The sequence below is a fragment of the Podarcis bocagei genome, assembly GCF_964188305.1.
Source record: "Podarcis bocagei genome assembly, chromosome: 4".
In the NCBI taxonomy this organism is placed as follows: Eukaryota; Metazoa; Chordata; class Lepidosauria; order Squamata; family Lacertidae; genus Podarcis; species Podarcis bocagei.
Window position 1 is genome coordinate 3,792,749 of NC_138128.1, and position 141,579 is coordinate 3,934,327.

Consider the following 141,579-nt stretch of genomic DNA (forward strand, 5'->3'; position numbering starts at 1 on the left):
AGGTAGTGCAAAATACCAAGAGGTGCTGGGGAAGTGGGGTTTTGTTTCAGGTTTGCAGTGGCGTGCCTGGTCTTGCGGCAGCGCTTGTGGTGTTCACAGTGGTTTCTTGCAATGTAAATGCTTCTGGCACTGGGTAGGGTTAATGGAGACAAATGTCTGTAGGGATAGATGTTCATCTGTAGTGGATCAGTGGGGGCCACCAACAGTAGGTTGTATTGTGTGCTTATTTGGACCCTAACAGGAGAGCTGCTGTTCAGGGCTCCAGCCTGGATTAAGGCCCTTGCAGTGTTCAGCACAGGAGGGGAGGATTCCTAAAGGAGCATAAGGGAGAAAATTGTTCTTTTACCACCCATTTCAAATATTGCAGAAAAGACTTGCCTACTGTTTTTGCTTGCAGAATATGGGCTTGGGCCAACAGTGGCTGATGGTTGCCCGTGGAGACTTCAACCGAGCTACAAGCACCCTGACGCAAGATATCAGAAACACCGACCTCACCAACAAGGCTGCTTGTCGTGCTTTGAATGACAGGATCATGAAAGTGAGTTGTTTCCCTTCCTCCCCAAAGGGGTGAGAATCTTAAGGGAGCCTTTTCTGAGAGACTTTGTAAACCCTGGTGGAGTGAATAGCAGAAGAACCTGATGACCTGTTGGAATCTGATCAGTCCCTGTGCAAATTACAATGACAAGGCTAAGAGCCCAAATCCGTGATAACCATAAGCTAGGAGTAGTCAACTCTGTACATGGTCCCTCTGGTCTAATCAGCTAGTAGTCTAGAATCCATTAATATTGATCATCTTTCTTTATGTTGTAGAATGTAGGTAGAAATATAAATATATACAAGAACACAAATTGTCACTGCATCTTTCTGTTGGTTTGCCTAAGAAGGTAGATTTCCAGCGGTGGCACTGAGTAATTTCTTTTCTGAAAAGGAGGCGGTAGGCCAAATGTTGGGAACCTCTGTGTTAGTGGATCTGTACATATGCATCTTTACTTCAAAGACCAGAATAACTGTCTAAGAGTAGATAGTAAAAACGTAAAGGGACCCCTGACCATTAGGTCCAGTTGCGGACGACCCTGGGGTTGTAACGTTCATCTCGCTTTACTGGCCGAGGGAGCCGGCGTACAGCTTCCGGGTCATGTGGCCAGCATGACTAAGCTGCTTCTGGAGAACCAGAGCAGCGCACGGAAACGCCGTTTACCTTCCTGCCGGAGCAATACCTATTTATCTACTTGCAGTTTGACGTGCTTTCAAACTGCTAGGTGGGAAGGAGCAGGGACCGAGCAACGGGAGCTCACCCCGTCACGGGGATTCGAACCACCGACCTTCTGATCAACAAGCCCTAGGCTCTGTGGTTTAGACCACAGCGCCACCCATCTAGAGACAAACACTTTGAACTGTGTGGGAGAGGAGTTTTTCCCTTACCCAGGGACTCTGGAAAAAGCTGCTCTGCTGGAGGAAGGAAATGTCTGAAGACTCTGCTGGGGCTCTGTATTCTCCTGGTTTCCACAAGTCACCAACAATTCAGAGGGTGTTTGCACTTGTCAGGGTTGCCTAATCCCAGAGCTCTTTTTCACTTGTGTTTCTCTCTCTCCTCTTAAGGTGGAGTACAACTTCCTCTCCCCGTACCTCTCTCCAAAAGACACTCCTCTCCGGCACATCTTCTTTGGTTCTGGCTCCCATACTCTCCAGGCGTTGCTGGACCACTTGGGTCTCTTGAAGACAAACAGGAGTGCCTTCAATGAAGATTTGTTCAGGAACCAGCTTGCTCTGGCAACCTGGACGATCCAGAGTGCTGCTAATGCCCTTTCTGGTGACATCTGGAACATAGACAATGAGTTCTGAGAAAGTTGAAAGCTACAATTAATTCTGAAGTACAGCAACAGGGAACCCCTTCCTTTTCAACCAGTAGCACATAACAAAGTCCCATTAGGCCTTCAGAGGATTTTTAGTTGTCCAGGCTGAAACTTGAGCAATTCCAAGCAAGTTAAAATGTCCTGACCCAGAGAACATAGATGTATGTAGATTCACCTTTTAAAATGTGCTGGCCTCTCTAACCCAAAATTTGAGAAGGCTGATCTTGGGCTGAGTAAAGCATTTCTTCCAAGAGAGGCACACAAAGCAACCAGAGCATTGAACTCATAAGAATTGTAAGGGCTCTTGGATTCTTATGAATTCAACCTGACCTCCCAGACTCTTCCAGAGCAAAGTTGTCGTGTGACTTGTGAGCCTAAAAGCTCCCACGTCTTTGATCCTATTAGGAAGTATCTCCCCTGGGTACAGAAGCTCTTCCATAGACCCCTTGGCCTCTGGGATACAGTCAACACACCTTGACATAAGATCTGTCTAGCAGGGAATGAAAATGAAACCTTTCGCCTTCCCAATAGGAATTGAGAGAGTCCCAGGTGAAATTCTCCTGTGACTTGCTCCTTTCCGTACTAAGGAAGGCCACGCCAAAGAAATGAAGGCTATGGTACCTTGAGTGGTCCTGTGGTACTATTTAAAAACTAAAACAATAACCGTCCCTCCTACGAGGAGACTGGTTGTACTCAAGCCCTTGCTGTGAGGCCTTTTCAGTAAACGAGAAGTCTCTTGGCCTAGTCTTAACTTGCAGCACTTGTTTGAGAGACTGACTCTGCAGACTTGGTATCGAGGTATTTATTTATTTATTTATCAGTGGCAGTGTTCACTATAAATGGTATTTGTTTTTTCTACAGAATATAATTATCGGAAGCAGTGACTTCCATAATTATGACAGTTATACTGTCGTTTTTGATAAAGCAGCATCTGCTAGTACAATCCAACCATGATAACTGGAATTTTTGCCACCAAGCCTTCAGTGTTTCTGCAACAGCAGCATCCTTTCGGAAGATTATTTGGGGTTCTGGAGGGTAGGGACATCGTCTCATCTCTTGGAGCATGCAGTCCAAGCGGGTGAGGGGGAGTCCCGGGAGGTGTTACTCTTGCTTTTCACTCTCAGAAGATAGAGCGAAAGCTGTGAGCTGCACCTTCTGCCTGACCCTTTCAATGAAAAGCTTCCTTTGACTGGGTGCAACCGGTATGTGATGGGGATTTCCTTCAGTAGATCTGGAGCCCCATCACTTGGGCTTTCTATCAGTCCTCTGACTCCTGGTTGTGTTTAGGCTGATGCAAAGCATTGCAGGCTTGTGTTGAGCTGTGCTTGACTCCAAACAGCAGCTCTTGTGCAGAACTTCCAGCACTGCGATGTATCATGAGAACTTGGGTCACATTATCGGGAGCAGTGTCTCCCATAATGTTAAAGAACAAGGTAGTTTTTGCCTACCACAGTGTTGTATCGGAGGCAGTGACCTCCATATGTTGCACTAAGGGTGTCTTAATTATCGGGGACAGTGTTTCCCATAATTTTTTTGTAAATGCTCACCATGCAATAACACCTGCAGAGCATGATCGTTAGTATCTAACATGTATATTCAAACATCTGCAACTGTCTGTCTTTGTCTGGTCTCACTTTGTGCTGGAGGCAATAACTACTTTAGTGGCTCTTGCCACGCTGTGGGCAAGGCCAGGGTAGTAATTGGCTGCCACAACTAGTTTTATATTGCTGAGAACCTTGGAGACGACTGAGCATTGGGCTTTTGCTGACTCTTGGTGAAGCCTGACCCTTCTTTCTCTTCTTTTTTGTTCAAATCTACTTCTAAGACTTCAAGAAATGGCTGGATGAATGTATATAAGAGTTGCTTATGGCTATAAAGAAATTTGTGTTAAAATGTGGGTGTCGGTTGGGAATGCTTCAAGAGCTTGAGTGGATGATTCTGATCAGTTGCTTGCACTGAAATAACTGAATCTACTGTGATTGTTGCACTTCACTTTTTTTACTTGGCTTCTGGTACAAAAATCTGGTTCATACATCTGTGGGAACATCCCTTTAGATATTCCTCAGCAGAAACAAGTTGTGTATTCTGGCTCTCCAAAGACTCAGGCTGATAAAGATGCTCTCCATACTATTCATAAGTGCTGCTTTTAAGGCGCTTTGCTTAAATGAGCAGCTTCCGCACACTGGGATTTCATGCTTTGTGCTGGAGAAAGCGTGATGAGCTGGGCACAAGGATGGAAAGTCATGTGTTCTTGTAAAATCTCTTCCACGTCGTAATTCTGTTTACCCCAGCTTTATCCAGCTTGGTAGTGCCTGCAGCTCCAGGGACTCATGGGGATTGTAGTTTAAAAACAGCTGGAGGGCACGAGCAGGTTGGTTAAAGCTGGTGTAGATAAAGTCAATTACATTTCAAACCTTTTGTGTGTGAGAGTGAAAAAAATCTAGCTTGGTAATTTCCCATGCGTGGTTTTCTTTCCTCCGTTTCATGAGGCCTGTGAATGCCGGGTCATCAAAGTAGTAGCGGTCTTCCCATAGCGCTGCATGCATCTTGGGTGGGTAATAAAGCGTAGACATAGTTACTGGGGGAAAAATTGGACTGAATCTCAAATATATAAGCTATGTGTATCTCTGAAATTTGTGTTTTGTGCTGTTGTGCTATGAGATTATTTAGAGTTGGGGGTTGTAATCTTGGTGTTATGGCTGATGAGAACTGCAAGACTTGACTGTCAATAAAGGACAAGGAAGACTTGACTGTGAAGTGGTTTATTAAGCTACGTTAGTGGATATGCAGGTTCCTAGGAAGCTGCTAATTACCGGCCTGTTCTGTGGCCTGCCCAGAAATAAAAAGTGCAGACCACATTTTGAGTGTGCTTGAAATCCCTACCAGTTAGTTATTTGATTAGGAGTTTCCTGTCTAGCCCAAACTGTACTAATGGCACTGTGAACCTGAGAATGCCATTTCAAAGCCAATTCAGTTCCATTTTTATCTGAGTAGAGTCCGTGTATGAAAAGGCATAACCTCACTGCATATTACAAACTTGCATGTACAAGCCATACCAACTCCATAATGTAAAGGCCAATCGTCGGACTCATCCTTGCATAGATTCCCCACCTCATAGCAGCTTAGAGAGGTTTTTGCATTGTGTACCCACCTTATTGGGGGATATATTAGCAGGACAGACACCTCAGGTTGAAAGTGGGGGAATTGCGATAAAAAGTTATTTCATTTGAAAATACCCATTGGTTCAAGGCTAAGATAACCAAGCCTGATGTATGACATTAGGTGTGGAGCAGTTAAAGAAGCAGCTTGGCAAAAGGGTTTTTGTTACACTCCTGCAAACCTCCAAGCCCTGCATTTTGCAAGGCCCAAGTGTGTTCAGCAGGCTCAGTTTTTGTAACCAGTCAGTCAGGGCCCTGTCCTCCCAAGACAGGCATAAAGAGGTGAGCAAGGCAGGGGCAGGCAGGTCTCCCAGGACTGAGAGCCAAGATGCTTTCCAATTTCTCCATCCTGCAGAGGAAGGCGTGTGAGTGAGTTACTCATGTGCCCCTGGGAGCAAGGCCCCCTGTTTACTAGCCAAATGCTTTGGGGCCTGTATGTGGGCTGAGAGTGTCTAAGCAGGCTAAGATGATGCTCCTGGCAAGCGAAGTGTTTGGCAGACCCACCTTCTCAAGGCAGCGCCATGATCAGGCAGAGGAGGACAGGCCCAGTCTTGCACAACGGCTGGTTGTGCAAAGAACAGGACGTGCCCCTCTGCCTTGTCAACGGCAAACTGATTTCTCTTTTGCAACCTCATGCCAAGGCGGTGTTTGGTTTTCGAATCGGACTTGGGTCAACACAACATGTAAACGAAAGGTCCCTTTTCCGGCTTGCAGTGTGACATTTCCCTCCTTTGAATCGGCATCTGGAGCAGCTGTTGCTATAAAAGGAGCTGTGATCCTGTCCTGAGCTGTGTTATGCACACCAGCAGCACAGACTGCACGTACAACCTTCGCAGCTATCGAACAGACGGTGTAGCAGCCCAGAGCCATCTCCAGCCTCGCAGAGCCCCTTCTGGCGGATTTAGGGTAGTTGCGGCCCAATGTGCCAAACCATATTGCTCCTCTGTGGCTTGCTCCGAATCTGAGACCCGACAGGCTAGATCACAGGGCGTGGAGACGTCAGAAGGGACTCCTTAGGACTGTAGGGAGGCCTGAGGCAATGTACGTTCAACTTGCAGGACTTGGGTCTGGAAGGTGAGACTAGATTTGCCCCAGCTCTCAGTTTTTACACTTGACGGGGAAAAGGGATTGTGAAATGTTTGGAATGGAAAGATACCGGTTTGCCTTCCACTGCTGTTCTGCCCCACATCCTGGCATAGCTTCTAAGCCATGCCCATATACCATTGCTATGATTTATTACTCACCCTTCCCCCTAAGGTCCCAGGGCAGGTTAGAACAATTAAAGCACAGTTCAAAACAGTATTAAAATCAGTTCAAAACAACTTACACAGGAATCGGGTGGCTCCTAAGAACGTACACCTCGAGCAGTAATTAGTTGTATCTTCATCATCCTCTAGGAGCTCTGCCAGATCCACCTCTGGCGGGAGGGAGTTCCACGACTTAGGGGTCTCCAGACCCAAACGTCTGAGCATGGTGAAACAATCCAGTGTGGTGTAGTAGTTAAGAGTGTCAGGATTCAGATCCACACTTGGCTAGGAAGCTTGCTGGGTGACCTTGGGCTGATCACTGCTGCTCAGGCTAGCCTACTTCGCAGGGTTGTTGGGGAAAATACAGGAGCGGAAGACCAGCTGCACTGCTTGGAGAAGAAGGTGGGATCAAAATGGAATGAATGAATGAAATTAAATAATTGAGAGGGCACCCTCTGCTGATCTTAGCACCCAAAAGGGTCTGTAGGGAAGGGGAGAGTCTTTTCGGTATTCGGGGCCTGGGTCATTTATATGTGAGCACTTTAAACTGGGCCTACAAATGAACTGGCAGCCAGTGCAGCTGTTTTAAAATTGGAGTAAACCCATGCTTATTTTTTTTGCAGTAACCTTACTAAGTTGATGTCTTGCAAACACTTTGCACTGTAATTCCCACCAGCCAGCCAGTCTGTATGCTACGAGTTGTAGTCCAAAATATCTGGAGGCGCCAGTTTGGGGAAGGTTGTCTAGTCCGACGGTACTCCTGGCACTGACACATTTGGGTCTCACAAAGAGATGAAACTTTGAGAGGAGTTGTCTGTGGAGCGGACTAAGAGGGCACCTGATCTAGGGGCTCCTAGTCTGTTTCCCGGTTGTAGAAAGTGCTTTGCACAGACGAAAGAGAAAAGAGCGCCATGTTAATAATAATAATAATAATAATAATAATAATAATAATAATAATAATAATAATAATTTATTATTTATACCCCGCCCATCTGGCTGGGCCTCCCCAGCCACTCTGGGCGGCTTCCATAAAAACCAAAAATACAATAAAATATCACACGTTAAAAACTTCCCTGAACAGGGCTGCCTTAAGATGTCTCCTGAATGTCAGGTAGTTGTTTATCGCTTTGACATCTGCTGGAAGGGCGTTCCACAGGGCGGGCGCCACTACCGAGAAGGCCCTCTGCCTCGTTCCCTGTAGCTTTACTTCTCGCAATGAGGGAACCGCCAGAAGGCCCTCGGCGCTGGACCTCAGCGTCCGGGCAGAATGATGGGGGTGGAGACGCTCCTTCAGGTATACTGGACCGAGGCCGTTTAGGGCTTTAAAGGTCAGCACCAACACTTTGAATTGTGCTCTGAAACGTACTGGGAGCCAATGCAGGTCTTTCAAGACCGGTGTTATATGGTCTCGGCGGCCGCTCCCAGTCACCAGTCTAGCTGCCGCATTCTGGATTAGTTGTAGTTTCCGAGTCACCTTCAAAGGTAGCCCCACGTAGAGTGCATTGCAGTAGTCCAAGCGGGAGATAACCAGAGCATGCACCACTCTGGCGAGACAGTCCGCGGGCAGGGAGGGTCTCAGCCTACGTACCAGATGGAAGTGGTAAACAGCTGCCCTGGACACAGATTTGACCTGTGCCTCCATGGACAGCTGTGAGTCCAAAATGACTCCCAGGCTGCGCACCTGGTCCTTCAGGGGCACAGTTACCCCATTCAGGACCAGGGAATCCTCCACACCTGCCCGCCTCCTGTCCCCCAAAAACAGTACTTCTGTCTTGTCAGGATTCAACCTCAATCTGTTAGCCGCCATCCATCCTCCAACCGCGTCCAGACACTCACACAGGACCTTCACCGCCTTCACTGGTTCTGATTTAAAAGAGAGGTAGAGCTGGGTATCATCCGCATACTGATGAACACCCAGCCCAAACCTCCTGATGATCTCTCCCAGCGGCCGCATGTAAATGTTGAAAAGCATGGGGGAGAGGACAGAACCCTGAGGCACCCCACAAGTGAGAGCCCAGGGGTCTGAACACTCATCCCCCACCACCACTTTCTGAACACGGCCCAGGAGGAAGGAGCGGAACCACTGTATAACAGTGCCCCCAGCTCCCAGCCCCTCAAGACGGTCCAGAAGGATGTTATGGTCGATGGTATCAAACGCCGCTGAGAGATCCAGCAGAACTAGGAAACAGCTCTCACCCTAGCCCGCCGGAGATCATCAACCAGTGCGACCAAGGCAGTTTCAGTCCCATGATGAGGCCTGAATCCCGACTGGAAGGGATCCAAATGGTCCGCTTCTTCCAGGCGTGCCTGGAGTTGTTCGGCAACCGCTCGCTCAATCACCTTGCCCAGGAATGGAAGATTTGAGACTGGGCGATAGTTGGCCATCGTGGCCGCATCTAAAGATGGTTTTTTAAGAAGCGGTTTAATAACCGCCTCTTTCAGCGGGTCTGGGAAGGCACCCTCACGGAGGGAAGCATTCACCACCCCACGAAGCCCATCGCCCAGTCCTTCCCGGCTAGCTTTTATAAGCCAGGATGGGCAAGGATCCAGGAGACAGGTAACAGATTGGAATTGATCCCACTCAACTTGACTAGACAGAGCTCTAGCACTCTCCCGCCCCGGCCCTGCTCCCACGGTGGAGTCTACTTCTTCCCGAATCTGAGCGATTTTATCTGCAGAAAACTTTGCAAAATCATTGCAGGAGAACATGTGGCCCGTACTGGGCCCCGATGTTGCAGGTGGTTCCGCTAAATTGTGAACCACCTGAAAAAGTCTCCTGCTGCTGTTTCCTGCAGATGCAATAGAGGCGGTGAAGAAATTCTTCTTCGCCGTCGCTATCGCCACTTGGTAGGCTCGACGTTGAGCTCTAACCTGTGTCCGGTCAGATTCGGAATGAGTTATCCGCCACCGGCGCTCTAGCCGTCTCAACGATTGTTTCATTGCCCTCAGATCCGTGGAAAACCACGGGGCTGTCCGGGCTCCATGCAATCGGAGAGGGCGCTTCGGAGCCAAACAGTCAATAGCCCTGGTTAACTCCACATTCCAGCGGGCCACCAGGGAATCAGCTGAAAGGCCATCAACATGGGATAAAGCATCCCCTACCACTCTCTGGAAACCATTTGGATCCATTAAGTGGCGGGGGCGGACCATCCGAATAGGTCCCACCTCCCTGCAGAGGGATGGGTCGCAGAGAAGTCCAGTTGCACCAGGACAAAGGGTGTCCATCTACACCCTTTGTCCTGTAGATGGCACTGCAGCACTGCTCACAGGAACATTTCCCCACTTCTAGAAAAAAGTTAAGGTATTTGCAAAGGCGAAATCATTATTATTATTATTATTATTATTATTATTATTATTATTATTATTATGTTTATATGCCACCTTTAATTTCCAAGTATCTCAAAACGGTGTACACGGTTCTGTTCCTCCCCATTTCATCTTCACAACAACCTTGTGAGGTTATTTTCCAGGTGAAAATAAATTATCAGTGGTTGGGTTTGCTAGTGGTGCCTTTGACCCCAAGGCATGGGGGGGGGGCTTTTTGTGCAATCTCCCTACTGCAAGGCTCTGGTGGATAACCTTTTTTTTCACTCTGAGGGCCTTATTCCCTTCTGGGCAACTTTCTGGGGGCCCCATGCTGGGGGGAGGGGGCAGAAGGAAAAACAGACAGAGCAATGAACACGAAGTTTACATTTGTGCAGAAGGATAGTTTCTACACACATCCACACACCCCTCTCTGTTTTGCTTCCAGGCGAGCAGGCATTATCAGAGTTCAATGATATTTTCCAGCCAGGCAAAAATTCTCAAGGTGAGTGCAGAGCAGGCTCATTCAGGAAATAAGAATACATCTATCCACAATAGTTAGCTGATTTCTGATTTTAACTTGTACAATTTGCTATAAACCACCCTGATAATTTTTTCAAATGAGCAGTGGCATATAAATAATTTTATAAATAAAAATACGAATGCAGTATAATAAAACAAAGTTAAACCATGCCAAGTAAAAGAGCAATAAATCAGAATATAATCTTGGTACCAGCTAACACCAGCCTGAGAGAAAAGGTTTGACCAGGCAACAGGAGCTCACAAGTGTTATAGCCACCCAAGACTCTGGGAGGAGGGTATTCTGCTGTCAGGGTGTGACTATGGAGAAGGAACAGAGGAAGTTGCCTAATACAGAGTCAGACCATTGATCCATCAGCATTGTCTACAGTGCACTGACCGGCTGCAGCTCGGCAGGGTTTTAGGCAGGAGCATTTCCAAGCCTTACCTGGAGAGCTCAGGGCGTGGATCTATAACCTTCTGCCTTCAAAGAGATGCCCCCCCCCCACTGTGCTATGACCTGTCCCCTGGCTCACAAAGAGCACTCAAAACAACTTTGTAGGACTGGGTCCTCATCAAAGTGATCTTCCTGGTTTGGGGCCAAAATATCTGAAGGATTACCTGCCTCCGCATGTGCTTGCCTGTACTCTGATATCACCGCCAGAGCCCTTTTCTGATTACCCGTGCCATCTGAGCTCCAATGGGTGGTTACCAGGGAAAGGGTCTTTTTGGTGGTGGCCCCTGGATTTGGAAAAATCTCCCCGAACAGGCTCACCTGGCACCCACTCTGATGTCTTCCCAGTGCCAGGTGAGGGCTTCTTAAAACCTTTGTCGATCTGTTTAATTCTCTCTCTGCATGCATTATTTTCATGCTGCTTTAAGAGACATGCTGCACTGAATTTATGTTTACGCATTAGTCATTTCACTGCACTTTGAAATAATATATTGTTTAGGTGCCCTGAACCAACTTGTTTGAAAGCTGGATCATAAACCTTAGCAACAAGCAGATAACTGAGGAGCGATAGGCACAGAACAGACAGATTGTAAATAATATATCACACAAAAACCTTTTTTTAATTTAGCTGCGCAGCTGAAATTGGTCTTGTTTAGTTGGCAGCCCATTTTGTCTTTGTCTCTAAAGAGGGGTGCAGGCCCACAGAGGGGTGCATGCATGCATGCAAACCTAGACAGTTGTGTAAGTGCCACTGAGTGACGTCACACAGAAGAGCTAGAAAGCGGAGACAAGGAGGGCAGAGGAGGAATCTGATACCCTGATTTGCAACACATAAGGATTAAGAGTAGGGGACAGATTTAGGATGTGGAAGAACACCTGCTGTGCCAGTTTAGCAAAAAAAAAAGCCACCCCTTCAGCACAGGAGGAGGTGCTTTCCAGGGAATTGGACTGATTTGCAGCCAAACTTCTGGAGCAGCGGGACCAGATTAAGTTATTGAACGAGACGGTTCAGGTTCCATCCGTACAGCAGATGCAAGTCTGGGCACAGAAATGAGATCATTCCTGCTCTGGTTTTTTCCCCCTTAGGGAGTCAGAGGCTGTTGCAATAAATGCCTCCTCTTTGTGAGAAATTCCATAACAGAGGCAAAGAGCAACACTCAAGGCTTTTCAATCCACCTGCAGTTCTATGGAAAGCCTTACGGCGTATCACTCAGGCTATGTAAACATTAGTGCCTTAAAACGCAGCGCATTTAAAGTTGCATTTGCAAAATGTTATGCACACTGGAGAGCGGGACGGAGATGTCTTCACCTGATGCGCGTGACCTGTTTGGTTTCCCCAAACCTGCAACCCCGCCATACTCCTATTCATAAAGCTGTCATCTAGGCATGTAGAACAGCTGTCTCAAACGCACACACATCAGCTTAACTGCCGAGGGAATGTGGCTTACCTTTTCAACTCGGAGGCAAGCCAGTTTGAAGGAAAACATACCCAACAGGAGTATTCTTCAAGCAACTATAGGATTGGTGTGGATTACGGATAATGTCATGCGAACTTGGCTTCAAACACCAGGGATTGGAGCACACTGGAGACAATGCAAGAGATAGTGAAGTCTGGGATGTTTTTGTAAAAGCGAAATGGGCATGCTCCAATGGGAAGATCACCTGCACAAGCCTAATTAAAATGAATGAGAGCTGTGCGAGAGCACACTAGTCATTCTGTTCGAGTCCCCTTCATTTCAACCAGGACTGGAGAACGTCTGCTGGACTGCGCCGAAAGCTTTTAGTCATCGTGTCTGTAGAGCTCTTTGGAAATGCCTGGAATAAAATTGGCATTATGGGGCAAGATCTTCTAGATCAAGGATGGGTGACCTTTGACCCTTCACCATAACCCCCACCATTCCTGGTAATTGGCTCTTCTGGATGGGGCTGATGGGGGTCTTGACCACATCTAGAAGGCAAGAGGGTGGCAAATGGATGACTTGTTCAGTATAGGACTGTTCCCTGAGTTGGCCAGAGAGGCTGGTGTTCTTCAGGAATCATCACATGTGAACTGAGACTGACTACCTACCTACCTACCCACCTATCTATCTATCTATCTATCTATCTATCTATCTATCTATCAGCTCCCCCTCCCTAAAGACCTCCCCACCCCCAACTTGAAAACTATTCATGTTTGTGAGATGCGAATTGAAACAGGTATCTATGTTTATTTAGCAAGGCTGAGATATTTTCCAGGCTGCTACTCGATTGGAATTGTTTTTTTTTTAAACTTTTTTTAAAAATTATATTGCTGTTTGCTGCCTTTAGGGTAGGGGAGCACAGGATATAATGTATCAAATAAATAATATAGTGTTCCATGAAAAACAAACAGCCTCTAAGCAGTTTACCTAAAATACAGCAATATAAAATATCAATTTTAAAAATAGCGATTAAAAGCAAGACGTTAAAAACCGTAGATGTCATAAAATACACAGGGCAGGAAAGGTCATCCTGGGTGAATCGAAACTTTTGCGGTCTGACCGTTGGAGGCCGCCGTTTCACGCCTGGATGGAGAGCTCCCCCAGCCCCTTTTAAGACGTGTCCCCAAACCCCTTAAGGTCTCCCTCAGCCTTTGAAATCTGGATCCAAAACCCAAAGAGCCGTTAGCTATTGGCGGCCAGTCAAAAACTTCCCCGTCGGCATCATCCTGGGGGGGTGGGAGTGGGCGGGGGGCGAGTTGCCCCAAGTGCGCGTCTCGCTGGGGCCGGAGGATGCGGGGATGCAGGAACGGCTGGACCACTCCGGCCTGGCGCCGCCGCCTCCTCCTCCTCCGGGGGCTCGCCCTTCGCCTGTCCCGACGGTCTGCGCAGTCATCGCCGCCTGTTACATAACCCGGGCAGTGACTTAATGAATGGGGGAGGTTTGCCACCCCCACCCGCTCCTTATGGGCACAAACTCACGTTAACCCCTTCCTTCCAGCTCTCCCCGGGCCGCCTCGGTGCGCCCTGGGCGCAGAAGAGAGGCGCAGAGAGACCCTTTGAGCCAACCCCTCTCCTTCCTCTCCCTGGCCCTCGACACCCCCACTTTCCCTGATCGGACCCCCCTCCCTTGCCCGCTCGCCCTGCGGCCCCCCACTTTCCCCTTTCCTTTGTTTTGCAGAGCCGAGGCTCCTTTAAGGGAGGCGGCGGAGGCGGAGCGAAGCGCGAAGGGAACAAGGCGACCCACGCTCCGGGCGACTTTGGCCAGCCGAGCCGGGCCGGGTGGCGCAGAGGCCGCGGCCGGGCGGGGAGGGCGGCGCTCGGGCGCGCCGGGAAAGTGAGGAAGGGGCTGCTGGCGAAGGCGATCGCGGGGGAAAAGTTGATTTTTTAAAATTTGGGGGTACTTTTTTGGGGGGGGGGGTAGGAAAGAGGCTGTTTTTTTTGCGGGGGGACTCTTAGAAGGGGAGCTTGGAGGAGGAAGGAGGGAGCTTTGCAGGCGTCAAGGTGGACTAGTGGAGAGGAGGGCCGGACGGAGCGCCCGGGGGGCCGGTCGGGGAAAGGAAGAGCGGCTGGAACAGGAGGAGGTTGGGGAGACTTCGGGGCGCAGGTGACAGAGCAGGAGAGGGAGTTTGTGGGGCTGGAGAAGAAAGGGTCAAGTGTCCCAAGGTGACCATTCGGTGGGGTGAGCCGGCTCCCCCTTGAGCCATCCGGCGGCCGGAGGTGCGGGCCAGGCGAGGGCTTTGCTGCCAGCAGGAGGCGCTGGGACTGGGGCAGGGGGTCCAGGAGGCGTGGGGCTTGGCGGTGGGGGTCCAGGAGGAGGCTTTGGGGGCGGGGGTGCAGGAGGAAGTGCTGCGTTGCGGGGTTCAGGAGCAGAGTCAGGCCAGGGGGAGAGGAGAGCCCCTTGGGGGGTGGGCAGGGGGAGGCCCTTGGCTGGGGGGGCTTGGGGCTGAGCAGGAGGAGGGCGAGGAGTGGCTGCAGAGTGGGGTGGGGGACAGGCGAGTGAGGACCCCCCAGGAGCCACCTGGGCAAGTGCAGTGGGCAGGCGAGAGGCGGCTGGCAAGGGGCGCTGGAGTGCAGGAGGGGTCAGCTGGCCAGCGGCCGGAGCGCTGTGGGGTGGAAGAGGAGCACCCGCCTTTGGGGGAGGTCTGGGAGGAGAAAGGGGAGCCGGAGGAGCTGCTTGGGGGTCCGCGTGGAGCAGGCTTGCTGGAGGAGCAAGGTCTGGGCCAGGCAGGCCAGGAGGAGGAAGGCCCGAGCCTGGGGGGCCGCCAGGAGCAGGAGGGGCGGGCCGGCTTGGGCCAGGAGGTGGGGCTGTGGGGCCAGCACCAGCCCCATGGCGAGCGGGATGTGAGCCCGGCGCCAGGCCTTGAGCCCTTGGGGGTCCGGCAGGCGGTGCAGCACTCGGCCTCGCAGGAAGGGGGCTTGGGCCAGGGGGTGCAGGAGGTGGGGGGGCTGAGGCGGGGGGTGCAGGAGCAGCGGCAGGAGCTGGGCGGCTTGGGCTGGGGGCTGCAAGAAGGGCAAGGGAACGTGGGCAGGCGGCAGCCCCTGCAGGGCTAGGAAGGTGCTGCCAAGGAAAGGGGCCCCCTTCCCAGAAGACCCAGGCCAGCGGACCCTGAAAGCTCAATCAGCTCTCGGCTTTCCCTGCCAAAAGGACCCTGGATCTGCTGCAAAGGGGGCAGAATCCGTTCCCGTTGTGGCAGAGGCTGCTGAGAGGTCCTGCCTGAACAGGCACCGGTTGGGCTCGATGACCCTTGCCATCGACTTTCTCTCATCCGCAAGCCTCTTTGCGCAGCTTTCCCGGCTCGTTCCTGGCCTTCTGTGCATCCTTTCCGCTCCAAGTCCTGGAAGTTTTAACACTGTGTATTGCAAGCTGTTTTGTGTGCGTTTCCTCCTACTTCTGTATGGCCTGAACTTACTGCAGGATCGTCTTCCCTGCGGAAACACAAATCCCTTCAAATTCCTAGAAGTTGCATGAAGTCTTAAGCCCTTGCAGTGCATCACCAACGCCTTGTTCGCCCCTCTGCTTGTATCTGGATTGCTCCATCAGCAGCCTCTTTCTCCGCCAGAGATCTTGGCTCTGCAAACTCCCAGCGGTGTGCCATGCAAAAGAGAGCAGGGGGGCCTCGCGATGGGCCGTAAACCTCAGCCTTGATGGTCAGCATCCCTGTGTGGTCCTGTGGATTGCCGCAGCTGCTCCTGATGTCCTCCTCACGTGGAGTTCTGCGCAGTGTGCGACCTGCCAGCCTGGCCATCTAACAGCTGCCTGTGTCTCTCCCTGTGTTTCTGGAAAGCCACAACAATGTTATCTCGCTGTTTGCCGGATTAACAGCAGCAGCTCTACCTGAGCAGCCGCCTTGGCAGTGTGCGGCCACGAGAGAGCGCATTGTCCCTGCCAGTGTGCAGCAGCCAAAGCAACCGAGAGAGGTTGTCTGCGTGTGTCAACAACACTCGCTCGGGCCTCCTGGCGTGTAAGATCAGCAGCGGCGGCAGCTGGCCAGCCCAGCAAAACAGCCCAGCCGGAGTGTGCACACTGCAATTTCTGGAATTTGTTCCTCTCTCTGCTGGAGAGCAGATGTGGGATCCCCATGGCAGGACAAGGAGATAAAGGGCCGCAAGCGAAGGCAGAGGCTTTGGTGGGTAAGTGAAATGCTGGTGGGGAGATTCGGGGGGGGGGGCTAATAACCCCCCCCCCTGTTGTGTAGAGTTCCTTGTCTTGTGTGTTCAGGCAACAGGCAATCGCTCACTATACTCTGATCTGAAGGTTGCGTCGGTCAGATCGGACTAACTGAAGCCATATCTAGAGCCTCTTGAGGAAGGAAGTGGGTTCCTGTGGGGTGCTTTTAAATGATATTTTATGAAATGTTGGCTCCACGGTTTGCAACACGAGCGCAAAAACTGCAGACCTTGTAAACCACTTGTAAAAGGAGGGTTTGGAAAGCTCTCTGAATTTCTGTGGATTATAACAGTACGGAAGAACATCTCATGCTAACAAATAATCTGCAAGGGGGATGAACAGGCCCTGTATCTCCTCCTAACCCCCCCCCCCCACAAACCGCTTCTCTTCTCTCATAAACAGTTCTGTCTTGGAACGGATAATTGTACTGCTTTGTAGAGGCAGATTTGTGGTGTCCACAGAGGGTGTTGCATTGGGTAGCAGAAAACAGACTGGGGGGCAAGTCATAGTCAGAAACATCTGAGGTGGGCACCAGGTTGGGGAAGGGGCACGAGGGTGGGCTTCTTCTGGGCAGGCTGGTAGATGAAGATGCTTGTTTCAGACCTGTCAAGAGCTGCACAAACCGGCCCCCGCAGAATTTGGCTTTTGGCATGAGCTTCCGTTTGAAACTGGAATGAGAAAAAAGTTGTTGGTCCCCATTACACACAATTCAACATCGGCAACATGTGGCTGCTCTGCGAAGAGAATTTGGCTGTCTCTGGTACAGGTTTCCTTTTCTGTATGGATCTTAGATTTGGGATGCGCCAGTCCCAAGTACCCTGCCTACGTAGCACAAAATGCTGTGATTCCCCCGTTTCATTGGACTGGATAACCATTTGGGTGTCTTCCAAATCTGCAATTCTACGATTCTGTGAAATGCTTGCAGATTTCCCCCTGAACAGCGTGTGGCTATACCGGTAGCTCCTTGCTCTGTAGCGGAGGAGGATTCCTGGCTACTGATAGCTCCAGAGCACTCAAGCAAGCGAGCCAAACCACAGGACCAAACTAGGCGTGATTGCTCTCCCCCTGCTTTCCCTGTCCCCCCCCACCCCAAGCAGGGCAGTTTGCCTCCTTCTCCGCAGGCTCCCTTTCCAGTATGAAAAGAGTTTTGGATTTGGATTTGATATCCCGCCTTTCACTCCCTTTAAGGAGTCTCAAAGCGGCTAACATTCTCCTTTCCCTTCCTCCCCCACAACAAACACTCTGTGAGGTGAGTGGGGCTGAGAGACTTCAGAGAAGTATGACTGGCCCAAGGTTACCCAGCAGCTGCATGTGGAGGAGCAGGGAAGCGAACCCGGTTCACCAGATTACGAGTCCACCGCTCTGAACCACTGCACCACACTGGCTCTCGAGTGAAAACCAGAGACATCTCTCCCTACTTCACACATGAACAGGGATGGCGTTTGAAGACGCTATGAGCTGCGTTGTCCTGTGTTTGACTGTGCAAATTGGGACGAGGGGCCCGCTTCAACTCTTGCAATTTGGAGGCGAACTCAAGATTTCATAGAATTGTAGAGTTGGAAGGTACCCCGAGGGTCATTTAATCCAACCCCCTGAAATGCAGGAATCTCAACTAAAGCACCCCAGTCTTTGCCTCTCTTTTATTTTTTCAAGTGGGAGAGTTGCCTGAACTGTATTTGCACAAAACCCCTGTCAACTGGCAATCGATAAAGGGCACTAGGCCTCTTGTTCCTGCGGATTTTGGACTTTGGCGTAAGCTTCAGGTTGAAATTAAAAAGGGAGAAAAGTCAAGTGATTAGTCCTCATTGTTTTGTGCAATTAAAATAACAACAGGAGCAGGTGGCTGCTTCGCTAAGAGTCGAGAATTTTGTTGTCCCTGGTACAGATTTTATTTTGGTTTCCTTTAAGCGTCTTAGATTTGGGGTGTCCCAGTTCCAGGCCCAGTCACCCTGCTCTTGTGACTTCCGATGTAGCCTGTCAGGGTCCTGCCTGTGGGGAGGTCAGTTCTGTGATGGCTCTTGCAGTGAGCGAAGGTGGGAGCTGGCGCGAGCTCTTCAGAGCCGCTGTGCCCTTGTAAATGGCTTGGCAGTCACGCTGCCTTCCTGAGAGTTCAGTTGTGGGATGGATTAAATTCCTGCATTTAGCTCCCAGGTTGACCCAGCTGCCTGGCCTCTTGAGCTGCCTTGTGCCCTTGGCGGAAAGGGCAGAGGGAGGATTAGGACCTGTGGCTTGGGGAATAGATTCAGAGAACTTGGGTGGGACCCCGAGGGACATCTAGACCAACCCCCTGTAATACAGGAATCACAGCTGAAGGATCCCTGGCAGACTGCCACCCAGTCTCTGGTTAAAAACCCCCGAGGAAGGACAGACCAGTCTGTTCCGCTACTGAGGAGCTCTTAACTGTCAGAAAGTTCTGAAGTAGCACATGCACACGAAAGCTCATACCAATAACAAACTTAGTTGGTCTCTAAGGTGACTCACGCGGGTGGCACTGTGGGTTAAACCACAGAGCCTAGGACTTGCCGATCAGAAGGTTGACGGTTCGAATCCCCACAACGGGGTGAGCTCCCGTTGCTCGGTCCCTGCTCCTGCCAATCTAGCAGTCCGGAAGCACATCAAAGTGCAAGTAGATAAATAGGTACTGCTCCAGCGGGAAGGTAAACGGCATTTCCGTGCGCTGCTCTGGTTCGCCAGAAGCGGCTTAGTCATGCTGGCCACATGACCCGGAAGCTGTACACTGGCTCCCTTGGCCAGTAAAGCGAGATGAGCGCCGCAACCCCAGAGTCATCTGCGACTGGACCTAATGGTCAGGGGTCCCTTTACCTTTACCTTTAAGGTGCTACTGGAAGGAATTTTTTTATTTTGTCAGAAAGTTCTTCCTGATGTTTAGTCTGTATCTCCTTTCTTGCAACTTGAAGCCACGGGTTCGAGTCCTACTCTCCAGAGCAGGAGAAAACAAGCTTCCTCCCTCCTCCATGTGACAGCCCTCCAGATATTTGAAGATGTCTATCGTATCTCCTCTCAGTCTCCTCTTTTCCAGGCTAAACATACGCAGCTCCTTCAACCATTCCTCATCAGGCTTGGTTTCCAGACCCTTGGTCATATTGGTTGCCCTCCTCTGCACACCTTCCAGCTTGTCAACATCCTTCTTAAATTATGGTGCCCAGAACTGGACACAATATTCCAGCTGTGGTCCAACCAAGGCAGGATAGAGCAGTACTGTTACTTCCCTTAATCTGGACACTAGTCTTCTTTTGATGCAGCCTAGAATAGCATTAGACTTTTTTGCTGCTGCATCACACTGTTGACTCATGTTAAGCTTGTGATCCACCAAGACCTCTAGATCCTTTTCACACGTTCTTCTGTCTCCCCTCCTATACAGTCATACCTCAGGTTAAAGACACTTCGGGTTGCGCGATTTCGGGTTGCGCACTGTGTCGAACCTGGAAGTACCAGAATGGGTTACTTCCGGGTTTTGGCAGTCGCGCATGCGCAGAAGCGCTAAATTGCACTTTGTGCATGTACAGAAGCGCCGAATCGCAACCCGCACGTGCGCAGATGCGGCACTGTGGGTTGTGGATGCTGTGGGTTGTGAATGTGCTTCCTGCACGGATCACGTTCACAACCCGAGTGTCCACTGTATTTGTGCACCTGGTTCTTCCTGTCTAAGTGCAGAACCTGACACCTGTCTCTATTTAAATCCATTTTGTTACAGGTGGCCCAATTCTGCAATCGATTAAGGTCATCCTGATCCTGTTTTCTCAGGTATTAATTAGCCAACCCTCCCAGTTTGGTGTCATCTGAAAATCGGATGGGCTTCCCCTGAATTCCTTCAGTTATATAACAGTGTCGAACAACACCCTGCAGCACCCCACTTGTCACTTTCTCCCCAGGGTGATGAAGACCCCTTGCTGAGCACGCTTTCAGATGGTCACCCAGCTACAAATCCTCCTAACAGAAACATTGCCTAGCCTGAATTTTACCAGCCACCCTGCCAAAATATCATGGGGGGGGGCTTTGTTGCATGGCTTGGTTTCCAGAAAGGTTTGCTAGTTTGTGCTGGAATCCCACCCGTGAAATAGTGTGGGAATGTTCAGGGATGCAGGAGAGGATATATTGTCTGATTATAGCCTTTCCAACTTGTGTAAACAAGTTCCACAATTTAGCAGAGTAACATTCCCCTTTTTAAACTCACAGCGGATGCGTTTGCTCAGGCTCACTAAAGCCTCTATAATAACTGTTCTGGTATTTCCCCCTTATTCCCTCATAAAAGATAAGGCATGTAACAGTCTTCTATAAAAGTATAAAAAGGTTTACTCGCACATCATTCTGTTCACAATCGGATCCCAGAAGGCAGACATAGCTTAGAAAAGTAACATACACCTGGAAACTATCTCATAAAGAGACAGTCCCTTTGGCTGGAGGCCAAGAGAGCATCTTTGGCTAAGCAGATGTTGCTTCTTCGATGCATGTAGTCAAAGAGAGAGAGATGGCTGCCCTGCCCTGTGCTTTTGTCGTTACCTGCACAGGTGAGGCCACGCCCACCTCTAGTCACATGCAGAGGAAGTCTGTCCCAGCCCAGAAGGAAACAGGAACTTGACCTGCTGGCTGGACAAACATTCCTCCCCATGTGTAAACATGTTCACTCTAGGAATGTTGTACTTGACTGCTCTTGTGTTTCACATCCCACAGTGAGAAGCCTGGAAGCGCCTCTCCTTCCTCGGAGGTTTTTAAGCAGAGCTCGGATGGCCACCTGCCATGAGCTGAGATTCCTTGCATTGCAGGGGGGTTGGGATGGATGACCTTTGGGGATCCCTTCACAGCCTGCAACTCTATGATTCTAAGCCTGCTTTTCTTTCCCCCCACAGCAATGTGCTTTGGCCTCGCACAAGCCCACATCCCACCCAACGTGGCGCCACTGGAACATGTTGTGTGGGGAGGGGGACACATGGTTCCTGTTGATCAGAGCCCTTCTGTTCTCCTGGGTCTCCAGATGTTGTGCAGATGGTGCCCCAAAGCATTTCCTCTCCATTCTCTTTTCTTTTCCTCCCTTTGTTTCCCCTTCCGTGCTCTGGGCCACATCCAGGCTGGCGGTCGGAGGCGGCTGTGCCTGAGAAAGTGCTGAGCAACTTTGTTAAGCCTCCCTAATCTGACCCAGGAGAGGCAGATTGCTGGCAGGGGAGCTTCTCATTTCGGGGGTCCAGAAATGGCACAAAGTGGGAGGTTTTTTTGGGTGCCGTTCTGCCAAGGAAAAGTGCAACGCAGGAGGAGCAGTCAGGACAGAGGATCACAACTATCGTATTTTTCGCTCTATAGGACGCACCGCACCCTAGGAGGGGGAGAACAGGGGGAAAAAAATTCTCCCCCTCTCTGCTCAGCGCCCCTTCAGCGAAGCGGCAGGAGAAACGGAGCCCCTTCCATTTCTCCTCCCGCTTTGCTGAAGGGGCGTTGCGCAGAGAGGGAAAACTGTGCAGCGCCTCTCCAGCGAAGCGAAGTCTGGAGAGCAAGAGGGATCGGTGTGCACTGACCCCTCTCCCTCTCCAGGCTTCAGGCGGCTATCCGCAAGCCTTCGGAGCACAGCGGGAACTCCTACTGCGCTCCGAAGGCTTCAGATAGCTGCCTGAAGCCCCCGGAGCGCAGCGGGAGTTCCCTAAGGTCCGGGTGCTTCAGGCGGCTTCAGCGAAAGCAACTCGAAGCCTCCGGAGCGCGGGGGGAGCTCTCCCTCTGCGCTTTGGAGGCTTCGCATTGCTTTCGCTGAAGCCAAGGAGCCTGCATTCGCTCCATAAGACACACACACATTTCCCCTTAATTTTTGAAGGGGAAAAAGTGCGTCTTATAGAGTGAAAAATACGGTAAGCCTTGCAAAACCAGAACTTGCCCATTGGTGTTGGACAAAAGATTGTGGGGTGGGTTGTGATCTGTGCAAAACCGTGCCATTTGCTGCCCTCGGCATAATTCCCGAAGGCCTTGCAAGAATGTAAGAAGTGCCTTTTGGATCAGGCCATTGGCCCACCGAATAGGGCTAGGAATGACAATAATAATAATAATGATGATGATGATGATGATGATGTAGAATTTGTACCCTGCCCAAGGAGGCCAGGGCAGCAGGAATGGAAAGGCTCTTTTCCAACAGCGCTAGAGAGCCGTGGTTCGTTGGAGGAGACCAACCAGATGTTGCCCTCCAGATTTAGATGGGCATCAGCCAGGCTGGCCAATGGTGAAGGGCGATGGGAGCTGCAGCTGAACACCATCTTGGGGGCACCAGGTTGGGAAGGCTGGTGCAGATGATATTGGGACAGGTGTTTGAGCTGCGCTCTGTTTTGTCACTCCTAACACATTATCTTGAAATTAATGTTATTATTTATTCAATTTATATACCGCCCTTTATCCAAAGATCCCAGGGCGTTGTACAACATTACGAACATACAGTGGTACCTCGGGTTACATACACTTCAGGTTACAGACTCCACTAACCCAGAAATAGTACCTCGGGTTAAGAACTTTGCTTCAGGATAAGAACAGAAATCATGCTCTGGTGGCGTATCAGGGAGAGTTGCTCCTGTGCTGGGGGTGCTGCTTGTGAGTTTTCTATTACAGTGGTACCTCAGGTTACAGACGCTTCAGGTTACAGACTCCGCTAACCCAGAAATAGTACCTCTTTGCTTCAGGATGAGAACAGAAATTGCGAGGTGGCAGCGGGAGGCCCCATTAGCTAAAGTGGTGCTTCAGGTTAAGAACAGTTTCAGGTTAAGAACGGACCTCCGGAACGAATTAAATACTTAACCTGAGGTACCACTGTATTACAGAGCATAGATAATAAAAATGTAATAAAAAGCATAGTAGCGGACAGAATAATAAAAGAATCATAATACAGCCCCACCCCCCAGCTTTAACCGTCATAGATTATTCAGTAGCCAAAGGCCTGGGTAAAGAGGAATGTTTTTGCCTGGCACCTAAAGTCATGTAGTGATGGCACCAGGCGAGCTTCTCTGGGGAGAGCATTCCACAGTCAGGGAGCCACCACTGAAAAGGCCCCGTTCTCTGAAACTCTCTGGGATGGAGGTCATTGAGAAGATAACAAGCGCAGGGTCTGAGTCGGTTAATATGGGGAGGGGCAGTCCTTAAGGTATAGTATTGAGATCCTGAGCCGTGTTGCATTTTATTCCCTATGATGTTGTGAGCCACTCATTGTTCATCTGTGGAAAGGGGCACAAATGGAAGCTAGAAGAATTACCGACGAAAGAAGAATAGCAGATGAAATTGATGGACTATGCAGAACTGGATAAATTAACAGGAAGGATTCGAAACCTGCGGGACCAGATTCTTATAAGACTGGAGTAAATTTATTAACTACAGTGGTGCCTCGCAAGACGAAAATAATATGTTCCGTGAGTCTCTTCGTCTAGCGGTTTTTTCGTCTTGCGAAGCAACCCTATTAGCGGCTTAGCGGATTAGCGCTATTAGCGGTTTAGCGGTTTAGCGGCTATTAAAGGCTTAGCAGATTACAGGCTAAAAGGCTATTAGCGGCTTAGCGGCTTAGAAAAAGGGGGGGGGAGCGAAAAAAATCGCAAGACTCGCAAGACGTTTTCATTTTGCGAAGCAAGCCCATAGGGAAATTCGTCTTGCGAAGCGCATCGAAAAACGGAAAACACTTTCGTCTAGCGGGTTTTCCGTCTTGCGAGGCATTCGTCTTGCGGGGCATCACTGTATTTGAAAAACAATCGAAATGAACAGATAACGCTAGTAAGACTGCAAGAAGTTCTGTAAGGAGGACTATTTGAAATATTGCAAGAAAGACTATGACGAGGATTATTAGTTACAGTGGTACCACGGGTTAAGTACTTAATTTGTTCCAGAGGTCCGTTCTTAACCTGAAACTGTTCTTAACCTGAAGCACCACTTTAGCTAATGGGGCCTCCCGCTGCTGCCGCACCACCGGAGCATTATTTCTGTTCTCATCCTGAAGCAAAGTTCTTAACCCGAGGTACTATTTCTGGGTTAGCAGAGTCTGTAACCTGAAGTGTATGTAACCTGAAGCGTATGTAACCCGAGGTACCACTTTAATGATAATTAAGAGTACCAGAGAAATTAAGAAATGCAGAATAAGTGATAAAGAACGGAAAATCATCAGAGGTGTTGACGGAAGTCCAAAATATTGTATAAGATAAGAAGTTATGTTGTATGATTGTTGGAAATGATATGTTTAAAAAAACCTAATAAAAATGTGTGTGTGTGTAGCTATATACAGTGGTACCTCGGGTTACAAACGCTTCAGGTTACATACGTGTAATGAGTATGGGTTGCTCGTGTGTAAGTTGCCACCACTCCTGGCTAGGTTGCCTGGTTAAACCTTTCTGTCTGGACAGCCCTTCACTTCGTGGCTGCCTCAGTTGCTAGCAGAATCCGTCAGTGGGCGTTTCTTAAATCTTTTCCAACATAAAAGTTGTTTGACACCCAGTCTCCTCCTACTCTCTCTGCGCGGAAGTCTTCTGCGCAGGGTGGGCGTGGGTAGCGGAGGACCCGTGCTCTCCCCGCTGGTGTCCGGTGAAGAGTCCTGGAGCCCTCTCGCCGATTCCCCCATCTGCTCCCCTTTTTCCCTGGTGTTGCGCTGATTGGCTTCCCCATCTGCGGAGCTGCCTCTCTCCCTGCTGGGCCCTTCTCCAGCATCATTTGAGAGCCTTCCCTCCGCCTCTGGCTCCGATGTCAGTTCCCTGACAATACGCTTCAGGTTACAGACTCCGCTAACCCAGTTTCAGGTTAAGAACAGACCTCCGGAACAAATTAAGTTCTCAACCCGAGGAATCACTGAATAAGAATTCTTGATGGCACTCTGAGTTAGCCTTCCCCAACCTGGTGCCCTGCCCATGCTCCTGCGCCGTGTCTGCTGTCCTCCCTGACCCATTGGCCAGGTTGGCTACTGGGGCTGATGGGTTTGGCAGCCCCAACATCTAGAGGGCACCCCAAGGCCTGGGAAGGCTGAGCCTTATCTTCGGCTGAGCCCATTCTGTCCAGGCTTTGGGCAGGGCCCCCGCCTGGCCCGGATGCCTCGAAAAGAAACAATCAGCGAGGGAGGAAAAGGCCCTGACGATAACGGCATTTGGTTGTTCTGTTCTGTTCCGCTAATCGCTCTCTCCCACTCTCTGCTGATAACCAAAGTTGCAGGAGGCAGTGGGGGGGGGGGCTTAGGGTTATCTGGGGCATTGGCTGTGCTGGGGGAAGGGGATTTGGGGAAGGGTCGTGGCTCACCGGCAGAGTTTGGATTGTTTTATTTGATGTTTTAATGGGTGCTAAACGGCTTTGAATTTGTTCCCTTCAAATATAAAACGGTATAGAAATGAGATTGATAATAATAATAATAATAATAATCTCCATTGACAAAAAAGACTCTGGGGTTGCAGCGCTCATCTCGCTTTATTGGCCAAGGCAGCCGGCGTACAGCTTCCGGGTCATGTGGCCAGCAGGACTAAGCCGCTTCTGGCGAACCAGAGCAGCGCACGGAAATGCTGTTTACCTTCCCGCCAGAGCGGTACCTATTTATCTACTTGCACTTTGACGTGCTTTCGAACTGCTAGGTGGGCAGGAGCAGGGACCGAGCAACGGGAGCTCACCCCGTTGTGGGGATTCGAACCGCCGACCTTCTGATCGGCAAGTCCTAGGCTCTGTGGTTTAACCCACCGCCACCTGCGTCCCACAGGGTTGTAAAGACTAGAACTAGCCGCCTGACAAACAGTTTCTATCCAAATGCAATTTTGGTTTTAAATGCAGTATAAGGAGTATCTACGGGAGTATATTGTATTTAAAAATGGGGTATCAGAGTTTTTAGGGGACTAACCAGGTGGGGATAGCTGGGATAGCAGGCTTGTTGGTTTTTGAATGTCTTATGTAGATTTTTTCAATTTCGTTGTTCTGTATGGGACAAAGACAATAAAGATTATCGTCTCGTATGGCCCTGGGAATAGCTGTTTTTGCTGGGTGTTGTTCAGAGTGGAGTGTTTTCCTGTCCTCCAGGGACCAGCCCTCCCGAAATGTTCCCAAGCAGAGCTACTGGCAGGAGGAGGAAGGGGATGGAGCGACAGGGGCGTGGGAAATCTGCCCTCCTACGGGTCTGGGCTGCTCTACTCACGAGAAAACGAGAAATCACACAGCAGCATCCCCCATTAGCAACAATAACTCTGCTGTTCTTCTCAGGCCAAGGAAGTACTGGCTTTTCCCTTTAGCTGTAGCCAAGGGCGGGGGGGGGGCGGATCCTGACCTTGCCTGAGAGTTGGCTGGGGAAGACAGTCGCTAGGCTGTGGCTGGGCATCTGTGTGACTAGGATCAGGCCACCCAAGTGATTGAGCAGCTCCCCCATGAGGAAACGCTTGCAGCATTTGGGACCTTGCAATGCAGTGAAATGGGTAGGACATGGCCCTTGCAGCAATGCAAGTTCCACAGACCAGAGTGGCTGAGTGGGCGCATATCCTAGAATCTCAGAATTGTGGCGTTGGAAGGGACCCCGACGGTCATCTAGCCCAACCCCCTGCAATGCAGGAATCTCAACATGCAGGTCCCCCACCCAATTTGAAACCACACCAGACCCTGCTTAGCTTCAGTTGCAGGAATCACAACGAAAGCATCCCTGACAGATGGCCATTTGTCATGGAAGGGGGAAACAGGGGCCAACTTATCTGTGTAGAAAATAGAAACCAAGACTGGGGAAGAATTATTGGGGAAGGAGAAAACTGAGGACTCGAAGCTTTAAAGTGTCACAGAGCACGACAGAGAGTCAGGCCTCCGATTCTCTAATTTTATTAAATACGAAACCCCATATTTTGCTGAAGCTTCTTCTTGTTCTGTCTCAAACACTTGCAGCTCCAGACAGGAAACCTCTGGTGACTGACGCCTGTCTTCTCCATCCTCTTGCAGTTTGGGTGTGACTCACCTCCATGGACCACCCTGTGATACCTGGGATCCTCTGCCTGAGGGAGACCCTAACCGTCTGAAGCAGCTGGGTGCTTAGATGGCCCCCTCTCAGTAGATCTCCTGCTCCAGGTCGATCCTTTCTTGAGGGAGAAGAAGCAAGTCATAAGGGAAGGTGGAGAACCAAAGGACTGACTCTTCTCTTCCAGAGCCTCCTGGAGAGAAAGGAAACACTGGGATTGGGAGACAGAAGATGACCCAAATAACACAGCCTCAGGTAGGTAAACAATCATAGGCGAGTTACAGATAGGTAGCCGTGTTGGTCTGCCATAGTCAAAATAAAAAAATTCCTTCCAGTAGCACCTTAAAGACCAACTAAGTTAGTTCTTGGTATGAGCTTTCGTGTGCATGCACACTTCTTCAGATACACTGAAACAGAAGTTGCCAGATCCTTCTATATAGTGAGAAGGTGGGGAGGGGTATTACTCAGAAGGGTGGTGGGAATGGGAGATTGGCTGATAGCTGAGATGAGCCTGTTGACGACTCTTAACAACTGCAATAGGTCTTCCAGGAAAAGGCAAGGGGTGAGAAGGTGAAAAATGGCTTAGTCATGTATAATGAGATAAGAATCCAATGTCTTTGTTCAGACCAGGTCTCTCCATGGTTTTGAGTTTGGTAATGAGTTGCAATTCAGCAGCTTCTCTTTCCAGTCTATTTCTGAAATTCCTTTGTAGTAAAACAGCTACTTTGAGATCTTGTATAGAATGTCCTAGGAGATTGAAGTGTTCTCCTACTGGTTTCTCTGTTTTGTGATTCTTGATGTCAGATTTATGTCCGTTTATTCTTTGGCGTAAGGTTTGGCCTGTTTGTCCAATATAGAGAGCTGAAGGACACTGTTGACTAAGCCATTTTTCACCTTCTCACCCCTTGCCTTTTCCTGGAAGACCTATTGCAGTCGTTAAGAGTCGTCAACAGGCTCATCTCAGCTATCTGCTAATCTCCCATTCCCACCACCCTTCTGAGTAATACCCCTCCCCACCTTCTCACTATATAGAAGGATCTGGCAACTTCTGTTTCAGTGTATCTGAAGAAGTGTGCATGCACACGAAAGCTCATACCAAAAACTAACTTAGTTGGTCTTTAAGGTGCTACAGGAAGGAATTTTTTTATTTTTATCATAGGCGAGTTTACTCAGAAGTAAGCCTTGCTGAGCTTCATGGGCTTCTAAGTAGCTGCACACAGGATTGCAAGCTTAGGCTATCTAGCCTAGGACTGAACAGCGTTGACTTTCCAGGTTGTACAATAAAGAGCAGCTGCGTTTAAGAAAAGTCCAGACATGGTTACAGTGGAAACTCATCTTCAGGACCTGATATCTTTTTAATTAATTTTTTAAAAGCAGGTTCAGGTGATTGTTTAGCAGGGAGAAGGATTCTAGGCTAAATGTTTCCCTGGTGTGTTAGCTTTCTTTGGGGAGGGATTCCGCCACACACACCACTTGCTCTGAAGTTGCACAGCCCAGACACAGGATTTCCGCCTCGCTGAGAACCAGGAGCTTATTTCCTCCCTCCCGAGATTTTAGTGCGTCCTCTAAGTTGAGACCATCGGACCTGGAACTGCTAAGTAGCGTCTAGGTTTTTCTTAATAGAAAAATTCTTTCAATGGCTTTTTTGTGGACGGAATTGGATGGTGCAGAGTTAAGACTTCTAAAGTTTTATTTATTTCTTGTTTTAACTGGCGAATAAGTACATAGGCTGGGGGACGCGGGTGGCGCTGTGGTCTAAACCACAGAGCCTAGGGCTTGCCAATCAGAAGGTCGGCGGTTCGAATCCCCGCGACGGGGTGAGCTCCCGTTGCTCGGTCCCTGCTCCTGCCAACCTAGCAGTTCAAAAGCACATCAAAGTACAAGTAGATAAATAGGTACCGTTCCAGCGGGAAGGTAAATGGCGTTTCCGTGTGCTGCTCTGGTTCGCCAGAAGCGGCTTAGTCATGCTGGCCACATGACCTGGAAAATGTATGCCAGCTCCCTTGGCCAATAAAGCGAGATGAGTCATTCGCGACTGGACCTAATGGTCAGGGGTACCTTTACCTTTAAGTGCATAGGCTGCTGCATATGTTTCTGAGCATGGCATCTAACTGGGTGGTGAATTGCGCAAGTGGCTTCCTGAGTGTGCAAGCTGTTTTCAGGAAACCTGTCATTGAGGTTGGCAGAAAACGAAAGTTTCAGCAGGCTTGTGTGTGGCTTGCTCAAGACTCATTTGATCTCTGCCCAGCAGGGGTGGCATTTGAAACCTGGCCTCCCCAACTCGTTGCTCCATCTCTTGGGAACTTAGGAATCATAGAACTGTAGAGTTGGAAGGGATCCCAGGGGTCATCTAGCCCAACCCCCCAAAATGAAGGAGGTGCCTTGTCTGGTACTCAGCGGCTCAGCATTGCCTACATAAAGGGGAGAGACCTCTTTTTGATTTCGCGAGTCAGATGCTAATTAGGATCAGCATTATGGGCAGAATGCGACTGGTGGGCGGGACCCATATGGCAGTCACATGTCCTCATTATGATGTCACATAATTGACAGTTGAGTTGCCCCACCCACCTGTCCAAAATCCCTTGCACATTGCGCTGCTCAAGGGACATTGTTTCCCGTCATTTCCCAAAGCACCAAGCATGGAGCTAGCAAACTGTTTCTTTCTCCCCACTCTATGGGGAAGTGGGGACAAAGAAAGGGGCATTTTATGGGCATTGCTGCTGCGCGCAAGAGGGGCCCCTCGAAAAAGCAGGTTTCATCTCTCCACGTTATGCACACCAGCAGAGAGAGAATAATTCTTATAAAAGCCAAGATGCATGGCTTGAGAAGTCACTCTTTCTCCCTGCTCAGACTCAACAGCAGCAGGCACAGAGGATGGGGAGGGACAGGCTTACAGAGGGTGGGAGAAAAGCCCTTTAGCTGGATCAGGCCAATGGCCTTATTACTCCAGCATCCTGTTTTCTCAGTGGCCAACCAGAAGCCCCCAAGCAGGATTTGAGCACAAAATCACTGCCACTGTTTCCAGCAACTGGTATTCAAAACAATTTCCAGGGGGATGTCCTGCACTCTCTGCTCACTCCAGCTTGCCACTAGTAAAGGGTAAAGGGACCCCTGACCATTAGGTCCAGTCGCGGACGACTATGGAGTTGCAGCACTCATCTCGCTTTACAGGCCAAGGGAGCCGGCGTACAGCTTCCGGGTCATGCGGCCAGCAGGACTAAGCCGCTTCTGGCGAACCAGAGCAGCACACGGAAACGCCGTTTACCTTCCCGCTGGAGTGGTACCTATTAATCTACTTGCACTTTGACGTGCTTTCGAACTGCTAGGTTGGCAGGAGCAGGGACCAAGCAACGGGAGCTCACCCCGTCACGGGGATTCGAACCACCGAGCTTCTGATCGGCAAGCCCTAGGCTCTGTGGTTTAACCCACAGCGCCACCCATGCCTCTACCCGCTTGCCACTAGAGGGCACTATAGGAATACACATGTTCTTCTTCTTCTTTGGTGATCACTGAGTAACTAAGTACTGAGTAGCTGAGTAAGATTGTCTTCCATAAACATGGTTTTAACAATGAGTCCGTAAGTGACTGTGGAGGCCAATTCTGGACCCACACGTCCTTCCACAGTGGGGACATTGGTTTCTGGGCGGGATTTGATCATGGTGTGGATTTGCCAAGCGTGCCTTCCTCTTAGCACATTTCTCCCTTGCGTCCTGAGTTCGAGTGTCTTCAAAGCCCATGACACCTTTGGTAAAGGCTGTTCTCCAATTAGAGCGCTCCCAGGCCAGTGCTTCTCAATTGTCATACACAGACATACCCTTAAGACAGGATTTGTGAAGGAAAAGACAGTGGGGAGGCTTTTCCATTTTCCTTCGACCTTGCAGAGAAATCATCTGGTCAGTTTGGGAGTCTAAATGGTTTCAGGGCTGTTTTCCTGTGCTGCTTCAGACATGTGGTTTATATATTTATGTACGTGCTTGCTTGGTAAATTTATGAACATTTATTATATATATAAGACCTTCAATTTTTTTATTTCACTGCCAAGATATTAACCTGCCTTATACAAACAGTGAATCTTAACTGCATTTATGCCAGTGATGGGGAACCTGCTATCCCTCAGGTGAAGCTCAGCTACTCCTCGCCTCATCCCTGGCCAATGGCCATGCCGGCTGCGGATGATGGGAATTGGAGTCCAACAGTGGAGTCTGCTGGGAGGGCCATATGCCCCCCATATCTCCCTCTAGCCAAACTCTCTCTATCTCCACTGACAGCCTGTGTTGTCAGTTTTCTGGGGAAAGTTGACCCAGAATGGTTCCTGGGAGAACTTCCTATTGAAATTAGACCCATTTTTTGGATGCATTGAGTAAAGGAGGCCGGAAGCTATGAAACGGCCAAGCTTGCGTAATATCTGTTTGCAGCTGGCACCCGTTCACCGCAATTAACAGATGAACTTACGAAATGGGAAATTTTCCATGGGAAAACAAAGCGCTGGAAAATTTCCTGCCCCACTTCTCAGCTGGCAGAAACTCAGCCCTGCTGGCTGAGAGGCTCTGGACGTTAGATGCTGGGAAGATCTTCTGCACTCAAAGCTGTCCTTCTGAGCACCCACAGGTGACCTGTTTATTCAGCATTCCTCCTGATTTTCACACAACAAACGGATGCAGAGGTGGAACTATGTCTGATCTTTCTTGAGCGTTTGTTCTGATCCAAGCGCTGAACCTGATTTGCTTGTGCAGCGTTTACATGGGATCAGAGAACTGTAGAGTTGGAAAGGGACCCCCAGAGTCATCTAGTCTGACCCCCTGCCGTGCAGGAATCACAGCTACGGAATCCCTGGTGGCCAAACAACTTCTGCTTGTAATCCTCTCAGGAAGGAGAGCCCAGAACCTCCCGAGAGAATCTGTTCCCCTGCTGAACAGTTCTGACGGTCAGAAAGTGCTTCCTGATGTTTCTGGCTCACACTTGAATCCCCCTTGCGAATATGGTCTGGGAGGCACGCTCTGTTCCTCTTACTCTCTCACACAAACACACAAATGCACACCCACTTCAACCATTAAGCTACCGAGCCTCACCTTAAGGCAAGCGACAGGGCGATGTTGCTAGGCATTTCCTGGTTAGTAGCAGCGATTGTTGTTTTTATTACGGTTCAGATGAGTGGGCTTCGATTTATGCCAGCTGCCTTTGGAAATATAAGGGGTGTCTGTGGATAATCTTAAAAATGAGGAGGGGCTCTTCCCGACCCTGATGGCAGCTGTGAAAATGGGAAGAGGGTACCCACGATGCGAGAAAGGAGGGGCAGAAGTCAAGCTGCAATCCGAGAGCACGGCTCGGGGTCGCCCGACTCGAGGCAAAACAGGCTTCGGCTGTTTATCTGCCCAAATCCTCCCCCACTGCAGGGTTGGGGTGGCAGCAGCAGCAGAAGACACTGCATTTGCCATTTGGGAGGGATTTGCAGTGGTGAGGGTAAATATGAGAGCCTAAGAACATTAGGAAAGATCCCATGGATCAGACCAAAGTCCCATTCTGCAGCCATTAATGCCCCATAACTATTGGGCTGGGGTTTGTGTGGAAGGAAGTCTATCCATTGTGAGGTCATTACAGTCACACTTCGGGTTACAGACGCTTCAGGTTGTGTTTTTTCGGGTTACAGACCGCCAAAACCCAGAAGTACTGGAATGGGTTACTTCTGGGTTTTGGTGGTCACGCATGCGCAGAAGCACTAAATTGCGCTTTGCACATGCGCAGAAGCTCTGAGTCGCGACCTGCACGCGCACAAACACACCGCTGCAGGTTGCGGGCGCTGCGGGTTGCGAACATGCATCCCGCATGGATCACGTTCGCAACCCGAGCGTCCACTGTACTTTCTTCAGTAGGGCCACTGCATATTATTATTGTTGTTGTTATTATTATTATATCTATTTATAGATATAAATAGATCTATCTGTGTGCCTTTTTCCCACAGGCTGCTCACACAGATTAAAACAACACCAATTAAAGACAAAAAATAAAATAATAATAATAATAATAATAATAATAATAATAATAATAATAATAATAATAATTATTATTATTATTATTATTATTATTATTATTATTTTATAATTTGTACTCCACCCATCTGTCTGCGTTGCCCAGCTAAAAAGTAATTAAACTACAATAGAATTGAAATGATATTTTTTAAAAACCCACACCACTATTGAAATATAGATAATAAAAGCAGCACAGGACTTCCTTATCCATAACATCTGGCAATAGTTCATCTCTCGTCCGTGACCCCTCCAAAGAATTTGAGGATCAGGTGAAGTCCCAAGTCTGCTGGCTTTTGGTGCCAGCAGCTGGCATTCCTGATGGCAGGAGGGTCTAACTGGTGGAGAATCTTCCTCGCGGCTGAACCTGAGGGATGGGAGATGCACCGGATTCACCTTGGAGTGCCTGCCAGACTCTCCGGAATTTACGGGAGCCTGGAGGCTGTGTGTTGCGCGATTCCCTTTTCTTCTTCAACTTCTTCGTCTGAGGCTGTCAGCGTGACTTTCCAAGGAAGCCAACCACCCGGACCGGTGCGTCTCCCTGGTGAATGGGAGCCTGTCACTGAAACTCTGACGCCACTGCTAATGAGTGAATGGTCACCTTCCTCTCTGCATGCCAAGATGGGTGAAGTCATGGTCATGTGACTGGCTGGCCAATTGGGAGAGAGGCAGCCTGGCTGGGAGAGAGGGAGGCAGAGAGAGAGAGAGACAGAGCAAAACTCCTGGCCAGATGTTGGCGATGGGCAACCAGCCACCTGAGCCTTAAGGCATCCCTCCGGAAGAGATGCAGGAGGTGAGTACCGACTCCAGGAGCCGCCCCTGATGCCCCTGGGGGATGTGGGAGGCTGGCAGCTGGGGCAGAGAACTTTTGTTTTTCAAGCTCTCCGGTGGGCCCCAGGCCGCTTGCGATGAGGTTGAAGCCCCTAAGGCGACTAAATGCAGACCCTGAGACTCCACTGCCAGGGCCCAGAAGGCTGCAAAGCCAAATGCCCCCCTTCAGGGAGGGCAGGACTGAGAACAGTCCACTGGGGCTTTTGTTCCTTAGTGGGAACTGGGTTGGCTTTTTCTAGGTCAGTAAGATCTATATTGCATGTGTGTATTTGTTCATTAGCACAGCGAGCAAAAGGGAGGCGTTAAAGCAACGTTTCCTTTGTTTTTGCTAATCACTTGTTGTAATAACTAGGTGGTTTTAGTGACGGGCTGCATGCTTCCAGGGTCTGGAGCGGGCTTGTCTGAAGTTCAGTTTGACGCTTCAAAAACTCTCGTGTGTGTGTGTTTGTGTAACAGGAAACATGCGTTTTCAGTTTGTGTGAGTGGTACTTCTGTGGAAACATGATTTATCGCTTATTTGACCCGGTTGGCCTTTTCCTTCTTTCTGTGGAATGATGCTGAAAACTGTCCCTTGGTGTGTAATGCATCGGAAATTGCGTGCGCCCGGGGTTCCCTCGTGGCACATGTGACTGACGGGTGTTTGTTTGCACTGAGAAGGGATGGGGATTAGCAGCTACAAACTTCTCAGCTTCTGTTTCAAAGGTTGCTTGCTCCATAGACTTGCTGTGCACCTTTCAGGACTGTGTCTCCCCTTTCTCTCCCCCTGCCCCCCCCCTCGGCCAGGTATGTCATCACCATTATTAGTATCGTCATTATATAATAATAATAATAATAATAATAATAATAATAATAATAATAATAATAATTTATTTATACCCCGCCCATCTGGCTGGGTTTCTCCAACAGAACACTAAAATACAATAACCTATTAAACATTAAAAGCTTCCCTAAACAGGGCTGCCTTCAGATGTCTTCTAAAAGTTTGGTAGTTATTTTTCTCTTTGACATCTGGTGGGAGGGCGTTCCACAGGGCAGGTGCCACCACTGAGAAGGCCCTCTGTCTGGTTCCCTGTAACCTCGCTTCTCGCAGCGAGGGAACCACTAGAAGGCCCTCGGAGCTGGACCTCAGTGTCCGGGCTGAGCGATGGGGTTGGAGACGCTCCTTCAGGTATGCTGGACCGAGGCCGTTTAGGTCCTGAAAGGTCAGCACCAACACTTTGAATTGTGCTCGGAAACGTACATTATTAAATGTATTACATGCCATTCACTGGCAGGTCAAAATACGGGAGCGATAGAACTGGCTTACCTTACAGGACTGTTGTAAGAATTAATGAAATTACGTCTCTGTGAACTTATTTAGTTTTATCTATGATGAAATGACCTTTCATCAACAAGGATTCCCTGGGCTGCTTTCAAAACGAGAAGTGAAACAGAATGGTTTTTTTAAAGAAATATATTCAAATGCAGCACTTTGAACACTTGAAATGTGTTCTGTAAATACTAAGTGTTACAACATGGTTCCTAGGTCAACTTGTTAATGAGAAAGCTGGGGAAGATCTGTAGCTCGGTGGAAGAGCCTCTTTTTAATAATAATAATAATAATAATAATAATAATAATAATAATAATAATAATAATAATAATTTATTATTTATACCTCGCCCATCTGGCTGGGCTTCCCCAGCCACTCTGGGTGGCTTCCAAAAAAATATTAAAATACTGCAATATATCATACATTAAAAGCTTCCCTAAACAGGGCTGCCTTCAGATGTCTTCTAAAAGTCTGGTATTGTTTTTCTCTTTGACATCTGGTGGGAGGGCGTTCCACAGGGAGGGCGCCACTACTGAGAAGGCCCTCTGCCTGGTTCCCTGTAACCTCACTTCTCGCAGGGAGGGAACCGCCAGAAGGCCCTCGGCGCTGGACCTCAGTGTCCGGGCAGAACGATGGGGGTGGAGATGCTCCTTCAGGCATACTGGACCGAGGCCGTTTAGGACTTTAAAGGTCAGCACTAACACTTTGAATTGTGCTCGGAAACATACTGAAGGCCCCAGGGCCTTCTCTGGGATCTCTGGGTCGGGCTGGGAATGTTCCCTAGGTCTGAAACCTTGGAGAGCCTCTGCCGGTCAGTGTAGACAATACTGAGCTACATGGAACAATGGTCTGGCTCTGTTTAAGGCAGGTTTCTGTGTTCCTGGAGAGCCTCTGCCAGTCTGTGTAGACATTACCGAGGGACCAATGGTCTGACTCGGAGTAAGATTGCATTATGCAGGCCTGCTCAGCTGTTGCTCCCATGTCAGGAGCCTCATGCCCTGCCATGTGTGTGATGACAGCAGAGAGTGTTACGGTTTGTTTTGCAACGGGTACAAATGAGCAGCCCTGCCCTGTGAGGCCACAGTGTGAATACACACTTGAGGCAGATCTCCACGTGCTTGTCAGGTGTGGTAATTACTCACATGAGAAGCAGCTACTGGATCAGGCCAATGGCCCATCGAGTCCAGCATCCTGTCCTCACAGGGGCAGAACCAGGTGCCTCTTGTGGGAAACCAGAAAGCATATAAAGTGGTACCTCGGTTTTCAAACGTCTCCGTTGATGAACATTTCGGTTTCCGAACGCTGTACACCCGGAAGTAAATGCTTCGGTTTTCGAACGTGCCTCGGAAGTCGAACATGCCCCACAGCTTCCTCTGAGTGCAGGATCCTGAGGCTATTGAGTTTTCAGTTTTCGAACATTTCAGAACTCGAACGGTCTTCCGGAACACATTACGTTAGAAAACCAAGGTACCACTGTACAGTAAAAAGGTAAAGGGACCCCTGACCATTAGGTCCAGTCGTGGCCGACTCTGGGGTTGCGGCGCTCATCTCGCTCTACAGGCCGAGGGAGCCGGCGTACAGCTTCCAGGTCATGTGGCCAGCATGACTAAGCCGCCTCTGGCAAAACCAGAGCAGTGCATGGAAACGCCGTTTACCTTCCCGCCAGAGCGATACCTATTTATCTACTTGCACTTTCACGTGCTTTCGAACTGCTAGGTTGGCAGGAGCAGGGACCGAGCAACGGGAGCTCACCCCGTCACGGGAATTCGAACCGCCAACCTTCTGATCGGCAAGTCCTAGGCTCTGTGGTTTAACCCACAGCACCACCTGTGTCCCTCCACTGTACAGTAGTCGCATACAATTTCTGACATGGTCATTTCACACCTGTGAAGCAAACCTTTTAATTATTTTTTTCATATTTCCATTTCCATGTATGTATGTTTAACACACGCATATGCCACTTGATACTTCAACAGAAATCCCTAGGCTGCTTACAGAAAGAGCTCAAGAAATACAATGAAAATTCTACATTCCAATCACTGGTACTCACAATTCCTCACTTTAAGTATATGGAAGGGCCTTTTGTAAGAGGGATTTTTGTCATGTCTGCAGCAGTTCTGAATGATAGAATCATAGTGGAGCTGGAAGAGACCCTGGGGGTCATCCAGCCCAACCCCTTGCATTGCAGGATCTCAACATGCGGTCTCCCATCCAATTCGAAACCATACCAGACCCTGCTTAGCTTTGCAAATGTGCTAACCGTTTTATGTCTCCTGGATGTGCACTTCCCTGCCCACTGCCAGGGGCAGACAGTGGCGTGGCGTGCAGGGCAGGGAAAATAGGAAGCAGAGGAAACTGTCTTATATATGGAGTCAGACCGTTGGTCCACCCAGATCAGTGTTGCCAACACTGACTGGCAGCCGCTCTGCAGGTTTTTGAACTGGGTCTCCCTTATCCTCATCTAGAGATGCCAGGAATTGGACCTGGGATCTTCTGCATGCAAAGCACATGCTCTTCCACTGAGCCACGGCCTCTGCAATGCGCAGTGACATCAGGGTGCAGAGCTATGTTGCCTTCTGCATCATGGAACAGGCTGTGGGGGGAAGTCAACTCATGACCTGCTTTCTTCATCCTGCTTACAAGGTCTAGTAGCTCTGGTGAGGTAACTGGCCTGGCTTGTCCTGACATTGCACAGGTCTCGGTTTCCCACTTCTGTTTGAGAAGGAGAATCTGAACTGGGGAGCCTCTGTTGAGGTCTGGGGAGGAAGGGCTGCCGACCAGAGACCAAGCATTTGTTGTGGTTTAGTCGGTGGAGCCAGTGAGAGATTTTACCTTCTTGGGCTCCACGATCACTGCTGATGGTCACAGCAGTCACAAAATTAAAAGACGCCTCCTTCCTGGGAGAAAAGCAATGACAAACCTAGACAGCATCTTAAAAAGCAGAGACATCACCTTGCCAACAAAGGTCCGTATAGTTCAAGCTCTGGTTTTCCCAGTAGTGATGTATGGAAGTGAGAGCTGGACCATCAAGAAGGCTGATCGCCGAAGAATGGATGCTTTTGAATTCTGGTGCTGGAGGAGACTCTTGAGAGTCCCATGGACTGCAAGAAGATCCAACCTCTCCATTCTGAAGGAAATCAGCCCTGAGTGCTCACTGGAAGGACAGATCGTGAAGCCGAGGCTCCAAGACTTTGGCCTCCTCATGAGAAGAGAAGACTCCCTGGAAAAGACCCTGATGTTGGGAAAGATGGAGGGCACAAGGAGAAGGGGACAACAGAGGACAAGATGGTGGGACAGTGTTCTCGAAGCTACCAGCATGAGTTTGACCAAACTGCGGGAGGCAGTGGAAGACAGGAGGGCCTGGCGTGCTCTGGTCCAGGGGGTCACGAAGAGTCGGATGCGACTAAAGAACAACAACAAGTCGGTCTCCGGAGGATGGGAAGTTGAATCAGTGCCCTGCATAGATCAGAATGGCAGAACAGGGACACGGAAGCAGGAGCCGTGGAAGAAGGAGGAAGATTAGGACTGTAGGCCAAGATGGCAGGGAATCCGTGGCTGGACCGCTGGCCACGATCGCTGGGATTGGAGTCCAACAACATATGGAAAGCCAAAGGTGACTTATCCCAGCCTTAGATGAAACACAGCTTTAGCCCCCTACGATTCCGTGATTCTTTGACTTCCAGTTTATTTATTCCAGGCTGAGAAACCTCAAGTCCAGCAGAGCAATTTCATGAATGCTTTCCCCTCCCACACAAAGATGTTCTGAGGACGGAGCAGACATTTCTCATTTATTTATTCATCCACGGCACTTGTCTGTTCCTCGTTCCTCCGGGGCTTGGGAGCCTGGAGCTGGCGGCTTTCCCCGTCCCTCCATCCCTCACTTCCGCCTGCCAGGGCCTGGCGTGCTTCCTGGATTCCTGCTCTGCCGGTGCGGTGACAGGCGCGGGCCCCTTTCGCGCGTCTGCTGCCTCAGGGTTCTTTCTGCCTCGGCCCATGAGCTGCGCTCTCTGGTATGACGGAGGAGAGCAGGCCTGTCATCTGGGACCTTTGAGCAGGCCCTGCATGGAATTGGATGCGCACACAGGTGTTCCCCGCGAGCACCTGGAGTCGGTGATGCTTTGCCGGCGCAAGCAGACACCGCACCGCATTTATTGAGGATGGACAAATCTCTTACTGCTCTTCCAAGCGGGGAAAGAGAACTGTAGGAGCCGAGGGGATGAAGAAAGGTCTCATTGTCTGGGACTTTTTAATGCAGAGAAAAGTCGACATGATAGAAGTATATAACACTATGAATGGCATGGATAGGAAAAAACTCCATTTTTCTTTCACTGTCGTAGCAGTACAGCGGTACCTCGGATTAAAGACGCTTCAGGTTACAGACTCCACTAACCCAGAAATTGTACCCCGGGTTAAGAACTTTGCTTCAGGATGAGAACAGAAATCGCACGGCAGCGGCAGTGGGAGGCCCCATTAGCTAAAGTGGTACCTCCAGTTAAGAACAGTTTGAGGTTAAGAACGGACCTCCAGAACAAATTAAGTTCTTAACCCGTGGTTGTTGTTGTTGTTTAGACGTTTAGTCTTGTCCGACTCTTCATGACCCCATGGACCAGAGAACGCCAGGCACTCCTGTCTTCCACGGCCTCCCTCATGTTGGTCGCTTCGAGAACACTGTCCCACCATCTCGTCCTCTGTCGTCCCCTTCTCCTTGTGCCCTCCATCTTTCCCAACATCAGGGTCTTTTCCAGGGAGTCTTCTCTACTCATGAGGTGGCCAAAGTCTTGGAGCCTCAGCTTCAGGATCTGTCCTTCCAGTGAGCACTCAGGGCTGATTTCCTCCAGAATGGAGAGGTTTGATCTTCTTGCAGTCCATGGGACTCTCAAGAGTCTCCTCCAGCACCAGAATTCAAAAGCATCCATTCTTCGGTGATCAGCCTTCTTTATGGTCCAGCTCTCACTTCCATACAACACTACTGAGAAAACCATGGCTTTAACTATACGGACCTTTGTTGGCAAGGTGAGCATGAAGCTGGAAGGTTGGGGACAGATAAAAAGAAAAGGACTTATTCACGCAGTGCCTTGGGGAAATCCCTCCTGCAGGACTTTGTGGCGGCCACAAACCTGGATGGCTTTAAAAGAGGAGTAGACAAATTCATGGAGGAGAGGCGTTGTTGATGGCTGCTTGTCACAGTGGTGATGCTTTGCCTCCATATTCAGAGGTATTAATTCTTCTGAATACAAGTTACTGGAAACCAAACAAGGGGAGAGTGCCTTTGTGTTCGAATCCTGCTTGGGGGTTTCCCATTGAGGGCATGTGGTTGGCCACTGTGAGGGCAGGATGGTGGCCTAGGTGGGACACTGGCCTGATCCAGCAGAAGCTCTTCCTCTGTTCTTAAGAGTCACTCCACTGATGTTTTATCAGATGGCATTATTATGGACTGCGCTGCCTGAGGCTTATGGGAGTCACATGTTCCTCTCTTGGACTTGGGCCCCAGTGTTCCTGCTTTTCCAGCTAGTGCACACAGCGTGCAAAGTCAGCCTCTCTTATCATAAAAGCATCTGCTGGATCAGGCCCGTGCCCAGTCTGGTCCAGCATCCTGTTCTCATGGAAGATGCCCTCAAGCAGGACGTGAGTGTCCCAGACCATGCAAGGAATGTTGGAAGTGGACAGAGAGGTGTGCTTTTTCCTCCCTCTCTCATAATACTAGAACCCAGTGGAGGTCATTGAATGGGAGATTCAAGACAGAAGAAGACTCTTCGTAGAATCATAGAATTGTAGAGTTGGAAGGGACCTCCAGGGGTCATCTGGTCCACCCCTCCTGCAATGCAGGAATCTCAGCTCAAGCATCCATGACAGATGGCCACCCAACCCCTGCTTAAAAACCTCCAACCACCTCCCAAGGGAGACCGTTCCACTGACAAATGGCTCTTGCCCTCAGAAGGTACTTCCTGATGTTTTGTCGGTCTCCTTTCTTGCTAACTTGAAGCCATGGGTTCAAGTCCTACCCTTGAAGCAGGAGAAAGGCTTGCTCCATCTTCCATGGAGCAGCCCTTGAGATATTTGAAGATGGGTCTCATATCTCATCTCAGCCTCCTCTAGGCTAAACATGCCCAGCTCCTTCAACCGTTCCTCATACGGCTTGGTTTGCAGACCCTTTACCATCTTGGTCGCCCTCCTCTGCACACCTTCCAGCTGGTCTTCTACACACACACACACACACACACAAGGAATTTTCTTCCCTAAGAGGCATTGATGGCCACTATTTTCTTAGGCTTTTGCTTAAGAGGAGGCGAGAGAAGTGGTCCATACATTCCGCCCTCAGTGGGGCCGGAGGGAGCGTGCCAGGTTGCCAAAGCCTGATCTAGGCAGACGAAGCCCCCTTTGTACTCCCCAACCCCCCCTGCTTTGAAGAACGCAGCTGGGCCAGGTGGTGTGAGCCGGAAAAAGCCCCTCTCCCTCTCTGGGTCCTTGCTGATTGGATCGCCAGGGGAAGGGGAGGGGGAGATGCAGCCACTGCAAGGGGAGGGGGAGAGCACAGCTGCAGGCAGGGGATGTGTGGGGTGGGGGGCTGCTCCTGGTTTCTATTCTGAGCAGCATCGCTGCCCCATCCTTTCTGTGCCACCTTGCTTTCGCACCAGGGCTGGATTTTAAGAGAGCCTTTGCCTGGACCAGTTTCCTCCATCGCCTTCCTCCTTGCCCAGTTGCCTGGAAAAAGGACGACTGAATCTTCCGAATCTTCGCCTCTTTGCCGGGAATCCTCCCTCCCTCCCACAATCCGCCACATAGCATTAAGCTGGGAGCATCACAGCATCCTCTCTGAGAGGCCTCCCTCCATCTCTCTCTCTCTCTCTCTCTCTCTCTCTCTCTCTCTCTCTCTCTCTCTCTCTCTCGCCATGGCGACGGGATGCAGGCGCAGGAGGTTGGAGGTTGGCCAGCGGAATGCCTGAGACCTCCAGGAGAATCCTCCTGCCACCCACCTCTGGGAAGGGCTGACTCACTCCTGACCGGAGGCTAAGATGGCCCCCTGATCCCTCAGCCAGGTGAGGTGGGGCTGGTCTCCTTGCATTCTGGGACTGCGGCGCAGCACGCCTCGCTCTCTCGGCCAGGATCTGGCCTCCTGATTTGGCACAGCTCCGCTCAGCCATGGGGGAGAAGTCGGATTATCAACGGCTGTCGACTGGGGAGGACGAGGAGGCGGAGGGGTTCGCGGCAGCCCCAGAACCCCAGCCTCGGGCGCCCAGGCCGGACCTGCTGGTGGTGCCAGGACAGAGGGTCAGTATGGCTTTGGCAAGGAAGGGGGGGCTCCTATGGCACCCCCAATTCATCCTTGTGGGTTGTCAGGATCTGATGGATGGGTTGTGGGGAGTGCGAAGTTTGGGGGGGTCTTGGGTTTCCCTTCCCATTCGTCTCTGCAGGGGGGAAGCCCCATCGCCTCTCTTATTTTTTTTCTTCCAGAAATGAAAGGGCTCCCCATTTAGGGAATCCTCCTTGTATTTGGAAGGGGCTGCAGGTATGGGGGTTCCAGTGCCCCCCCAGCCATGTTGCAAGCTGATATCTCTCCCCCTTGCTACCCTGTACATTTGTAGCTGTCTCCCAGGAATTACTACTATTGTGATTACTATTGTGATATTATTATTATTATTATTATTATTATTATTATTATTATTATTATTGACTTTTAATCAGTCCTTTGCCCTTTAATCTGCCATTCCGCTTAAGGTTTCAGGGCGGCCCAAAACCGTATCGCCACATGAAAAAGTCAGCTAAATAAATTTACAAGCCCACACAGTGGCAACTCCCTCAGCCCCCAGTCCTTCCTTAAAATACATTTGTGAACTCAGCCTTAATCGCTCCCACTACTGAAGTGAAGCATGTGTAAATGCATTTACTCATTTTCACCCTCTGTTATTCACCGCTGCCTCATTTCCCGTCCTCCCCACACTCTCTCAATGATTCAAATTGTATCCTGAGAAGAGGGACTGGCTACAAACCGCTCTGGAAATTGTAGCTCTGTGAGGGGAATAGAGGCCTCCTATCTAGCCTTTGCGCCCTTTACAAACTACAACTCCCAAAAGTATTTGGGGGGAAGCCATGACTGTTTAAAGTGGTATCACAGGGCTTTAAATGTGTGGTGTTAGAGCGCTGGACTCGGACCTGGGAGAGCAGGGTTCGAATCCCCATTCAGACACGAAGCTCAGTAGGTGATCAGGAGGCGGGCAGTGACTGCCTCTCATCCTGGCCTACCTCACAGGGGTGTCGGGAGGATTAAATGAGGAGGGGGAGAATCATGCATGCCACCTCGACCTCCTTGAAGGAGAAAAAGGTGGGATATAAATGCAATGGAATAAATAAAACGATGATGGCATGCAGAGGTGTCTTCCCAAACCTGGGGCCAGCCAGACGTTTTGGGATGTTGTTGTTTAGTCATTTAGTCGTGTCCGCCTCTTTGTGACCTCCTGGACCAGAGCACGCCAGGCACTCCTGTCTTCCACTGCCTCCCGCAGTTTGGTCAAACTCATGCTGGTAGCTTCGAGAACACTGTCCCACCATCTCGTCCTCTGTCGTCCCCTTCTCCTTGCGCCCTCCATCTTTCCCAACATCAGGGTCTTTTCCAGGGAGTCTTCTCTTCTCATGAGGTGGCCAAAGTCTTGGAGCCTCAGCTTCACGATCTGTCCTTCCAGTGAGCACTCAGGGCTGATTTCCTTCAGAATGGATACGTTTGTTCTTCTTGCAGTCCATGGGACTCTCAAGAGTCTCCTCCAGCACCAGAATTCAAAAGCATCGGTTCTTCGGTGATCAGCCTTCTTTATGTTTTGGGATACAGTTCCCAAATGCCCCAATCACCACAGCTGTAGTTCAAAATGTTTGGAGGACCCTAGGTTGGGAAAGACTGGTATAGACATTGATAATATTTACACACCTTTTTAGTGGCACTCCTGTGATTGAATTACAGGAGATGGTTGATAAAACAATTTAAAATCTACCTTTCATCCATATAGATCCTGATTTTATTTGCATGCCACTTTTCCGCAGTTCAGACCATGCACAAGGTGGCTCACAACATGAAAAAGTACCCCTCCTGCAACGTAACGACATTAGTCATAAACAATAAATGAAACATTTAAAAATACTTTCACAGATCCCCCCCCCCATGCTTCCCCACATCGCTGAGCCTTGTCTGGCGGTTCCCTCCCTGCGAGAAGCCAAGTTACAGGGAACCAGGCAGAGGGCCTTCTCGGTGGTGGCACCTGCCCTGTGGAACGCCCTCCCACCAGATGTCAAAGAGAACAACAACTACCAGACTTTTAGAAGACATCTGAAGGCAGGCCTGTTTAGGGAAGCTTTTAATGTTTAATAGGTTATTGTATTTTAGTGTTCTGTTGGAAGCTGCCCAGAGTAGCTGGGGAAACCCAGCCAGATGGGCAGGGTATAAATAATAAATTGTTGTTGTTGTTGTCTCCTTGTGCATGACTGCATTTGGTTTTGCATCCCTTCAGCCACACATCCCTCCTCCTCTCTTGTGCTTTCGCTCTGCCCCTGAGTTTGCGGCCGCCAACTCCAGGTGGTGTGAAATCCCGCTTTTGAAAAAGAATTGGATCCAAATTTGCCCAGAGGAACTCTGTTTAGTCTGCAATTATGCCAGGGCGATGGAAAGGGCTCTGTGACCAAGCGCATGCTTTCGTTCCGGGGGGTTGGGCTAGATGACCCCCGGGGTCCCTTCCACCCTGACAATTCTTGTGATTCAATCCCTGGACTCTGCAGTTTAAACGGCTCTTGGGTAGCGGAGGTGGAAAAACCTGGTGTGGAACCTGATGCCCTCCAGATGGCGTTGGACTCCAACTCCCATAATTCCCAGGTGGCATGAACAATGTATCAGGGAATTATGGGCGTTGTAGTCTGGAAGGCTGCAGCTCCTTATTCTCTCTTACACACAAACTTGGCTTTAAGCCCTGGAGAGCTGCTGCCAGTCCGAGCAGGCAACACTGGTCTGGAGGGACTAGGGGCAGGTTCCTGTGCTCAGTCCAAGGCCAAGGGGTCAGGCACGTACCTTTGGCAATCCCGACTGACTCAACAGAAGAACACAGCCCCAAAGCAGACATGTGGGCTGGTTAGTCCGGATTGCCTTTTTAGAAGAAGTGTAAACAGATCAATTGGGGGGAACTGGACCGTCCAGATTCCAAAGGAGTTGACGATCGGAGGGGAAATGGCCGTGTTGTTGATGTTCAGCAAGGGCAATGGAGAGAGAAAGTGCATTTTGGATAGGGGCCACATGCAGGTAAGTTCCTATAAAACGGAGAGGGGTGTGTGTGTCTTTGATTTTCAGCTTTCCCCCTTTTGCTCTAAGCTGCCTTTTTTAAAAAAGAAAGCTAATCCAGATCTCGTAGGTGGTTGTGTTTAGGGTTGAGAGAATCCATTCCTTCAGCTCAGATTGGTTGGTGGCAGAGGTGGCCCGGCCCTGGAGGGGGACGAGGTGGGTCAGTGGCCTTGGGGGGCTCAGAAATCAGGGTGGCAGCCTTGGACACAAACGGATCAGACCTCCGGACTGCCGGACTGCCTGCTCTTCTCGTTCAGCTCCGGCTCACTGGGGCTCAGGCATGGGAGTTTCTTACTGGTTCATGCCCTGTCTCTGTTACTGGGAAGGAGGGGGCCATCTATGCTGAGCAAGTCCTGGTGGATTTGGTGGTCTCCAACAGGGGGTGTTCGCCAGGCAGGGGCGAGGAGGGTGGTGGCATCGAAATGTGGCTCAGCTGATTTGCTCTGCATGGACAGGGGTCTCCTCTTGGTGGAGACGGCCTCTGGATTCTGCGATTCCACAACTGCGGGTTTGTTGTTGTTTAGTCATTTAGTCGTGTCCGACTCTTCGTGACCCCCTGGACCAGAGCACGCCAGGCACTCCTGTCTTCCACGGCCTCCCGCAGTTTGGTCAAACTCATGCTATAGATTGTTGCATGATTTGTGATTTTTAATCACAAAGCGTGCCACTGCCCGCCTGCCTTAAGGCTTCTGCAGAATGGCGGCAAATGCAAAAATAGTTTGTTATTGTTATATTATTAATTATTATTAGTTGTTCTGTGATGATGATGATGATGATGATGATGATGATGATAATAATAATAATAATAATAATAATAATAATAATAATAATAATAATAATAATAATAATTTATTTATACCCCGCCCATCTGGCTGGGCTTCCCCAGCCACTCTGGGCAGCTTCCAACCAAATATTAAAATACAGTAATACATGAAACATTAAAAGCTTCCCTAAACAATTCCCTAAATTGATGCTTTCTCAATCTAACTGCTACAAAAGTGGGACAACTTTCCTCTCTCCCTCCAAAACACTTGGGGTGTGAAAAGTTACAGGATTTCAGCAGCAAGTTTCGGAACAGACACAGATTGGTGTGTCCTGCCTGAAACTTTGGTAGGTGGAAACACTACTGAATGTTGAATCATGTAGAAAACTGCCCTGATGAGCACAGATCATTTGGTTATTTATTTATTGAGTTTTAATTCCACCTTCTTTTTCCAGGAGCTCAATTCGCCGCCTGGCTACAAAGCTCCCTGGGGGACATCTGGTATTGGTCACTGCCTCTCAGCCTAAGCTACCTCACAGGGTTGTTGTATTAAATGAGGAGGGGGAGTGCTGCGTACGCCACCTTGAGCCCTTTGGAGTGGATATAAATGGAGTAAATAAATAAGGTGGCCACATGGTTCTCCTGCTCCTCACTGAATCTCCACAACAGCCTTGCGAGGTAGACTGGCCTGAGAGCGTTTGACCGCCCCAAGGTCACCCAGTGAGCTCCATGGCCGAGTGGAGATTTCAACCCTGGTCTCTCCCAGGTCCTGGTCTGGCGGTCATAACTGCTGCACCATGTTGGCTGTCGTCATGGCTGCACAATAAAAAGGACATTTAGAGGGGACCTTAATCGTGATGATTTTTAACAACAACCCACCCACTTCTAGCTGCAAATCTTAAACTTCTCACAAGCCTGATCCCCTGCCTGATTCATTCCTGGTAGGAGCCCAAAGCAGTATCTTAGAAAAGGCAAAGAGACTGATATTGAGATAGACCATTGGCCCATCTACTTCAGTGCTGCTTGCACTGGCTGGCAGCAGCTCTTGTTGTTGTTGTTGTTGTTTAGTTGTTTAGTTGTGCCCGGCTCTTTGTGACCCCCTGGACCAGAGCATGCCAGGCACTCCTGTCTTCCACTGCCTCCCGCAGTTTGGTCAAACTCATGCTGGTAGCTTCGAGAACACTGTCCCACCATCTCGTCCTCTGCCGTCCCCTTTTCCTTGTGCCCTCCATCTTTCCCAACATCAGGGTCTTTTCCAGGGAGTCTTCTCTTCTCATGCTGTGGCCAAAGTATTGGAGTCTCAGCTCCAGGATCTGTCCTTCCAGTGAGCACTCAGGACTGATTTCCTTAAGAATGGATACGTTTGATCTTCTTGCAGTCCATGGGACTCTCAAGAGTCTCCTCCAGCACCAGAATTCAAAGCATCCATTCTTCGGCGATCAGCCTTCTTGATGGTCCAGCTCTCACTTCCATACATCACTACTGGGAAAACCATAGCTTTCACTATACGGACCTTTGTTGGCAAGGTGATGTCTCTGCTTTTTAAGATGCTGTCTAGGTTTGTCATTGCTTTTCTCCCAAGAAGCAGGCATCTTTTAATTTCGTGGCTGCTGTCACCATCTGCAGTGATCATGGAGCCCAGGAAAGTAAAATCTCTCACTGCCTCCATTTCTTCCCCTTCTATTTGCCAGCTCTCCAGGGAGTCTTTTTTTAGCTACCAAGAGATGACGCCGGGGATCAAAGCTGGGAAACTTCTGCATGCCAAGCACACGCTCTCCCGCTGAGCGATGGGTCTTTGCAAGGACGGTTCTGCCTATTTGGGGGAAAGGGGGCAAGAGGTTGGGGCAAGGACTTCCTCTGCCCAGTTCCCTGCTTCTGGCGCAGTTCCGCAGCCTTGTTCAGAAATGTTTGTGGGGCTGAGCCCTGCGAGAATTCTGGCTTGAATTAAGCCCCACACGAAGAATCCTTTTCCCTGACTCCTCTCGGAGGCACGGGAGGCTGCAAAAAATTAGAGGGAGGGAAAACTGAGTCGTGGCACGGATTCAGGACACATGTGAGAAAGTACTTCTTCGCACGACACACTTAAACGGCAGGGTTTGCTGCCTCCAGATGTGGCAGCAGACTCCGGCTTGAAAATGGGATTAAAGAAGTCTATGGAGGAGGAGAGGTCTGGCAACAGCTGGTAGATATAGGAAGCCTTCGCGTTTGGGATGAAGACATTCAATACAGAGCCAGACCACTGGCCCATAGAGCCTATTGCAGCTTCTTCTGGCTGGCAGCATCTCTCCTGAGGGCTGCTTTGCCTATGCTCTTGTAACCTCTACGTTAGATGACCGCAGCACATTATACGTAGGGCTGCCTCTGAAGGACGGTATGGAAACATCAGCTGGTGCAGAATTTGGCAGCCAAATTGTCACCAGGGCGAGACAGTTTGCACATATTTCTCTGATCCTGGCTCAACTCCACTGGCTGCCCATTAGCTTCTGGGCCCAATATGAACTGACCCAGGCTCTAGGATCTTTATCTGAAATCCTTCTTTGTTTGCCTCCTTCTCTAGACATCTGGAAGGCGGCAACACGAGAACGGGGCCTTTTCTGCAGTGGCCCCCCATTTGTGGAATGCTCTCCCCAGGGAGGTTTGCCTGGCACCCTCATTATATATTTTTAGACACCAGGTGAAAACGTCCCTCTTCAGCCTGGATAGCTCAGCTGGTTAGAGTGCTGTGCTGATAATGCCAAGGTTGTGGGTTCGATCCCCATATGGGACAACTGCAAATTCCTGTATTGCAGGGGTTGGACTAGATGACCCTCAGGGTTCCTTCCAAGTCTACAATTCTACGGTGACCAGGCCTTTGACTGATTAATATTCCAGGACCTTTCAAATGTGTTTGCGGGGGTGGGGGGTCATTATTCTGTTTTGCTTTAACTATTCACTTTGTGCTCTTAAGTTGTGAACATCTCCGAGATCTTTGGGTGAAGGGCAGGGTATACATTTAACAAAGAAATAATAAATACGTTCATTCTGCTACATCTCCAGTTAGGGCTGGATGAGGCCCCTGTCTGAAAGCTAGGGCAGTTGCTGCCAGTTCCTAGGACACGGGCAGACTCTGGCAATGCCCCTTCTGTGTGTGTGTTTTCGTCCCCGCTGTGCAAAGGGAAGGATGGCCCTGCCCACCCCTGCCGTGTGGCCCCTGGCAGGCTCCCCAGAAGAGAACATGGCCCTCGGGTTCTCCATCTTTGCTGCAGGAAAATCCTGAGGTTGATGGACCAATATCTCAGCATGATTTATTTATTTAATAAAACCTCTCTACCCCTTGATCATTTAAAAACGCCCTCAAAGCATTATAAAATAATGAGACAATAATATTATTAATAAAAGCAATTAAAATGTTCCAAAGAAAAGTAAAAAGCTAAAAGCACACCTGCATTCTAGATACCTGGGTAGGCTTGTCGAAACAAAAATGTCTTTTGCAAGTGCCGAAAAGTGTACTGCGAAGGCACCAGCTTGTTATCAAGTGGCAGGGAGTTCCAAAGTGTAGATGCTGCCAAGATGGATTTCTTATGGGTGTGGAGTATAGGACAGTTTCCTGCTACTCCAGGAGTTTGGAGGAGAGATCTTTGCCAGCTCTTCTGCCTGAGATTCCTTTTTAACTGAGGTTGCTTGCGACTGAACCCAAGACCTGAGCTACGGAGAAGTAGCAGCGGAGGTTTGCTGGCTGCCTTTGCACTTTGCTTGCGACCTTCCTGGAAGCACCTGGCTGCAGCCAATGAACCCTCCATCCGATCTGGCACAGTGCTTCTTACATTCCTAGTGCAGTTTTGGGGTCAGTAAGGACTCCCTGATTTATCCTCAAACTGGCTAAGGAACAGAGGAGAAGGTCAGGGAGTGGTCCTCCCTAGCTGCTTGCGGCTTGGCTCGCTGTCTCGAGTCACCTGGAGCTCTTTCCACTGCAGGCACCTGGTTGCACCTGCTATTTTGCTTTTGGCACTTCGTGACCCGTGTTGCGCTTCCTTCCCTGCAAAAGAGAGGAAGGCAGCCTACGGATCCTCTGAAAGTCTGCAATTTGATCAGAAGCCAGCTGCAAAAATAAGCTTTCCTCTCGGTCTTTCTGAATGGTTTTCCCCCCATCCCCTTCTCAACAAAAATGCATACTTTTTTCCAAAGTGTGAAGCTTCAAACGGCACTTGGTGCGTTTTATTATTATTATTAACTGCCTTGAAAGTGTGGGAATTGTTCCAGGCGAATTGGTAAACAGGAAGGCAAGCCTCCCATTCCCCCGGGATTTTGCTAACCCCCCCCACCCAGAAAAAAACGAAACCTGTTGTTTCTCTCTCCCTCCTCACGCCTTCAGCATCCCTCTGCAGAGAAAATGTTTAGCTCCAGATCCGGCCAGCTGTTCTCCTTGGGGATGTGCTGGAAGACAAGAAAGCAGTGTTAGGGAGCCAGGGCACCGCAAAGGTCGCACTGTTTTCCTCCTGTTTTCCTCCCCGCTTGGACGAGGGACAAGACCCTAGCGCTGGAGGAAGCTCCCTGCTCCTTCGCCTCCCCCCGCAGCCTCCCCGCCAGCCATCTGTCAGGTGCACAGGCTGGGAAGCCTTAAAGGAAGGGCTCTGCCCCATCCCCAGCAGGCCCAAGGGGGCTTCGGGGCAGGATGAGACCCTTCCCACATCATTCCCCTGCGGCAGGCCTGGGAAGCAGTTTTGCAGAGGAGGCGACTTCGCTGTTTCCTGCAGTTCCAGGTCTCTCGCATCTCCAGCGTTTTTCCAGGCCTGCCGTCAAATTATCCCCTGTAAATAGTGGCTTTTGCCGCTGAGGACATTCCGCCCGGTTTGGCACTTTCTTATGCTCCAGGCTCAAATTAGGTGGGGGTTTTTTTTTGGGGGGGGGTGTACACACTGGAGTAGGAGAGGAAAAACAAAGACTGACATTTTTGCATCAGCCCCAGATTTGACACCAAGGAAAGCGTTAGCTGCAAATTAGGACAACGAAGCATGCTTCTCCATTTTCGTCCAGTTCTGGGAATCACAGTTTATCAGCAAGGTAGAATGTGTGCAGAGGAGGGCGACTGAGATGATCAAGGGTCTGGAAATGAAGCCGTATGAGGAACGGTTGAAGGAACTGGGGGCATTTGGCCTGGAGAAAAGAAGACTGAGAATTCAGATACAGTCATACCTTGGGTTACAGCCGCTTCAGGTTGCATTTTTTTGGGTTACGCACCAGCCGAAACCCGGAAGTACCGGAACGGGTTACTTCTGGGTTTCGGCGGTTGCGCATGCACAGAAGCGCTAAATTATGCTTTGCGCATGTGCAGAAGCGCTGAATTGCAACCCGCGCATGCACAGACGCACCGCTGCGGGTTGCGAACGTGCATCCCGCATGGATCATGTTCGCAACCCGAGCGTCCACTGTATTTGAAGATACGATAGGTAAAGGTAAAGGGACCCATGACAGTTAAGTCCAGTCGTGACCGACTCTGGGGTTGTGGCGCTCATCTCGCTTTATTGGCCGAGGGAGCTGGCGTACAGCTTCTGGGTCATGTAGCCAGCGTGACTAAGCCGCTTCTGGCAAACCAGAGCAGCGCACGGAAACGCCGTTTACCTTCCCGCCGGAGCGGTACCTATTTATCTACTTGCACTTTGACGTGCTTTCGAACTGCTAGGTTGGCAGGAGCAGGGACCGAGCAATGGGAGCTCACCCCGTTGCGGGGATTCGAACCGCCGACCTTCTGATTGGCAAGTCCTAGGCTCTGTGGAAAGACAGTCACATGGAAAAGGGAGCAAGCTTGTTTTCTCCTGCTTCAAGGGTAGGACTCAAACCAACGGATTCAGAGAAGAGAAAGGAGATTCCGACTAAACATAAGGAAGAACTTTCAGATGGTGAGAGCCGTTTGACTGTGGAGCAAACTCCCTCGAAAAGTGTTGGACTCTCCATCATTGGATGTTTTTAAACAGCTTGGATAACCATCTGCCAGGGATTCTTTAGCTGTGATTCCTGCATTGCAGGGGGTTGGACTAGATGGCCCTTGGGGGTCCCTGGCATCTCCGCCATTCTGTGATAATGTTGCCGGGAAACCTGGGTACCCCAGGATGCTCCCTGGCCAGCCAGGTCTGCCAGCAAGGTCTGAGCCAGACGGCTGGAGGAGAGCCTGAGAAGCGATTTGAAATCCCAGGCAGAGGCCCACAGGAAATTGCCTCTCCAGCCCACAGTTAAAGCTGACCTCTTGGCAGCCGGTCAAACTGCGTTCCCTGCGAATACCATAGAGTCTCTGTTCCAGGCTAGCGGGCAGGCGAGGGAGAGATCCCCTTGGGACCGGCCAGAGAGGAGGAAAGGGGAGGAGAGGAGAAAGAAAACAAGCATGCGCGATTGCTGGCGCAGCACGCACCAGACTCAACAGTGTCCTGTTGTGGAGAGCTGCACAACAAGCTCTCTCCTGCCCCAGCTGCCCAGAGAAACGCAGATCCCAGACCTGTCAGGATCCGGATAACTTTTGGATGCTGGGAAGTTAGATCCTGAGCTGGTTCGCTGCCTCTTGCTGAGCATGGAGATTTCAGGCCAGCCGGCACAGGCAGTTTTGACACCTACGACCCTTGCTGAAGTCTCCGCTTGGTTTTTCTTGGGGAGACACCGAGGCAGCGGGGAGGATGCCTCCCCCCAAAAGGTCAGACACCTCTGAAATTGACTGCCTGGGACTGCATCAATCTCCGTCATCCACAGAAAACCTTCGGATTTCTCCTTGGGCGCATGCAAGTGTTCCCTGAAGCATCTTGAGGACGTCCCTGGATTGATGGATGCCTTTGCCCTCCAATGGAGTCAGCCTTGGTTGGAGTGTGGTGCAACTCTGGTGGTTTTGGGGACTTTTGCTAGCCGCTGACAGTGCAAGGATCCTGCTCTGGGAAGCCCCCACCCCCTTCTCCCGTTTATGTTGTGGGTCCCTTTCCCAAAGGTGCGTCGGTCATATCAAGACAGGAGGAAAGCTGTCAGAGAGCATCCTCTCTGGGTAGCAGAGATGCGCCGCTTTGAAGCTCTGCGCCGCTCCTTCCCATTTCTGGCCCGCTTCCGCATGTACACGGTAAGAGAACGATGCACGCAGACCCGTTTGCAATGAGGAAATGCCCTGCTTCCTCTCCCTTTCGGCGTTGGTCTTCATCTGCTGCTTTTTACGCGAGCGCGCAGCCTGGCTGGCTTACTAGAGCCACCTCTTTAGCTGCTTGCTCTGTAGGCGCTGTTCCGCCACGCTATGGTCTGGGTTACGAAGGTTCCATCTCCTGGAAGCTAAAGCAAGGATAGTACTGGTTTACTTTGGGGTAGGAGGTTGGGTAGGGAACTTGCGGCCTTCCAGCAGGCAGCAGGGCCAATATTCTGGGATGGCAGGAGCTGAAGTTCAGCAACACCAGCGGCCCCAAAAGGTAGCCACCCCTGGTCTAGGGATCCTCATGAGAAAGCACCTTCCTACCTGGGTCTGTGCATCCTCACATGTGACTAGCACAGCCATGTGCATGCTTTACAACACATTGCATAAACCCTACAGAGTAAGGATTTGATCCCGGGTCTCCAGCCCTGTCCCAATTGCAACAGGCTGCCTCTCAAATAGTCTCCAAACTTGAATGCTTCTTGTCCAGAAACTGCAACTCTCTCTTTCCCCCTCCTCCCCACCCTTCTTGCAAAAGGGACGTCCACTTTCTCCCACTGGACGCAGCCCCAAATATTTTTAGCCCGGCCTGCACCACAGAGAATCTGTACGGTTGTGTGGCAGCTTGAAGTGGCTGCAGCCCAAGAATACCAAGGCAGACTCTCCTTCCCCACCCCACTCTGTCTGGGGAAGCAGGGAGGTTCTTGGGAAAGGCGAGCCAGGAAGGCAGGGAGGGGGGCAGAAAAGAATTGGCGTGGCTGCAGGAGGCCCAATGGATTGCAAACACCTGTTTTCAGGTGGGATTCAAGAACATGCTTGCAAATTCAGGTCCTGCCGTCAAAGTGGGTTTGTGGCACTTGGGCTGCCACCCCAATTGTTTTTGCAGTAAGGAAAGTTATGCCATTGGGATAGCTCAGTCGGCAGAGCATGAGACACACACTCTCTCTCTCTCTCTCTAAATTTTATTAATTTTCAGCATATCATTTTCAACAGTCATTAAACACATTTTGACATCTTATACAAATTTTTTGACTTCCATCAATCACATCTGAAAATTTTCCAGTCTAATCTCTAAATACACATTTCCCACTTCTTCAATTACATTTAATTCATAACTAATAAGCAAGATGAACGCCGCAACCCCAGAGTCGGTCACGACTGGACCTAATGGTCAGGGGGTCCCTTTACCTTTACCTTTTACCTCGGTCTATGAACGGAAGCCAAATGGTGGAAGGGCACCGGCGGCAGAAGGCCTCATTAGGGAAAGCACGCCTCGGTTTCAGAACGGTTTTGGTTTAAGAACGGACTTCCAGAACGGATTAAGTTCGTAAACCGAGGTACCACTGTATTATAATTTGTGCAGCTGTCAATAAATTTGTGAGCAAGTCCTTCACAGCCTGCGAGCCTTCCACCCCATCGTAAATTGAGGATGTACATTTAAACCAGGGAGTTGGCATCACTCCCATTGAATGCAATGGGATTTACTTCTGAGTCAACATGCACTCCATCCCAGAATAACCTCTGTATCCCCCTTGTGTGAATGGGTCCTTGGTCTCCGGCTGCGAAGGGCTCTCCAGCAGAGCAAGTGAGCACAGCTGGGATCGGAAAGCCAAACAAATGCCATTGTTGTTGCTTTCCCCTAAAATCGGGGCCAGATGTTTAACTGGGAGGGCAGTTTACCAGCGATTGGACAGCGAGCCAAGAACGGAGGGAGTAGCTTCGTTGCTCCGCTTGCAGATCAAGCCCAGATGGCCTTTTAAAAAGCAGAGCAGAGAGGGGAAACCACAATGGAGAATCCTGTAAAAAGGAGATGCTAACCAAGAGAAGGAATATGTATTTGTTGTACTTATAGCATGTTTCTGGAGCAGGGCAGTCCACATTCATTCATCCTGGAGTTTTTGTGGAATCACTGACCCACTTTTAAACCCATTAGAGCAGTCTTCCACAAACTTGGACCTCCCCAAATGTCTTGGCCCACACCTGTAGTTTCTTATGATTGCTGAGAAGTGTCAGGTGACTCTTGTTGTTGTTGTTTAGTCATTTAGTCGTGTCCGACTCTTCGTGACCCCCTGGACCAGAGCACGCCAGGCACTCCTGTCTTCCACTGCCTCCCCCAGTTTGGTCAGACTCATGCTGGTAGCTTCGAGAACACTGTCCCACCATCTCGTCCTCTGTCGTCCCCTTCTCCTTGTGCCCTCCATCTTTCCCAACATCAGGGTCTTTTCCAGGGAGTCTTCTCTTCTCATGAGGTGGCCAAAGTCTTGGAGCCTCAGCTTCAGGATCTGTCCTTCCAGTGAGCACTCAGGGCTGATTTCCTTCAGAATGGAGAGGTTGGATCTTCTTGCAGTCCATGGGACTCTCAAGAGTCTCCTCCAGCACCAGAATTCAAAAGCATCAATTCTTCGGCGATCAGCCTTCTTGATGGTCCAGCTCTCACTTCCATGCATCAGGTGACTCTTAACTAACTTCAACCCCCAGGATGCTTTGGGGGAAGCCACGCGTGTCAAAGTGGGATAACAGTGCTTTAAGTGTGGACTTTTGCCAGTAAGGCACGCAAAAGAATTTGGTCCAAAAGGAGCTCCCTGCCAACGGAAACAGAGAAGGTCAGGGAGGAGGCAAGCCTTGTCATCACATTGAAGAGCTAGTTTTCTGTGTGCAGGTGGATCATTCAAATGCGCACAGCTCAATCCTGCACATGTTTGCTTAAAACCAAGTCCTGCTGAATTCAGCGAGGCAGTCAGGGCTCACCCACACTTTGGCAAACCCAGACACACTTATGAAAACCCAATCTCACCTGCTGAATTGAAGCTTGGTTCCGCAAAATCTCTCTTTGGATTTTCCGTGCATCTGATAGGATTGCCTTACTATGTTTTTTAGTTTTTGGGAAGCTGCCCAGGACGGCTGCCCAGTCTGATAGGCAGGGTACTATTGTTGTTGTTGTTATACAGTGGTACCTCAGGTTACAGATGCTTCAGGTTACAGACCTTTCAGGTTACAGACTCCGCTAACCCAGAAATAGTACCTTGGGTTAAGAACTTTGCTTCAGGATGAGAACAGAAATTGTGCAGCGGCAGCAGGAGGCCCCATTAGCTAAAGTGGTGCTTCAGGTTTAAGTACAGTTTCAGGTTAAGAACGGACCTCCAGAACGAATTAAGTTCTTAACCCGAGGTACCACTGTATTCAGATTTATGATCTGTTTCTTCGGTCGATGTTTGGCTGTGAAGATGATCAGTGCGTAAAAAGGAAAAGGCCGCTGGATTTGTGCAAGTTACAGCAATGGAACGATTAGCTACTTATAAGGAAACAAGGGATACGCATGGATCCACCGGCCCTGGCTTGCGCAAATCCAGAAAGTGTTGGCAGGGAGAGGTTTGTGCACAGAAGCCTCATTGCACAGATCCCCTCTTCCCTCCAACCTTCCGTGTAAATTGGGAGGCCAGTCTGCAGAGCTCAGTGTGCTCACTTGGACATCTGTAAAAGACATGATCAGGGGCCTTGATATAGCAGTTTCAGCATTTGTGCGCTCAGGCAAGCCTCTTAGCTTGCCTCCCTATTCCCACCTCTCAAATGCACGCCTTTCTCGCGTCCTGCTGTCACCTTCAGCCAAACAGGTTCCACCGCCTTTTGCAAAACCTCGCAACACCCGTTTACCCCAGTCCAGTTTAACTCTATCTACATGCTGCTTTTCCACAGCAAACTATGCGGGAAATGTCCTGCAGTAAACATTACTGCGACGCCCTCCCACCAGATGTCAAAGAGAAAAATAACTACCAAACTTTTAGAAGGCAGCCCTGTTTAGGGAAGCTTTTAGTGTTTAATAGGTTATTGTATTTTAGTGTTTTGTTGGAAGCCGCCCAAAGTGGCTGGGGAGGCCCAGCCAGATGGGCGGGGTATAAATAATAAATTATTATTATTATTATTATTATTATTATTATTATTATTATTATTATTATTAGCTTGCCATCAAAATGCATCTACACCCATTGATTTGTCTTGCTTGTGCCCTGCCTTTCTTCGTGCAAGGCGGCTCACGACGTACATTAACGCGGATTCATCTGAAAACGAACAACAAACAAATCAAAACAATTAAACGAACCTCTTGAAAGCAGTGCTGAAATGACTTAGATTCATTTTTAAAACACACACGAAGAACAGCGCCCCTTGAAGGCCCTCTCGCAGCAGCCAGTTGGCCACCAAAGGTCTGTTGGGACAAAAAATGTCTTTGCTGACTGGTTGGTGAGAGCAAAGCAGAGAGGGTAAAATGACTCTTGCCTTAGGCTTTCGAGGCTTCGCTTTTGCAGAGGCTGTGGAAGGGAGTTCCACTGTCTAGGAGCAGCCACCGAGAAGGCCCTGTCTTGTGTCATCACCAAACGTGTTTGTGAAGGTGGCAGTGTTGCAGGCAAACAAAGCCCATACAGTGGTACCTCAGGTTACATACGCTTCAGGTTACAGACGCTTCAGGTTACAGGCTCCGCTAACCCAGAACTAGTGCTTCAGGTTAAGAACTTTGCTTCAGGATGAGAACAGAAATCGTGCTCTAGCGGCACGGCGGCAGCAGGAGGCCCCATTAGCTAAAGTGGTGCTTCAGGTTAAGAACAGTTTCAGGTTAAGAACGGACCTCCGGAACGAATTGAGTTCTTAAACCGAGGTACCACTGTAGTTCCTGGGTCTTGCCAAAAAAACTCAGGAGTCAGGAAGAGATAGAGTCCAATGATTTTATTACTTTGCAAACCAATAAGTTCAGCGGGATCACTTCCACAAACGCTGAACCCCCCCATCCCATTGCCCTGGGGGGGGGAGGCGTTTACTTACAGGTTTCTTACACAAAGCGTTAAAATTTCCTCCGATTATGCATAGAAACCTTTCTCATTACCTCATTCAAGGAAGCAAACTAGCTGTTGTTAACCAAAACCCATTTGGATACATTTTACTTCAAGCATAATTATAAACATTTGCTTACATAGCTTTAATTCACTGTGTGGCCTTCGCATAAATACAATTTGTTGCAAAAGCTGTTGCGCTTTGCGTTGTGCGTGCTGTGAACCTGGGTGTGTTAGCAAAAAAGTGTCTGATAATATGAGGTAGGCTTGTGGGGTTCTGTGGGGAACAATATCGGGTGGGGAAGGGTCTTTCTCGAAGGGCCGCCTTCTCGCCCTGAAAACTGGCAATAATCCCCTCCCTCAGGATGGGACGGCAACCATTCGCTGCTCAAATTCACCATATTTTTTTAAATAACAATTTATTGAATTTCCGAATATAAGAACAAAAACCATAATTTTGACTGAACATTAACCATAATTTTTTGCTCCGTTACTTTGGTCGCTGTTTGGCTGTGAAGATGCTAAGTGCGAGAAAAGAAAAGGCTTATGCCTTGTTTCCTTATAAATAGCACCTCACTGATAGCCTCAGTCAGGAAATGGCTAGAAACCAATATTTTAGCATGGCACAAAATTACTGTCATTTGAGCTGGTGAAGAGCTTCATAAGAATTATTTATTTTATTTCTTCAGTTATTCAGTAATATGTATTTAGGAGAACTCTGGTGGCTCGGTTGGCAGAGCGTGAGACACTTCATCTCAGGGTTGTGGGTTCGAGATTCCTGCACTGCAGGGGGTTGGGCTGGATGACCCTCAGGGTCCCTTTGAACTCTATGATTCTATGTCCTTTTTCATTGGCAAATTCCAAACGTGTGCTGTGCGGCAGCGTGTATTGTGGTTCCTCAGCAGCCAGGAACTCTGCGCATGCTCAGAGATGTCATTCTTGTGCAGACGGTGCGAAAAGAAGCCTCAGGTTTATTTATTGTCAATAGCGTGCAATGTTTTTAATTCCAGGACGTTGTGCAGACACCGTCACCGCAAGTGTGCTCGCACACACAAGTGTGGCCATCTAGAACAATTTGAAAGGGGGTGGGGAGGAGATAGACTCTGCAATAAACGGGGGACACAAGAGCCCTTATAGAGTCCTTTGTAGGTTCTCCATCAGTCGGAGAAAATAACAAGGCCAACCAGAAAATACTGAGAAGCAAAGAAGCTCATAAGCCTGATCTTTATTGATCTGTTTTAACAGGGTGCTCGCCTCACACGCAGGAAAGCAGGAGGACCCAGAACAAAGGTGTGTCTACTGTTATATAGACATTTTAAATTGCCCACCCTGGAGTCCAAGACCACCCCCAGATACATCACACCTACATCACAGAAAGGGCGGTCTACAGCAGAAATCTGAGTGCGTTGTTTACCTCCTGTCTGGCAGGTTACCTGTTAATGGTCACTTGACTGGATAGCCTGGGGAGCCTGGCCAGTCTTTTGTAATGATAAATACTTAGTTCCTGAACCAGGTCACAGCCTCACCCTGTTCATACACAGACATACCCTTAAGACAGGATTTGTGAAGGAAAAGACAATGGGGAGGCTTTTCCATTTTCCTTTGACTTTGCAGAGAAAACATTTGGTCACAGTTTGGGAGCCAAAATAGCTTCATGGCTGTTTTCCTGTGCTGCTTCAGATATGTAGTTTATATATTTATGTATATGTTTGCTTGGTACATTGATGAACACACACACACACACACACACACATATATATATATATGACCTTAATTTTTTTATATTTCAATATATACATATGGAACAGTTGTCATTTTCCAAGCAGAGAAATCTTTCATTTTAAAACGCCTGCAAACACTGAAACATTTAATGGTGCAGAGTTGAAATCTGGGCAGGGCAACGGAGCCCACAGGATGTGGCGTCACCTCCGGGCGCCAGCAAGGCATGGCACCGCTGGGTGCAAAAACAGGCAGGAAGAGAGGGTCCGATTCGCGCCTCCTCTCTCTGCAACTCTTCGCTGTCACTTTCATTTGAGACGCAACCTGCATTTACTGGAATTGCAGCATCCCTGGCAGCTTCTGACTAGTTTTCTTCACCTTGGACCCAGGTACAAGCCGTCTCTGCGCGCATGCCAGGGTTTGTGCCAAAGAGTGTGCCCTGGGCTGATTTAGAAAGCCCAGGTGTTGTGGGCACGGAATGGGGTATTCCTCGAACTCTACGTGCAAACACTCTTTTCTGGGGAGGTCTCAAGTTACTAGTCCTTCGTGTTTTTTTCTGTTTTCAAGAAACTAAACCCAGCAGGTTTTCTTATCGATTGATTTGTTCAGGGGTCGGTTTGGCAGCAGCAGCGGGCATCGCCAAACCCCATGGCAAGCTTGGAGGTCCGGGAGGGGCAGCATGCAGAAATGGTCTACCTCACAAGGTTGCTGTGAGGATGTAAGGGGGAGAGGGAGAAGCGTGTGTGATGCCTTGAGTTTCTTGGAGGGAAAGGCAAGATATATACCGTATTTTTCGCTCTATAAGACGCACCAGACCACAAGATGCACCTAGTTTTTGGAGGAGGAAAACAAGAAAAAAAATATTCTGAATCTCAGAAGCCAGAACAGCAAGAGGGATCCCTGCGCAGTGAAAGCAGCGATCCCTCTTGCTGTTCTGGCTTCTGGGATAGCTGCGCAGCCTGCTTTCGCTCCATAAGACGAGCACACATTTCCCCTTACTTTTTAGGAGGGAAAAAGTAGGTCTTATAGAGCAAAAAATACGGTAAATTTGACAAATAAAGGTCCTCAAAAACAAGGCCTGGCGAATGGGTGGGGGCGGTCCCAGAAGTGAAGCGCTGTGAGTGAAGAGGCCTTGATCCGTATTGCCACCGCCTCTCCACAGAAGCTGAGAGAGGACTGTAGGGATCAACAGGATTTGTTCTGGGAGGAAGATTCCAGAGTTGCTGAATCATTTGGTGTCCCCTAAGAATTATTTGCCCCTTCTCCCCATTTTTTATTTTCGAAAAAGTTACTAAGAATCATTTTTATATTTATTTATGCTGTTTATTCAAAGCATTTCTCCTCCTACTCTTCAGCCAGAAAGGCTCCAACAGTGGCTTATGTATTTGTATGAGTAGCAGCCTCTACCCTGAGGCTCGCGCTCTAAAAAGACACGGCATGAAAGGAAAGAGGGATGGGGAGGGAAGAGGAATACAAGCAAACTTGGCAGCTGATGGTTAATGCTAGCATGTGTATCTTTGTATGTGTGTGTTATGTAAGTGTATTTGTGAGCCAGTGTCTCTAGTGACTAAGAGATCGGGTTATAGATCTGGAATACAGTATCTTTATCGCCATGAACTTGCTAGGTTGCCTTAGGCTGCAATTTGGATTCAGTGGGACATTTGTGAATAGGTGTGTATATCTGCGGTAGCGGATGTGGTCCCTCCATCTCCCATCAACCGCAGATAGCAAGCCTGTTGACTGGAGACGGCACCACGTTGGCTAACCCAGGCCACCCTCTCTCCCGGTCTTGGGGGATAAAAATACTGTTCTATGTTAAAAGGTTGTTGTAATGATTGCATCATGAGAATCTGTGAAGTGCTTTGAAGACTGGGACGTGCCGTGGAAGCTGAAAACTTGGACCTGTGGAGCTGATCCTTTGCAAAAAGTGCTCTCTAAGTGCTCTTGAGGGCCTTCTTAAATATAATAATAATAATAATAATAATAATAATAATAATAATAATAATAATACAGTGGTACCTCAGGTTAAGTATTTAATTCGTTCCAGAGGTCTATACTTAACCTGAAACTGTTCTTAACCTGAAGCACCACTTTAGCTAATGGGGCCTCCTGCTGCTGCCGTGCCACTGGAGCACAATTTCTGTTCTCATCCTGAAGCAAAGTTCTTAACCCGAGGTACTATTTCTGGGTTAGCGGAGTCTGTATTCTGAAGCGTCCGTAACCTGAAGCGTCTGTAACCTGAAGCGTATGTAACCCGAGGTACCACTGTAGTAGTAGTAGTAGTAGTAATAGTAATAATAATAATAATAATAATAATAATAATAATAATAATAATAATAATAATATTTATATCCCGCCCTCCCCAGCCAAAGCCGGGCTCAGAGCAGCTAACAACAATAAAAGTAACACAAATATAGTATTTCTGGATGAAATTGTACCACCCTGCCTAAAAAATAAGGGGGGGGGGAGGAATGCAAGATCTGGAAGTGGGCTGGTGGGCTGGAGGTGTTTGGAGATCACAGCATCTTTAATTCTCCAGAGGGCTGTGTGATATGGAAGTTGGAGCAAGGTTTTCTCTGCTGCTCCAGAGGGTGGTACCTGAACCAACATATTCAGATTGCAAGAACAGAGATCCTGACTCAACATTCGGAAGGGCTTCTGACAGTGAGCCGTTCAGTTGTGGAAAGGCCTACCGTGGAAGGTGGTCAACTCATTTACGGGAAGCTGTTGGCCAGGGATTTTTCAGTCGTGATCCCTGCATTGCAGGGGGTTGGACTAGATGTCCCTTGGGGGACCCTTCCATCTCTACATCTCTGGCTCTTGTTCCTCTACGTCGCTGTCTTTGCTTCCTCTGTGGCTCCTTCCTCTCCTCCGCCTCCACCATCCTACCTGCGCCTTTGTCTTCCCTGCCTGCTCTTTTTGGCCACCATCGCTTCTCCAGACGGTCTGCGGAGAGAGACCCCCCAAACCACAGCTTACTCCCAAGCAGCCCCATTTCCCACCGAACGCGGCTCGCGGGTCTCTTCTTCCTCCCACCGTGATGCGAAATCCAGACTCCTTTTGGCCGGGATTCCTTCCGGCCCCCGACTCCGCTGGCAGACTCCCGGGGACCGTGCCGCAAATGTGGAATTGTTCAGAGCGAGAACAGAAGGCCTTTCTGTGAGCCACACGTTCCTCTGGGAAGCTGGCCAGGAGACCTATTACTGTCCATTAAGCAGGGCTGGGGGGCTAATGGGGTTTCGGCTGCCCCCTGGGAAAGGCCAGGCCCAGGTCTCTGTCCGACCCGTTTGTGACAGCAGTGGGAGATAGTCAAACGAGGAACCTTGATTGTAAGCTAGCTTGTTCCAAGCCTCCCGCAAGGGGCTTCTGGTCTGATCCTCCCCCCAGCTCTCCCCCATCCCTGGACAAAGCCACGCTCTGTTTAAATGATTAACTTCCACACACAAAAACAGGGGTGTTTAAACTTCCAGATCGCCTTCGGATCCCCGCGGTGGATGCACCAAGCAGCGCAGGAAGATGCCTTGCGTTGTGGCCACCAGACTCGGTCCCCAAACTTTCTGGGGCCACACACCCCCTTGCTTGGTCCCTTAAACACCCCCAGTGCCCCCTCCCTCGCCTATGAAAAAACATTGCTCAGATTCGTGGCTTCGCACAGCCCACAAAGGAAGATCATAATGTTTAATAGGTTATTGTATTTTGGTGTTCTGTTGGAAACCGCCCAGAGTGGCTGGGGAAACCCAGCCGGATGGGTGGGATATAAATAAATTATTATTATTATTATTATTATTATTATTATTATTATTACAGTGGTACCTCGGGTTAAGAACTTAACTTGTTCTGAAGGTCCGTTCTTAACCTGAAACTGTTCTTAACCTGAAGCACCACTTTAGCTAATGGGGCCTCCTGCTGCCGCCGCGCCGCCAGAGCACAATTTCTGTTCTCATCCTGAAGCAAAGTTCTTAACCCGAGGTACTATTTCTGGGTTAGCGGAGTCTGTAACCTGAAGCGTATGTAACCCGAGGTACCACTGTATTACACAACAAGGTTCAGTTACAGTAGCAGCTGATGGCCCATTTATCCAAAATCCAGTCAAAACTATTTATAGTTTAATTAATTTGACGGTAGCAGTGAACTGGAGGCAGCTTTTCAAAGTCTTCTTACACCTCCGGAGCCCCTCTGCCACCTCCTTGCTGCTTGGGGCCCCCCACCCCAGATAATCCCCATTGTGTACTTCCATAAAAGTTCTCTCCTTTTGCGAGATCTGTTGACATCGCCGTAGCAGTTATTGAAAAGCCTGGCAGGCTGTAATTCCCGGATTTGAAGTGTTTAGCAACAGGTTGCTTTGCTTTTGAGGTCAAAACGGTGGATCTATGATTCTATGGTTTCTAAAAGGTTTGCGTACGTCCCTTATAGTTTTAATCTAAGTACTGAATATGACCTCTCCTTTTTGCCCTTGATGGTAAAGACTGATGGTTCGCACATCCCGCCTGCCCAGAATTCATAATTCTGGCTCTCCAAATTTCCTGGGCCTCTGCCTGCTCTCCAGCCAAGGAGAAGTTGGGGTGACCGTTTCCTAAATCCAGGACCCCCACCCTCACCTGCCTGACTTTTTCTTCCTTCTGTTTCCCTGCAGAAGCTGAGCTGTGGCATGCAAGCAGATGAAGGAACGGACTGGCTGCTGGAACTGTTAACTGAGGTCCAGCTGCAGCAGTACTTCTTGCGCATCCGCGACGACCTCAACGTCACGCGCCTCTCGCACTTTGAATATGTCAAGAATGAGGATCTGGAGAAGATTGGCATGGGGAGGCCTGGTAAGCAAGTCCCTGCCACTTAACGCCGACTCAACCGGCAGCATCGCGGGATGGGAAGAGAAAGGGAAGGAGGACGCTTTGGAGCAAATCCGGGTGTCCTTTTTGTTGTGCGTTGATGACGATTTGTGCTCACGGATGCTTTAGCCGAGACTCCTGCCTTGCAGGGGGTTGGGCTGGATGACCCTCAGGGGTCCCTTCCAACTCTACAAATCTCTGAATCTGTGAAGGTCTCAGGGTAGTTATATGCAATCCTGCTATTATTATTATTATTATTATTATTATTATTATTATTATTATCATCATTTCCAAAACCAAAAAAAGAAAATTTACAAACGTCAAATTCAACATCCATATTCATTTTCTAACATAAACCTATTACATAATTAACTAAATTAAAATATGCCTAATTACTCTAAACTTCTCTTTGCAATTCTGCTTCCAACGGTTTCGAGGCAAACACACTGGTTCTCGCCAATCACTGCATGCCCCATAACTTGCTACAGAAATCCCGTACCTTTTTGTACCACAAATGTCTGGCTTTATTTTCTGTCTCACTTTGGTTGCTGTCTAGTGCAGGAGGCCCCCTCCAGATGTTAGATGATCATCCACACACCAGATGTGTGGATGATTCGGTATAGGTAAGGTAAAGGTAAAAAGGTAAAGGACCCCTGGATGGTTAAGTCCAGTCAAAGGTGACTTTGAGGTGCAGCAATCATCTCACTTTTCAGGCCAAGGTTGCCAGTGATTGTCCAAAGACAGCTTTCTGGGTCATGTAGCCAGCAGGACTAAACCGCTTCTGGCACAAGGGGACACCGTGATGGAAGCCAGAGTGCACGGAAATGCCATTTTACCTTCCCGCCACAGTGGCACCTATTTATCTACTTGCACTGGTGTGCTTTCGAACTACTAAGTTGGCAGGAGCTGGGACAGAGCAACAAGAGCTCACCCCATCGTGTGGATGCGAACCGCCGACCTTCTGATCGGCAAGCCCAAGAGGCTCAGTGGTTTAGAGCACAGCGCTATAAAATGGCCACAAATTGTTCTTCTTCTTATTATTAAATTTGCATGCCACCCTTCACAGGGCGGTTCACAACATAAAAATACAAAACAGAAATACCGAATACATAATAAAACACAAGCAAAACAAACAAACAAACAGAAAACAGCCTCCCACAGACACATTTAAAAGGTCATAGAATGTTAATGCCTGATATCAATAGGCAGGGAGTTCCAAGTTTATGGAAATTTGGTTATAGAACTAGTGAAGTGGAGGCAGAGAATAGACTGAGCCGGAGGCAATGACAGGTGGAGTTCCCGTTTTGCACCTATCCTGCTCCCTGCTGGGTTTCACAAGGGCAAAACATAGAAAGCAGGATTGTCTATAACCGCCCCGATACCATCATGAGCATAAATCATCTTCAAATCTCCTAAGAGCTGTCACATGGAAGAGGGAGCCAAGCGTGTTTTCCGCTGCTCCATAGGGGTTCAAATTGCAGAATAGAGATTCCAACTAAACAGGAGGAAGAACTTTCTGTCGGTAAGAATCGCTTGACAGTGGAACGGACTCTCTTGGGGGTTGGACTAGATGCCCCTCAGGGGTCCCTTCCAACTCTCCAATTCTGTGATTCTATTTAAAAAAAAACATGTCTGGAAGGCCCTCTGAGTAGCACAGAACTCAGCCATGTGTAGGATTGCACCGCCCAAGCGCCACATAAATGTGAAGTGCATTATGAATTTTTATTTCCATGTATTTTTAAAATTAGGGACGTGGGTGGCGCTGTGGGTTAAACCACAGAGCCTAGGACTTGCCGATCAGAAGGTTGGCGGTTCGAATCCCCACAACGGGGTGAGATCCCGTTGCTCAGTCCCTGCTCCTGCCAACCTAGCAGTTCGAAAGCACATCAAAGTGCAAGTAGATAAATAGGTACCACTCCAGCGGGAAGGTAAATGGCATTTTCGTGTGCTGCTCTGGTTCGCCAGAAGCGGCTTAGTCATGCTGGCCACATGACCCAGAAGCTGTACGCCGGCTCCCTCGGCCAATAAAGCGAGATGAGCACCACAACCCCAGAGTCGGCCACGACTGGACCTAACTGTCAGGGGTCCCTTTACCTTATTTTTAAAACTAATGCATGACACCTTATTGCCCCTTTTGGAGTTGAGGTTATGAAAAGAAAAGAAAATTGCCTTTATTTTGAAAGAGGCAGGCCTGAACGATGATCCCAGTCCCCTTTTACTTCTTCCCAACACTAAATAGCCACCTGCAGTTTGGAATGCCTAGCCGGGAATTTGCTGGGCGAACCTTTACAGAACGAAACATAAATGACACACAGATGTATGAAATGAAGACTTTCAGGTTTTGTGGGTTGGGTGTTATTCTTAAAAAAAGAATTAAATGAAAAGCAGTTCTCTTGGGAGCCTGAGATTGAGTGGGAGAAGAGGGAAGGAACGGAAGGGCTTAGCCCTGGCCTTGCCAGGCATTTTCTTGCTCAAAATGAACCCTCGCCCTTTCCCCACTAACTCCCCTCTAACAGGGTTCTGGATTTGTGTCTGCAAATCTGGAACCTCAGGGTTGCTTTGAGCTGAAAACTGACCGGCAAGCTAAGAACCCCCCCCCCCGCCATACACCCCGAGTTCATTCACTACTCAAAAGGAGAGTTTCCCCACACTGACTTAGCTGGTATTCATTTATGAAAAACACGCAGGGCCATGTTGCAAATGCTTGCTTGTACTGTGTGCTTTGTCCTGTAGTGTCCTGGAGCTAGGAGAATTAGAGGGTGTTTCAGCTACAATATTTGGTATATCTTTAATAATAATAATGTTTTATTTATACCCCGCCCTCCCCAGCCAAGACCGGGCTCAGGGCGGCTAACACCAGGTATAAAAACAATTGATTAAAATACAACTTAAAAACAAGATTGAAATACAACATTAAAATGCAGCCTCATTTCAGTAGAAACGCAAATCTAAAACTTTTTGGAGATGAAAATGTCAAATCTTTGCAGAATTACCTGCCACAGTGAAACATCCAGTCTGGTGATGATTTCCTTGTGGGGCACATGCATGCAATGGGGATTGGGGGTGGTGTGTGTGGATACTTCGGGAACTGACCAGTCCACCCCCCCCCCAAACTGGCTGACCCTCGCTTTTTGCTTTCACAGGTCAGAGGCGCCTGTGGGAAGCCGTCAAGAGGAGGAAGGCTGTGTGCAAGCGGAAATCTTGGATGAGCAAAGTAAGGGCAGCTGTACTCAAGAGGGCTAGAAACTTGGTTTTTTTAAAATCCCCGCTGGATGGTTGTTTCTTAAGGGCTGATTAGGCAGTGTTTCCCAACCGGTGTTCCGCGGCACACTAGTGTGCCGTGAGACGTCGGCTGGTGTGCCGTGGGAGGGAGGCGGGCGAGTTGGGCGGTGAGAGGCGGCGGCGGCGAGGATCCGCGTCGAGCCGGGGGCGGCTCCGCGGTGGTGGTGCCGAGCGGCAGGGCAGCGCGTGCAAAAGGGAGGAGCGCGAGACAGCGGAGGAGGAGGAGGCCGGCATGTTCGGGCAGCAGCAGCAACAACAGCAGCAGCAACTCCCGCCGCCGCCCCCTACTCCGCCCGCTATCGCCGCCACCACCACAACAGCCGCCGCCGCCTCAGCTGCCGCCGTCCCTCAGTCCCTCGCTCTGCTGCCTCCTCCCCCCCCACCCCCAAAGCTTGGAGGTTCCCCGGCAAGGGGGAGGGGAAAAAATTAAAAACTTTCACTTTCGTGCATCCCTCCCGGCGTGACGCTGCGCGCTGACGTCACGGGGCTGTAATGGTGGTGTGCCGCGAGATTTTTTTCATTAAACAGGTGTGCCGTTGCCCAAAAAAGGTTGGGAAACACTGGATTAGAGGCACACTGCTAGTCTCCCATTACTGATTTTTTAAGAAAGAAAGCTGAAATGCAGCAGTAGGAGGTTGTAGCTGTAGCTGCATTTTAAGCTTGAAACTAGGAGACGGATCTGTTCCTTTTCCAGCATGGCCTGCTTTATGTTTCAGCCTCCACGCTCTGATTATTTGCCTATTCATTCTTTTAAAATATGCACACACAGCTGTGCACCATGGGGTCTGTAAGATGGCATATTTACAAAATGTGCAACAAAGCAGTGTGGAGTAGTGGTTAGAGCAGCAGGCTAGGGACCTGGGAGTCCAGGGTTTGAATCCCTACTCGGCCATGGTGACTCTGGGCGCCTCTCAGCCTAACCCGCCTCACAATGAGGGGATTAAAATGAGGAGCGGGAGACAGCCCTTCAGATATTCAAAGATGGCTACCGTATCACCTTTGGAATCTACGACCAGCGGGTTGGACTAGATGATCTTGGGGGGGTCCCTTCCAGTTCTACAGTTCTGTGGTTCTAGGACTGTTAAACCTTGAGCTCCTCGGAGGAAAAAGGTGGGATATAAATGCAATAAATAAATAACTAATGCAAGAACAAAATGCAAGCGAAACCGGACCTAAAACCCCAGTAATCAAAGAAAGAAATCTGCATTAAGAGCAGATTAAAAAAACTGCGCTTGTGGACAGATGCACCATGCAGACCTCTGTCCTCGGAAGGTTAATTTCCCAAGGCACTTTGGCTAATCGATTGCAGTTTACAGGATTAGTTGCAAGCTCAAAATAATTAACCGCCTTCATTTCTGCTGAGCCGTCAGATGGGAGCCTGGCACTTTTCGTCCCTCTGGCGCCCCCTTCTGGCTGAGGCTTCCTCGGGAGCAAATTTTCATCCCCAGGCTTCATTGCTACTGGGGAACCGACTCTGCCACTCTGCTGTTATTAACGTCTGTTTGCATAGGGTGCTGCAGTTGGAAGGGGGGTCTCTGCCCCCCCCCTGCATGCACACAGACCCGCGTACAGGCAGCAAGTGGAAGTGATAAATAGCTGCAATTGGCTGTGATGTCTCCGAGCTCAACGGCTGCAAATTGAATTCACAGTAATTATCAGGAGAGCATTGAATTAACCTTCATGGCTGGCTTGGAGCCAGGCTTTTAACTGCTTGCAGATCATCGCAGCGAGAAGCCCTCCTTTTGCTGGAGAGGGTGGCGATCTGAAGGGGCATGTCCCCTGGGATGCCTTATGAAACCAGGATCAGGCCAGAGACCCTTTGAGGTCCAGCCTTCTGCTGCTTATAGTAGCTAGGCAGCTGCTTCTAGGAAACTCCTGAGCAAGACATAGAGGCAATAGCTCTGCCCAGTTCTCCCTCCATGACCCACAGAGGTATTCAGAGGTACCACTAGGACTGCAGCAAAATGTTGCAGCATGCAGCTCTTCTGTTAAGAGTTCCAGCCACTCCGTTGACTCAGTTTCCCAGTATCCTGTGCTCACAAAACATGCAACTCCTGGTGACTTAACAGCAGCTGAAGCAACCCGCGGTTAGAGGTTGTCTGTGATTAAGTGGCACATGAATGCTGGTAAATAAAGTAAAACAAATTTGTTGCGGCCACAGCCCTCTGGCTTCCCTTCTTTACAGCACCCATGCGGGCCGGTTCCATGATAGAATCCTGGGCACCGTGAGAATCCGTTTGGATGTTTTACGGGGAGATGGGGATGATGAGAGAACTGTCCCTCCCACCCGGACACTGAAGTCCAGCGCCGAGGGCCTTCTGGCGGCTCCCTCGCTGCGAGAAGCCAAGTTACAGGGAACCAGGCAGAGGGCCTTCTCGGTGGTGGCACCCGCCCTATTGAATGCCCTCCCACCAGATGTCAAAGAGAAAAATAACTACCAAACTTTTAGAAGGCATCTGAAGCCAGGCCTGTTTAGGGAAGCTTTTAATGTTTAATAGGTTATTGTATTTTAGTGTTTTGTTGGAAGCCGCCCAGAGTGGCTGGGTATAAATAATAAATTATTATTATTATTACCCGAAACCTCATGGCCAATAGGCCTTCTCTCTTGCTCAGAGACCTGTTGGGTCCCTCACCAGTCCCTGGGAAGTTGGAGTGTTTGGGAATATGCTGTGAAGCTCTGCCTATGAGATGGAGACGGGGAAAGGGCAGTCTTCTCAGGCCCTCAGCTGCCGTCACCCTCATCCATCTCCCTGTGCGTGTCTACATCTTTCTTTCTTATTTATTTATACACAGCCCTTTGTTTAAAAACAAAACAAAATGTATCTCGAGGTGGTTAATAATCCTTATGTGTCTTTGTTTAATTTACTTCGGACGGTTGCATCTCGCCCTTCTTAAAAATGCATCCCAAGGCATCCCAATATACTGGCAATTTTTTTAGAGGAGAAGGAAAACTCTGACCCTAAACCTCCACTGCCTCACGGCTGTCCTCATTCGTGAGAAAGGCTTCAGGAGCAAACCCTAAGGAAAAGCCCATTGTAAATTTTACAAAACAAATAAATAATTCTTCTCTCCTTCCGCGCAGGTCTTCAGCGGGAAGCGGCCTGACTCGGACTTCCAGCCCCTGGCGCAGTGCGGCCTGGGCAAGCAGTCCACCCCGCCCCCCCTGGAAGAGGGTCAGCAGCAGGCCTTGACATGCCTGATCAGCGAAAAGGACCTGGTGCTCTTTGAGAAGTTGGGCGACGGCTCCTTCGGGGTGGTGCGGCGAGGGGAGTGGTGCACGCCCACCGGCAAGTTGGTAAGGGGGCGACCTTCCCCCAGGCTTTCCTCCCTCTGGCTTCCTGCTGCGCTGGCAGTAATGGAGGCGATGGGGCAGTTTAGCCAGTACAGTGGTACCTCGGGTTACAGACGCTTCAGGTTACAGACGCTTCAGGTTACAGACTCCGCTAACCCAGAAATAGTACCTTGGGTTAAGAACTTTGCTTCAGGATGAGAACAGAAATCGTGCGGCGGCAGCGGGAGGCCCCGTTAGCTAAAGTGGTGCTTCTGGTTATGAACAGTTTCAGGTTAAGAACGGATCTCCAGAATGAATTAAGTACTTTACCTTTACCATACAGTGGTACCTCGGGTTAAGGTACCCCTGACCATTAGGTCCAGTCGTGACCAACTCTGGGATTGCGGCACTCATCTCGATTTATTGGCTGAGGGATCTGGTGTACAGCTTCCGGGTCATGTGGCCAGCATGACTAAGCCGCTTCTGGCGAACCAGAGCAGTGCATGGAAACGCCGTTTACCTTCCCGCCGGAGCAGTACCTATTTATCTACTTGCACTTTGACGTGCTTTTGAACTGCTAGGTTGGCAGGAGCAGGGACCGAGCAATGGGAGCTCACCCCATCGCAGGGATTTGAACCGCTGACCTTCTGATCGGCAAGCCCTAGGCTCAGTGGTTTAACCCACAGCGCCACCCATGTCCAGCCAGTATGGTGCTGTTGGCTAAATAGGTAAAGGACCCCTGGACGGTTAAGTCCAGTCAAAGGCGACTGTGAAGTTGCGGCACTCATCTCGCTTTTCAGGCCAAGGGAGCCGGCGTTTGTCCACAGACAGCTTTCTGGGTCACGTGGCCAGCAGGACTAAAGTACTTCTTGGGCTTGCTGATCAGAAGGTCGGCGGTTCAAATCCCCACAAAGGGGTGAGCTCCGATTGTTCTGTCCATGCTCCTGCCAACCTAGCAGTTCGAAAGCACGCCAGGGCAAGTAGATAAATAGGGAAGGTAAACAGCGTTTCCGTGCGCTCTGGTTTCCGTCACGGTGTTCCGTTGCGCCAGAAGCGGTTTAGTCCTGCTGGCCACATAGCCCAGAAAGCTGTCTCTGGACATTCGCCACCTCCCTCAGCCTGAAAGCGAGATGATCATAATCATAATCATAATAAAATTTTATTTATACCCCACCCTTCCCGGTTCAGAAAACGGGGCTCAGGGCAGCTAACAACAAATTTAAAATACTTAATTGTAAAAGCAGAATAAAATACAGTATAAAAACATGAATAACAATAAAATTCAAAGTTCAGAAATCAATTTGGGGGAAATCCATCTAATAAGCATTAGATAATCCCCAGGGCTAGCTGGCTGAATTGGTCCTACTTGGGCCAGCGTGGAGACCAGGGGAGAATTAGCTGTGGGGTCTCAGAGTGGGTGATCTTCATAAAAGGGGAGGAGGAGGAAGAGGAGATAAAAGATCAGGCTGAATTCAAATTAAAGGCCAGGCAGAATAGCTCTGTCTTACAGGCCCGACGGAAGGAGGTTAAATCCTGCAGGGCCCTGGTCTCATGGGACAGAGCATTCTACCAGGTCGGAGCCAGCACTGAGAAGGCCCTGGCCCTGGTGGAGGATAGTCTGACTCCCTTAGGGCCCGGGACATCTAAACTATGCCTATTCATGGGCCTTAAGGTCCTCTGTGGGGCAGACCAGGAGAGGCAGTCCTGCAACCCTATAGTCGCCTTTGACTGGACTTAACCATCCAGGGGTCCTTTACCTTTTTTACCATTGGGTAAATATTGGGGTTTGATGCACCTGTGGGTTTATCCTGGACCGGCCAATAGAATCCAGGCACCAGCTACACAAAGAGAACATTTATGTAGATTTTGCAAGGTTTGAAGGGCACAACTTCAGCCTCCCTCGGTGGCTTCCAGCAAATTAACAATTGGTTCTTCTTCCAATGTCATCCGCAACCACCGTGTCGGCTGCTGCCCTCTGGGTTAAAGATGGCGCAGCAACCTCTATGCCCAGAGCTTAACCAGGCGCTGCCCTCTCTTGCTTCTTCCGCCAGCTGAACGTGGCTGTTAAATGCCTCAAGACGGACATGCTGAGCCAACCGGAAGCCCTGGACGACTTCATCCGCGAGGTCAACGCCATGCACTCCTTGGACCACCTCAACCTCATCCGCCTCTACGGCGTGGTCCTCTCCAACCCCATGAAGATGGTGAGGACCAGACTCCCTTCTGGAGAGGCTGAGGACAGGCGCCGCTTCGGGGCTACAGCCACAGAGGGAAAGCGGTGTTTGGGTGTTTGGCTGGTGGTGGATGATGATGATGATGATGATGATGATGATGATGATGGTGATGGTGATGGTGATGATTATTATTTATCATTTATTCCCTACCCATCTTGCTGGGTTTTCCCAGCCACTCTGGGCAGCTCCCAACAGAATTTTAAAAACACTATAAAACATCAGACATTAAAAACTTCCCTAAACAGGGCTGCCTTCAGATGTCTTCTAAAAGTCAGATAGTTGTTTATTTATGAAATATAATCGGAGTCGAGAGTGGATTTCATGCTCTTTATTCAGCTCATAGTGGTGAGGAGGAATAAAAGTTCCCCCAGAATGTCTGCTTTATATACATTATTTACACAATGGGCCCCACGTGATTGGCTAATTCCGGGATTCTCCTATAGGCCAATCAGGTTATGGAATCACTTCCACCTGGAGCTGGATTGGGCGGCTCCTGTGGACCAATCAGACTGCTGCATTCTGAATCCTATTGTTCTAGGACCAATCAGACTGCTGCATTTTGGATCCTACTCAACTCAGTACATAACACATAGAAACGTTTGAGGGGTTTTTTTGGTGTTGGAATATTTTGTTGGAAGCCGCCCAGACTGGCAACCCAGTCAGATGGGTGGTAAATTAATTAATTAATTAATTATTAGTCGGAAGGGATTGGGGGAATCATCTAGTCCAACCCATTTCAGTGCAGGGGGGGGGGGACGGAACACATGGCCATTAACAGCACCATCCTCTAACTCACTCAGCGCAATTCCTGCGGGGTTGGGCTTGATGAGCCTTGGGGGTCCCGTCCCAACTCTGCCGTTCTATGAATCAGTTCTGGTCTCTGTAACCGGGCAGTGGCCCTATCGCCAGCCCCGAGTCGAGGGTCCCGGCCTCGGCCGTGCGTGACGTCTTTCTGTCCCTCCTCCCAGGTCACGGAGCTGGCCCCTCTGGGCTCCCTGCTGGACCGGCTGCGCAAGAACCAGGGGCACTTCCTCATCGCCACCCTCTGCCAGTATGCCATCCAGATCGCCCGCGGCATGGCTTACCTGGAGTCCAAGCGCTTCATCCACCGGGACCTGGCTGCCCGCAACATCCTGCTGGCCACCAACGACCTGGTCAAGATCGGAGACTTTGGGCTCATGAGGGCTTTGCCCAAGAACGACGACCACTACGTCATGCAGGAGCATCGAAAGGTGCCCTTTGCCTGGTGAGTCGCCTGCGCCCCGTCAAGGCTTTGACCTTTAAAGCCCTTTGTGGCTTAGGGCCCTGGTACTTACGGGACCGCCTCTCCTGGTCTGCCCCACAGAGGACCTTAAGGCCCATGAATAACCATAGTTTAGAGGTCCCGTGCCCTAAGGAAGTCAGATTATCCTCCACCAGGGCCAGGGCCTTCTCAGTGATGGCTCCGACCTGGTGGAATGCTCTGTCCCAGGAGACCAGGGCCCTGCAGGATTTAACCTCCTTCCGCAGAGCCTGTAAGACAGAGCTATTCCGCCTGGCTTTCAATTTGAACTTAGCCTGATCTTTTATCCCCCTTCCTTCCCTCCCCCTCCCCTTTTTATGAAGATTCCCCGCTCTGGGATCCCACAACTGGTTCTCCCCTGGTCTCCTCGCTGGCCCAAATAGGACTAATTTAGCTAGCTAGCCCTGGTGATCATCTAATGTTTATTGGATAGATTTCCCCCCTAAATTGATTATTGATTTTATTGTTATTCACGTTTTATACCGTATTTTATGCTGTTTTTTGCAGCAACAATTAAGTGTTTTAAATTTGTTGTTAGCTGCCCTGAGCCCAGTTTTCTGAACTGGGAAGGGCGGGTATAACTATATATATATATATATATTTTAAAAAAGGCTGGCTTAGCAGAAACCCAGGTTAAAAATGGTAGGATTCAGTTGAGCAGTGCAACACACACACACACACACACACACACCCCACAAAACTCAGAAAGGAATCCGTAATGAATTGAAAAAATGTTTAAAAGTACTTTCCAACCCCCCCCCCCCAAAAAAAATAAAACAGAGTCCTTTTTTGTTGGGAATAAGTCAGATGGAAATTCCCAGGTGTCAGAAAAAGAATATTTATGTATGCCGCTACTACGGCTCGTGTTTTGTTAGCCCCAAATTGGAAAATGAGCGAGGTCCCAACTAAAGAAAAATGGCAGCTTAAACTGATGGAATATGAGCATCTTGCAGACCTAACATATAGAATAAGAGAACAAGAAGAAGATACGTTTAGAGAAGATTGGAAAATGTTTATTGATTATATGGGTGAAAATTGTGTACACTTGGCAGCGTTAAGAAATATTCAACAGTGTAAATAAGCTTTGGTGGATATAATAATGGAATACTGAATGGTATAGTTAATGTGAAATATGCAGGGATTTATGATATGCAAAATGAACCATGGAAAGAGAAGAAGGGACGTTTTAAGGTTGCTTAAATGAATATTCTAAATTGTGAAGCAGAAAATTTAATAAAATTATATACAGAAAGGAAAACGAAGCCAGGTTGAATTAGCAGCAAAAATATTTCCTTGAAAATGTTTTTTTGGGGGCCCCTAGCCCCCCAGCTCCCCCAGATGGTGCCCCAGAATCAAATAACTATATAATGGAGGTCCTGAGGAGGGTGAACCAAAGAGTGTCTTTGCATCTATGTTTCAGTTTACCTGTGAGATTGCCGTACTATACAGGCCACTGGTCTGATGCTGTTCTTAGGAGATTCTTAGGAGTGTCCCTAGCTGAACACAACCCATCTCATTCTCCCCCCTTTTTAATTAAATTTTCTGTTTTACCATTCGAAATGCGCATTTAAACATCCTTAAAATATCAATGACTTCCCTTCTTCTCTTTTGATGGTTCATTTTGCATATCATAGATCCCTGCGTATTTTACAAAAACTAAACCATGCAGTATTCCATTATTGCATCCATCCAAACTTATTTACGCTGTTGAATATTTCTTAATGCTGCCAATGTTTTGAAGTGTACGGAGTTTTTCCCCATTTAGTCAATAGACGTTTTCAAATCTTCTTTAAACCTATGTTCTTCTTGTTCACTTGTTAAGTCTGCAAGTTGCGCATGTTCTGTCAGCTTAAGTTGCCATTCTTCTTTAGCTGGGACCTCGCTCATTTTCCATCTTAGGGCTAGCCAACCTGTCTCATTCTCCACCCAGCATTGTTTTGAATTGCAGTTATACCTATCCCCCCCCCCACTTCAAATTGCACTGACGCATCTCTCTCTTTCCTCCTGCCCACCTGAAAATCCAGGTGCGCCCCTGAGAGCCTGAAGACGCGCACCTTCTCTCACGCCAGCGACACCTGGATGTTTGGCGTGACGTTGTGGGAGATGTTCACCTACGGACAGGAGCCTTGGATTGGCCTCAACGGCAGTCAGGTACAATCGCGGGGGCCTGATCTGCACAGTGCCTCACCTTGTTGTTGTTTAGTCATTTAGTCGTGTCCGCCTCTTCGTGACCCCCTGGACCAGAGCACGCCAGGCACTCCTGTCTTCCACTGCCTCCCGCAGTTTGGTCAAACTCATGCTGGTAGCTTCAAAAACACTGTCCCACCATCTCGTCCTCCGTCTTCCCCTTCTCCTTGTGCCCTCCATCTTTCCCAACATCAGGGTCTTTTCCAGGGAGTCTTCTCTTCTCATGAGGTGGCCAAGGTCTTGGAGCCTCAGCTTCAGGATCTGTCCTTCCAGTGAGCACTCAGGGCTGATTTCCTTAAGAGTGGAGAGGTTTGATCTTCTTGCCTCACCTTACCTCGTGAAAAGAGAGCTGAAATCCTCACAAACGAGAGGGTGTTGATGTTTTTAAATGATGTGCACTGGACCTCCTGTGTCGCTCTCTGCGTTGCCACCAAGCTCCTAGTCCTCACCAAGGAGGCTTGCTAGTGGGCCGGTTCCGGCTTGCTCTCCAGAGCCCTGTTTTCTTTGCCTAGATTTTGCACAAGATCGACAAGGAGGGAGAGCGGCTGCCGCGGCCAGAAGACTGTCCCCAGGACATCTACAACGTCATGCTGCAATGCTGGGCACACAAGCCGGAAGACCGACCCACATTTGTGGCCCTGCGTGACTTCCTCCTGGAGGTATTTGCCAGAGGTGTTTTGGGGTTTTGGGGAGGGAGGGAGGGAGGAATGCAAAATAATAGCAGCTGGGAAAATCAGTGTTAACCTGTGCGCCCAAACTAAATCATGTCTGGAGGAATAATAATAATAATAATAATAATAATAATAATAATAATAATAATAAAAATAATTTTTTATCCTGCCCTTCCCGGTTCAGAAAACCAGGCTCAGGGCGGCTAACGCCAGATTTAAAACACTTAATTGATGCAACAAAAAACAGCATGAAATACAGTATAAAACGTGAATAACAATAAATTCAGAATTCAAAATCAATTTAGGGGGGAAATCCATGGGGAATGGGGAACCTTGGATGTAAGCGAGCAAACTTGTTTTCTGCTGCTGTGGGGGGTAGGCCCCAAACCGATGACTTCAAGTTACAAGGAAGGACATTCTGACTAAATATCAGGAAGAACTTTCTGACATTAAGCACTATTCGATAGCAGAATGGACCCCCTCAGAAAGAAGGTGGTGGGCTCTCCTTCCTTGGAGGTTTCTAAGCAGAGGTTGGGTGGCCTACTGGCAAGGATTGTTTAGGGGTTCCTGCACTGCAGGGGTTGGGCTAGATGACCACTGGGGTCCCTCCCAACTCGGCAGTTGTATGATTCTATGACTCAGAAACCCCTCCAGGCATCTCTTATTTGGGTGTCCTCTGTGCTGCCACCTAGTGTGTGAGAGAGAGGCAACTGCCACACATTCTATTTTATTTTACAGTGGTACCTTGAAGCTGACCCAGAAACTGCAGAATGCTGCAGTGAGGCTGCTTATGGGGTCCTTGCCGCAGGATCACATTCACCCAGTGCTTTACCATCTGCACTGGCTCCTGGTGGAGTACAGGAGCAGGTTTAAGGTGCTGGTTTTGACCTTTAAAGCCCTATGCGGCCTAGGACCCATGTACCTACAGGACCGCCTCTCCTGGTATGCCCCGCGGAGGACCTTAAGGTCCACAAATGACAACATTTTGGAGGTTCCAGGTCTCAAGGTGGTTAGATTGGTCTCAACTAGGGCCAGGGCCTTTTCAGTACTGGCCCCGACTTGGTGGAACGCTCTGTCACAAGAGACCAGGGCCCTGCGGGACTTGACATCTTTCTGCAGGGCCTGCAAGACAGAGCTGTTCCGCCTGGCCTCTGGTTTGGACTCAGTCTGACCCTTCTGTTTCCCTCCCCTTATGGTTTTGATCCATGGGCTACTTTTAAAATGAGGCTGCATTTTTAATTGCATTTTAACCTGTATTTTAAATTGGTTTCCCCCCCCCCCCATTATGTTTTTACTGGTGTTAGCCGCCCTGAGCCCGGCTCTGGCCAGGGAGGGCAGGGTATAAATAAAAAATTATTATTTTTTATTATTATTACCTTGGTTCTCAAACTTAATCTATTCCGCAAGTCCGTTCCAAAACCAAGGTGCGCATTCTCATAGAAAGTAATGCAAAACAGACTAATCTGTTCCAGACTTTTAAGAACAACCTCTAAAACAGCAATTTAACATGAATTTTACTATCTAACGAGACCATTGATCCATAAAATGAAAGCAATAGTCAATGTACTGTGCTATAAAACAAATAAGACAGTATTGTAGATGATAAATATAAAAAAATTCTTTTCTTTCTTACCGGCACTGCTGATAGTTATTGTTTGGATGGAGGGCTTTTATCCATTTCCGCAATCATAGAATCATAGAGTTGGAAGAGACCCAAAGGGCCATCGAGTCCAACCCCCTGCCAAGCAGGAAACACCACCAGAGCACTCCTGACATATGGTTGTCAAGCCTCTGCTTAAAGACCTCCAAAGTAGGAGACTCCACCACACTCCTTGGCAGCAAATTCCACTGTCGAACAGCTCTTACTGTCAGGAAGTTCTTCCTAATGTTTAGGTGGAATCTTCTTTCTTGTAGTTTGGATCCATTGCTCCGTGTCCGCTTCTCTGGAGCAGCAGAAAACAACCTTTCTCCCTCCTCTATGTGACATCCTTTTATATATTTGAACATGGCTATCATATCACCCCTTAACCTCCTCTTCTCCAGGCTAAACATGCCCAGCTCCCTTAGCCGTTCCTCATAAGGCATCGTTTCCAGGCCTTTGACCATTTTGGTTGCCCTCCTCTGGACACGTTCCAGTTTGTCAGTGTCCTTCACACACAGTCAATCAATCAATCCACACAGCCACAAAAACAAATTAACCGAAAAAGCCTCAAAAGCAAAAACACAAAATAAATTGCAAAAACAAAAGCGCCAAACCTAATCTGTTCCAGAGCTCTGTTTGACTTCCAAAATGTTCGAAAACCAAGGTGCAGCTTCCGGTTGGTGCAGGCGCCCCGGAAACAATAGCCGACAGCCACATTGGATGTTCAGCTTCCAAAAAAATGTTCACAAACCAGAACACATACTTCTGGGTTTTCGGTGTTTGGGAACCAAGGTACCACTGTATTGCATTTTGTATTTTTGCATCTTTATCTCACCTTTCCCCCAAGATAGCATGTGTGGTTCTCAGCCTAGTTTTATCCTCACAACGACGTTGCGAGGTCAGTTAGGGCTGAGAGACTGTGACTGGCCCAGTGAGCTGATTGGCGGCTAATTTGAGATTCGAACTCGGGTCCCTCAGGTCCTCGTCTTCGGCCGGGGGCCAGGGCAGTTTCCCTCCCAGCAGATCTGCAAGCTTTTGGCTGGGTGGTCTCTTTGCTGAGCTTTCATGTCTCCCCTGCTTTCCTCCCCCAGGCGCAGCCCACGGATATGCGGGCGCTGCAAGATTTCGAGGAGCCGGACAAGCTGCACATCCAGATGAACGACATCATCACGGTCATCGAGGGCAGGTAGCGTGGGGCGAGGGGAGGACTGGGCAAACTTTGAGAGGGACCCAGGGGGCGAATTCCGACCTCGTCTAAGAAACCTTAATCACCGTGGGCAGTGCGGCCCTATGCGCTTCTACCGAGAAATGCAACTTATTCTGCAAGACGGTCACCCAAATCACCTGCTTTGCAAAGGCTGTTTCCAGAGGTTGTTGCAGGATAGCTCAGCCGGTCTCGCGCGAGACGATCTCAGGATCGCGGGTCCCACGTTGAACAGAAAGTGTCCTACATCACAGGGGGGTTGGACTAGATGATTTTTGGGGGTCCCTTCCAACTCTAAGATTCTGGGATTCCACCTGCCAAAGAGTCCCTGGGAAGAGAGAGTCTGACCAGGGCATTGGCTCACTGTCTTGCCTTGGCCATGTTGCTTTGCCACGGTCGTCCCCGCCGGATTTACAGAATAGGAGGCCTTGAGGGCAAGCGCAAACAGAGATTGTCAAACAGCGGCAAAAGCTCCTCTGATTGAAATCACCCTGGATCATCATAAAATGTGAAAGATGGGCTCAGGAATCTCATGGGGCTGTGCTTTGGGAAGGAGGGGGAATGTAGCGGGCATAGCATCCAGTTACATTTGGTTTCTGCTTAACTTAGCTGGGAGTTCTTTCTGCTCCCCCTTGGAGTCAGGGGTTGGGATCCTGGCAGACCCAGATGCTTAGAAACTGTGTGCGAGTTTACGTTTTTAGTCTAGTGTTAGGGACGCAGGTGGTAATGTGGGTTAAACCAGAAGGTTGGCTGTTTGAATCCCTGCGACGTGGTGAGCTCCCGTTGCTCGGTCCCTGCTCCTGCCAACCTAGCAGTTCGAAAGCACGTCAAAGTGCAAGTAGATTAATAGGTACCACTCCGGTGGGAAGGTAAATGGCATTTCCGTACGCTGCTCTGGTTAGCCAGAAGCAGCTTAGTCATGCTGGCCACATGACCCGGAAGCTGTACGCCGGCTCCCTCGGCCAGTAAAGCGAGATGAGCGCCGCAACCCCAGAGTCGTCCGCAACTGGACCTAATGGTCAGGGGTCCCTTTAGCTTTACTAGTACAGTGTTGCTTTAACTTTTCAAAAGCCTGACATTATTGCTGTTAACTTTTTCACATGGGAATCTTATTGCCTTATCTTTTTTTGTAGACGGCTTTGAGCTCTCTCTCTCTCTCTCTCTCTCTCTCTCTCTCTCTGTGTGTGTGTGTGTGTGTGTGTGCTGATTTACAATCAAGTGCTGCATAAATTTTGTGGAATAAATTAATACATAAAGCTTTGTGGGCGGGATGCTCAGAAAGGCTTCGTCTGCTGAAGCTCAGCGTAGCTGGGATTATTCTGTGTGGGGTTCCTCGGAGGCATTTTAGCAGAGATTGGGCGGCCATCTGCCAGGGGTTCTCCACCCGTGATCCCTGCATTGCAGTGGGCTGGACTAGATGACCCCATGGGGTCCTTCCCAACCCTACGAGTCCGTGGCGGTGCCCTGCCCTTTGCCAGCCTGCGTGCCATGCCAAAGCAGTGCTGCCCGGGCTCTGGAGCGGCTGGCCTCCCTTGCCAGGGCCCCTCTCTGAGTCACTCCTTTCCCCGGAGTGTGATTTCTGCCTTGGCATGCGTACCCTCCAGTGCTCGGCGAGCCACGTTCTCTCGCACGCCCCCGCTCTGGCTGCCGCTCCCTGCCACCCACGCTCACCTGATCCTCATGCCCGTAGAGGAGACGGCACCGGCTGGTTGGCTGGCTGACTGGCTACCCTGGGACGGTTTCCCCAGAAGACCTTGCAACCGCAGAAGGGTTTTCCGAAAGAGGCGATTGTCCTCTTTGGCAGCAGCCTGGCATGAGAAGAAGCAGGAAGAAGCGAAGGGGGCACCCCTATTCCTATGAATGCCAGGGGCCCCTGAAGGTGGGTGTCCCATGGGCACTGGGGTGGCCAATGTAAGAACAGGATTTTTAGAGAAAAGGACAATGAGAGAGCTGTAGAAATACTATGCAAGAGAGAGGGGGCGCTTTTGATGTATTTGGATTTGAGGGGAGTGGGCTAAGATTTTTTGGGAGGGACCCATCAGATTTCCATTCTCCTGCCCTCGCTGTGTGTACCAGTCCTGGCATCTCCAGATTGATTCCTACATTGCCAGGGGCTGGACTAGATGACTCTAGGGTTCCCTTCCAACTCTGCTGTTCTGTGATTCAGTGGCAAGGATATCAGGGGGGCAGGACTAGGAACGGGTCTCTTTTCTCCCAAATAATAATAATAATAATAATAATAATAATAATAATAATAATAATAATAATAATAATACTTTATTATTTATACCCCGCCCATCTGACTGAGTTTCCCCAGCCACTCTGGGCGGCTCCCAATCAAATGTTAAAAACAGTACAGCGTTAAGTATTAAAAACTTCCCTGAACTTCAGATGTCTTTTAAAGATAGGAAAGCTGCTTATTTCCTTCACATCTGAAGGGAGGGCGTTCCACAGGGCGGGGGCCACTAACGAGAAGGCCCTCTGTCTGGTTCCCTGCAACCTCACTTTTCGCAGTGAGGGAACCGCCAGAAGGCCCTCGGCACTGGACCTCAGTGTCCGGACTGAACGATGGGGGTGGAGACGCTCCTTCAGGTCTACTGGACTGAGGCTGTTTAGGGCTTTCAAGGTCAGCTCCAACACTTTGAATTGTGCTCGGAAACGTCCTGGGAGCCAATGCAGATCTCTCAGGACTGGTGTTATGCGGTCCTGGCGGCCACTCCCAGTCCCCAGTCTAGCTGCCGCATTCTGGATTAATTGCAGTTTCCAGATCACTTTCAACGGTAGCCCCACGTAGAACGCATTGCAGTAGTCCAAGCGGGAGATAACTAGACCAAGGGTTTGGTGAGCAGCTACGGCTGCCTCCTCTGCCAGCTGGAGGAGATGCTCTTGATCTGCCCCTCCCATCAGCCCCCGCTGATGGGATTGGTGGTCCAGCATATCTGCCTTGCTCAGACACCCACCTGGAGTCCTGTGTCCAGTTCTGGGCACCACAGTTTAAGGAGGATATTGACAAGCTGGAAGGTGGGCAGAGGAGGGAGACTAAGACGATCAGGGGTCTGGAAAGCAAGCCTGATGAGGAACGGTTGAAGGAGCTGGGCATGTTTAGGCTGGGAAAGAGGAGGCTGAGAGGAGATACGAGAGCCATCTTCAGATACCTCATGGAAGAGAGAACAAGCTTGTTTCCTCCTGCTCCAGAGGGTAGGACTCGAACCCGTGGCTTCAAGTTATAAGAAAGGAGCTTCCGACTAAACATCAGGAAGAACTTTCTGACAGCAAGAGCTGTTCGACAGGGGAACAGAATCGGAAGCTGGTAGACTCTCCTTCCTTGGAGGTTTTTAAGCAGAGGTTGCCAGGAACTCTTTAGCTGTGACCGCTGCATTCTAGCAGGTTAGACTGGATGACCTTTGGGGGGCTCCCTCCCAACTCTACCATTCAGACTGTCAGCGGAATGCCAGTGGAAGGACGAAACACAGAGGTTGTGCCCATCCCTGAAGACCCCTTTCCTGCCCCTCTGCGGCTGACTCCGTTGCCCAGCTGCAGGCTGGGTCCGTCCCCCCTCGGAGCAGCGGCCGTGGGCCAGGGCGGGACGGTGTGTCTCCAGGGACCGGCTTTCGCTGCCGCCTGCCTCTCCGTGACTCTTGCTCCTGGGCTGGGCAGCCTTAATTGCAGGGAGTTGGCTGGCAACCAGAGCCAGCGACGAGGGCGTAGCGCTGAGCATTACGTCACGGCCCTGCTGAGTGACAGGGCTGAGCACATAACAGCCCTTCCTCCCTGCCTCTCTCTCACACTCGGGACGCAGTGGTGGGAGAGACTCGGGCTTCCCTGACGGCTGGGAGGCTCGCCTGAGGATCCGTCGTGGATTTCTCCCGGGGAGACCCAGCGCAGGTGATTCTTCTGCCAGGGAGGGGAAACCGAGGCCGGTGGGTGGGTGGGTGGAACTGCACTGCACCGCCGGAGGCAGTGAGAGCTGCTGCTCTCGCACTCGGGTCCTGCTTTGGGGTTTCCCATCGGGGCGTCCGGTTGCCCCCTTTGAGAACAGGCCTTCGGGAGGAGATGAGCTGCCCCGCTTTGGCCAGCCTCTCCTCATGTTCTCAAGGGGCTTCACAAGGTTTCGCTCTGGTTTGCCCAGCCGTCGCTTTGCTGGTGGACGTTGCTCTGCAAGGCAGGTGAGCACAATTTGGCAGCTGGGGTTGCGGGTTCAAGTTCCGCCTTGCCGTTTTGTTGATGCCAGCCCTGCCTTGGCTCAACCTATCTGTTTGTTACCCCAACCCATTGCTCGGGTGATGGGGAAATGGAGAACTAATTTGTGATGCTCAAACCAAATGCTTTAGCTGAGATTCCTGCATTCCAACGGGTTGGACTGGATGACCTTTGGGGGGCCCCTTCCAACTCTGCAATTCTCTGATTCAAATGCGAGACGATCTTTGAACGCTTTGTTTTTTCTTTTAAGTGGACTTCCTTTGCATGTTGTTGGTTTAAGACATAGGAAGCTGCCTTATGCTGTGTGTCAGACCATAGGTCAGTATTGCCCGCACGGACTGGCAGCAGTTCTCCAGGGCTTCTTTCTCAACCTGACCTGACAATTGGGGATTGAACCTGGGACGTTCTGCATGTAAGGCAGCTGTCCTGCGCCCTGAGTTGCAGCTCTAGGAAGCACGAACTGCGCATGCCCATTTGCACCCTGCCCTGGTCTCCTGCCAGCCTGCGCAGCAAATGTAGGCAAGAGTTGGCTTAAGACTGTCTGAAGCGGGGAAAATAACTATGAGCAGCTCCTCTTCCATTAACTGACCTGGTGCAGAATCTGCCAGGAAGCTCACGTGCCTGTTGCTTAATTTTGGCCAGTCTTGTCCAGAGTTTCCTGTTGGTTTGCGACTCCTGGAGCAGACCTCAGTCTGCTGTCTGCAGTTTGGCTGCCCTTAAGAGCACATAAGGTAAAGGGTAAAGGGACCCCTGACCATTAGGTCCAGTTGTGGCCGACTCTGGGGTTGCGGCGCTCATCTCGCTTTATTGGCCAAGGGAGCCGGCATACAGCTTCCGGGTCATGTGGCCAGCATGACTAAGCCGCTTCTGGCGAACCAGAGCAGCGCACGGAAACGCCGTTTACCTTCCTGGCGTGCTTACAAACTGCTAGGTTGGCAGGAGCAGGGACAGAGCAACGGGAGCTCACCCCGTCACGGGGATTCGAACCGCCAACCTTCTGATCAGCAAGTCCTAGGCCCTGTGGTTTAACCCACAGCGCCACCCGCTTCCCTTTAAGAGCAGATACATCACTTCTTTTGCATTCAGTACTTGGCTGAGCCTTGGGGGCGGCACGATGGGAGAGCTTTTGCTTTTCGGCTAACCAGAGTCCCCCTTGGAAACTTTGCCTACTTTACGCTCTGACTGGTTCGGAATAAGCTGGGATCGAACTGTGGTTGATAGAAGCATAGAATAAGCAGCTATCTTGCCTTTAAAAGACATCTGAAGGCAGCCCTGTTTAGGGAAGTTTTTAATATTTTATGCTGTATTGTTTTTAACACTTGATTGGAAGCTGCCCAGAGTGGCTGGGGAAACTCAGCCAGATGGGCAGGGTATATATAATAAATTATTATTATTATTATTATTATTATTATTATTATTATTATTATTATTATTATTAATTGTAGAGGGACCCCAGGGGGTCATCTAGGCCAAGGGTCGGCAAGGTTTACCTCACTTGGGCTGGTTCACTCCAGTGGAGAACCCTCCATGCGCTGGATCGGGTGTGCGCCCGCGATTTCCAACGTCTGTGTCTGCGCAGATGCAATTTCCAGCACCGGTTTAGCGCAGCGCGCGGGGACTCGCTGAGCAGGCAGCTCGGCTTGGGGCCGGCTCGGGGGCTGGTTAAACGACCCCCGTGGGCCGTTTGTGGCCCATGGGCCTTAGGTTGCCGACCCCTGATCTAGCCCAACTCCCTGGAATGCAGGAATAATGATCCCGGCTTGTACATTAACCACCATCCTGGCTTGCGCATTCCACCCAGGCCCGGTTGGAAAGTGAAAGGGATGGTTTCTGATTTCCTTGCAGCCTTGCCAGAGGATGACAGATGGGTGCAAAGAGTTCAGGAGTCCGAGGTTTAAGAACATTAAGGCTTAAAAAACACACACCATGCTTCAGCCTTGGTCATCTCGCCGCTGAAGTCATCTCGCCTCGTTATGTCTCCAAACGGGCAGAGGGGTCTCCAAACACGAAACCCTTTAACTGGAAATGCAGGGAATTGAATATATGCAGCTGCCTGTTGGGTCCATCTAGCTCAGTATGGCCTACCCTGACTGGCAGCATCTCTCCAGGGGTTCAGGCAGGGGGTCTTTCCCAGCCCCACGTGCCAATTCTAGAGACGGAGCCTGCTCTACCGCCGAACCACGATCCGTCCACCTCTCTCAAGCAAACCCCAGAGCCTCACCAAATTCTGCCTTGGTCAGACCCCACCTTGTGTCCTGTTTCCCGTTCTGGGCAGCACAATTTAAGGAGGATATCGACAAAGTGGAAGGTGTGCAGAGGAGGGTGACCAAGATGGCCAAGGGTCTGGAAAGCAAGCCTGATGAGGAACGGTTGAAGGAAATGGGTATGTTTAGCCTGGAAAAGAGGAGACTGAGAGTAGATAGGAGAGTCATATTCACATAACTCAAGGGCTATCAAATGGAAGATGGGGAAACTTTGTTTTCTCCTGCTCCGGAAGGTAGGACTCGAACCCATGGCTTCAAGTTACAAGAGAGGAGATTCAGACATTAAACATTAGCAAGATCTTTCTGACTGCAAGAGCCGTTTGAGAGTGGAATGGGCTCTCTCAGAAGATGGTGGGATCTCCTCCATTGGAGGTTTTTAAGCAGAGGTTGGATGGCTTAAATGGATGCTTTAGCTGAGATTCCCACATTGCAGCGGGTTGGGATAGATGACCACTAGGATCCCTTCTGACAATTCTGCGATTCTATGAACACTGCTTCTAACCAGGCCTTCCAGTTAGTGGGTATAAACTGCAAGAGCCCTTGTCTTTTTCAGGGCTCCATCTTCCAGGAACCCCAAATTTGGAGCCTATTTGGAACTGGTGGGAGTTGCGCAGATGTAGAGATGAGCAGAGTCCTGGTGATTAATCTGCCCGGTGTATCAGTTCTCGATTATATAATGTGCTTCGGGTCCTTGTCTGCCTGACGTGTCTCAATCTGGCTGTGCTCTTAACTTCTCTTGTTCCCTCTTGTCTCAAGCTCTTATTGTTGTTGTTGCAGTTTCTGATTAATCAAATGCGCTTCCTGCCCTGCCTTCCAAGGAACTCAGGATACCCCCCCCCTTTCCCAGTCATATCACCTGTACAGTTTAATGCAGAGGCAGGGAGCTTTTCGCCCTTCAGGTGCTTCCGCTTGCAGCTCCCATCAACACCTGCCAGCAGGTATGATGGGCACTGAGACATAGCTGTCAACCGTCCCTTATTTGGCGGGAAACTCCCTTATCCTAGCACCGTGTCCCACTGCTGTCCCTTATTGATGGATGTCCCTTAAAATTCCCAGGTTTCAAAGGAAGCAGCTCCTCTCCCTCCCTCCCTGCCAGCCAGGGAGGAGGGAGGCTCCAGCTGTGTTGCTTGGCTGCGTTGCTCACCCTATAAGGAGTCTAAGAACAACTGACCGCGTTGCCTGGGGACTCGCCTTTGCTCAGCGCTTCCCAGCGGAGAGGTGGTGGTGGTTTTCCTTGCTGCATCCCCTTTGCCGGGTTGCTGCGCTGTGGGAATCACCGCTTGAGGCTTCGTTTGGCTGATGGCTGGGCTTTCTGCCTTTGGCTCGGAGGGGCTCAGAAGTTGAACATACCTGTGCTTGGAAAATCCCTTATTTTGGCTGCTGATCCCTTATTTTCGAGGCTGCTGGTCCCTTATTTTCAAATCTGTAATTTGACAGCTATGCACTGAGATCCTGCAACACCTGGACAAGCAGGCCCTCCCCTCCCATATTTGTGGCAGGCCCCACTGCCCTGCCTGCCGAATTCGGCCCTTTTTTGTGGGAGTGACCATAGCTCAGCCGCAGAGCACCTGCTTTGCATGCAGAAGGTCAACCGCTGGCAGCATTTCCAGGTAGAGCTGGGAGAGGCTCGCTGCCTGAAATCCTGGGAGCCGCTGCTGCCAGCCAGTGTGGGCAACACTAGGTGGACCAATGGTCCAAGTTACTGTGTTCACATTTCAACAAAGCCTCCGTGAGGACCAGGATCTTACGTTGTTTTTAGAGGAAGGACTGTCGTTCAGAGGTGGGGCAGCTGCTTTTTGTGGGAAGCAGAAGACTCCCTGCCTGCACTCCTCGACAGCTGCTGCCAGTCAGAGCAGACAGTATTGGGGTAGATGGACCAAGGGTCAGACTCAGTATAAGGCTATTTGGCTCCGGCTATGGCTCTCTCCACTCTCTTTTCCTTCCTTGCAGCCACGGGGAACAGGGAATCCAGAATTAGCGCCAAAGGGGGCTTGTATAAGCAGTAAAATAAAATAAAGAATCCAAACCTTTCAATAGATGCCTGGGCTCTCCAGCACCGTAAATAAGGAGGATTGGGTTGCATTGGAGAGGTTGCGATTTTCCAGCTGTGGGTCCTGCGTTGCAGGGGGTCAGACTAGATGGCCTTTGGGGGGTCCCCTTCATCTCTACAGCTCTTTGATTTTATGACTACTGAGCAAAGCAACAGTGAGTCTTAAGAGGAGATCGGATAAAGACTCCGCTGTGAATTAAGTTCAGCATCCTCAGTCCAGCCGTTGGTTCGCGAAAGTGTTCACCTTCCGCCCTCTCGTAAAATATCGGGGTGGCACACAGGCCAGTGGAAAACGTAGAAGCCCTTAAAAGAAGCAGCACAGAACCGTGTTGGATTGGGGTGACTCTCAGGGTTGCTCCGAGCTCGGCTGCTCTCGGTTCACGCTCGTGCGCTCAGAGCCGCCCATGCAGAGCAAACTCCCGGTGACTAAGCGCTGCAGGTGACTTTGCACACTTTTCAGGGACCCCTCCTCTGTGGGCATGAATCACCCTCAGTAGCAACGTGACTGCAGTGCTTAAAAAGCTAACTTCCTCCATGGCAGATTTCCCCCTCGCATAGAAAGGTTTTGAGCATACGATCTAGTTTTAAAACTCTGCATAATCTCTTGACGTAAATGCCAATGGACCGGACTTGGTTGGTTGTTAGATATATATCCCAGGAGCTCAGGATGGGGGCTATGTGGATCTGTCCCTGCACCACCAGCTTACAGCTTTAGCCTCACAACAACCCTGTGAGGTAGGTGATAATAATAATAATACTAATAATAATAATAATAATAATAATAATAATAATACCCTGCCCTCCCCAGCCCAGACCGGGCTCAGGGCGGCTAACACCAGGTATAAAAACAATTGATTGAAATACAACTTAAAAACAAGATTAAAACACAACATTAAAATGCAGGCTCATTTCAGTAGAAACTCAAATCAAAAACTTTGGTTAGGCTGACAGGCATTGAGCTTCCTGGCCAAGTGGTGATTTGAACCTGCTGGGTTCCAGCTCCGTATTCCAACCACTAAACCAAACTGGAGATGAATGGGGTTTCTCAAAAGAAGGAAAGAAACGAGACCCAATGTTTATTCTAGAAATAGTTGTGTCATAGCTCATGGGAACTTATGGGAGCTGTTCAAGAGCTCGGGTGTGCAGGAGAAGTTCCCCAGCAGGCAGAAGACCATAATACGAGCCCTGAAGCAGCAGGATCAGGTCAAAGAAGAGGCCAGGATCCTGTTCCCACAGTGGCCCAATTCTCCTAAAAAACACGAGAAGCCTAGATAGAGTGCTTCTGGACCTGGAGGTTCCCTAAGAACATCAGAAGAGCATCCTGCCCCAATGGGAAGCCGTCCAAGTTGGTGGCCGTTGTGGCAGGGAGTTCCACAGGTTAACACGGCCGCGCTGTGCTTTTGCTGCGGCCGGAACTCCGAGCAGGTGCTCTCTGGCTGATAAGAGTGCAGGCTGGAGGACGGCTGTCTCCTGAAGTTACCTAGTGAGTCACTTGCTTGCAATCAGGGCTGGCTCACCCCCTTTCCTGTTTACCTTCTCGAGGAGTCGTCTTTCTGTGCCAACTTATTACTCAGCGTGGAGGACGGGAGGGCGGCAGCGAGAGGCGGGGCTGGCCCTCCTCCCTTGTGAACATGGAGCGGCTCGGTTCTGGGTTAACAGTCTCACACTTGAGGCATCGAGGAACGGAGCAAAGGTTTCCCAATCGTCGAGAGGCTGCTTAATCAGGCTGGATTTCATGGCACGCCGAAAGCAAAACATAGACTGTATGGCTGTGCACACTCCATCTAGTTGGAGCATGCTTAAATCACCTGGAGAAGAATTCTGGGAACTGTAGTTTATCCTCTCTCAGAGCGACACTTCCCCAAACCGTTGCCAAACTACAGTTCCCAGGATTCTTTGGGTTTCGAATCACTGCAAGCTGCTTGAGTGGGGAAGTTTCCAATGTATTTCCAACTTTAAAGCAGTTGCTGATATTTTTCCTGTCCCATCAGTCAATTAAGAATGCATATTTCCATAGTACAGTCGTACCTTGGTTCTGGAACGCCTTGCGACTCAGAACGTTTTGGCTCCCAAACGCCGCAAACCCAGAAGTGAGTGTTTCGGTTTACGAACGTTTTTCAGAAGCCAAATTTACGACGTGGCTTCCGATTGGCTGCAGGAAGCTCCTGCAGCCAATCAGAAGCTGCGCCTTGGAATTCTAACGTTTCCGGAAGTCGAACAGACTCCCGGAACGGATTCCGTTCAAGAACCAAGGTAGGACTGTAGTTGATTTCTGATTCTAACATTGTTCTTTTTTGTTGTATATGGTTTCATGTATAACTGTTGTAAACATCTCTGCAGTTGTTGTTTTTAAATGAACACTAATATATAAATATTTTTGCAATTAAAAAAATAAACTACTTGGTGAGAGTAATGAGGTACATAGAATCGTAGAATTTTAGTGTTGGAGGGGACTTTGAGGGTCATCTAGTCCAACCCCCTGCAATGTAGGAAACTTTCGCCCAACATGGGTCTCGAACCCAAACCCTCTACCAAGTGGGACGTGGGTGGCGCTGTGGGTTAAACCACAGGGCCTAGGGCTTGCTGATCAGAAGGTTGGCGGTTCGAATCTCCGTGACGGGGTGAGCTCCTGTTGCTCGGTCCCTGCTCCTGCCAACCTTGCAGTTCAAAAGCACGTCAAAGTGCAAGTAGATAAGTAGGTACCGCTCCGGCGGGAAGGTAAACGGTGTTTCCGTGTGCTGCTCTGGTTCGCCAGAAGCGGCTTAGTCATGCTGGCCACATGACCCGGAAGCTGTATGCCGGCTCCCTCGGCCAATAAAGCGAGATGAGCGCTGCAACCCCAGAGTTTCCCGCGACTGGACCTAATGGTCAGGGGTCCCTTTACCTTTACCTTTACTCTACCAACTGAGCTGTTCCATCTCATGGCACAGGGATTATCCCGGTATCCTGAACAGCTTGCCTCTCATACTTTTACCGAAACTTTGTTCCTGTGTTCCTGAGGTGAGTCTGCCATAATAATATATTATTTAAAATTTGGGAGTCGGTCTGAGAAGCTACAACCCTTAGCAGATTACATTTCATTGCCTTGCCATTCAAGTCCTCTAACAAACAGAAAAGAGGAGCGTTATTTGATTTTCACGTTGTCTGCAGATAGTTTGCGAAATCTGACTTGCCTGGTCTGTTCACCCTGCCGTGGTATAATGTTGGGTGTATCCTGTGTTTGGAGCTCCTAGTGCTTTCTGGTTCCTGACTTTTCTCACTTTCTGTATGTTCTACAAAGCTTAGTAAAAAAAAACTTATATATATATGGTGAGAAAAGGGCTTGAAAAGTAGGGTGAAGAGCGTGTTTTCAGAATATTCAGTGTCAGCTCACAGAAATCATGGAAAGTGTGCCTCCCGCTTGCACTGATTCCCTTGTTCCTGCCCATTCTGGAACTTTTCCCGCGGAAGCATCAGGAAATTCCACCGTGAAAGGCAGCCGATGTCACAGGGTTGCAAGCCGTAAATTTCTTACTGGAATGGTGACTCAGTGAATGGCTTTTATCTCTGACCGTTTGGCTGGTTGCCACCCCTGCTTTGAGTCAGGGAGGAATTCCCCCCTGTTCGCCAGCCAGGTGGGGAAGGGATGCAAGTCGCTCAGCGCTGGAGCATCTTTTGGATGCAGAAACCCCAGGTTCACACCATCTCTGGGTAGGGCTGGGAAAGGCTCCCTGAAGGGCTGCTGCCAGTCAGAGTTAGAAGGATCAGCTGCCTATATTCCTAAGGTCATGTTGGCTAGTGACTTGGTGCATTGTCCCTCTGTAATGTGTGGCTTGGCTTGCTTGCTTGAGCTTTTGCCCTGTAAGCACCCCTTGAGATTGCCTTTGTTTGTGCTGTGGATTGAGAAGAGCTTTCCTCCCTCTCTCCTAATACTAGAACTCGTGAGCGAAGCTGAATGTTGGAAGATTCAGGACAGGCAGCGCACAGTTAAACTATGGAACTCCCTGCCACAAGGGTCAGAGATGGCCACCAACTTGGGTGGCTTTAATAATAATAATTTATTATTTATACCTCGCCCATCTGGCTGGGCTTCCCCGGCCACTCTGGGCGGCTTCCAAAAGAATATTAAAATACTGTGATACATCAAACATTAAAAGCTTCCCTAAACAGGGCTGCCTTCAGATGTCTTCTAAAAGTCTGGTAGTTGTTGTTCTCTTTGACATCTGGTGGGAGGGCATTCCACAGGGAGGGCGCCACTACCGAGAAGGCCCTCTGCCTGGTTCCCTGTAACTTGGCTTCTCGCAGTGAGGGAACCGCCAGAAGGCCCTCGGTGCTGGACCTCAGTGTCTGGGTAGAACGATGGAGGTGGAGACGCTCCTTCAGGTCTACTGGACCGAGGCCGTTTAGGGCTTTAAAGGTCAGCACCAACACTTTGAATTGTGCTCGGAAACGTACTGGGAGCCAATGTAGGTCTTTCAAGACCGGTGTTATGTGGTCTCGGCGGCCTCTCCCAGTCACCAGTCTGGCTGCTGCATTCTGGATTAGTTGTAGTTTCCGGGTCACCTTCAAAGGTAGCCCCACGTAGAGTGCATTGCAGTAGTCCAAGCGGGAGATAACCAGAGCATGCACCACTCTGGCAAGACAGTCCGCGGGCAGATAGGGTCTCAGCCTACGTACCAGATGGAGCTGGTACACAGCTGCCCTGGACACGGATTTGACCTGTGCCTCCATGGACAGCTGTGAGTCCAAAATGACTCCCAGGCTGCGCACCTGGTCCTTCAGGGGCACAGTTACCCCATTCAGGACCAGGGAATCCTCCACACCTGCCCGCCTCCTGTCCCCCAAAAACAGTACTTCTGTCTTGTCAGGATTCAACCTCAATCTGTTAGCCGCCATCCATCCTCCAACCGCCTCCAGACACTCACACAGGACCTTCACCGCCTTCACTGGTTCTGATTTAAAAGAGAGGTAGAGCTGGGTATCATCCGCATACTGATGAACACCCAGCCCAAACCTCCTGATGATCTCTCCCAGCGGCCGCATGTAAATGTTGAAAAGCATGGGGGAGAGGACAGAACTCTGAGGCACCCCACAAGTGAGGGCCCAAGGGTCTGAACACTCATCCCCCACCACCACTTTCTGAACACGGCCCAGGAGGAAGGAGCGGAACCACTGTATAACAGTGCCCCCAGCTCCCAGCCCCTCAAGACGGTCCAGAAGGATGTTATGGTTGATGGTATCAAACGCCGCTGAGAGATCCAGCAGAACTAGGAAACAGCTCTCACCTTTGTCCCTAGCTCGCCAGAGATCATCAACCAGTGCGACCTGCTCCCACGGTGGCGTCTACCTCTTCCCGAATCTGAGCGACTTTATCTGCAAAAAACTTTGCAAAATCATTGCAAGAGATCATGTGGCCCGTACTGGAGGAGGTCCCGGGCCACAGGGAAGTTAGGCTGGCCTCAACTAGAGCCAGGGCTTTTTCGGCTGTGGCCCCGATCTGGTGGAACGCTCTGTCACAAGAGACTAGGGCCCTGCGGGACTTGACATCTTTCCGCAGGGCCTGCAAGACGGAGCTGTTCCACCAGGCCTTTGGCCAAGGCACAGTCTGACCTCCTCCTTCTGTAATCCTCATAGAACTCTTGCCCAATGGTTGCCATTAATTTGGCTCTGAATTGATTTTAGAATGAACTGATTTTAGAATGTATTTTGATTAACTTATTGTGATTTTATGTAAACGGTGTTACTGTTGCTGTTGTTAGCCGCTCTGAGCCCGGCTTCAGCTGGGGAGGGCGGGATATAAATAAAATTTTATTATTATTATTTTATTAATTATCTAGTCCAACTGCCTGCAATGCAGGAATTTAAGCAGAGGTTGCCTACCCAACCTCTGCTTAAAAATCTCCAAGGAAGAAGAGTCCACCACCTCTGTTCCTCTGTCAAACAGCTCTTCCCGTCAGAAAGTTCTTCCTGATGTTTAGCTGAAATCTCCTTTTTATGATTCCCCATCCTATAACGTACAGGTGCTTGCAGATGCTCTGTCTCTGGGGGGGGAAACCTGACCTGCTATCCTCCTAACCTGTCCCAATTTTGTTCCCCAGGGCTGAGAATTACTGGTGGCGGGGTCAGAACAAACGGACGCTGAAGGTGGGCCAGTTCCCGCGCAACACGGTGACCTCGGTGGCAGGGCTGTCCGCCCACGACATCAGCCAGCCCCTCAAGAACAGCTTCATCCACACGGGCCATGGAGACACCAACCCACAACAGTGCTGGGGCTTCCCCGATAAGATTGACGAGTAAGAACTTTTGCTCTTTTCCCTTTCTCCCCAGTTTCCTTTCCCCGCAGCTGTTCGGGGGATTCCCGGAAGGACCGGCCGTGGCCTCGTGGCTGTGGGGGACGTGGCTTGCCCCAAGGCTGCCTGCCCCTTGAACTAATGCCACTCAAATCCCCTTTCAGTCAAGAAATGGCCTAGGGAGCTGTTTCAGGGCAAGGGAGGGGCCACCAGTTATGGGCGTGATTAGGGCAGATGGGGGGCTGCCCCACCAGGCTCAGTCTGCCCTCACCCTTGCACCTTTGTGGCTTCTGTCTTGCGTCCAGTCCAGAGGGTAGCCCACCCTGTCTGCTTGCTCCTCCTCAGTCTCTGTGGGGAGGAGGAGAGGAGCAAAACTAGACTGGCTTGGCTGACCCTGTCGTTGGCTCTCTGGCGCCACCTGCTGCCAGGCTCCCAGCCTTCCACCCTACCAGTCCCAATGGACACTGTTTGCCACCGCTGGCAATGGAGATTTCGGCTCAGGCGCACTCCTTCAGGGGCTTGGTTCCTGCGAGCCACGTGGCGTGCAAGGACCAAGCCGTGGCCACAGCCCAAGCACTGCTCCCGTGGCAGCCAGGCACTAGTTGTGGATGAGTGGCACAGACCATGCGGGACAGAAATGTGCAGCTGCATCAACTGCGACCAGGTTGTACCTTGTCCTGCTCTTATTTGGTCCGCACGCCCCCCCCTGTAGAATTGTTGTCTTTCCAGTGCAGATGTGCTCCAAATTTTGCACACGCCTTGCATTTTAAATCTTCAGAATGGCAATCCCTTGAGACCTGAATCCTAAATGTCAGTCCATTTTTTTAAAAAAAGAATTGTTTGTCCATACTAAAGATTCTGCTGCCTGAATGATACTCCCTCCCCCTAGACCAGCGGTTCTCAACCTGTGGGCCCCCAGATGTTGTTGGACTACAACTCCCATCATCCCTGAGCTCTGGCCTTGCTAGCTAGGGGTGATGGGATTTGTAGTTCAACAACATCTGGGGACCCACAGGTTGAGAAAGGCAAACAACAACAACCGCACACACACACCCCAAAAAAATGTGTTTCTAGATTCTCACATCCCCCCCGCCCCTGAATTTAGATTTTGGCAAATTTATCGCCAGGAAATCCAGAACTTTTCATTGTTTCAGAATGTTCAGATTCCAGTTTGACATCTGAAAAGTCATTCTTGTTCGAACCCTGATCTTCTCTGATGGGTCGTGAGCACCATTGCCATGGGCTTTGCAGAAGTTGGGGGCCTGTGGGTTTTTGCTATGCGGCTTGTTCCTTTCAACAGTGTGACGCAGCAGCAAGAAAAAGCTGATGTTATTCTAGGCTGCATCAACAGAAGTCTAGTGTCCAGATCAAGGGAAGCAATAGTCCCACTCTATTCTGCCTTGGTCAGACCACGTCTGGAGTCCTATGTCCAGTTCTGGCCACCACAATTTAAGAAGGATGTTGACAAGCTGGAAGATGTGCAGAGGAGGGCGACCAGGATGATCAAGGGTCTGGAAACCAAGCCTTATGAGGGCGTTGGGTATGTTTAGCCTGGAGAAGGCTGAGATGTGATACGACAGTCATCTTCAAATATCACATGGAAGGTGGAACAAGCTTGTCTTCACCTGCTCTGGAGGGTAGGACCCAAACCAGTGGCTTCAAGCTACAAGAAAGGAGGTTTTGACTAAACATCAGGAAGAACTTTCTGACCGACCTGAGAATATACTATGACGCTGCATGTTTTAGGTGGATCAGAGACTGGATTACATTAGATAATAATGACATTCTAGACATGGAGGGATGGAGCGACAGATACGGCTGGCATGCCCACTCTACAATTCTGTGACTCTAAGCCATGAGTGTTGTGAGTTTGGCTTGGCATCGCCCTCTCTTAACCAACCGTCTGCCCTTAACCAAGGCAGACAGCAGGCTTGTGTGGTGCCCGCTGCCAAGCCTCACACTTTGGGCTGGCATCTTTCCCGTGCATGAGCCTCCAGGTCCTTCCTGTAGCTCAGAGGCAAAGGATGGTAGGTCAGATCAGGAAGCACACCTGCAAAACCCTGCCGTGCCCCATGTTTACGGGTTGCACCCTCTCTTTCCGAGGAACCGTCTCTGAGCTTCGCGTCTGTGTTTCGTCATCTCTTGTGTGGGCGGCAGATGCAGCAGCGCGTTCAGGCTCTGCCAAGCCCGAGATGTTCCCACTGCAGCTGGCAAGGTGTACCAACACTGCCCTTGCCCTCTGCTGTGCCAGCCACACCTTGCCTGGCCTTCCCTGCTCCCCACGGCGCTGGTTGGATCGAAACTGGGGTGCCCGGCAACACCCAAAGCTTGGGCTGGGCTTAACAGGACGACCCGTGGGGCAGGGCGGAGCAGGGTTTTTTAAGTGTCCAGGAACAAACTTGGGTTTAAGTGCAGCAGATTCAAACCGCCGCCCCCAGGTAGCTGTTCTTTTATTGGCCTGGCAGAAAACTTTGCTTTTCGTCCCCTGGGCCAGTTGTTTGAATTTCCCTCTAGGAAGGCTGCTGCTATAGACATCACAAGGAGATCTGTAAGCCTTCTGTCCTGGGCTGGCTTGATGTAGGGGAGCGGTGGGAGGCACCAGCCAGGGAACCCCCTGAGGACCCCCCAAGGGAGGAAGGCTCAGAGCCTGGGGATTGGTGGCAGGATAACGACGAGTGGTCAGAGAGTAAAGAAGGAGCAGGCTGGGAGGTGTCAGGAGCAGGAGAGTCATCAGGGTTTAGTGAGCAGGAAGAGGCGGTGGCAGAGGGCAGTGCAGACTCAGAGGCAGGAGAAGAGGGAGACAGAGTGGAGACAGGCTGCTGAAGAATCCAGGGAGTCTCCCCCTCCTGCTGCGACAAGCTCCCCTCCCTGCTGGTCTCCTAGAACCCCTGGAGAAATGAAATGGGCAGAGCAGTGGGTGTTTCTGGCCTAATGGGCACAATCCTCGCAATTGCTTCATCAGGATCTCCTAGAAAGAGTTGCTGACATCTGACCTGTGGTTTGTTTCCTAGAATAAAGATTTAGCTGACTTATTGTTTTGGCTGTTGACCTGCACCTGACGCCAGCCCTGGTGGCTTTGGGGGAACAGACCACCTTGCATTTGTGTATCCCCTGCAGCTGATAATGCCTTAAGGGTCCAGAAGGGTTCAGCCACTTATTATTGAGGGGAGGTGCGTGGAACAGGTCTCGGTGTTTCGATTTCTGGGAATGGAGTTGAGAGATGACCTAACCTGGGGGGAAAGCAGCAAAGACCCAATGAAGAGAGCACAGCAGAGGTCATATTTTCTGAGAATCCTCTGGAAAAACAATCTCTCAAAGGACCTGTTGATGGCATTTTACCATTGCACTGTAGAGAGCATACTAACTTATGGTCTGTGTGTGGTTTGGGAGCTGCACGGTCAGGGAGAAAACAATGCTGTCCAGGGTTGTAAAGACTGCAGAGAGAATAATTGGGTGCACTCTTCCCACCTTGGGTCAAATCTACGCTTCCAGGTGTCATAAGAAAGCTGCAGAGATAGCGCAGGATAGTGCGCACCCCAGAAATGATCTCTTTCAGCTTCTGCCTTCTGGAAGAAGGGACAGGGTTATAAAGACTAGGACTAGCCGCCTGAGAAACAGTTTCTATCCAAATGCAATTTTGGTTTTAAATGCAGTGTAAGGAGTCTCTATGGGAGTACAGTGGTACCTGCTATTCTGAATAATGCTTTTCATAGGGTAGGAGCCGCTGGGGATGTGTTTATGGAACTAACAAGTCAGTAGCTCTAAAAAGGTCAGGTAAAGGTAAAGGGACCCCTGACCATTAGGTCTAGTCGTGGCCGACTCTGGGGTTGCCGCGCTCATCTCGCTTTACTGACCGAGGGAGCCGGCGTACAGCTTCCGGGTCATGGGGCCAGCATGACTAAGCCGCTTCTGGTAAACCAGAGCAGTGCACAGAAACGCCGTTTACCTTCCCGCCAGAGCGGTATCTATTTATCTACTTGCACTTCGTGCTTTTGAACTGCTAGGTTGGCAGGAGCAGGGACCGAGCAATGGGAGCTCACCCCGTCGCGGGGATTCGAACCGCCGACCTTCCGATTGGCAAGCTCTAGGCTCTGTGGTTTAGACCACAGCGCCACCCACATTCCTTAAAAAGTTCAGGAGCCGCTGGTTTATATGCTTTTCTCCTTTCTGCCCTTCTCTGCAGGCTCTACCTGGGCAACCCTATGGACCCTCCCGATGTCCTAGGAGTCGACTTGAATGCAGCCCGGCCCACGCAGCTCCCCGGAAGAGCGAAAAGTAAGGAGGTCCCTGCGCCCCCCAAACCCAATCCCTCACCTATTCCAACCCCCCCACTCCTCTTGCCGGTGCTAGATCCTGCCCAGTTCAGCCTGAGCCTGGCATAGCTGCAGATATGGATTTGGATCAATGCACCGTAACTCAGAAGAACTACAAGACCCAGCATGCTTTTCTGTGTCATTGCTCCCTGCACTGCATGCTGGGTGTTGTAGTCTGCGTGGGTGATGTTGCAGAAGCCTGGCTTGCTTGACACATGGCGATCCTGGAAGGTTTAGGAAGGTCTCGTGTTTCCAGGAGACCAAACGGTGGTGGTGTCTTCTGGGCTTTTACTGGCTTTGCAATGGCTTCTTGGCCTTCCAATGTTTCTCCTCTTTTTGTTTTTTTCTGGCTCCTCTGCTTCATAGATGCCAATTTCAGAAGGGGGATGTTGTGTAAGTCTCTAGCAGTAGGGGGGGGGGGGAGTTGCAAAATGATTAGACACTTGAGTGCAGCAAGAACGTTTGCATCAGCCTTCACTTCCTGGGGGTCTTCCAGATATTTTTTACAGTGGTACTTCAGGTTACAGACACTTCAGGTTACAGACTCCGCTAACCCAGAAATAGTACCTCAGGTTAAGAACTTTGCTTCAGGATGAGAACAGAAATCGCGCGGCGGCAGTAGGAGGCCCCATTAGCTAAAGTGGTGCTTCAGGTTAAGAACAGTTTCAGGTTAAGTACGGACCTCCGGAACGAATTAAGTACTTAACTTGAGGTACCACTGTCCTATGAGTGTCATCAGGCCTCCAGCTAGTCATGGCGCTGGCTGACGCGTGTGGTCAGGCCCCAGGTTGGCTGAGGGCATAGCTGTCAACTTTTCCCTTTTTTAAGGGAAGTTCCCTTATTCCAAATAGGATTCCTTGCAAGAAAAGGGAAAGGCTGACAGCTATGGCGAAGGCAGATCTGCCTCATCAAGTGTGTCATAGCGGTTAGAGTGTTGAACTAAGACCCGAGAGACCGGGGTTCAAATCCCCACTCGGCCCCATGAAGCTCACTGGGTGTGGCGTTGGGGGCCAGTCACTGCCTTCTCTCAGCCTGACCTAGCTCACAGCGTTGTTGTGAGCATAAAACGCGGAGTGGGGAAGACCCCTGTGTGCCACCTTGAACTCCTTAGAGGGAAGGGTGAAATAGGCAATAACTAAACGTAATAAACAAATGCAAGAATGTAAGTGCGTAGTCTTAACCCCCTGCGTTTAGAACCACTGACTATCTGTAGGCTACAGTGCCAAAATGTGATGCAGTTCCTCTGTTCAATGGGAAGGCATGGGAAATTTGGTTGATCTTGAAAATTCTCAAAAATCAGTTCTGTGATTCCTGCACGGCAGGGGGTTGGACTAAACATCCCTTGAAGTCCCTCCCAACTCTTCAATTCTGTGATTCTTTAACCAGATCCTCTTATTTTCTACCCCAAAATGGGTGTCAATTGCAGCGACTTCTCTGCCTTAATGGGACAGCTTTGCACAACTTGGGCATTTCCGCAATATAACCAAACTTTCACATCCCGTTCCTTCCCATCCAGTCCTTTGCAACGGTGCATACCTGGATTATTTTTTTACGTTTCCTCAGACTTCAGGGCGAATCCTGTGAGGCACCTGCAGCAACCGCCTCCTTCCTCCAATCCCCTGGTGGCTTTAAGCCAGAGGAGGAGACCTAGTGGCTCTCCAGAGCTTGTCAGTCTCCAGCTGCCATCATCCCTGACCAACGGCCATGCTGCCTGGTGCTGATGGAAGTCCCAAAATATTTAGGCAGTGTTTCTCAAACGTGGGTCTGCAGCTGTTGTCGGACTACAACTCCCATCATCCCTAGCTAGCAGGACCGGTGGTCAGGGATGATGGGGGTTGTAGTCCCAGCAACAACTGGAGACCCACATTTGAGAAACGCCAGGGTCAGAACAGCTTGCCTGCACTGTCCCTTGCCTCTTCTCTAGCTGCTTCTTGCACCCCCCACCCCCCCTCTGCCCCACGCATGATGCTCACTCTTTCTCTTCTGTGGGGTCTCTCTGTTTCTCTCTCTCTCTTTCTCCTGCAGGGGAGCCTCCGCCTCGGCCACCTCAGCCCTCGATCCTCCTAAAGAGTAAGTGGGGGCGCTTCTCAGGCCGCCCTGCCCCCTGCGCCTGCTCTCTGCGCACTCTTTTAGCTCCTCTCTTCACAGGTACCTGGGTGTGCATGTGTGTGTGTGTCCCGGTGTGAGGTGGGAGAGCTCCCCGCCTGCATTCAACCACCCCTGCCTGGCTGCACACACAGAACTACCGGGGGCACGTGGGGGTCTCCAGAGAGGTGCGCAAGCGAGGGCACAGGAATACTTCTAGCTAGGGATGAGTCGGCAGTGTAGTGTGGCGCAGCAGCAAAGAAAGCTGACGTGATTCTAGGCTGCAGCCGCAGAAGTCTAGTGCCAAGGGAATAATAATAATAAAAAATAATAAAATTTTATTTACGGTATATCCCGCCTTCCCCAGCCAAAGCCGGGCTCAGAGCGGCTAACAACAGTAAAAGTAAACACAGCATTCTAAAATCAATTCATTCTAAAAGGGCTAGTGAATTACACTGAGCCGGGCTGCGTCCTTGCATCATGTACTAACCTTGTTACCTGGCAGAGGTAAGAACGGGGTGGGGTGGGGGAGGAAGCTAGGGCAGGTGGGAGGGTGCATGGCTGTGTGGAGTGTGCAGGAAGGAAGCAAGGGGGTTGCATTTCAGGGGGTTGGACTAGATGGCCTTTGGGTCCCTTTCCAACCTTACGATTCCATGGCTCTAAGAAGCATGTGTGTGTTCAATGCATGGATGGTGGAGACAGCAACACAGAACAGCGAGTAGTTCAGTCTTTGTGGCTTGGGAGGGGTACAGGATTGTTATTTTCAGCTGTTTGCTCCAAACAGATCTTTCTTTGTAACAGGGCTGCTCTCTCCAGATCGGTGTTAGTTTGTTGGAGGGGTGTCTCTTCCACAACATGTCTCTGATGCAACAGTAGTACATCAGTGGTGGGTTTATACAGGGCTGCCCACACACATAATTCCACTATATTGGCTGTTCTGCTTCCCCAACGATACCGCATTATTGCCATCTACAAGGCCACTCTTCCCCTATAGCACAAGAAAAGGGGGACAAAAATTAATGAACTGGGACATTAGTTGTTTAAAAGGTTATAGGATCTCAGCAGGAAACTATGAGACATGCACCATTTAGGAACAAAGCAGTACTTCTGCCCCAAAACAAGTTGTGTTGCATATTATTGCGTCCTGAGCACAAATCACCACAAGGGCACGACAAAAATGACCTCTGGAAGGGCCTTGTTTCTCTCTGCTTGTGGAATATTGTGGTTTGGACTTCAGTGGCTGATCGGGACGGGGTCAGGCGATGAGCCATCCCAAACTGCAGTAACAAGTTATGGTCAATCCCATCTAACTCTCTGATTCTATCATGGAACAAAGGGGATTCCCCACCAGTGCCCACCAACATCCCCTTAAAACCAGCTGCTGGCAACATGGCACTTGTAGGCCCAGGGAGGCCCATGGAAACCACCCCTGATGCCCCCAGGGTTCTGGCAGAAATTTGGTTTGAAAGAAGTGTTCTGTTGTGGTTAATAGGTTGCCATGTGTGCTTGGTTGTGGGAATGTGTGGTGGCTACAACAGTTTCTCAAGTCTGCGCACGGGCCCATGGCCACCCTGGCTCTGGAAAACACCAAAGCTAAAAATCATGACCTCAAATGATCACCTATCCCTAAGTCCTTTAGGGATATCAAAGCTCTGTATCCGATTTTCAGACGTTGGTGAAACAAAAGGGTAGAGGAAGGGTTGGGGGTTGATGAGCAGGGGCAGCAATGGGGCAGCCATCAAAGTGTTGAGAGTTGTGTAGGATATTATGGAGGTATCAAGCAACCTTTGCCAACCCGGTGCCCTCCCGATGTTTTGGGTGATGGGCATGGTACTCCAAAACATCTAGAGGGCATCCGCTTGGCAAAGACTCAACTAGAGGTTGCCAGGGTTATTGAGATGACCAGGGTTCCCCATAACCCAACCTTGTGAGTTCTGAGTGGCCTTCTTAGCGTCAGACGGTATGATGTCAGAAGGACGGGGACTCCTCTTCCTAGCTCAGATAGCCCATGAGCATCAGAGGACCCTCTGCCCCCAGGACCTCACCCAGCCCCCTTTTCCCTTCCAGAGCCCTCGTACGATCCTGTGAGCGAAGAGGACAACCCGCTCTCCTTAGGCCTCAAGCACCTCTGCCTGAAGAAGCCCGGCACGGGGCGAGGTCTGCGCCCGGCCAAGCCATCGGCCCGCATCTCTGGCACCAAAGTGGGTGAGAGGCTCCTACTGCCCCGGACCAAGGGAGGTGCTCTGCCCGGCAGCGAGGTAACGCTGATCGACTTCGGGGACGAACCCGTCCCCACCACCCCCTCGCCCGTCGGGGAGCTCTGTGCCCCATCTCTGGCGAAGCTGGCCATGGAAGCCTTCTCCCTCTTGGACAAGACACCCCCTCAGAGCCCCACGCAAGCACTGCCCCGGCCCCTCCACCCGACGCCCATCGTGGACTGGGATGCCCGGCCCCTCCCTCCGCCCCCCGCGTACGACGACGTAGCGCAAGACGAAGACGACTTCGAGGTGTGCTCCATCAACAGCGCAGAAGGGCTGGTGGGGGGCCGGGGCGGCTGCAAAAACTGGGAGAAGGGGGAGACCGGGGATGGCTTTGGGTCCAAGGAAGACACCACGGCTCTTCCGCTGGAGGACAACCTCTTCCTGCCACCCAAGGAGATCAAGCAGCCTAGCCCTGCCCAGACGACAGAGCTCTTCCAAGAACTCCAACAGGAATGCATGAAGCACCTCAACGTGCCCTTGGGAGCTTCCTCTGTGGCCTCCACGCCCAGCCCAGGGGAGGACAAGCCCCAGATCCCACCTCGCGTCCCCATCCTGCCCCGACCAATCCGCCGGAACGAGCACGGGCGCTGGTCCGGGGAGCTGTCAGCGGGCGAGGAGGACCGGCCTCCCCAGATCCCGCCACGAGAACCATTGTCCCAGCCTGGCTCCAGAACTCCCAGCCCCATGGCTCTGCAAGGGGGGTCCCCGCAGCCGAGGACCAACCTGTGCTCCCCGTTGTCCCTGGGGGCGTTCCTGTCCACGTCACCCGGCAAGCAGCCCATGCCCACCACCCAGAGCTTTGCCCTGGACCCCAAGTACGCCACCCCGAAGGTGATCCAAGCGCAAGGGAAGGAGAGCGCCAAGGGGCCCTGCATCCTGCCCATCGTCAAGGACGGCCGGAAGGTCAGCAACACCCACTACTACCTCCTCCCCGAGCGCCCGCCCTACCTGGACAAGTACGAGAAGTTCTTCAAGGAGGCCAAGAACCCTGAGGAAGCCCCGCCTCCGGCCAGGGTGGTCACCACGGCCACCGTCCGCCCCATGGTCCAGCAGCAGCCTGACTACAAAGCCAACTTCTCCTCCAACAACAGCAACGTCCCCTTCAAGGCTTCCTGCGGCCTTCAGAAGATCATCTACGACAGCTCCGATAGCCCCAGGCCCTCAGAGAAAATACGGCTGGTGAGTGGCTCTCTTGGGTTGGGGTAAGAGCTCCGAAACCAACCTTGCCAAAATGTGTCTTGTCGCTTTGTCTGGGTGGACCATGTGCTAAAAGTAGACCCCCAAATTCTGTGCCAAGGTCCTCCAACAGACTCGTGCAGCAACAAGGGTGTGGGATCTCAGGCCCATGGGCCAAAATGTGGCGCTCCAAGATTATTTCAGGCTTGGAACCCTCCCCAGGCCCCACACCTCCTTGCTCTTTCCCCCCCAGGAGAGCTTTTTCCTGGCTAGATTGTGTCCTTAAATGGCAGTAATGCCTAATGGTTGCCTGGGTGAAGGGACGGCTGTGGGCAGAAACCTCTGACCCTTTTCGGTTGGCTGGAATGTCGCCGGGTGTCCAGCGGTAGGAGTCGTATTGGTTGCTCTGCCCCCATTCTGCCACTGGACCCACACCCACCCCACGGCATCACTAGTTATAATAATTTATAATAATAATAATTTATTATTTATACCCCGCCCATCTAGCTGGGCTTCCCCTTCTGCTCTGGGCAGCTTCCAACACAATATTAAAACACAGCAATGCCTCAAACATTAAAAGCTTCTCTAAACAGAGCTGCCTTCAGATGTTGTCTAAAAATCTGGTAGTTGTTGTTCTCTTTGACATCTGATGGGAGGGCGTTCCGCAGGGAAGGCACCACTACCGAGAAGGCCCTCTGCCTGGTTCCCTGTAACTTGGCTTCTCGCAGGGAGGGAACCGCCAGAAGGCCCTCGGCGCTGGACCTCAGTGTCTGGGTAGAACAATGGGGGTGGAGAAGCTCCTTCAGATATAGTTATTATGCTCCTCCTTTTCCAAACTGCCCTTCGTCAGTTCTGTCCCCACGGTGTGACTGGGAGTCACCATTTGGTGATCTGAAAGGCCCGGGAGCCATTGCGCTGTGCTGGATGAGCCAATGTTCTGATTCAGCTTCATGCGTACAAACCTGACTCAAATCTCCCCACTAGCCCTCATGGAGCATTTGCACGCGCTCCCTACTCCCCCAACCAGTCCTCCAAACTCCAGCAGGACCCGGAAGGGCGAGAGACAGGCAATCGGATGGGGTTTTCAAAACACAAATTTAAGCAGTAGTTGCTGCCACCACTTCCTTATCCCAGAACAGCCCCCGAAAAGTAACCTAAGGAAGGGAATTACTCTTCAGTTTTTTCCGGACTGCCCCACTCTATGTCACTTTACCGTGACGCAGACAGAAATCCAACAGGTGCTCTGGTAGGCGACTAAGCGGATTAGGGACTGGTTCAGCTTCCCCGACAGAAAGGCACAAAATACAAAGGCAGGAAAAAATCCTTTTTCCTAATTTATTAAAGAGAAAGGTTATTCAGAGCATAAAAGTTGGCACATCTCTTACAAATCCCAAACAGAAAATAAAAACATTATTTAATATCACTGACTATGCTCACAACAAGAACAGAAGTACAAGCATAACAGTTCAAAGATGTTTCCAACTGGTCCCGCACCTCGGGCACCAAGGCAGGCATTCAGCATAACAAAGCCTCAGCATGATAGGATTCTCCGCTTGGCAAGATGATCTGTTGCAATTTGCATCTTAGTTTCTTCAGGTTTCATCCTTCTTGAACCCAAATGGATTCAAACTTAGAAACCAATCAGTTCTTTGGATTAATTAGCAATTTGCCAGTGGTTATATGGAGGAACAGGGACACGGGTGGTGCTGTGGGTTAAACCACAGAGCCTAGGACTTGCCAATCAGAAGGTCAGCGGTTCAAATCCCCGCCACGGGGTGAGCTCCCGTTGCTCGGTCCCTGCTCCTGCCAACCTAGCAGTTCGAAAGCACGTCAGAGTGCAAGGAGATAAATAGGTACCTCTCTGGCAGGAAGGTAAAATGGCGTTTCCGTGCGCTGCTCTGGTTTCGCCAGAAGCGGCTTAGTCATGCTGGCCACTTGACCCGGAAGCTGTATGCCGGCTCCCTCGGCCAATAAAGCGAGATGAGCGCCACAACCCCAGAGTCGGCCACGACTGGACCTAATGGTCAGGGGTCCCTTTACCTTTACATGGAGGAACAATAACTCGGGATTGTTAGGCAGCTGAACTCTGTTTATTCAAAAGGGCCTTGAAGATTAAAGCATTCCCACAGACACACCAGATTCTTTGAGTTGTAAATTAGCCAGATAACCCTCTCACTCTGAATCTACCTCCCAGACACCCAGGTGTCAAGGCCACAAATCAGCTAGAACCTTTCTTCTTAACCCCCTTCACACTTTTAAAGTCAAAAGTCTGCAATTAAGACCCAAATACACATTCCCAACATTCTACAGTCTTTGGTTCTCCCAGCATGCTCCTCTTCAACTTGAACCAAAGTTTTTAAACTACTGAGATTTCCCAATATCACTACACCTCATTTTTTGTGTTTAGGTCAAGAGTGGGAGAGGGCTGCCGCTCAGGGTCAGGGCATTGATTTCCAAGCAGAAAGCTGGGAAGGCCCCCTGCAGAGCTGCTGTCAGTACTTGGTGACCGTAATCAGCTAGATCAGTGGTTTTCATCCAGTGTGTCATGGCACCTTGGGGTGCCTTGAATGATGGTCAGGGGTGCCGTTGGCAACACTGGCCTCTGTCCCTCTTTCTTTCCTTCCCTCCTTCCTCTGATGCCCTCTTGAGTCTCTGCCTCCCAAAGGCTTGCACAGCTGTTCGTTGCAGCAGCCCTGGCTACAAGCTTCCCAGGTGAATGGTGCCTCTGGTGCTGGCCAGGGGGTGCTGGTTGCCAGGAGCTGAGGCGGCCTAGGAGTAAGCAAGCATGCGGGTGAGGAAACCCAGCCAACCAGTGTCACAGTCTGGCCTACGGGCGATCGAAGTCCTGGCTGAGGACGTCAGGACCGGGGGCAAAATGGCGGGGTGGGAGCAGGAACGAGGGTCCAGAAGCCAGGGGTCCTAGGGTCAGGAAGTAGGGAGTCACAAAGTCAAGGGTCCGAGGATCAGGAAGCAAGAAGCCAAACACAGCAAGAAGCCTTCCCAGCTCTAGCCACCAGGTGCAGTGAGTTACCAAGCAGTCTCACCTGTGCGGCCACGTCTTGCCTCTCCAGTACAAACTTAGGAAGGCCCCTATCCTGCGAAGCCCTACTGGTCAGAGGGCCCGGCTCCTGCACACACTCCTGACAGCCAGTCTGCCAGCCCTTGCTGTTGGGAATGGGCAGACAAGTCTAGGCCCCTGTGGGGCAGTGTAAGGAATCACCTCTCTTTGGGGGGTGGGCAGCTCAGAGACCAGAGGTGGCGGCAGAGGCTACCTAGATGACTCCCAAGGAGAGGAGAAAGGAGAGGAGGCTGAGGGAAGGTGTTCGAAAAAGTTTGAGAGGCTGCCCGCTCTGCAGGCAAGGGGTGACCTCACTGGGCTCCTGAGCCCCACAGGGGAACTGAATAAAGAAGGTAGTTCAAGGGAGCCGTGGACTCCAAAAGGTTGAAAACTGTTGGGATACTGCCAGGGAGACAAAATCCATCATGGCCCCCAAGCCGGCTGCCGGACTATCCATCGATCTCCCGTAGATACAGTATCGGCAATTAGCGACACGAGTTTCCAGAAATAGCTTGTGACATTCCAGAGCTCATGCACACTCTATCAGCAGATAATGCACAGCAAAAGTCGCACTCAGGAGAGCATTATTTACAAGTTTTATTCAGCGTTGATCAGAACAAAGAAAAACATGACTGCCTGCTTCAGTGTCTCCAGACACAGAGAGAGAAACGAAAGCATAGACACAACAGAAACATCCTGTGAACAGGAAATACGCAGGCTGTGACACAAACATCCTGCTCCCTTTTAAAGTGGAACGGAAATATCCTAACAAAAACCTCTGAGCTAGATGGACCAAAACTAGTGCAGGCTGAGATTCTGTTTCTAAAAACAGGTGGGAGTTTTAAACTGAGTTCTTATTACGGTTTTGTTTCTCTGCGCTGCATTTACGTAAGGGGATCCGAATGCTGCGCAGAGAAGTAAATAATAATAATAATAAACCAGTCTCTTGCTACATTTGTGTTTTTCGCTGCAGGTCCAAGAGACGGTTCACGGCGTCACCACGGAGGAGTGCCACACGGCACTGCAAAACCACAGCTGGAACGTGCAGAAGGCCATTCAGTACCTGAAGGTAAATGGCAGCCAGGGAGGTGTGCTTTGGGTGGGGAGGGCCGTGGCTCAGCCGTAGGGCATCCTCTCTGCATGCAACAGGCCTCAAGCCGGGAGAGAGAGTCCTTGCCTGAAAACCTGGAGCACCGCGGCTGGTTGGTGGAGACGGAGGGAGGAATAGTCTGGGTACAAGGCTGCTTCCTGTGTTCCTTGCCATCCCAATATTGCTTGGCAAGATGGGAAGGAGCTCTTCCATCCAAATAACAACAACAACAACAACAACAACAACAACAACAACAACAACTTATTATTTATACCCTGCCCATCTGGCTGGGCTTCCCCAGCCACTCTGGGTGGCTTCCCAAAAAATATTAAAATACTACAATACATCAAACATTAAAAGCTTCCCTAAACAGGGCTGCCTTCAGACATCTTCTAAAAGTCTGGTAGTTGTTCACTTTGACATCTGGTGGGAGGGCTTTCCACAGGGCGGGCACCACTACCGAGAAGGCCCTCTGCCTGGTTCCCTGTAGCTTTACTTCTCGCAATGAGGGAACCGCCAGAAGGCCCTCGGCGCTGGACCTCAGCGTCCGGGCAGAACGATGGGGGTGGAGACGCTCCTTCAGGTATACAGGACCGAGGCCGTTTAGGGCTTTAAAGGTCAGCACCAACACTTTGAATTGTGCTCGGAAACGTACTGGGAGCCAATGTAGGTCTTTCAAGACCGGTGTTATGTGGTCTCAGCGGCCGCTCCCAGTCACCAGTCTGGCTGCCGCATTCTGGATTAGTTGCAGTTTCCGAGTCACCTTCAAAGGTAGCCCCATATAGAGCGCATTGCAGTAGTCCAAGCGGGAGATAACCAGAGCATGCACCACTCTGGCGAGACAGTCCGCAGGCAGATAGGGTCTCAGCCTACGTACCAGATGGAGCTGATAAACAGCTGCCCTGGACACAGATTTGACCTGTGCCTCCATGAATAGATGTGAGTCCAAAATGACTCCCAGGCTGCGCACCTGGTCCTTCAGGGGCACAGTTACCCCATTCAGGACCAGGGAATCCTCCACACCTGCCCGCCTCCTGTCTCCCAAAAACAGTACTTCTGTCTTGTCAGGATTCAACCTCAATCTGTTAGCCGCCATCCATCCTCCAATGCTGCCAGGACAACGTCTCCTTGCTGCACTGGGCTCACTCAGCCCCCTCCGCTGGCCGGGCTGGGCACAGCCCCAGGATGGGAGCCCAGCACCCGTGAGTCTGCTGCTCTGAGCCTTACCTGCCTGCCTCCCCCCAGCTCAGCCTTGTGCCCTGTCCTTCCCCACAGGTGGAGCAGCTCTTCTGCCTGGGCCTCAAGACACGGCTGGAGTGCCACAAGGTCCTGGAGATGTTCGACTGGAACCTGGAGCAGGCCAGCTCTCACTTGCTGGATCCCTACAGCGCCTTCCGGCTCAAGTAAGAGCACGACAACGCTTTGTGCCACGGCTGTGGACTGATTTCTCGGTGGCTGCCTGCTCCGTGGGGCAGAGAAGGCAGGGCGGCCTCAGCAGATCACCTAGAGCAGAGAGGTGGTGGGGCAGGGGACCTTTTTCCATCCTAGGGTCATGGGTCAGCCCAAAAGCGGGTGGGGAAGCAGACCTAAATGCTGACCTTAGCAGCCCAAATTCTACCCTACATTTCCATCCATTCGTTTTATTATATTTCCACGCGGCTTTTCACTCACACGCGTAAAAAAGGGACTAACAAACAAAAAATACCAACAACATGACAGAACATCCCCATGACAACATAAACCGTATGGAATAATTAACAGATCGCCAGCAAAACTATGACAAACCATTAGTGAAACAAACTACCTTCTATAAAACACTATTAACGAAACAACTAAAAAATTAAGCTAAACAGCACAACAAAAGTCAGGTTAAGGAATTGCAAAGCATTTCAGCACTCATTATGCACAAAATAGGATTAATGACATTAACAGATTAATTACCAAAAACAAGCTAAGCACTGTTGAAGCCACACACATACACTCTCTCCAACCCCACGACTACTACTACTACTGCTACTTATTATTATTAGTAGTAGTATTAGTATTTCAATTTATATACCACCCTTTATCAAAAGATATCAGGGCAGTGTACAACATTAGGGGGTTGGACTAGATGATGCTTGGGGGTCCCCTCCAACCCTACAATTCTATGATTCTCTGATTACAAAACACCAATGACAAAAACGTAATACAGGCATAGTAAAAAGCAAACTGGCAGACAGACTAATCTTACACTCCGTTCAGCAAAAGACAGAGGCACATAATACCCGTACCAGAAACTCCATCCTAAAGCCAAGGCAGGTGAAAAAGGCTGTTGCTTATGGTGGGAAAAGTCCTTGGCTGATGCTCAGATGCAGTATCACATGGAGAGAGAGGATTCAATATGGACAGCTACCGTATTTTTCGCTCCATAAGACGCACCAGACCATAAGACACCTAGTTTTTGGAAGAGGAAAACGGGGGGGGGGGGGATTCTGAATCCCAGAAGCCAGGGCAGCCAGCGGGAATGCTGCGCAGCGATCCCGCTAGCTGTCCCGGCTTATGGGATAGCTGCGCGCAGCCTCTTCCAGGCAAGGGGAGCCTTCATCCCCTGCCCAGGAGAGGCTGCGTGCGGCTAAGGCTCCCCCAAGAGCCGTGCTTCCCTTTAAAGAGCGCACAGAGTGTGTGTGTGCGGCTCTTGGGGAAAAGCCCCGAAGAACCGCACACACGCTCCACGCGGCTCTTTAAAGGGAGCGCTGAGCAGAGCCTCCCGCCTGCATTCGCTCCGTAAGACGCACACACATTTCCCCTTACTTTTTTGGAGGGGAAAAGTGTGTCTTATAGAGCGAAAAATACGGTATCTCTCTCTCTTTCGTTTTTGGGAAGGGTTGGGGGGACTCTCTGCTTCCTCAGAGGCCCACTCCACATTTACTGAATTCTTGGTGTCGTCGTCCACTTACTGAATCTTTCCCCTTGCAGGCGGTGAGCTGCAGGAGTACCCCAAAACAGGAGTGGTTGACCCGACGTGGGTTCCCGTGGTTGGTGCTGCTCTGAGGAGGTGTACGGACCGAGCCTAAGTTGCCCCGAGGCAGAGGACAGCAGAGCAGAGGCACACAAGACTGTAGCTTGGTCACGCTGGGCCAAACCCACACGCGTTCCCCCCGCACCAGAGACCGGGCCGCTGACCCTTCCCCCTCCGCCGACCCCAGGCGGCTTCGTGTTTGCTTGTCGTCATCGTCCCCGTCCCCCCGCTTCCGACCATTATTCCCATTGCTTCGTGTCGGATTTATTTTGTAAAGAGAAGTGTTACATTAATATATAAATATACTATTCTATTTTGGAGAGAAAGGAGTGGCGGTCAAATGGCAATTCATGTCCGCGGGCGAATGGGGCGGGCAGGGGGTGGAGAGTGTTTGGGTGAGGACTTTGTGGAAACTGGTCACATTGGAGTCCAGTAGGAGAAGGTGCAAGCCTAAGAATTCTGAAGATTTCTCTTCCTGGAAATGGAAGCGTCCCTTTTTTCACGCAGCTGCCAGCCCTCAATAGCTAGTATAATGGACCCCTGACCATTAGGTCCAGTTGTGACCGACTCTGGGGTTGTGCGCTCATCTTGCTCTATAGGCTGAGGGAGCCAGCGTTTGTCCGCAGACAGCTTCCGGGTCATGTGGCCAGCAAACCAGAGCAGCGCACGGAAACACCGTTTACCTTCCCACCGGAGTGGTACCTATTTATCTACTTGCACTTTGATGTGCTTTTGAACTGCTAGGTTGGCAGGAGCAGGGACGGAGCAACGGGAGCTCACCCTGTTGCGTGGATTCGAACCGCTGACCTTCTGATCGGCAAGTCCTAGGCTTTGTGGTTTAACCCACAGTGCCACCCGCGTCCAATAGCTAGTATAGTTATACTTTATTAGGCATAGCAAACCACACATTATCAAACAGACACCGTATACACATTGTGCAAAATACGAGCTCAACATAACAAGGTTTGTCCCAGTCAGATCTTTAACTCCAGAGAAAATCAATTTGCATAAATAATACAATACAGCAATACTGAATCCCCAATCAATTAAGAACCACTAATTCTCTTTATAACGACCCAGTCTTTCTACATGGACAGCACTCAAAACTTCAGCCACTATTACAGTAATTTGATCATTCCTGTCCAAAAGCAGGTCCTGAACAGTTGGTAGCATAGAAACGAGCCTATTGAGTTGTAAGGCCTCTAATAATTGTCTTCTGGCATAAATGCCAAAATAACTAGAAAAGAAAATATGTTCCTGTATACTATCAGGTTCCTGTATACTACATTTGCAGAGACGCTCTGATTCTGGGAAAGCTAAATATCTTCCTCACACTATCATCGAGGGAAACATATAAATCTGGCTAACATAAACAGCCTGCACAATTCATGATTCTTCAGATTTGTCATATACTCCTTTTGAAAATCTCTACACAAAGGGAGATTTAAATAGAGAGGAGAGCAAGCACTGTGCTTTGCAACCTCGAGAGTAGAGAAAACACTTTTTTCTGTAAGATTCTTCCTGATAATTTCCCAAGTATCTTTGGGGTCAGAATTTCCAAAGTCAGTTAGATTAAGCCCTACCAAGTTCAATTTTCTCCTACAAATCAATGATAAATTGTAAATTACATTATCACTTAAGAGGTCGTAAAGGAGAGAATTAGGAGGTGGAAGCCCTCAATAGCGTGAAAGAAGGCTCTTCTGTTCTCCAGAGAACTACAGCTCCCAGAGTGCTCTGGGTGTCTGCTTGCCCTTTGCATTATGGGTAACGCTACTCAAATGCCATGCTCTTCACTTGTCCCTCTCCCAACCTCGCGCACTCCACAACCTTCAACCCCAGCCAGCAGGGCCAGTTTTCACGGGTGGCAGGAGTTGCAGTCCAAACGATCCGGAGGGCACCAGGTTGGCCAAGCCTGCTCTGTTTGTATGTGCTGGAGCGTTTGCATGTCAGCAGCAGCTGCCATGCCAAGAGGTGAACATGACACGGATGTGCAAATATTCCACACATCTGGATCGTCGGAGGCACTCCGCAGTGCTAACAGTAATTCCCCACACAAGGTGACCCACTGCATGAGAAACAAGCTTGGAAAGGTCCCTTGGATCCCCTTCTAACCTGATGAGGGGGAGAAGTCAGCAGGAAAACAAGATCAACACAGAAGGACTTGCCCTTGCAGTTCCTTGTACTTGGTGCCCCCGGGGCACTCAGCAATTTTCTGAAGTGACATAAATTCTGCTCTTAAACCATCAGGTTTTTTTAAATAGAAATAATAATTAAATATTATTATTATTATTTAAAATTTATTACACATCCTTAACCTGCAGGTCCCAGAACAGGTTACAACAATTTAAGATTCACAATCCAAAACGGTTAAAGCAGATTACATTCGCAGGAATAGGGTATGCCCAGAAAACACACACAAATCTCTGGTGTCAAAGGTCAGGGTAAAGATTTGTCCAAAAATCAGGGGAACGGACACCCAGAACATTTTATACAGAACACGCAGGAGTTCCAGTATCCTAGCCTAACATAACTAGGGACCTCCTCCAGGCTGTCGCCATTTAGCAAGAGGAATTCAATGACATGCCGGCAAATTTAGGTTTGCCCAAGTGAAGGTGGATTAAAGCACTTTGGGTCCCGTGCACTGCAGACCCACACACACTGGAGCTCTCTTTTTTAAACGACTTTTTGCGGTAAGGAAAGTGACAGCAAGATGCACTCATACAAATAATAATTAATAATAATAATAATAATAATAATAATAATAATAATAATAATAATAATAATAATATTTTCTTATTTTCAAGTAAGTCTTTATATTTAGTCCAGACAATGAATAAAGCTTTCCTGACAATATGGTTTTTAAACAATTTGTGACTCTTCGCCTTGTCGTACCACAAGTATGCATGCCAACCAAAAGCATTATTGAACCCTTCCAGATCTAGGACATCAGTGTTTTCTAATAACTTCCGGAGGCAGCGCGAAATGGCAATGGCGGTCCTCTTTACTGTGTGAAGAGGGGCTCCGCGGAAAAGGGTCGTCCGCTGCGGCAAAGCGGAGACCCGTTAAGTAAAACCCCAGGTAGAGTGAGCCTGGGGTCGTGGGACTCGGCGGGCACCAACAGCGACCTCGGAGACGAAGAAGGGACCCCGTAAGGGGCTCCGGAACGTGGAGGGGGTAGCGGTGCTGTGAGTTCATCGCTCTTTCCGTGGAAGCGAAGCCGCGCGGCTGTTGCAGATGAGCGCTGACCTTTCTTCTCTTGTCAATTTGGCTTGAAACAACATACTCGTGAGTAAGACACTTGTAACTTTTCATAATTTGAACTGAAAGGGACTTCGGTATGCAGACCAGGAATGTAAAAACCAGGCAGCAAGGTTTCTTAAAGAAGAAGATTTTTATTTGGTTTTGTCAGACAAAAGCAAATGTGGGTGCATTTAGGAAAATGAGAAAATGCCCACCCCTCCTTAGGGCTAGCCTACTTATATACCTTCTTGCTAAGCATAGTTCAGCCCCTCACCACTCCCCATCTATTGCATATTCATCATAGCTCTACCAATCAAATTGGTGGCTGCCGTGTTTGGTTCCAAGCTTGCCCTAACCACTAGATGGTGCCAGAAGCTTATAAACTAATTAACCTATTTACTAGTTCCAGGAACTGCCCCTGAGCAGGTGTTTACTGGAAGCGCGTCCTGTGGTTTTGACAGTTTCTCTCTCAGAGTTATATCTGGATTTAGGTGGTTAGCTACGTCCTGTTTGTCAGGGGTCGTTTCTCAGAAATAGCAAAACTGGCTTAACCACAAGCTGCCTGCACCTGCAGAATCATAACCGTGACCTACTTGCTGTTTGCAAGGCAAGAGAGAGAAAAATAGTTTTTAGCTGCTTGCGTTTATGAAATTGCTTTTAGAGGTTAAACATGGCGCTGGCCTGGCTCTCAACTGGTCATCCTGACCTTCAATCCTTCATTCCCCCCTTTCCATCACGGAAATGCAGACCGGTTACGGTTCTTCATTTTCGGTTGATGGATCTATAGATGCAAAATCGTAGAGAGCCAGAACCTGTGTGCGTGTTGCTGCATTAACTGAGCGGCTCACCATTCGGCATACAATCTGAATAAGGCAAGGCACAAGACATGATAAGGCGATTACAATGAGAAAGAAAACCAGAATCACAAGTAAAATCTCTTTTAACCATGACCAACCTGGGAGCCAAGAAGTAAGCCAACTCCATATACTGGATAGACCTGCACCATCTTGACTAACCTTGTGGAACAAGTCAGCCTGCTTCTTAATGCGTTCAACATCATTCTCCACACGTTTACTTTGGTTGTATATGGATGCTAACTCCCTAATTCGTCCAATATCAGTCAGCACTCGTTGGTCTCGATTAATGTATACACAGCAGGAGGAGTTCAGAAGGGCACAAACCCCTCCTTGGCTGGCCAGTAGGTAGTCCAAAGCAATCCTGTTCTGTATAGTGGTAGTGGCCATCTGCCTGATTTCCAGCTGAAGGGCCATAAGGGCATCAGCCGTGGAGTTAGCCATTAGGGCCATCTGCGCTACCTCTTCCTGCAGGGTGGTTAAAGCATCTGCGGTAGAGGCCGCAAAGATTTCCAGTGAGGCCGAAATATTGACCAGTGCTCTTTCCACCTCAAAAACTCCAAGGCCAGGGAAGAATGATCTCATAAAGGAGTGAAAGGTGGTGTTTCTGACCACCAACGGGTTTTCTGACAAGGGATTCCATGCCCTGCGATAGCGGGGGCGTACCTCTCCCGGGAAAGTGTCATGGATTGTGAGCCCTGGGGCCAAGGTTCCTAAGCTACAGGTTCCATACCAGTTACGAGGCAAGGTCTTGTAAGCTGTGTGATCGCACAGCCAAAACCATCCCTTTTTCCACCACGGTGTTGCAAGGGGAAGGGTATATGTGTGCGATTCAACGGTAGTCACATTATATACGTACGTACACCCTGAGTAATTGCCCACAAAAACCTCGTCTGGAATATCCATCTTCCACCAATAGTCCCTCCAAAGGGCAGTATGGTACCGGGCCTTCCAAAAGGCACTTTCCACGGGCGCTACACTCCTGTGGATGCACGGGCCTCCCTCTATGACCCTGTCAAGTCTCCAGATATGGTGCTGGGGAACCTCGTAGGTGTTGTTCAGCCACGGAGACCGTGTCAGCAGACCTCGAAAATAAGTCGTATTCATAGAGAAAGGTACTCCCGTTATGGGGATCCCCTGACCCAGGTGCATGGGGACATGCACACATACCCAACATTCTGACCTATTCAGGCTCTTGGCTACCGCCGTTGTCATGTTCAGGAAGGCGTTGTCCTTCCACCCTGTGGCCATTTGCGAGGTGAGGACCCATAGGAGCCAGGGGATGACCTGGTTCCTCATCTTGTTCAGTGCCCCAAAACAGGGGACTGTACCACCTGTTGGGAAACTGCCAGGGAGATATAGTCCATCATGGCCCCCAAGCCATCTGCCGGGCGTCCATCGATCTCCCGTAGACAGGCAGATCCAGCAGTTAGCGACACGAAGCCTCTGGAAATTCCTAGCCACATTCCAGGCTTGTGTACACTTTTTATCAGCAGAAACTCAGCCAAAAGCTTGCACCGCAGAAGAGCAGAAGAGCATATTTACAGACTTTATTTAGGACATGAACAGAACAAAGAAAACACGTCCATTCTCAGTCAGCGTCTCTGACTAACTGGCAAAACCGAAAGGAATACATCAGAACATAAACATCCTGTGACTAGGACATGCGCAGACTCTGTGACTTACAAAGCCTGCTCCCTTCTAAGGTGGAACGGAAATATCCTAACATCCTCCCCCTTTCCGTGTAACCTATTGTACCTGTGGTTCACCCAATTGCAACCTTTGTACATAAACCTTATGTTGTTCTCTGTTAACAACCTTAGACAACAGATCAGCAGGAATTTCATTTCCTGGCATGTAGGACACCTGAATCAGTCCTTTCTGAATACACTCTCTTGCACGATGTAGCTTAATCTGCAAGTACTTGGTTCTCTGCTTGCAACTCTCGGAGTTCAGCAAAGCCAAACAAGATCTATTGTCTTGATACACTTGTATAGGACATTTCACAGAAACCCCGATGTCCTTAAACAGTTGCATCAACATTCACAATCCATGAGTGAAAATGACAGAGCATTGAGTTCTGCTTCACAGGAACTTAGGCTCACTGTTGTTTGCTTCTTGCACAACCAGTCAAACAGGCAGTGGTTGTACATGTAGCATAGTCCAGAAGTGCTTGTACCATCCGTGGTGTCACTTCCAAAACTTGCATCTGCAAAGATTTCAAGACCTCCAGTCTTCTGACTGGTGAACCTCAGCCTGTAGTGCATAGTCCCTTTCAAATAGCGGGCTATGTGCTTCAGAGCTTTCCAATCCTGAACCGTAGGATTGTTGGCATGTCTGCTAAGCAGATTACAGCTTACAGCTATGTCAGGTCTTGAACATCTGGCAATGAAATTCAGCTTGCCTAGAATGCATCTGTATAGCGTTGAGTCAGAAAACGCTTCAGCAGTACTGTCTACCCGGTAACCTGTCACCATCGGTGTGTCTGCTGGGTTTGCATCAACCAAATTCAACCTGGTTAACACATCAGCAATTTTCTGTGTTTGGTGTACCAGAAAATTACCTGCTTGGTCCCTCTCCACCTGCAGAGAAAGATAGTTGGATACCTCACCAAGATCCTTCATGTCAAAGTGCTCCTTCAGCTGAGCTAGGGTGCTTTGGTAAAAAGCCTGATTCTTCCAAAACATCAGAAGATCATCAACAAAACATAAACAATACAGTTTGTTTTGCCCCTCCTCCTTGACAAACACACATGGATCAGCTTTGCCCTGGTGAAAACCTAGAGAAAGCAATGTCTCAGTGAGTTTTGTGTTCCAACACCTGGCACTCTGCTTGAGACCATATAAGGATTTCCGCAGTTTACAGACCATTCCCTTCTGTATCTCCATCCCATCAGGTGGAAGCATGTACAGCTCCTCACTCAAAATCCCGTACAAAAAAGCTGTATTAATGTCATGGTGGGAAACATGCAGTTTCTCCTCTGCAGCGATCTTGAGCATCAGCCGAATGCTCTCATATTTGACTGTGGGAGAGTAGGTCTCGTGGTAATCCTGTCCTGGTACCTGTGAAAAACCTCTGGCAACCAATCTGGCTTTGTGTCTGACTACCTTGCCATTCTGGTCTGTCTTGGCCTTAAAGACCCATTTGCTGCCAACCAGTCTCATTCCTGGGACTACCGGTACCAGTTCCCAAGTTTGGTTCCTGTTCAAGGAATCAACTTCAGCCTTCATGGCATTTAGCCAAGGCTCAGCATCTTTAGAGGTTAACTCCTGAACCTCTCTGAAGCTTGAAGGTTCCCATACCTTCTCTGAGCTACTAAGAACAGCAGTTGCTGTCTTAGCAAACTCATCAGCATACCTCTTTGGAGGTCTGCCTTTGGTCGCCCTTTCAGACCTACGTACTAGACGCAAGTCTTCTGGACTCATCTCCTCTTTCTTAGGAGAAAAGTGACCAATGGTGAACAGTGGTTCTTCCAGTTCATTGTCAGACACATCAGATGGTCTGACTGAGGCCTGTGCGCTCTTGTAGTCTGCTGTGTCATCACTGTCACTGACACCAGCAGCAGCGCCGCCCACTGAACTGGAATCCGAACTCTGATCATCATCATCCTCCTCCTCCTCCTCCTCCTCCTCCTCCTCATCATCCTCATCCTCATCAGCAGCAGCAGCAGCTTTCTCATCTTTAGCTGCTTGCTTGACATCACCTTCATCCTCCTCTGGGTAACTCTGGAAAATTCCCACATTTTCCCCCCACTTGGGATTGTACTCAACACTCCTTGTGAACTTAATGGACTTAGAGTTAGTCATCCATACCCTGTATGCACCTTTTTCGTACCGCATGAACAAACCATGTGCCCCACGCTTCCCAAGCTTGTTGGTTTGTTGTGTGCGTACCCACATGTCATAACCGAAGATTTTCATGTGTTTGGTGTTGGGTTTCTTGCCAAACATCTTCTCATAGGGGGTACAGCCAATGGGTGATGACAATCTGCGATTAACGGTATAAACCATATTCCCCAGAGCTTCCCCCCAAAACTTATCAGGGAGATTGGCATCATGCAACAAAGTTTTGATTCCTTGCAGCAATGTCTGATTTGCTCTCTCCGCAAGCCCATTCATCCATGGCGATCTGGGCGTTGACATGTCATGCTGGATTCCCTTCTCAGTCAGGAAAGCTTCAAACTGCTGAGAAGTAAACTCCCCGCCCCGATCAGTAAACAAACAAGAAATACGTTTACCGTGCACATTCTCCAACCAAGCACAGAATGCCTTAAACTTCGGAAACGCTTGCAATTTCTGTTCGAGCAAATACACATGAATGTACCTGGAAAAAGAATCAATCAGAATCATGAAGTACCTTGCTCCTCCTATAGAGGGCGCTAGTGGCCCAACCAGGTCCGCATGCACTAGCTGGTAGGGTTTGGAAGCCTGCCTGCTAGACTCCTTGCCTTTTGGAGCAACCTTCACCTTGTTCTCTGCACAAGATACACACTTCATGTGAAATTTACAGGGTTTGATGTTCAAACCCTCAACCACCTCTGGCATCTTGGCCAGTGCCTTCCAAGAGAGGTGACAAAACCTTCGATGCGCATCGTGAATGCAACCTGCATGAAGAACTTTGTTAGTTTGTGCAACACAACAAGAATCAGCATTAGATACAACAGCTGTGTCGTCATAAGTTATATGGAACAAACCATCCATAAACTTTGCATGCAAATAGTCCTCTTTGCCTTTACTGATGACACAGACGCTCCTCTTGAAGGAAATCTGAAAACCACGCCCAGTAAGCTGTGGGACGCTAAGCAAGTTGCTCGCCGCTCCTGGAACAAAAAGTACATTACTGATGGTAGTGTGCAGACTTGCAAGTTTCACAGTCTCTTCTCCAGCAATTTGCAACGTCCTTCCATCAGCCAGGTGGATCTCACCTTCCTGAGGCTTGAAGGAGATAAAGAGGTGGCGATCCTTCGAGATGTGGTGGGTACAGCCTGAATCAACAACAAAGCTGCCTTTGGCTGTTGGAGCAGTCTTTACAGCAAGCAAACCCTTGTTTTGCAGCGGCGTGGGCTTTTGCAGCTTGCCCCCCTGCTGCTCCTGGCCAGCAGACGTGCCTTTAGCCTTTTGTGAAGCTGTGCCAGCAAACAACGCTTTGTTTTTCCCTGGCGCGGGCTCTTCACCCTCCCTCTGCTCCTGGCCATCTGCAGACGCCTGCGTCTGTTTACCTTTGCCTTTCCGGCCTCTGCAAAGGCGATGACCTTGGTTCTCACGAGAAACAGAGCTCTCAGCTGCCGACTCCTTGGCTTCCCCTGGAGGCTGGAATGCTGCCTGGGATGACGTGACGGTCAGGTCCCCCTGCAGCTTGCAACTGGTGCCCTCAGCATCCCTGCATTCACTCGCATTCTGGGAAACAGCTAGGACCTCCGATGCAGTCAAACTCTGGGCTGGGATTACTGGATTGTGAGCTTTCATCAAAGCATACCACATTCCACGTGCAGTGGTGTTGCCAGCCAGCGTCTTAATTTCCTCAAGAGATACGGATAAGACTATTACGTCTATCGCTTTCGAATCATGGGCTTTCCAACTCTCTGTCAGAGGAACTGGGGGGGGGGCCTCAAATACGGTATGCCATACCCCAAACTGACGCAGCAAACTCTCACACCATTTTGCCCAGGTTTCATAATTCTGCCCATGTAACTTAGGACAGTCAGCATTTCCAGAAGCTTGGAAAAACTCCATTTCCAGCTTTTTGTTTTAGCCGTGAGTCTTTTTTTAACTTCAGAGACTCGTTATCTTGGCAGCCATTAATCACGAAGCCTCTTTGGCGCAGCTCCCAGGCCAATTAAGCCTTGCCGGAGATCAAAGGCTCCTTGCGAGGTAAAACAGAAAAGCGTCCCTTCCTTTCGCTTTTCCCCCAACATACCTCAAACGCAGTCTGTTGCAGCTTTGACTCTCTTGTAGGTGCTGTGAATCTGGGCCCGAAACCTTGTTGTTGGGAAACTGCCAGGGAGATATAGTCCATCATGGCCCCCAAGCCGTCTGCCGGGCGTCCATCGATCTCCCATAGACAGGCAGATCCAGCAGTTAGCGACACGAAGCCTCTGGAAATTCCTAGCCACATTCCAGGCTTGTGTACACTTTTTATCAGCAGAAACTCAGCCAAAAGCTTGCACCGCAGAAGAGCAGAAGAGCATATTTACAGACTTTATTTAGGACATGAACAGAACAAAGAAAACACGTCCATTCTCAGTCAGCGTCTCTGACTAACTGGCAAAACCGAAAGGAATACATCAGAACATAAACATCCTGTGACTAGGACATGCGCAGACTCTGTGACTTACAAAGCCTGCTCCCTTCTAAGGTGGAACGGAAATATCCCAACACAGAAATTCTACAAAAATGGCAATTCCGCAAGCAAAAAGGAGGGTGGCCCACCAAGGCCAAGGCATGGGGCCTCTAACTCCTGGCCCTGCTACGGCGTGAACAGCGTGCACACACGTAGCGTTCCCACTCTTCCCAGGGAAAGGTGTCTGTCCGGGAGTGATACACTGCTAGGCCTCGGGAACTGTGGGGATGGCAGTAGACCCTGTAAGCTTCAAAAGCCGGGCCTACTCCCCGGATTAGGCCGGCAGGTCTAGGAACCCACTCCTGAGCCTCCGAAGTTCTATAGACCAGCCACAAGGGAAGAGTGGTGTGCTTACGTAGGGAAAATGTATAGTGGCCACACCTGAACGCTCCTTCTTGCAAAAAAGAAGCTTCTTCGGGTTACTGGTTGGGCAAACCACTTGTAACACTGCTGCTCTGACCAGTCCTCGTGATATGGGTCTAAGGGGGACGGGCGTCACTGCATACGCTGGGGTTTCTGTCTCTAGTTGCCTAGATACCACCGGTGGAGTCCTGCCTGAGCCTGGAGATATGCAATGTCCAGGAGTTCTGCTACCTCAGGACCGTCAACGTTCCAGGGTCTATACCAGGGTCTGGATTCTTCTGAGGCTAGGAGAACTGACTGTCGACCTGCCGGTCCTACTGGGTGGCTGTCGCCCATGTGGCCTCTAAGCAGGGCGAAGGGAGGCTGAAACCCTGGGGTGGCAACCCTTATGCAGCCACAAGAATATCCTGCCACGTCCAGGGGTATGAGGTGTGGAGCTACACACTCCCAGTGGCGTCAGACACAGGGGTTTTTGGAGAGAGTCAGTTTCAGAGGGTCAGCAGGATTTCTTTTGCAAGTCCAGACACCCTCAGACTTCTTCAGACGCGTGTGATGGATCCAGGGAGTCACCTCGGCTACTTTCACTGCAGTTGGAGTGGAGAGGAGGACGGTGTACGGGCCTCGCCACTTGGGGATGAGAGGGTCGCGCTTCCACTCTTTCAACCACACGGAGTCCCCTGGCTGGAACTGGTGGACCGGCTCAGCGAGACTGCACGGCGTGCGCTCGAGGGTGTACCTGGAAAGGGAATCAAACACACGGGACAAGGATTGCACTTGTTCCTGGGTAATATGGTCTCCCACCCGGCCCAGACTGGCGGGGATGTCTCTGACGAAAGGGGGTGGCCTGCCATACAAAAGTTCAAAGGGCGAGAGTCTCAGTCTCTTGGTTGGAGTGCTCCGGACCCGAAGCAAAGCAAGGGGCAGGACATCTATCCAGCATAGTCCTGTCTCCTGTGTCAGTTTGGCCAAATGGGTCTTCAGGGTGCGATTCATGCGCTTGGTTTTCCCCGAACTCTGGGGCCTGTAGGCTGTGTGGAGCCTCCATCTAATCTGTAATGCCTTGCATACTTCTTGTACAACCTTATCAATGAAGGCTGGCCCATTGTCACTGCCAATACTTCTGGGGAGGCCAAAACGGGGTATGAGTTCATGCAACAGTTTCTTAGTCACCACACGAGCTTTCTCTGTTCTAGTGGGGTACGCCTCTGTCCAGCCCGTCAGGGTGCAGACAAACACAAGCAGGTATTTGATGCCCCTAGCTGGTGGTAGTTCAGTGAAGTCCACAATCAGGCTTTCCATAGGTGTGAAGCCCACGTGTTGTACACCTGGTGGAGGTAGGTGGCCTTGTCTGGGGGTGTTCTTGGCGCACAGGACACGCCTCTGGGATATAGCAGCAACTAGTTGAGAAAGGTTAGTGATATAGAAAAGTCTCCCAAGGTGTGCTCTGGCAGCTGGACCCCCTAGATGAGTGGACTTGTGGTAGTTCTTCACAATCACGCTAGCCAGATGTTGGGGCACAAACACACGGTTGTCTAGTAGACGGAACCATCCCTCCTGGAGTGTTGCTCCTTCCTGGCGTGCCCACTGCTTTTCCTCAGGTGTGTAGCACGGTTCCACATCGTCTGGAGTGAGTTCTGGGAGGAGGGCTGCATTGAGTGCTGGTGGAGGTTTCAAAGCTGCTTCACGAGCCGCGCTGTCTGCTTTCCGGTTGCCCCTAGTGACCATGTCCCGGCCTCTCCCGTGGCCTTTGCAGTGCATCACGGCAATCTTTTCGGGGCCCCATACCGCCTCCAGTAACGTCTCAACTTCTGGACCGTATTTCAGGGCTTTCCCATGGGCTCCGATCAAGCCTCGCTCCTTCCAGAGGGCTCCATGCGCATGCAGGGTCAAGAAGGCATACTTGGAATCTGTATAGATGTTAGCCTTACATCCAGCTGCCAATTGCAGGGCCCTGGTCAGTCCAATTAATTCAGCCTTTTGGGCAGAGGTGCCGGGGAACAGGGGTTCTGCTTCCACAACTTCCTCATTGGTCACTACAGCATAGTCGGCTTTCCGGACGCCGTCCAGGATGAAGCTGCTGCCATCTGTGTAGTATACAATGTCTGGATTTTTCAGCGGCTCATCCTTCAGATCTGATCTGCTGGAATAGACCTCATCCATTACTTGGAGGCAATCGTGGTGTTCTATGGTGTCTGTGTCAGGCAAGGGCAGTAGAGTAGCTGGATTAAGGGTGTTGACAACCCGTAGGTGTATTCTGGGATTCTCACACAAAAGTCCTTGGTACTTGGCCATGCGAGGGTTGGTCATCCAATAGTTCCCCTTAAACTCCATAAGGGTAAGAACGGAGTGGGGTACATTCACATGCATTTCTTGGCCGAACGTGAACTTGCCCGCTTCGTCTACTGTGGTGGCGGTGGCGGCAACGGCCCGCATACAGGGTGGCCATCCTTTCGATGTGGGGTCCAATTGTTTGGAGAGATAGGCGACGGGCCGATTCCAACTGCCTAGCTTCTGAGTCAGGACCCCAGCTGCCACTCCGTTCTGTTCATGCACATACAGTTGGAATGCTTTCCCGGGATTTGGCAAACCCAGGGCTGGTGCGGCCATTAGACAGTGCTTAATAGTCTCAAAGGCTTCTTGTTGGGCCGGTCCCCATTCAAAGGGATCTCTTTCTCCCCCTCTGGTACTCTCATTTAGGGGTTTTGCTAAAACACTGAAGCCTGGGATCCAGATTCTGCAAAAGCCTGCTGCTCCTAGGAATCCCCTCAACTGTTTTTTGGTAGTGGGTTCCTTCATGCAACAGATGGCTTCCTTCCTCTCAGGGCGCAGTGCCCTCTGCTGGTGTGACACATTAAAACCTAAGTACTTCACTTCTTTTTGGCATAATTGAGCTTTCTTTCGGGAAACTTTGTATCCCGCCTCCCACAGCAGGTGGAGTAATTCTTCGGTGCCCTCCCTGTAAGTCTCATAGTCCACTGCCGCAAGAATGATGTCATCAACGTACTGCAACACCACCTTGTGGCCAGGCACGGAAGGGTACTGCGCCAAGTCTTTCGCTAATGCTGTACCAAAAAGAGTGGGAGAGTTCTTAAAGCCTTGGGGAAGTCTCGTCCAGGTGAGTTGCCCCTTGGTACCAGTTACTGGGTCCTCCCACTGGAAGGCGAAAAGGGGTTGGATTTGAGGGGCCAGGCGGCAACAGAAAAAGGCGTCTTTAAGGTCTAGAACGGTGAAGAAGGTGGCTTCAGGTGGGATGAGGCTTAGTAATGTATATGGGTTGGGCACGTTGGGGTGCAGGGTCTCTGTGGCTTGGTTGACAACCCTTAAGTCCTGTGCTGGCCGGTAGTCATTTGTGTGGGGCTTTTTGACTGGCAGTAAAGGGGTGTTCCATTCAGATTGGCAAGGTTTGAGCAGCCCATACTGGAGCAAACAGTCTAAATGGTTCTTTATTCCTTCCACCGCCTGGCGTGGCAAGGGATACTGTCTTACAGAACCTCCATGAAGCTCTCCGGAGGCCAGACCAGCTTGGGAGGGAAACGTCCGTTGGAGCAAAGCATTCCATTGTCGTTTCCCATTGGTTGCCCGGCCATTTCCCTGCCCATTATGACATCAATAACTGCCATGGGCACTTGATCTCTACCTGCGTTGACCACCAAACCTTTCTACACTCATTTTCCTTTCATCTGTTGGCTTACTATGGATTTGAAACAGTGAGACTTTTAAGGGTGAAAAACACCTCTCTAGCCCCTGTCCCAGGTTGGCAGCAAAATCATTCCCTCATATTTGCTCAGCAGGTAGGAGGCAATCATTTTTTCCCCTCGTTTTGTTTTCCATTCTTTTCAAAAGATGCAAGATTGTGGGTAGAACACTTACTGGGTTAGGGCGGTCTCTTGCAAAATGATTCATTATTTACACAGCTCCATTAGTGTTCGCTGTGTGTTGCATTGTATCATATTGTTATACTGCACCCCAATTTCTGAGAGATATTTCAGGGTTTCCAATCTGCATATAAGGTCATATTCCTTCAAATGACATCACTGGAGATTTGTGCCTTTTTTGATATATGGTATTATTTGCCCAGATCTACAGGCTGAGCATAACATAACTCCAAGAAATGTCCCAAAGTTTACATATTTCAATAATTTCTATATCATTTCATAATTCCCTCTAAGCAGTTTACAGATTAAACAGAACATTACGAAATACAACATTACAAAAGAAGATCAAATATAGAATACAATAAATATCCTAGTTTAAATAAGTATAATTAACAGGAAGACAATATATTTGTGTAAACATAACTTGGGGAGAAACATTCCAAATAAAAAACACATACAGATACAGATCCAAAACTCAGTCTCTCTTGATCGCTGATTTTGTGTGTCCAAAATCTTCTAGACAACTTTCTAGGGGCCGCATATGAGCTGTATGTGTTGCAGGATTTCAATAGGATGCTCTATTGGGAATCTCAGGTGAGCTCCAAACGCAATGGAAGTTGCTCCCAGTACCAGTCACCACACAGAAATGGCTTAAGGTCCGAATAATTTACTACTGCAGAAGATAAGGCTCACTAAAACAGTTCTGGACATAGATAGACGCAGCTTGTAGGCTATTGCAGATACAGATATGTACAGATATGTACAAGTGCAAAGGATCTCTGTTGCTCCAAATAAACTCCACCAATTCAAGATGTAACACTGGACAAGTAACACCAACAGACTGATGTCTCACATACTAACTGCAAGCTAACAGAAGTTGCCAGATCCTTCTATATAGTGAGAAGGTGGGGAGGGGTATTACTCAGAAGGGTGGTGGGAATGGGAGATTGGCAGATAGCTGAGATGAGCCTGTTGACGACTCTTAACGACTGCAATAGGTCTTACAGGAAAAGGCAAGGGGTGAGAAGGTGAAAAATGGCTTAGTCATGTATAATGAGATAAGAATCCAATGTCTCTGTTCAGACCAGGTCTCTCCATGGTTTTAAGTTTGGTAATGAGTTGCAATTCAGCAGCTTTTCTTTCCAGTCTATTTCTGAAATTCCTTTGTAGTAAAACAGCTACTTTGAGATCTTGTATAGAATGTCCTGGGAGATTGAAGTGTTCTCCTACTGGTTTCTCTGTTTTGTGATTCTTGATGTCAGATTTATGTCCGTTTATTCTTTGGCGTAAGGTTTGGCCTGTTTGTCCAATATAGAGAGCTGAAGGACACTGTTGGCATTTGATGGCATACACAATGTTAGACGATGAGCAATTAAATAGTCCCAAGATGGTATGTGTGATGTTGTTTGGGCCAGTAATGGTGTTGTCCGGGTGTATGTGGCAGCATGCACACGAAAGCTCATACCAAGAACTAAATTAGTTGGTCTTTAAGGTGCTACTGGAAGGATTTTTTTTTATTTTGACTATGGCAGACCAACACGGCTACCTATCTGCAGCTATTTTGTGTCACACCTGACACCCCACAGCAGCCATTTTGTGTCGTGCCACGCACTCCACAGCAGCCATTTTGTGCCATCCCATGCACTCCACAGCAGCCATTTTGTGCCATCCCATGCACCCCACAGCAGCCATTTTGTGTCGTGCCACGCACTCCACGGCAGCCATTTTGTGCCATCCCATACACCCCACAGCAGCCATTTTGTGTCATGCCACCCACCATGGCTGCAGTGGGGTGCAAAGAGAAGCAGACCTTAATCAACCTCCCTATGGATTTGGACCCTGCTGCCAAGATATCCCCAAATGCACCCCTTTACTCTTTCCTGTGAAGGTGGCACACTGACATGGGCTACTAGAGAGTGTTATTTTACGGGGTGAAACTTAATTTTCTCAGATTCCTTCAGTGAGAGATCTTTTAAAAAATGGTTTTGGGTGTGAGGAACTCAAATCTGCTATTATTTTTGTGACTGGACAACATTTAGCTTGGCAAGTACGTTTGAGGAAGAAGCACATAAACGGTTTTTGGAAAACCAAAGAATTTTAATTTTACCTTCTGAAAATGCCACGTATTGCTTAATAAAAATAAAAATAATGCCATATTAATATATAGTATAACTGCAAGTACTTGGCAATCATTTCTAATGATTTCTATGCAATTTTACTCACCAAGCAAAACTAAATTATATTAATTTAGCCAAATTATCTTTTGAATTCCCAAGTCGTGTTACAATTTTTTAGCACCCCTCCTTTGGGGAAAAGTGAGCAAATTCAGTTCATTTTGAACTCTCCGATTCTGTGATTCTATGATTCGACAAACTGTTCAAGTTGAAATAATCCCCACCATGCAGAAGGTTAAAAGCTGCTGGGCTGGAGTGTAAAATCATAGAAGCATAGAATTGTACCTAAGAACAGCAAGAAAGTATCTTAAAGCACGTGCAGAGAGTGAACTGCTCCATTTACATTATTTTTCATGATTCGCCATAGCGATCCATAGCTAAAATCTGAAAATGTGTCCTTTCTTTTTGCTCTTCAGAACATGGCAACCCTAAAAACTGCAGGTGAATTGTTCAGCAGTTATGGGAACTCCTTTCAGGTGTAGTTTGGAGGTTTTCTGAACTACTTCCACGCAGTTTGCTAAACCAAACCAGCCCTGGGAATGGGCGACTGAGCCTCACTTTGGGTGTGCAATGGGACGTGATGCAGCAGACCAGCTTGGTGATTCGCGACAAGGCCATGATCCGCTCCTCGACCGACGGGGATCCCGTTTCAAGAAGAAGGAACTGGAACGGCAAAAAAAGGACGGCATCCATGGAGATTTCATGAGACTCATTCTTGTAGTGCACAAGTGGGAGCTGCAACCCAGAGTTGCAGCATGAAGTGCTCTAGGGCATTTTGTTCTATTCCCCCTCCAACCTGCTTCCCCATTTCTCTCCACAAGGTCTGCAAGCATTACAAAGCCCCCGAACATGCCCAGTCCTTTCTGGGCTGTTTTCGGGAGTTTCTCCCCCTCAGGGAGTTGTGTTTTTTGGTTTGTGCTTTTCCATCTCTCTTTATGAATGGGTGGTTTTTTAGGGCTATTTTCATCGTTCGCACTCACATGTACATGGGTCGGCTTACTCACCATGAGAATTTCTCTTATCAGGGTCGGGTTGTAGTGACGTTGACCAATGTAGCCCGCCTTACTGCTGTCGAGGTTTGCGCTGATGAGGTCTATGCAGTCCAGGAACTTGACCTTCTCAGGTAATTCCTAGCCTCCCCAACCAAGGACAGGGTGATGAGTTCAAGAAGGATTAGCAAAAGCGGCAAGCCATCTTGACTACCGCAACATGCTCTCTGCGGGGCTGCCCCCAGAAAGATTTGGAAACTACGACTCTTCTGGGGGCGTTCCGCAGGGAATGTTTTACTCCAGTGCCGTGCCTACTTTGCTGGGTTCGAGCCCAATTCAAAGTATTCCTGAATTATGTGACTGGAGGAAGAAGCCCCCACCCCCTCCATTTTTAAGGAACTCATGTTGTAGCAGGGAAAGCGAGGGCAGGGTTGGGGTGCAGATACCTGGTGGCTTTTGTGGAGAAACTGGTGCATGAAGCGCATGACACCCCTCATCTCTCCCTCAGAAGCTTCAGAACTAAATGTTGTCTGGGAGGAGTCTGAGCTTGGTGAATCTGAAACAAGTTTATTAATTTAATAAGTAAATACTGCGCCTTTCCTCCCAGAGGAGCCCAAAGGAGCAAAAACAAAAAACCCCTTTATTATTATTTTTAAAAATTATAAATGAAACAAAACAAATTTAAAATATTTAAAAACTGCTAAACTCATCTAAAAGCAATGAAACACGATTAAACAACAGACAAGTTTTCAGCAAACGTCCAAAGCAGGGGTCAGCAACCTTTTTCAGGCGTGGGTTGGTCCACCCTCAAACAATGTGGGGGGCTGGACTATATTTTGAAAAAAAATATGAACGAATTCCTATGCCCCACAAATAACCCAGAGATGCATTTTAAATAAAAGGACGCATTCTACTCATATAAAAACACGCTGATTCCCGGACCGTCTGTGGGCCGGATTGAGAAGGCGATTGGGCCGCATCCGGCCCCCAGGCCTTAGGTTGCCTACCCTTGGTCTAAAGAAATAAGGGACTGGAGGAGAGGGGAGAGGGGACAGAGGAAGAGGCGGAGGATACAGGATCGGGGGAGGAAGAGGAGGGGGAAGAGGTGGAGACTACTGGAAACAGAAGTACCAGAATTTAAATCAGAAACTAGGAAAGAGTGTTGTTACCCAGGAAGACTCCCTGAGTGAGTGCCTGAGGGCCCTGCTCTTGCCACTTCCCATCTGGCCTGGGGCGGGGCCTGAAGCCTCATAAGGACTGCGTGCTGCTTGCGGCCTGCTGCCCAGGAGGACTCCCTGAGTGAGTGCCTGAGGGCCCTGCTCTTGCCACTTACCATCTGGCCTGAAGCCTCACAAGGACTGTGTGCTGCTTGCGGCCTGCTGCCCAGGAAGACTCCCTGAGTGAGTGCCTGAGGGCCCTGCTCTTGCCACTTACCATCTGGCTTGGGGCGGGGCCTGGGGCCTCATAAGGACTGTGTGCTGCTTGCGGCCTGCTGCCCAGGAGGACTCCCTGAGTGAGTGCCTGAGGGCCCTGCTCTTGCCACTTACCATCTGGCCTGAAGCCTCACAAGGACTGTGTGCTGCTTGCGGCCTGCTGCCCAGGAAGACTCCCTGAGTGAGTGCCTGAGGGCCCTGCTCTTGCCACTTACCATCTGGCCTGGGGCGGGGCCTGAAGCCTCATAAGGACTGTGTGCTGCTTGCGGCCTGCTGCCCAGGAGGACTCCCTGAGTGAGTGCTTGAGGGCCCTGCTCCTTCCTGCCACTTACCATCTGGCCTGGGGCGGGGCCTGGGGCCTCATAAGGACTGCGTGCTGCTTGCGGCCTGCTGCCCAGGAGGACTCCCCTGAGTGAGTGCCTGAGGGCCCTGCTCTTGCCACTTACCATCTGGCCTGGAGCCTCATAAGGACTTTGTGCTGCTTGCGGCCTGCTGCCCAGGAGGAGTCCCCTGAGTGAGTGCCTGAGGGCCCTGCTCCTCCCTGCCACTTACCACCTGGCCCAGGGCGGGGCCTGACAGGCCTCACTAGGACAGTTGTTACTGCTGGAGAGGCACAGAGTGTTTTTAAAATGTTTTTAAAAAATTTCTCTGGATTTTTTGTATGTGGGGGGTGGGGGTGGGATGGATGTTTGGTTGGGCTTGGGGAATTATTTTTTTTTATTTTGATGTTTTTGTAATTTTTAAATTTTTTTGTTTGTATTGTTTTATTGGTTTTGTTTGTTTGTTTGTTTTTAGGGGGAGGGGTCAGGGCTGCCGGGGAGTGGGCCCCAGCCCACAAAATGGCTGGGGCATGTTCCACAGGGGGGGATGCACTGGGACAACCGATCTCGGTGATCACGGGTAGGAGGAGGAGTTACGCTAAGACCAGACCATGTCATTACAGAGGAGGCAGGTTTAGTCGTTGTCTGAGGACTATTCCTGCCTCCGGGTCTGGTCCTGACCGGATGGATACTAGAATCAGCAAGGGATACCCACATGACCTGAAGGTGCTGCTGTGCAATGCCAGGTCAATGATTCATAAGACCACTGCCATCCATGACGTGATCATGAATGGAGGACTTGACCTGGCATGTGTAACAGAGACTTGGTTGGATGAAGCAGATGGGCCTGCCCTTGCCGCTGCTTGTCCACCAGGTTTCTCTTACGCACAGCAACCCAGGTCACGTGGGTGGGGAGGGGGGGTTGCAGTGATTTTTAGGAAGTCATTAGTTTGCACCAGGGGTCCTATTGGGAAGACTCAGTTTTCTGAGTGCATGTTCTGGAAGTTGGGCAATAGGGGCAGTACAGGATTCCTACTGGTGTACCGACCTCCCCGCTGCACCAAGGATTCCCTGCCCAAGCTGCTTCAGGTCGTGGCGGATGTTCTCCTGGAGACACCTAGCTTGGTCATCCTAGGGGATTTTAACATCCATGCCGACACGACCTTACAAGGGGCCGCTCGGGACTTCGTGGAAAGCATGGCCTCCATGGGGCTGTCCCTGAATAAGTCTGGCCCAACCCATAGCCGTGGACATGCCTTGGACCTGGTGTTTACCTCTATGGATGTTGGTGATCTGACACTAAGTAAAAGCGAAACGAAAGAAGTGCCATGGTCAGATCACTTCCTGGTGCAACTGGACTTCTCTGCGACCCATCCCCTCTGCAGGGAGGTGGGACCAATTCGGATGGTCCGCCCCCGCCACTTAATGGATCCAAATGGTTTCCAGAGAGTGGTAGAGGATGCTTTATCCCATGTTGATGGCCTTTCAGCTGATTCCCTGGTGGACCGCTGGAATGTGGAGTTAACCAGGGCTATTGACTGTTTGGCTCCGAAGCGCCCTCTCCAATTGCATGGAGCCCGGACAGCCCCGTGGTTTTCCATGGATCTGAGGGCAATGAAACAATCGTTGAGACGGCTAGAGCGCCGGTGGCGGATAACTCATTCTGAATCTGACCGGACACAGGTTAGAGCTCAACGTCGAGCCTACCAAGTGGCGATAGTGACGGCGAAGAAGAATTTCTTCACCGCCTCTATTGCATCTGCAGAAAACAGCAGCAGGAGACTTTTTCAGGTGGTTCACAATTTAGCGGAACCACCTGCAACATCTGGGCCCAGTACGGGCCACATGTTCTCCTGCAATGATTTTGCAAAGTTTTTTGCAGATAAAATCGCTCAGATTCGGGAAGAAGTAGACTCCACCGTGGGAGCAGGGCCGGGGCGGGAGAGTGCTAGAGTTCTGTCTAGTCAAGTTGAGTGGGATCAATTCCAATCTGTTACCTCTGAGGATGTGGACAGGCTGCTTGGACGAGTGAAACCAACCACCTGTCTCCTGGATCCTTGCCCATCCTGGCTTATAAAAGCTAGCCGGGAAGGACTGGGCAATGGCACAATTATCACTTGCAGTATTTGCCACCCCGCTCCTTCCAACAGCTATATTGTACACCACAGGCCAGAAGCCTGGGACTGTGTCTATTGTGGAGTGGCTTCACCTGCCTCATACTCCTCCGCGGAACGTGTATGCTACACCCAACAACGTCATGGACCTTGTTGCTAAGGGCCGACATCGAGCCCTTGCCCTCTCTGGAATGGACTTACAGTCAGTGTACCTGCCCTTCTCCCAGGAAGAATTTCAGCATCTGATGATGACAGCCGTTTCTACTCAAATAGCTTTTGCTGATTTCTTGGGAAATATCATTCACAATCCTCCTAGAGACCCTCGTTTGTCTTTCCTTACAGGGCTACGTTATGTCTTGCGAACTGCTTTGTCCCTCCTACCCTTACCCTCCGCCCTTACTGTGTTCACTGATGGTACCAAATCCAGAGGGGTGGTGGTGTGGGAAGAGGAGGGGGAATGGAAAAGTTTGTATACTACTGAGCAGTCCTCAACACAACGTGCTGAATTGGCAGCTGTAATTTTGGCATTTCAGCAGTTTGCTAATATCCCTTTCAATCTCATTGTGGATTCTCAGTATGTATATAATCTTTTGAATGTCTTACCATTGTCTTATATCACTCCTGCTATAGATCAAAATTTGTTTACATTGTTTTCCACTTTGCAGAACTTGGTACAAGCTAGAACTTGTCAGTTTTATGTAGCCCATCTCAGATCTCACACTGGCCACCCTGGGTATTTGGCAGAAGGTAATGCCCGGGCAGACCATGCTTTGAAGAATGGTATTTTTTCATTGTTTTCAGACCCATTTGAAAGTCATTCTGTATTTCATCAAAATGCTAAAGTTCTGGCGAAATCTTTTTCGTTGTCCATTTCTCAAGCTCGAGACATTGGGCTTCTTCTGGATTGTGGTTTTTACATGCCAATAATCGAACCACGAAATATCACGCAGGTTGCTCGGAAACAGCCATTGGAAAAATTTACCATTCTCATCCTTATTGGCATCACTTGGATTTTACCCCCCAGATATTTTTTTTCCTCCTCCCTCAGGAGTCCTGCCTTATGATGTGTTCCCCTGAGCATGTACAGAGGGCTGTCTTGGAACTATTGTGGACTCTTGGCAGGGGAGGGGTGAGGGGTTTTAGTGTGTTCCAGTTGTTTCATTCTTGTGCTGTGGCCTGGTTCCCGGACAGAAAGCAAGTTGCAATATGGTTCTTTAGCAAGGCCTGCGAAGACAATGGGCTCTGTTCTCAACCTTGTTGCAATCTTTTTAGTTACAGCAAGCGGAATATGCTTGGCTAGTGCCTTTTAGCTGCTGAGAAAAATGATTTTAAAAAGCTTCTCAAAGCTTTGAACCTTTTTTTTGGTGGTGGTATTCTAGCATTCCAGTAAATGCTTCATATAAGATTAGCAATAATATGAAGGATAATCGCATAAGTTTATTCCCTGTGTTTTTATCGCTTCTTGAAATAGTGCCTTATTGTTTTCGTTTTAATCATAATAGCAAATAAATTTTTAGGTCATTATCCGTATTGTAATTGGACATATGAGTATGTTAATGAATCATAGAATCCTAGAGTTGGAAGAGACCACAAGGGCCATTGAGTCCAACCCCCTGCCAAGCAGGAAACACCATCAGAGCACTCCTGACATATGGTTGTCAAGCCTCTGCTTAAAGACCTCCAAAGAAGGAGACTCCACCACACTCCTTGGCAGCAAATTCCACTGTCAAACAGCTCTTACTGTCAGGAAGTTCTTCCTAATGTTTAGGTGGAATCTTCTTTCTTGTAGTTTGGATCCATTGCTCCGTGTCCGCTTCTCTGGAGCAGCAGAAAACAACCTTTCTCCCTCCTCTATGTGACATCCTTTTATATATTTGAACATGGCTATCATATCACCCCTTAACCTCCTCTTCTCCAGGCTAAACATGCCCAGCTCCCTTAACCGTTCCTCATAAGGCATCGTTTCCAGGCCTTTGACCATTTTGGTTGCCCTCTTCTGGACACGTTCCAGTTTGTCAGTGTCCTTCTTGAATTGTGGTGCCCAGAACTGGACACAGTACTCCAGGTGAGGTCTGACCAGAGCAGAATACAGTGGCACTATTACTTCCCTTGATCTAGATGCTATACTCCTATTGATGAGGCCCAGAATTGCATTGGCTTTTTTAGCTGCCGCGTCACACTGTTGGCTCATGTCAAGTTTGTGGTCAACCAAGACTCCTAGATCCTTTTCACATGTACTGCTCTCAAGCCATGGATCCTCTTGTTTTCTTAATGTTACAACTATGAGTGATAGGCCAAAAGTTTTAGTTAATAATGTCACAACCTACATGACTTATGAACAACAGGCTGCGTGTAGAGATTTTTATGTTTGGTTCGACTGGATGAGAAAGAGCAGTAAATCTACATGTTTGCTTCAATCTGATTTATGGTTACTCTGTGGCACAAAGGCCTACAAAGAAATAACCTTTGCCTTTTCTGGAACCTACACTCTAGGAATACTGATACCCCTGATATACAAAATAGATAAGCTCCCAGAGGTTCGTTTGCGTAACAGAAGGGAAGTATAATCACCTATTTCTCATTATACAGGAACAGCCATCTCTAGATCCCTTTTTCCCTCTTTAGGTGTAGGGATGAATTACCGTGATTTGCATAAACTGGCAAACTGGATTGAAGCCTTGTTTAATTCTACTATCTTGGCTTTAAAAATGATTAACACAGAAATGTCAGAAATAAGAGAAGTTGTTTTATACACTTTTTATGCTTTAAATGTAATCTTTGCCTCTAAAGGTGGAATTTATGCCTTAATTCATTCTCATTGTTGTATGTATATAACTGATCAATCAACCAATATTTCTGCTATTATTGATTATATGGAACAAATGATAACCCATAATCCTTTGAATCCACCTGAAGGTTTTGATCCATGGGATTGGTTATTTTCTTGGTTACCTAATGGAGTATGGTTAAGAAAAATATTATTGATTGTAATTGCATGTATTGTTGGTTTTATTATGGTTGTTTTCTTTGATTTCCCAATGTATTGCATGGTGGTTTTGACCACGGCCCACCACAGAGATTACAAGGGGGAATTATGTTGCAAAATATAAACGCTTAGGTAATGGGAATGCGATTCTGATTAATGGTCCCTCTTTTCCTCTTATAATATAAACAAGAAAAGAGGGCATGTGGGAAAATGATTGCTTGTACATAAGAGCATGAGCAGAGTTCTTATTATTGCAGAGTGATTTTGCAGCACGAGACATTGCTTGGAGCATGAACAGCGCGTGAATAGCTCGTGCTGTCCCAAATGATTGGTCAACTAGCATGGCCTGATGCTCGCGTGGTCTAGTGCGATGGCCCTTATCTGCTGAGAGAGAACAAATTGCTTTGCTTGTATTTTGTATCTTTCTGACTTCACACAATAAAGGCTGTGCTGCAGTAGCTCTAAGGCGGCCAGAGCAGCCATATTTCTTCAACCTATCTTGGTGTGAGACTGATTTCTTCGTATGTCGAGCTGGCACTCGACAGTTTGGTCCCTTCCCCTCCAGACCTTGAGCTCCCCTGCGATTTCAGTCGGTTGCTGGGAAGCCGGGATTGTAGGGGAGAGGGGATGCTTGGGTTGAAAGGTGGTGGTCAAAACTGTACGGTGGCGAGTCCTGATGGGACTGTCTGCAAAACCAGCCTAACCCACACTGAAGGCATGGCTGAAGGGGAGAACCACTACACTGGAGTCTACAAAGCTCCTCCCCCCCCAAGGTCTGCGGAAGGAGAGGCTGCAAAAACCAACATGAGCAGATGCCAGACTAGGCGCTTCTGCGTAGCTCATTCAGGAATTCATCATTGCTGTCTGCCAGGCTGTTTTTAAAATATTCGTTTGTTAAATTGTTCCGTTTGCCCTCCTGGGCTCCTTTGGGAAGAAGGCGGGATCAAAATCAAGGAAATCAAGGAATAACAAGACCTTACTATAACAGCTGCTCAGCCTTCTCTGTGGGGAGGTTACTTTAAGTAATAGGTTTGACCACTGAATGTGTGAGCTTGTGTCTAAAGTCAATGGCTAGAACAAACACTTGCTGGGTGTTTAATGGTTATTGCATTTGTCTAAAAACCAATAAAAAAATATTATTTTTTGGTTTTTATTTTAAAAAAGATGGCTGCCAGCAACAGTGAGTCCAAATTTACCTTTCCCCCCACCCCTTTCCAGAGGAAAAGCTGCTATCTCTTCCAGATCCTTCTGAGTCTGCTGACGCATCTTCCCAGGCAGTTTCCTGAAGGGCGCTCCTCTTGCCCCAAGGCCTCCGCTAGGTCGGATACCGCCATTTTGAGGTGGGATGATTGATTTTCCACTTTCACAAGATCCAGGACTAAGTGAGGAGGGAAAGGAAAACACAGAGAACAGACACAGAGAGACGCTTTCACTGCTTCCTTTTTTGTTTTTCTTTTTTAAATATATTTTTAGAATTATTAGCATTATTTGCTGATTTACACACATCTTGGTTCCCAAGGGGGCTTCTAAACAGTTTACAAGTGTTAAGCCATGATATATCTATCTAGATACAGTCATTCTTCGGGTTGAAGTCCCTCCAGGTTAAGCCTTTTCGGGTTGCGATCCGCGGCAACCCAGAAGTAACAGAGCGCATTACTTCCGGGTTTCGCCACTTGCGCATGCGCAGACGCTCAAAATGATGTCACGCACATGTGTGGAAGCAGTAAATCATGACCCACGCATGCGCAGATGCGCGGACATGGGTTGTGTTCACTTCAGGATGCGAACGGGGTTCCAGAACGGATGTCGTTTGCATCCAGAGGTACCACTGTATAGATATGCACATACACTCATAATCAAGATGCACAATAAAATAATTCCATCAAGGCACTAAAGAAATATGCACAGTTTTATAACTGAAAAACCTTTCCTTTTATTTAGAACTACTTGGTTACATTGCTGTAACCCATCCTGGGACCTAGTTGTGAAAAGGTGGATAAGGAAACTTCCTGCAACGAAGACCATGCATACAAAGGATAGATACCAACTCTAAGGGGGCCAGGTTCCTTTGGACCCCCCAATACAATTTTTTGGGGGGAGTGAAATATACCAACTCAGTACATAACAGGGAGCCAGGTCCCCTCAATGTTGAGAACAATCCGTACTGTTGCGGCATTTGGCCTCCCCCCCCGGCTCCTCGCACCACCCTGTGCACATGATGTACATGTCATTGCCCCCCCCCCCAGGCTTCTGCTCAAGAGACCTTGGGCCAGCCACCCACTCTCAGCCTAACCTACTGTACTTCACAGGGCCGTTGTCATGATTAATTGAGGAGGGGGACCACCACAAACGCCCCCTTGAGTTCCTTCGAGAAAAAAAGGTGGAGTATAAATCCAATGCAAAAAAGAAGAAAGTAGAGTCAGAAAAGGAGGTGGCAGAGCCAGAACTGGGCAGGGCAGGGGCATCCAAACATCATTCCTACTCACCGGTTGCAATGGCATTTACTGTTCCTTGGTGCTTTGACTCCTGAGCGATGATTTCTAGGGATAGAAATGCCCGCCGTGTGCTTGGTCAGAAAGGGCTGCCACTCCCCGAATGACAAACAAATGTTGAACAAATGTTGAAGCAGGGAGAGATGCCAGCAACAGGTTTTGCCAGGGGCTACAGGGTGAACACAGGGCACGGGTGGCGCTGTGGGTTAAACCACAGAGCCTAGGGCTTGCTGATCAGGAGGTCAGCGGTTCGGATCCCCACAACAGGGTGAGCTCCCGTTGCTCGGTCCCTGCTCCTGCCAACCTAGCAGTTCAAAAACACGTCAAAGTGCAAGTAGATAAATAGGTACCACACCGGCGGGAAGGTAAATGGCGTTTTCGTGCGCTGCTCTGGCTCACCAGAAGTGGCTTAGTCATGCTGGCCACACGACCCAGAAGCTGTACGCCAGCTCCATCGGCCAATAAAGCAAGATGAGCGCCACAACCCCAGAGTCGGTCACGACTGGACGTAATGGTCAGGGGTCCTTTTACCTTTACCTTTTTACGGGGTGAACGCAGTTTAGGGGAGCCGACTCCTGGCTCCCTATTCCAGCACCACCAAGGGAATTGCAGTAGCCCAATGGCAGAGCACATGTCTCCGCAGGCCAAAGGTAGCGGGTTCAGTTAGGAGAAGTCACAACGCTTAGCCACGCCATTTTGGAAATGGCAACATGGTTAGAGCTTTTTCCCATTCCCTGGCACATTCTGCCCCTAACTCGCTCTAGAGGCAAGTGAAAAATTAACGGCTTGGCTCAGCATGGACTCGTTTAGGATAGCCACTGACAGGGCAAATGAAAGCTGTACATGACTGTGGAAAACTTGTTCTTTCACTTCATCCTGCCCTTCTGATTCCTGCATTGCCAGGTGGTTGAACCAAATGACCCCTTGGCTTCTCCCAACACTACGATTCCATCATTCATCTCCAGCTAAAACCTAAGGCTAAGAATGTGAGACTGCATTTTCTGTCCCTTCATCCTCTGGTGCTTGGTAAATTCAGGTTGTGCAGCTACAGTATTTGTGCAACAAACCCTCCTCCCCAAAATACTGGACTTTCTGCAGTAAGGAAAAGTGCACTGGAAGGTGTGGGAGATTAGCTGCATTGACCCAATGTCATCTAACCACCTCACAAACAAATCAGAACAAGCACTTATTAAATAGCCGACCATCCTGCAAATATATCAGGATGAATCTACTATATGTTTTGGAAAATGGTTTGTACGTTGCCTGTTTTCTAGGCATTCTGACACCTCTTGGGATACCAAACCTGACAAGAGTGTTCCTGAGGTGAGGAGCTTAGGTTCTAGGCACCATTTTGAATCAAGATGGTGGCCCCAAATGTGACTTTGCCTTGACTGTACCTCCTCGTTTGGCGTAAGTATGGCCAGCTCTCAAGATATTGTCGCCAAACTCGCTGTGAGAGCTCTTGAGGCGGGTGCGGCAGTTTTTGTGGACACTGGGATCCCAGGCGCCATTTTGAATAAAAGATGGCAGACCAACTTTGGTGTGACTTCACCTGCTTTATGACGTGATGGGTCCAATCTCACAAATCACATTATCCATTTTTAAAAAAACACAGTATTTTGGGGTTTCTAAAAAATTCCCTGGGCAGTGCCACACTTAATAAGCAGGTGATCTGGAAGTTTTTAAGGGCAGGGAACTGTCCTCTGCTGCTGTTGTTTCCCAGAGACATTGTCTGAAGCACCATGTGCATTACTAATGAATGACCGCCCAATAATTTCATAACAAACATAACTTGCCTAACAGCCTGATGGCTCCATCTCTCAAAGTGGTTCGGGGGTTTTCCAGGTAAACAAAGGCCTGATCCAGAAGGATGGCTTCCCCTTGTTCTCTGTAGCGCTTCACCTGGGAGGCAGGTCCAAAAGAGAAGGGAGCTGTGTGAGGAAATTCTCCCTTCCTTCCAATCCATGCCATTCCTCACGAGCAAGGATGGAGCCTGGGCAGGGTCAACCCAAGCCTACCAGTCTTGCACAAGAACATCAGTAGA

The 141,579-nt window shown here is 49.6% G+C and overlaps 4 protein-coding genes across 11 annotated transcripts in view; 2 read left to right on the forward strand and 2 right to left on the reverse strand.

Moving 5' to 3' along the window:
• TFRC (transferrin receptor) overlaps positions 1-4,603 on the forward strand; it is a 23,531-nt gene extending 18,928 nt beyond the window's left edge. For all 3 annotated transcript variants that reach the window (XM_081190189.1, XM_081190187.1, XM_081190188.1), the window contains exons 17-19: positions 1-2; positions 398-538; positions 1,600-4,603. The exon at positions 1-2 is cut by the window's left edge and continues 232 nt beyond it. In XM_081190189.1, the coding sequence (XP_081046315.1) occupies positions 1-2; positions 398-538; positions 1,600-1,842 (386 nt within the window). In that variant the 3' untranslated portion in view covers positions 1,843-4,603. The remainder of the gene's footprint in view (positions 3-397; positions 539-1,599) is intronic.
• A 10,507-nt stretch (positions 4,604-15,110) lies between these two features.
• On the forward strand, positions 15,111-112,682 carry TNK2 (tyrosine kinase non receptor 2). Of its 6 annotated transcripts, none has more exons than XM_081190043.1 (17): positions 15,111-16,125; positions 27,068-27,338; positions 64,624-64,801; positions 67,960-68,030; positions 71,181-71,393; positions 73,421-73,573; positions 74,572-74,849; positions 76,910-77,036; positions 77,585-77,731; positions 80,477-80,571; positions 95,181-95,375; positions 99,556-99,647; positions 101,711-101,755; positions 103,838-105,210; positions 109,239-109,334; positions 110,631-110,758; positions 112,314-112,682. In XM_081190043.1, exons 2-17 carry the CDS (start codon positions 27,315-27,317, stop codon positions 112,318-112,320), a joined length of 3,222 nt encoding a protein of 1,073 aa, XP_081046169.1. In that variant the 5' UTR covers positions 15,111-16,125; positions 27,068-27,314; the 3' UTR covers positions 112,321-112,682. The 6 variants fall into 6 exon arrangements, with proteins under 6 accessions (XP_081046169.1, XP_081046170.1, XP_081046171.1 ...); XM_081190044.1 differs by having other exon boundaries at positions 15,111-16,121; XM_081190045.1 differs by lacking the exons at positions 15,111-16,125; positions 27,068-27,338 and adding an exon at positions 33,759-33,899.
• A 16,611-nt stretch (positions 112,683-129,293) lies between these two features.
• Positions 129,294-130,768, reverse strand: LOC308586052 (uncharacterized protein). The gene is made up of 3 exons (XM_081192293.1): positions 130,637-130,768; positions 130,206-130,331; positions 129,294-129,864 (listed from the first exon to the last, which is right to left on the reverse strand). Exons 1-3 carry the CDS (start codon positions 130,685-130,687, stop codon positions 129,652-129,654), a joined length of 390 nt encoding a protein of 129 aa, XP_081048419.1. The 5' UTR covers positions 130,688-130,768; the 3' UTR covers positions 129,294-129,651.
• Positions 130,769-138,023: 7,255 nt separating this feature from the next.
• The window catches only part of LOC308585125 (uncharacterized protein), an 8,898-nt gene continuing 5,342 nt past the window's right edge, over positions 138,024-141,579 (reverse strand). Inside the window, exons 3-5 of the mRNA XM_081190715.1 lie at positions 141,332-141,437; positions 139,530-139,583; positions 138,024-138,421 (exon numbers count right to left, since the gene is read on the reverse strand). Of these exons, the coding sequence (XP_081046841.1) occupies positions 138,273-138,421; positions 139,530-139,583; positions 141,332-141,437 (309 nt within the window). The 3' untranslated portion in view covers positions 138,024-138,272. The remainder of the gene's footprint in view (positions 138,422-139,529; positions 139,584-141,331; positions 141,438-141,579) is intronic.

What these genes read in the sequence shown, in the direction of transcription:
- TNK2 (XM_081190040.1), top strand. Translation starts at nt 53,242, where the DNA reads ATGTTGTGGGTCCCTTTCCCAAAGGTGCGTCGGTCATATCAAGACAGG. An exon ending in TTGGCCTCAACGGCAGTCAG is followed by an intron (nt 77,037 to 77,584) that starts GTACAATCGCGG and finishes TTCTTTGCCTAG; the next exon opens with ATTTTGCACAAGATCGACAA. An exon ending in CCTCAGAGAAAATACGGCTG is followed by an intron (nt 105,211 to 109,238) that starts GTGAGTGGCTCT and finishes TTTTCGCTGCAG; the next exon opens with GTCCAAGAGACGGTTCACGG.
- LOC308586052 (XM_081192293.1), bottom strand. Translation starts at nt 130,687, where the DNA reads ATGAGGGGTGTCATGCGCTTCATGCACCAGTTTCTCCACAAAAGCCAC. An exon ending in TTCTCCACAAAAGCCACCAG is followed by an intron (nt 130,332 to 130,636) that starts GTATCTGCACCC and finishes TGGGGAGGCTAG; the next exon opens with GAATTACCTGAGAAGGTCAA. An exon ending in TGATAAGAGAAATTCTCATG is followed by an intron (nt 129,865 to 130,205) that starts GTGAGTAAGCCG and finishes TTGCCGTTCCAG; the next exon opens with TTCCTTCTTCTTGAAACGGG.